The sequence below is a fragment of the Neoarius graeffei genome, chromosome 18, assembly GCF_027579695.1.
Source record: "Neoarius graeffei isolate fNeoGra1 chromosome 18, fNeoGra1.pri, whole genome shotgun sequence".
Lineage (NCBI taxonomy): Eukaryota > Metazoa > Chordata > Actinopteri > Siluriformes > Ariidae > Neoarius > Neoarius graeffei.
Window position 1 is genome coordinate 586,716 of NC_083586.1, and position 144,179 is coordinate 730,894.

Here is a 144,179-nt window from a genome sequence, read left to right on the forward strand (position 1 = left end):
TTTTAAAATCTATACTCCCCCTCTTCTTCCTCTTCCTCTTCTTCTTCTTCCTTCTTTTCTTGTTCTCGTCACTGAACAGCATCTTGACGGCTTCCTGTAAGAGAAGTGCACAAGGTCAGAAACGACTCCTGAACATTTTTGATCTCTGTGTAAATTGTGATGTGACAAAACGTTTCAATAGAAATCGAATACAAAATATAGTTGTGTGTCTCAGAACTGAATTTCAGTAGACGTCCAGTTTTTATTAAAAGATCCTCACCGGCTTGAGACCAGCTTCCCTCGCCTTCAGGATCGCGTCCATTTCATCCACCTACACACACACACACACACACACACACACACACAGAGGAGGAAAGAGGGATTGGTGGGTGGGGTTTTGTTTCCACATAGCCAAAGTTAATTCATCATTTCAATATCAGATGTTTTTAAGAATCAGAGATGAAACACTCTGTAAATTGCTTGAGTGTGTGTGTGTTGGTGCAGTGTGTGTGTATTGGTGCCGTGTGTGTGTGTGTGTATGTGTATTGTGTGCGCGCTCACTTTGGCATACAGGAGCTCAGGATCGCTGATCATATTCATGATTTCGTAATTGTTCTGGTTCCCTGCAAGCATCCAGGTGATCTTATTTGCCAAGTTCGGGTGGATTTTCTCAACAAGAGGCAACAAGTGATCATCTGTTTTGTCAAAGGCTTGGGGTCTACAAGCAAAGTTAGGCTATGTGTGTGCATGTTAAGCGCAGCGTAATATTAGCCACTGATGACTGGGATCCTGGGGACCCCGGCCATAGTGGCCTGTTTGTCTCTGTTTCCACAGGCATAACTCCAGCAGAGGTGCACCCCAAATTGGCGGGAGTTCCAAATTCCGTTTGGGCGAAGGGTAAACATGATGTAGGCCTAATAAAGAATGCTGAACCAGTGGTGATCACCCCCAAATCAGATTTCAGGCCTAAACAGACCCAGTACCCACTCAAACCAGAAGCAATCGCAGGTATAAGACGGGTCTTTGATTCGTTGCTGAAGGCAGATGTAATTGTCCCTTGCCAGGACTCTCCAGTGGGCACTCCTATTTTTTCCAGTTAAGAAGGCAAGAAAACCATCCCAGCCCGATGAGTGGAGGTTTGTCCAAGATCTGCAAGCAGTCAATGCTGCGGCTGTCCTGCACGCGCCTGACTTCCCTAAAGAGTGCTCTGCAGACCACACCCACTTTGGGACTGCCTGACCCCAATAAACCATTTGTTCAAAGTGTAGATGAAAAGAAGGGTTTTTATGACCTCTGTTCTTTTGCAGAAACACAGGGATAGATTGAGACCTGTAGCCTACTTCTCCAGCAGGGTGGATCCAGTGGCGGCTGGACTTCCTGTTTGCCTGCGTGCAGTTGCTGCAGCTGAAAAGGCGGTAACTGCTTCCAGAAATATTGTGGGGTACTCTAACCTCACCCTTTTGGTCCCACATGCTGTCTCCCTGCTTCTGTTGGAGAAAAGACGTCACATTTGTCAGCACAGAGATGGTTGAAGTATAACACTGTCATACTTGATATGCCTAACATCATTGTGAAACATTGTTCTGTTCTGAATTCTGCCTCTCTTCTCCCTACAGAGGATGTTGGAGAACCACATGACTGTGTTGCTCTCACTAATGATTTTTGTTCCCCCAGGGCAGACTAAAAGAGTGACCCTTTTGGAAAATCCAGACATGGTCCTCTATGTGGATGGTTCAGCCTCCAGAGACTCAGAGACAGGAAAGAGCAAAGTAGGTTTTGCCGTAGTCTCAGATCACGAGGTCCTCAAGGCATTGTGTCTGCCCTCAAACCTGTCGGCGCAGGCCGCAGAGCTCTGTGCCCTTATTGAGGCATGCAAATTGGCTGCAGGGCAATCTGTCAATATTTTTACGGACAGTAGGTATGCATTTGGCGTTGTGCATGATTTTGGCACCATTTGGAAACATAGAAATTTTCTCACTAGCACAGGATCTCCCATTGCACATCATAAACTGGTCTCTGAGTTGTTGGATGCTGTTCTACTCCCTAGAGCCATTGCTGTGTGTAAGTGTGCTGCCCATACTAACAATACTGATCTTGTGTCTCAAGGGAATGCCAGGGCAGACGCAGCAGCTAAGTGTGCAGCCTCGGCTTCCAGTTCACTCTCTAACCTTGCCTTTCCTCAGGTTTCTACCCCTTGTTTACAGCTAGCGGACCTTCAGAGCACTGCCACCCAGGACGAGAGATGAGTCTGGAAACAGGCAGGCTGTATCCTTGCAAACTCGGTCTGGGTTTGTCCCTCGGGCCGTCCCTGTCTCCCAAAATACATGTTCCCTTTCTATGCAAAATTGGCACATGGGCTCACCCATGTGTCAAAAGGGGGGATGGTAGCAGAAGTAACAAAGAGATGGTTCACAAAGGGGTTTTCAAATTATGCTGCAAAATTTTGCAAGCAATGCTTGATATGTGCACAACATAATGCAGGTCAAGGTATCAAACTAACTCAAGCAGCACACCCAATACCAGACAAACCATTTGATCATCTCCAAATGGACTTCATTGAACTGACACTTAAAAATAAGCTAAGCAAAGCTTGTGCAGAAACAGGGCTAGGATGGACAAAGGTCCTCCCTGTAGTACTCACACAAATGAGGATGCAAACTAGACCTAAACATGGGTTAAGCCCATTTGAAATTCTGTTTGGACGAGTACCCAACACGGGGATAGGGCCAGCTCAAGGAACACTGCCAGACACCACACTGTGTGATGATGCAATGTTGAATTACTGTGCAACGTTGTCCTCTGCTTTGAAATCTATCCACAAACAGGTAAAGAAGCACTTCCCAAACCCGCTGAGGGACTTCTGCATGATCTACAACCAGGGGATTGGATCATGGTGAAGGACTTCCAACAAACCAAGTGGAACAAGCCACGGTGGAATACCCCATTCCAGGTCCTGCTCACGACCCCAACGGCAGTGAAGGTCACAGGCAGAGTGACGTGGATCCATGCTAGCCGCTGCAGGAGGGTTCCTGAACCAGCTGAGCAGGAGGAAAAGAAGGCCTAAGTGACCCAGACGCTGACTAAAGCTTGTGAGGAAGAAAGGCATCACTGCATGGAACAGTGCAAGTATCACATCAATCACGCACGCACCCTCAATAGGGAAGAGTATTTCAGTGTCTAGCTGATAGATAAGCCTTAGGGTTTCGAGTTTCCTCCAAGTCCCGGTGAGGTGGGATGAGGGCTGATAGGGCGTGCCCGCCCTCTGAGCGCCAATACACATCAAGAAGGGCAAGGGTTAACTTGGTAACATCATTGAGGCACTGAACAAGATGCGCAAGGTTGCTGAACAATTACAAGCAGATGAACATGGAGGAGTTGAAGACAGCTGATCGTGTTAGTTCAGTGGATGGAAGACTCTGATTCTATCCACCATACCGGTCCTGGGCTTAGTGATTGTGATGCTATGTTTGCTCCCTGTTTTCTGTCAATGTTGTATGTCTGTGTTTCAGAGGCAGCTGACAAATATCGGTTACCAGATGGTGAAAATAGACTCTGATGACTTGCCTGACTGGCCTCCAAACTCACATGAAGACTATAACCCACCGTTCGATGACATCAGCACAGTTGACATGAAACTAGTCCTGACTTAAAACATTTTCATTATGATTGTTTCCTGTTCTATTGTTTCCTGATCTATCTATGTAGCTTGCTAGCGTTAACTTAAGATGTCTATGTCTTATAAAAAACAGCCTTAGCATTATCCCTGTACACTCAATGACATGTTAAGTTGAATCTCTCTGGGAACTCTTACCACTGAAATTGTGTACATTTTTTTTCTTTTACCAATTATTATCCTATAGGATAAAAAGGGGGGAGAATGTGAGGGAATTTTAATGGATGAACATTATTATTCTCTGTGTTTCTGTATGTTGAGCTCAAGTGACTTAATGGATGGATGAACATTATTATTCTCTGTGTTTCTGTATGTTGAACTAAAGTGGCTTAGTTACTGAGAAGAGATGTTTTTCCACATGCTGTAATCACTTTTCTGTGGCCTTGGTGGTAATGAGCAGGGTGCTTGAGTTCATCCTAACTACGCATCTTCTCATGATGTAATCACCTTTCCTGACCTCTGTGGTGATAAACAGGGAGCTTGAGCTCTCCCTAACTCACATCTGCCTGCACATACCAGAGCACGCCAGGTGCACTCATTAGTAAAACTTCATAGAAAATCTTGAGCCAATCACGTGACGACACAAGCAGTGAGCGAATGCTTTCAGGGTATAATAGATAACATTCCTAAAACACAACTCAGAGTGCGCGTACTCTCGGCATCATCAGAAGTGGTGTCTTCTTCTATTCTTCTCTTTCCTTTCCTATTTTATATATCTTTTATATGATCTACTGTAATAAATAACTGAAAAGACGACTCCTAAGCATTCTGAAGTGTTTATTAGAAATTTCCATTATGGGTGCAGTGTTTTTTAAAATCTATACTCCTTCTTCTTCCTTCTTTTCTTGTTCTCTTCACCGAACAGCATCTTGATGGCTTCCTGTAAGAGAAGTGCACAAGGTCAGAAACGACTCCTGGACGTTTTTGATCTCTGTGTAAACTGTGATGTGATGAAACATTTCAATAGAAATCAAATACAAAATATCGTTGTGTGTCTCAGAACTGAATTTCAGCAGACATCCAGTTTTTATTAAAAGATCCTCACCGGCTTGAGACCAGCTTCCCTCGCCTTCAGGATCGCGTCCATTTCATCCACCTACACAGAGAGAGAGAGGAGGAAAGAGAGATTGGTGGGTGGGGTTTTGTTTCCACATAGCCAAAGTTAATTCATCATTTCAATATCAGACGTTTTTAAGAATCAGAGAGAGATGAAACACTCTGTAAATTGCTTGTGTGTGTGTGTGTGTGTTGGTGCAGTGTGTGTGTGTGTGTATTGTGTGTGCGCTCACTTTGGCATACAGGAGCTCAGGATCGCTGATCATATTCATGATTTCATAATTGTTCTGGTTCCCTGCAAGCATCCAGGTGATCTTATTTGCCAAGTTCGGGTGGATTTTCTCAACAAGAGGCAAGAAGTGATCATCTGCAGACAGACAGAGTGAGTGAGGTGTGAGAGAACAGAAATCAAGTGAATGGTCCCAGCCATCCAATCATGTAACATGGGCGGGGTTCAGGCGCCAGACTCTTTCTATTCTCGATTATTGAGGAACAAAAGCAAGACGAGTTGAAAGCAGGTGCTTGGAGAAGTTTTTGATCTCCACAAGGAAACACATCGCAAACCATAATGGGGGAGAAAAAAAAGGTACCCTATAGGTCCATGTGGCTATTGTTTATAAATAAAATAGTTTTCTGATCCCATGTCCATACAGTAAATATAGCATATATACACACACATTATCATTTCTACTCGCCTCGTCTCTTGCAAGCATCACCAAGCTGCGAGCAGCATCAGGGCTTGGAGTGTTTTGGTTACCATGTTTTGTTTAGTGTATTTTGTTCTAAATGCAGTGCTGTGAACTCGATCTATTTTCAAAATAGTACGAAAGCACTTGTTCATGAATTGTCTTTGAAGCATTATTTAGAACTAATGAGCACATTTTGTTTCACAAGTGGAGTGTAAAGACTCTGAAATAAAAAAATACAATTAAAAAATTAAAGCCAATAGCAGAAGTTTGATATCGGCTTCTCAAGCTATCTGCCAAAAAGCTAAAAAAACAAACAAACAAACAAAAAAAAAACTTCAAAACCTTTCATTTGACCTTTCAGAAGGACCAAACAAAAGCCATGATAATCAAAAAGGTACATTTTCTTCAAATGAACACCACTTACTCGATATCGAATCAGTAGCCTTGGTGAACCACAAGGTAAATTTCGGTTATCTTTTTATCTGCCCATTATCTTACAACACTACGAAGTTATAACGAGGTTTCTCTTATTCCATTTCTGGTTCTGATTGGTTCTGAAGTCTATCAAGAAGTAGAACGGGTAATCGAACTTGATCAGGATAAGTGCTGATTGGTTGCGAAGTCTCACTATTGTTACACTCATTCTTACAACACGATGACATAGTGGCTACTGCCTCGCTTTGCCTCTTTGAGGCAGTGGCCACAAAAAAAACAAAAACAAACAGTGGATTATACGCTGAGCTGCAGAGCAGGAGTGTGTATGAGCCAGATGTTGGTGTGTGTTTATGCGTGTATGAGTGTGAAACTCACGTGCCATCTGGACTTGTTCATCTACAGGACATGATTCCAACATGTAGATGGTCAGCCTTTTCCCAGCAGATGGTGATGTGGGTCCATCCTGGACACAGAGGAACTCACTCTTCTTCTTCTATTATTATTATAACTCATTACTCGTGTTTTGTTCTTACTGTTGCGTCCTTGTCTGGCTGAACTTCACTCACAGGTGACACAGCTGTAGGAGGCACTGCATCAGTTGTAGCTGGAAGTTCTTTTGCAGCTGAAACTGGAACTACAACTAGACTGCTGTCCCCAACTGCAGCCGTCTCAACAGCTGGGACACTTTCCAGCGCTCGCTCAGCTGAAGGAACGAAAACACATCACAGCTCATTCATTTCAGTGAAAAAAACATTATCGGTATCAATTATACTATGTGCATGCAGTCAGATTCAGAAGTACTGGCATCCTTGGTAAAGATGGGTCAGAAAGGTTATGAAAATTTGAATATTATATATACACACACAGTATATACGGCTTTACATTAACTTTTTTGCTCACCGGCCACTGTGGCTAGTGGTTTTCCTGAGTCACTAGCCATTCAGCCTTTTCACTAGCCACAATTTTGTTGCCAGGAAATCGAAGTTTTTTTATTCACCATGATATGTTAAAGTTCGGAAGATCTAGATTTAATTATGAATGGCAGCGTATAATGTATCTCTACAACAGCACTCAAGTATTCAGTGCTGTTAAGGTAGCTCCCTATATGAAAACATGCAACCAATTCAGACAAAAATATAAACAGTATTCTGTTTACTGAACTCAAATTCAAGCCCCTTACAATATGAAATATCGTATGATATGAAAAATAACATTCAGTACAACTGAACTGATTCTAATATTAAAAGTCCAATTCAAAACATTTATCATTGAAAAACATTTGATGTTTTGATATGCAAGCATTATGTGTATTATCAAGTATTATTATGTATATTATGTATTATCTATTAATAGTGTGTGTGTGTGTGTGTGTGTGTGTGTGTGTGAACATGTGTAGAGAGAGACATTAAATGTCCTCATTACATTCATCATCAGATGAGTCTGAATGGTCCATGAAAAGGGTCTTCGTGACCTGAGGCTTCCAGCAGGCCATAAGTTGATAGCTGGGGTGAGATCAACTTCTTTCCAATCGCATGAACGTTTCTAAACAGCAGCTCCAGCCTCTCCAGCTCAGCCGACTTTATGACAGCCAGGGACTGAAAGCAATGCTGTCCTGTAGTGACCAGCCGTCTTCGCCTGTTTTGATGTTATAGTACCGGTGTGTGCATTTGACTTTTCGTGGTCCTTTATAGTTTTGAGTTTAAAATTACTGGTGCCCGTCTTTGCCAGACTTTCTACAGTCTTCACAGTACATGTTATTTTCGGTTTTGCTATGAACTAGCCAATCTCACCCGAACTTCCATTTGTCATTGAACTGTCTTATTTTCCCATTAGTGTCTTGTTCATCTCCATGGCCGCAGCCAGCTCTGAGGCCCCTGCAGTCCAGACCTCGGTCATTTTTAAGAGCTGAAAATACATTGGTACGCTAAATATTCAACTGGATAAAAAAATAAAGAATAACATTAAAACGTCTCCATAAAAAATGCATTGTTAATGATGTTAAACGCTGATTCTGTCTGTTTGGTGTGCGCAGCTCTGAGACCAAGAACAAAAAAGTGAATGAGCGCATGCGTGACTCGGGGGAGGAACACAGTGCAGGAGACACGGGGTTTCCATGGTAACCATCAGCGCACTTTCATGAAGCTATTAAATTTACATTTTCGAACTTCGTAGTCAGCTGGGATAGGCTCCAGCTTGCCTGCGACCCTGTAGAACAGGATAAAGCGTCTAGAGATAATGAGATGAGATGAAAAAATAAATATATTATTTCCCAGCTTAAGGTCCGTCCGTATTGTGAAATATTGTGACCTCGGCCCAGAGGCCTTGGTCAGTATTTTCAAGACCTCGGTCACGGTATTTCATGATACGGACCCCCCCCCAGCTGGTAAATAATACACACACACACGATAGTACTGTTCCGTCCTGGGTTATGAGAGATATGTTACATTGATTCTGACAGCATGATGACATTGTGGCTGCAGCCTACAAAAGAAACAAACAAACAAAAAAAACCCCTTACGAATGACTAGGTACGCCTTTTCGACCAACAGGGAACGGGTTCTTGAACCAATTCCATTCAGGATTCTTTGAACAAGAACAGAATCCGTTCTCTGTGGGTCGAAAAGGGGTAACATCCCAGTTTGGTTATACTAAACATAGGCACGAATGGAACGCTGCTCAGCCAATCAAATTAGTGAGTCCGTATATTACTGAACTGTTGTATAATTAGTTAATTAGCTGATTATAGCTGAACCAGGGGAAAATGGTGCATTCCACATTCAGGAACCTGTGGTGTAATGTGAATGTGGCCATGTTTTGCCTCTAGTGGCTTTCCATATAGGATGCGCCATCAAAACCCTATATTCAACATCTTGAAAGAGGCTCAAGAGGAGCTCAAATGACTCTCTGAGCAGATCGGGTTTACCTTTCAGGTTTACTCCGGACTATATGTGCAGCAGTAGCCTGCCTTGTTTGTGATTGTAAAAATACAGTAAATCATTCGATAAGCCAAAGCAATAGAGTGGAAAGTTTCAACTTATGTTTGCCTTGGATAACTTTGCCTAAAACATGGTGGTGTATACTGATTTTTTTTCCCCAGAATGTTTTTTTTTTGTGTGTGTGTGTCGGTGTAACGGATGCCAGATTGTTAATGTATCTCAGTTCCATAGGCTACATGGTTAGGGGATCTTTTGTCCTCATTGCTTGGGCCAGGTCAAACCATTAAACAAGCTTAAACTATTCTTACTCTTGCCACATACATGATTTTTTTTTTCCAAAACTGATGATATTCAGTTCAAACACCATTAAAAGTAACTTCAGGAATGGATCTCTTGTGTGATATGTAATTCACCCTCTCATTTAAATATGGAGAAAATGTTTTGGCGCGCGCTTTGCGCATCACGGGCCTCGGTGATTTTAAAATGCTGCTCCGGCCCTGATCATCTCTGCCCCTTTTTCCCTGAGCAGCAGGGTTTGAAACTCCAGCTATATGCTGCCACATAGTGCACTTGTCAGTCGTCAGCAACTTTGTTGCTTCGTTCATTAACCGAAGGTTACCGTATCACTGATTTTACCTGAGACGTTAAAGTACGTTCTAAACAATTCTAACATGTTGTCAGAATGTTTACGCAGGTGCTCATGGGAGTTGTAGGCGCGTAATGTTACATTGCAATGCATTTATTATATCAGATGCCTTCAGAGAAAACTACAATTAAAATATATTGTCATACCACAGAATAAACCACCCGCCAAAGTGGCTAGTGAGACTAAAGTCATTACTCGCCAAAGCCCAATTTTACCCGCATTTGGCGGGTGCTAATGTAAAGCCCTGATTTTATATGTATTCTAAGAGAATTTAAAAAACTTCAAAAAATTAAGCTTTTTAGAGGCACATATTTTAACTTATCCATGTATGAAAGCAGTAACATCATGCATAAATCACACATGGATCCTTGAGCAGGCTGTAAACTGGTATTAAAAATGCAGAAATAGTGTTGGGAACAGCGTTCTCCTGTCTTTTGTATGGTTTGTACTGTCTTACCATCAGCTCGATGCAGAAAGTTGACGCGTGAGGAGAAGGTCTTCTTGTCCCTGCACATGTGGACAGAGTGAATGGGTCCTGCACGGCTCACCATCTCCACCAACATCATCTCGGTGACATCAGGGTGCAGATCACCCACATACAGTGAGGTCATTGTGGAGTTTGAGTTCATTTTACCTAGAGAGAGAGAGAGAAAAATCAGACTTTCAGTGGTGGAGAAAAGCAAGGAGACCAACTGAATGATGGACAGAACATTGTCAGCATCGACACGGTAACCTCCTGTTTTAAACAGACAAAGCTGAGGATAAGTACACTAAAATGCATTTCTCGATGGAGACTGGAGGAATCGTAAAACGTAAGGACCTAAAGGCTGAACGTCGGTTTCCCAAAAGCATCGCAGCAAAAAGATTATCGGTAAATGGTAGAGCAAGCAGCACAATGCTCTCTCTCTCTCTCTCTCTCCCTCCTAGTTAAGAATGTCTTAGCGTTAAGAGGCTTTTGGGAAACCCAGCCCTGATCAGTATGAAGGTAAAGAAGAAGGAATGAGAATACACAGTTATGAGATTAGTGTGTGTCGTGTTAGTAGACTATTAAAACTTAAAAAAACATACAAATCACTCAGTTAGTACAAGGTGACTTACTACGAAGGAGAAGATTAAATCGCTGGAAACTCGCTGTTACTCGCTGTGAAGGTTTGTGTCGCTCTGAAGCTCTGTGTGGATGTGTGGCTCTTATATAGCTGCAGATTTTGAAACATAACTAATTAAACTGTTTTCATTTAAACTAATTAAACTAATTAAACTGTCTGAATCATGTGACCTGGGTTTTCCCCTAAACTTTAGGGGAAAACCCAGGTCATGTGACCAGGTGACATCAGCTCCCAGAGAGAGAGAGAGAGCATCCTGATCACTCTGTGTTGCTCAGTAGCCCATTCAGTGTTCTGTGTGGGCGGCTTTGCATCTTCTCTCCCGGACCGAGAGCTCATAGGCTCGTCAGAGTGAAGCCATCTGGCCGCCATCTTACCCCTCACATCGCGTGGACTTGGTTTGTGTGTTAAACCAGCATATCTGATCAAACTGGCCCCAAGACAAGTATCTCCTGACTTTTTTCCCACTGCTATAATTATTTTTACGGAAATTATTTCAGTTTATCTTTCTCTTACAGTCAGGTCTGAACAGTATTTATTTGTCACATAATTCACTGTCACAATATTCATGCAGCTTGTGACAAATAAATACTGTTAAAACCTGAGTGTAAGAGAGAGATAAACTGAAATAATTTCCGTAAAAATAATTATAACAGTGGAGTCCAAACACTTTAGAGATGGTTTTGTAACCTTTTCCAGCCTGATGAGCATCAACAACACTTTTTCTGAGCTCCTCAGAAATCTCCTTTGTTTGTGCCATGATACACTTCCTCAAACACATGTTGTGAAGATCAGACTTTGATAGATCCCTGTTCTTTAAATAAAGCAGGGCGCCCACTCACACCAGATTGTCATCCCATTGATTGAAAACACCTGACTCTAATTTCACCTTCAAATTAACTGTTAATCCTAGAGATTCACATACTTTTGCCACTCACAGATCTGTAATATTGGATCATTTTCCTCAATAAATAAACGACCAAGTATAATATTTTTGTCTCATTTGTTTAACTGGGTTCTCTTTATCTACTTTTAGGACTTGTGTGAAAATCTGATGATGTTTTAGGTCATATTTATGCAAAAATATAGAAAATTCTAAAGGGTTCACAAACTTTCAAGCACCACTGTATAGTACTGTGCAAAAGTCTTGGGCACCCTATTTTTTTCATACAAACTTTGTTAGATTTCTATTTTATGACTTCTACCTTATCAAGTCAGTACAAAAACATGTTAGAGTTCCAAACGTTCGTTTTCCAGCACAAAATTAAATATTACAGTTAAAAAAAAAGTTTGTGTCTGAGCAGATGTTACAAAAGAGACCACTTTTTAGATTAAAAAGTAAACATAATGAAGGCTGCTGGGTTTTGGTGCAAAATGAAGAAGCGAGCGTGACAGTGTCCAGAAGAACTGTGGCTGGTTCTGTAAGATGCTCAGTAAAACCTACAGCTCATTTCCTTATAAAACTGCACTCATTGGATCTGAGACTACTATTTTTTTTTTTAAGCAAAGAGTAGTCTCACACCAAATATTGACTTTATTTCATTTATTATGGCTTACTGCTCTTTATTGTATCTTTTTAATGTTGAAACATTTAATTTCATTATTTTTAAGCCATTTTTGGTCTACAGCATTTCTTTACATGGGTCTAAGACTTTTGCACAGGACTGTACATTCCTTCATCTTTAATACATGGATCTGGAGACTTTCCTGAAAACACTGGGTAAGAGGCAGGACTTATCTTGATTTTATTTCAACATTTTTTGAAACTTCACAAAAGAAGACTTTTTTGTAGCAACTTCAGAAACAAGCACCTCTGTCAGTTTCTCTGAAATTAATTTTTCCGAAAGCCAATTTTTCGACGAAACTAGAAACAAGGTGTAGAATGAGGTTTACACACAATGGGTTAGTAGAAATGTATATAATTTTTAAACAAGACAAAATATCCTTGGCAGTTCATCAGTAGATATCACCTATGTGTAGGAAACACTGATAAGCCTAAACAAGATTGCAGCAGATAATTATTGTGCAACAACCCAAAAGAATATTTAGCAGGTACTGTGATGTTCATTAAAATATTTTTACAAAATTATTGTTATTGAATTCAATAATTTGATTTTATTTGATCATTGGTATTGTTAAGACATCAGTAGTGTGGATTCTTATTTATCGGCCTGTGGCTTACCTCCCTAAAACTCTGGAATTGGTTGTTCAGGGCATGCCTGCCTGTCTGTGTGCCGTCACTGCATCTGCCCTGATACTGAATAAATTGTTTTGTCTCAACCAATAATTGTACATTCATCTCACCATATCATAAGTATTCTTAGCAACATTCAGACACAACACATGACAGCACAGCATCGCTCTGGGGATAAAGCAATCCTTTGTGTGACCCAAAGTCTTTCTATTAAGCCTGCAGACACTCACAATTCACCTGCTGTACTGTTACAGTACGTTGTCTATTGACTGCCTCATCATCCTCTGAACCTCCTGACTCACATAAATGTTTACATGGAATTACTAATATGTCCAGCATTAGATGGAATTGATCCTCTGGGCCTTTTGAGCATGGTGTGCATGTACACAGCAAATTCTCCAGTGTTGAATTAAAACATTCAGAGTTAATTTGTGTCCAGCTGGACATAAATAAACACAATAGGGTGTGAAATCAACACACTGGGTGTTAATTCAACACTGGGGATTTTGCTGTTTGTGTTTGGTGATGGTTTATGCTCAAAGCCTGATGAGTCCACTTTTTACTGTGGTTATTTTCTGTGTTCTTCAATACTCTCACTCCTGCTATAACTGACGTTAAAAGATGCTGAAAAATCAGCTTTCTATGGCACTGTATACGTTCGACACAGCGTGTCTATTCCAGTGTGTTGAAGGTGAACGCCTGTGCACTACCACTATTGGATTGGCATATTACTGCACATTTTTCGCATGTGTAGTCAATAAGAACAATCTGTGCAAATTTACATTACTGCCCCCTTCTGGAACTCATCTGTTACTGTCTCAAGGGGGAAAATGGGAGGAAAAGATTTCCAAAAGATTTCCTGTTGACTCCATGTAACTCAGAGGGACAGATTTGGGGTGGGGGGGAGGGAAAGAAAACACAGTTGGTTAGGTATGCCCAATGTCACCTGAATAAGTAGGAGCAGTATACATATTGCACCGAGTACAAGCAGGGACTCCGGCAACTAACTATGACAGCATAACTAAAAGGAGAGAGCCAGAAAGTAACACAGGCATGAGGGACCCCCGGGACATAAAGCAGCCAGCCACTACACCGTCAACAAACTCGAGTGAGCAAGCGAGTGGGGACTGACAGCATCCATACATCCCAGTTTACCAAAACACTCTATGTCTGAGGACCCTCCAGATCTACTCCTTTACCTCATAAACACCATTAACAAAAGGCTTGACTAAACAGATATGTTTTCAGCCTAGACTTAAATGCTGAGACTGACCACTGACCATACACGCCGCCTACTGGTCAGTGTTAGTAATTACCAGTCATACACGCTGCCTAGTGGTCAGTGTTAGTAATTACCAGTCATACACGCCGCCTACTGGTCAGTGTTAGTAATTACCAGTCATACACGCCGCCTAGTGGCCAGTGTTAGTAATTACCAGTCATACACGCCGCCTACTGGTCAGTGTTAGTAATTACCAGTCATACACGCCGCCTAGTGGTCAGTGTTAGTAATTACCAGTCATACACACCACCTACTGGTCAGTGTTAGTAATTACCAGTCATACACACCACCTACTGGTCAGTGTTAGTAATCACCAGTCATACACGCCGCCTAGTGGTCAGTGTTAGTAATTACCAGTCATACACACCGCCTAGTGGTCAGTGTTAGTAATTACCAGTCATACACACCACCTAGTTGCCAGTGTTAGTAATTACCAGTCATACACACCGCCTAGTGGTCAGTGTTAGTAATTACCAGTCATACACACCACCTACTGGTCAGTGTTAGTAATTACCAGTCATACACACCACCTAGTGGCCAGTGTTAGTAATTACCAGTCATACACACCGCCTAGTGGTCAGTGTTAGTAATTACCAGTCATACACACCACCTACTGGTCAGTGTTAGTAATTACCAGTCATACACACCACCTAGTGGTCAGTGTTAGTAATTACCAGTCATACACACCGCCTAGTGGTCAGTGTTAGTAATTACCAGTCATACACACCACCTAGTTGCCAGTGTTAGTAATTACCAGTCATACACGCCGCCTAGTGGTCAGTGTTAGTAATTACCAGTCATACACACCACCTACTGGTCAGTGTTAGTAATTACCAGTCATACACACCACCTAGTGGCCAGTGTTAGTAATCACCAGTCATACACGCCGCCTAGTGGTCAGTGTTAGTAGTTACCAGTCATACACACCACCTACTGGTCAGTGTTAGTAATTACCAGTCATACACACCACCTAGTGGTCAGTGTTAGTAATTACCAGTCATACACACCGCCTAGTGGTCAGTGTTAGTAATTACCAGTCATACACACCACCTAGTTGCCAGTGTTAGTAATTACCAGTCATACACGCCGCCTTGTGGTCAGTGTTAGTAATTACCAGTCATACACACCACCTACTGGTCAGTGTTAGTAATTACCAGTCATACACACCACCTAGTGGGCAGTGTTAGTAATCACCAGTCATACACGCCGCCTAGTGGTCAGTGTTAGTAATTACCAGTCATACACACCGCCTAGTGGTCAGTGTTAGTAATTACCAGTCATACACACCACCTAGTTGCCAGTGTTAGTAATTACCAGTCATACACACCGCCTAGTGGTCAGTGTTAGTAATTACCAGTCATACACGCTGCCTAGTGGTCAGTGTTAGTAATTACCAGTCATACACACCACCTAGTTGCCAGTGTTAGCAATTACCAATCATACACGCCGCCTAGTGGCCAGTGTTAGTAATTACCAGTCATACACACCGCTTAGTGGTCAGTGTTAGAAATTGCCAGTCATACACACCGCCTAGTGGTCAGTGTTAGTAATTGCCAGTCATACACACCGCCTTGTGGCCAGTGTTAGTAATTACCAGTCATACACACTGCCTAGTGGCCAGTGTTAGTAATTACCAGTCATACACACTGCCTAGTGGCCAGTGTTAGTAATTGCCAGTCATACACACCGCCTAGTGGCCAGCGTTAGTAATTACCAGTCATACACACCACCTAGTGGTCAGTGTTAGTAATTACAGTCATACACACCACCTAGTGGTCAGTGTTAGTAATTACCAGTCATACACACTGGCTAGTGGTCAGTGTTAGTAATTACCAGTCATACACACCGCCTAGTGGTCAGTGTTAGTAATTGCCGGTCATACACACCGCCTACTGGTCAGTGTTAGTAATTACCAGTCATACACGCCGCCTAGTGGCCATCGATTTTCTCTCAAACAAACAACCCAATCACATCCTCCGACATCCCAATGAACCGTAGTGACGGACACCTCTTCAATGGAAAGGCCCGAGAGGTTGTTTGGTGATTGCCACTGTAGCCCTGTAGCAGAAGAACAGGAAGGCGCAGTTCCTCAGCTCACTCTGTCCACCTAATGTTGTGTAGGCTGTTGGCCCATTGTGGCTGTAGTGCTCCTCCCTCCTCTGTCAGAGTCAAAGAGGCCTGATGAACAAGTCTTAGGGGTCCTTTTACTCGGGTAGCTGGAGTAACTACGGCAACGCACTGATGAGAAGTCCTCGGTTTTGTGGAAATCAGGCCCGCAGAAGTCATTTGGCCAGGAGAGACGGGACAGCGCAGTGTCAGTGGAGTGACTGAGGCAGGGGGGACGTTTGGTGCTTTTGTTGGCATCTGTTCGAATCCAGTTGCATGGGTAACACGCGTGGTTCTGCTCCTCCATCTCCTTTAAGGTCTCACCCTCTCCTCCTCTGCAAAAATTAATACCAAAGGTTGAATAAAAACACAATCATTTCCATCAAGTAGATAACTGGTGATTAGTACTCGCATGTTATGCGGACCAGAGGAGCAGTAGGATAGCATTGGGCTTGGGGAACGAGTGTCTGGCTGCCGTAGCTTTGTGGGTGGATATGGCACTGGGACGCTGCTGGAGCTCAGAGTGGTCTGCTTGGAACTCCTCGGAGGAATTGGAGGAGCGTTTAATAACCGACACTCCTCCTTCACCTGTGGAGATCATAGCAGTGTGAAGACTAAATTTCTCCCAGCTATTCGCCCAACTAATTATTTTTGTGCTAAAAAAGATGACAAGTTCAGATGGGCCAAAACTGTCTGTAACTGAAAAGTCAAAGCCATGATCATGTTTATTAAAATGTACTTGAAATCTGCACCAAATGTACTGGTCACTGCACATATTCATTTGAGTATCACACTGTAAAAAAAAAAAAATTAGTCAAACCAACTTAAAAATGTTACGCAACCTGCTGCCAAAGGATTTTGAGTAAACTCAACTCCGGGCTAAATAGTTGCGCTGACTTGCTCTTTTAAGTCGACACAGATGAGTATTTTATGTTGACCTTACTTTATTGAGCAAGTTCAGTGCATTCAAATTGTGATGTTGAAATAAATTGAAATAATCATTCCAATTAACTTGGAAAAGCAAGTTGGCACAAAAAAACATTAAGTTATCCTAAATTATTTTTAAAGATTATTTTGAGGCTTTTTCCACCTTTATTGGATAGGACAGTGTAGAGATAGGAAATGAGCAGAAGAGAGAATCGATCGGGAAATGACCTCAGGTCGGAATCAAACCCGGGTCCCCGGATGGTATGGCGCCTTATCCACCTGAGCCACAACGCCCCAAAATGTTCTTTTAAGTTCACATAGAAGAGTATTTTATGTTGAGTTGCCTTGACTTTCCTTTAGAAGTTCAGTCCAACAAATTGTTTAGTTGAAATAAATTGAAATAATAATGCCAATTAACTTAGGGTGTATTCAGACCAGGATAGTTTGATAGTTCACTTGCTTTGGTCCGAACCAAATGTTTTTTTTATTTTTTCATTTTGGTGCAGTTCGCTTTCACACTGTACATTTTAGTAAGCGGACCAAAATCTGTCAACAAACCCACGCGCCCTGAGATCGTTCAGCTATTGGTCAGAGACGACACGCGCACAAAGCGTTAAGTTCAAAAGTAGTCATGGAGGATAGCGCTGATGAGCGCACATCATGTTGTGACAGTTCTGGCTCTTCACGCAAGTCGCTAGTACCGCCACTTTTTGAAAGAATGTCCCTGATTTTAATGTAGGTCTGATGGAGTTTCTTCACTTTTAGCCGACATTGTTCTGGGGAGCGCGTGAACCCCTTCTCCTTCATTTTCTCACTGAATACAACAAACACGTCAGCATTTTTGTGTGTTCTCTCCAAAAGCTCAGATATGTGGACATCTGGCCATATATCCACAAGGGTACGCATTTCTTCCTCGGCCCACGTTTGCCCCCTACTCATTTTTTGTACTCTGTAGTCCAGCCTACCACTGGTCTGAATGACTGAACGACTGTTGTAAGGTTCCCTTGACAACCGAAACAGTGTTTGCGCTTTGCGGTGGAGTGTCAAGACTCTGTTTCCCATAATGCTCGACAAACAACGGAAGCTCCCGAGGTACAAAAAAGCAAAACTGTCGGATTAGGTCCGGTCTGCTTTCACACCTCCAAAAGATCCGCACCAGGGTTCCTTTGGTCCGGACCGAGTCCGACCTTGCAGCTCGGTCTCGGTCCGCTTGTTTGGTCCAGACCAGAGTTCGGTGGTTTGTATTCAGACCAACCCAAAAGGTCCGGACCAAGGGAAATTTGGTTTGTTTGGTCCAGACCAAACAACGTAGGTGTGAATACGCCCTTAGAAGAGCAAGTTGGCACATCATAGTTCTAAGTTGAGTTTACTCAAAATCCTTTGGCAGCAGGTTGCGTTACATTTTTAAGTTGGCTTGACTTTTTTTTTTTTTACAATGATTTAGTGTGCATTACATTTTTTAGTTAACACAAACCTCTCAACACTTAAGTTCTACTTCACTTTGCCTATTATTACACAAACAGAAACAAATACCGACATACAAGGCGGGCATTCCCTGGCCTCTGCTGAGGAAAGCTTAGTCTAGACTCCTACACAATGTCTCGTGTCAGTTTCCACGGACTTCTCACTCCACCCGACCATTGAAACTTTCGAACTTGTGAAGTGCGCATGCGCAGTGGCATCGGTTAAGGGGCGTCAATCAGCACTTGAATATATAAGTTCACTTAACTTAATTTTCCAATTCCTCTGAACTTGTGGCGAAGGAAAGGCATCTCACCTATTTTTTTTTTGTTACTTGAACAATTAGAAGGGAAATTTGTTCATTCAACTTAGAATCCTTTTTTCACTCAACAATTTTGCAAGTTACATTTTTTACAGTGCACCTGCCTGCTGACATCCTGCATTAAGCAGTGCTCAGGAGTTTCCAGCTCGACACAGTCACTGGAGGCGGACTGCTAGTTTTTGCAGCTCCAGCATTTCTGTCTCTAGTTTACGCTCACCATCCTTCACTCATCACATCGCTATGCATGATGTCAAACAGGCTGGATGAGGAAGTAGGAAAGTGTCACTAATTTACTGGTTTTTGGCTAATGCTGCTTTATCTAATATTGGTCATTTGCCAATTCTCACCCACTAGCCAGCTTTCTCCACACTTGCACACCAGCTACCAATCAGGAAGGGCGCTACTTCTGAGACATGTGAAGCCGACCACCCCATCTTTTCTAACTGTTACTCACGCTATGTTACATGGCAGCTGAACACACTCGGAGGAAACTGCCATCTGCCTTCTTCTGCATATATGGGTCTACAGGGGTCAAACCTAATAACAGGGTGAACACTTTTCAGTTGTACTACTCAGGAGCATCTATTCTTAAATGTTTAATTATTACTGAACTGCAACTTCTCATCTCATTCATCTCATTATCTCTAGCCGCTTTATCCTGTTCTACAGGGTTACAGGCAAGCTGGAGCCTATCCCAGCTGACTACGGGCAAAAGGTGGGGTACACCCTAGACAAGTCACCAGGTCATCGTAGGGCTGACAGACACACACAACCATTCACACCTACGGTCAGTTTAGAGTCATGCATGTCTTTGGACTGTGGGGGAAACTGGAGCACCCGGAGGAAACATGACATTATGTTCAGTTAGTGGACACGGGGAGAACATGCAAACTCTGCACAGAAAGGCCCTTGCCGGCCACGGGGCTTGAACCCGGACCTTCTTGCTGTGAGGCGACAGCGCTAACCACTACACCACTGTGCTGCCATGAACTGCAACTTGATAGATTTAATTATTGATGAACAGAACTGCGTTTTTAAAATCCTGTTCGTCACAGTGGATGAAACCTAACTAGAAACTAACTGAACATAATGTCACTTTCAGTTGGTTTTCCTCTTGTTCCAGCTTAATTCTGGTCATAGTTTTTAAGAAATAAGTGACTGGCCTGTTCATAATCACTGGACATGGAAGACACACACACACACGGTCACAATGTTTTTCTTCATTACTTATTTACATGCTAAGAATGGTCACTAAAAAAAAATTTCAGCATACTTCTGGACAAACTCCTGGTTCGCATGACCGATAGCAGACTCTTCAAACAGAAAGCCTTCCCTGCTCATCATGAAGGAGTAAACGAGTGCTTGTGGCTAACACTCCGCAATCTCCTTTACCACATGCTGCACTGCCTCTGGCTTGTCCAACTGACCGATCCAGCCAATCAGCTGCCAGCAAGGCATGCTCACCACCTACCCAAACACAACGTTGGAAGCACAGAATTGTATGGACCGTGTTTGTATGCTGTAGCATTATAATTGTTAACTGGCTACTCTAAACGGTCCAGAGAGGTGAACGGTTGTTTCTGTCCCACAAAACAGATGAAAGCATGGAAGAGTATGGAGGCTTACGACTTTTTTGCATGTGGCTGGGTAAAGGACCTCGGTATCAAGTCGCTGCCCAATGAATCCTGCATTGTTTTTGCCTGTGTAAGTATGGGGTTTTTAAGCTTTTCATTTGTGTCTTTACAACGAAGCGCTGCAAGTTGAAGTGTAAACAAACAGTTGGCTTGATTCTCACTCGTGTTGGCACTCATCTCTCAGGCAAATCATTCACAAAGATAATCAGAAACCCCTTTAAAGACCTGGATCTTAGTTAAACAGGACGGAGAAGTGATCACGGCGCATTGTAACTGTATGGCTGGGGAAGAATTTTGTCACGACCTTCATGCATAAGGGCTTTGTGAGGAGTAAACAAAAACAGCTGGGGACTTCAGCGCTTCGTGACTATAAAAAAAAAACTACCGTAAAATAACGACACATAGCAAGAAAAGTACTTGGAAAACACTAAGGACAGCTGAGAGGGAGATACAAACATTTCACTAAGCGATCACTGCAAACTCGAGCATGCTTCAACTCGGCTCCCTTCGATTTCAGCGAGAGGTTCAAAAGCCACCTTTCTCGACATCTTTTTGTGAAATCCTGTGTTTGTTCACCCTTTATTAGTTCACGGGGAACCCTGAAGAAACTTTGATCAATTTCACGGTTTGATAGATTCGAACAACCTAAAACGCAAGCATAAGGCATTTTTCACGCAAGCAATGCACCTTCTCCGTACAAACTCTTTGTCAACTGAGCTTTGGTAGACCACCAGCTAAAGTTCTGAATAACTCATGAGGCGGATATGACGTCACATGAAACCCAGGCCACAGGTGTGATTGTGGATGTGAACAGTTACTTGTCTCAGTGTTAACCCTGCGATAGATTGGCGAACTTCCCAGGATGCACCCCGCCTCTCGCCCAAAGTCAGCTGGGATGACTCCAGTTTCCCCGCAGCCCTGACGGATAAGTGGTATAGATAATGGATGGATGCAACTAAGGTACCCAAATCTGTTCCAGCATGACCGTGCTCCTGTGCACACATTTTTTGCACAAGAATGTACCGATCTATTAATGCAGGGAAAACCTCAAAGGCAAAAGATTCACATTTTAAATCATTTCAGCAAAACATAACACCAAAAGCTACCTGATCACTGGAAGGTGCCCTGGAAAGTTCTAGAACTCTGTGCTTTCTCTTCTCCGACGATCTCCAGAGCAGAGGGACTGCGGTGCACAGCGCTGGCCAAAAGGTCAAAGGTGGTGCCCAGTAGGATCCTCTGGTCTCTGAACACCTTGCTAGTGGAAGCTTCACTCTGCTCCTCAAACTCCTCTACGCAACACGGATACATGAATCAGAATTAAGAGCTGGCTTTGTCATTCACTATTGTAAATATATTTCTGGACTGCAGAAATGAAAAGAACAGCTTCTACCAAGCAGTGGGACAGTCTTGAGCAGGGAGTGGATCTGCTCAGCGGGCCCCTGGCTCTTCCGCTGGCTGAAACGGCTGAAGCTGTGCACCCAGCGCTGTAGCCAACCTTTCTCAGCCTTCACCTCCCTGTGAAGTTCTTTCAACAGCTTTGTTGCCACGGAGAAGTTGTTCTGGTGGGACAATCATGCGAGGGATCAAAAAAAAAAGCAAAATATCTGTAGAGATCCATTAAATTCAATATTCTATGGTCCACATGATCAGTTTTGGTGGAAATATTGTTTTCGGCTTTTCTAGTTTTACTACATATAGATGAAAACATGCACGTGTAAAGTGAGGTATTGTCAGGCCGTAATGTACACCAGGAAAATTCCTTACAGTCTCACACTGACACCAGGGGCGTCCAGTATAAAAACGCTTGCAAGAATTTGCTAACGTGCTGAATGATTTCATGATTAGGAAGTACCTGTTTCCAGGCGCTATCTGCCATGTTCAGTTTCATATTAAACTTGCAGTCCTTCACCAGTGTTCCCAACTCTTCTGCTGTACTGCCCTGCTCAGCTCCATCCACCTCCATACTGTTAGCAGGAGACGAGCACAGCTTCTCCCAGATCTTATCCAGTAAGAAACCCCTGGGACATGAGAGGATGCACATCAGATAACACACAAACGCCTACATGAAGGCAAGGTTGTTACCTGAACTGCACATTCCATTAACTTTTTGCACGGACCTGATCATTTATCAAGAGATAAATCTATAGCCATGGTACAAAACATGCATGCAAAGCTCAGATGGCTCACCGGGATGTAATGATGTCATCCCACGTGTTCGTGGGGTCAGTTTTAGCATCAGGGTAGCGACTGGTCCACCTCTTGATCAGACTTTTCAAAGAACCCACTGAGCCTGGTACAGAGGAGAACAAGGTTACAGGAGCCATCATGTGGAAGCGATAGCCATTCAAATCAACCTTAGAGAGAGACGGCCTTTTGATTTCATAAAAATCGGTGAATTTAGTTCCCTCTGAAATTTGGTCATTGTAATATATGTTTATTTCTGTAATAACTCACAAACTATCAGGCCATTCTGTGGCTGGGATGTTATTTAATTTGAGGGGATTTCCGAGCACTCTTTGCTCTTTGCTCCGTTTTCAATGAGAACTTCCCGTTGAATGCTTTCAATACAGCATCTACCGCTGTGTTAAAGGCTTGCCGCTGCTCCATGTACGTGATGTGAATGAAGCGCTTCCAGCATAGATTCTGTAAACAATCTATGGCTTCCGGTCGCAGTTCTACTACGTCACTGCCTTGAACACGCCTCTACCCAGGGCCGTTGGAGATGCTCAAAGTTGATTGGTTCCCGATTTTTCGGGAGCTTGGAAATGCTGTAGATAGCCTGCCTGGCCAGACTAAGCTCGGAACAGGCCCTCGTGTTGCGTCACGCTTAGGATGGGCGGGCCCAGGCTAGCTGTAAACCCCCCCCCCCCCCCCCAAAAAAAAAAAAGTGGTGGTAAACCTGCACATGCACACACAGACTTCCTCCATCTGCTTGACTGCACAAAGCGAGTGATTTCACGTATATTATTTGCTCGGGAATCCCCTCAAATTAAATAACTTCCCAGACGCAGAATGGCCTGTTTTATTTTTTGTGAGATATTACAGAAATAAACATGCATCACAATGACCAAATTTCAGAGGGAACTAAATTTCACCGACTTTATGAAATCGAAAGGCTGAATAGCTTTAATGTATGACTTTTGTTGGCCACACTAAAAAAAAAAAAAAATCTTTTAGCTAAACCTCTGTGTCCATCGAACACATACGTGTTTACTTGAACCCACTTTGATAAAACTGTTGCGGTCATAGTTTATGATCTTCCAAGTCTGCTCTTTTCTACAGGTGATTTAATTCTTGGAAACATGTAAATCCCAGAAATTTAAAAAAAAATTGACATTGATGGGTTTTGGTAACTCAATTCAGAGAAATTCAGAGAATTCGGAGCAAGTCCCTTCTAACCGGGATGAAAAGTGGAGGGGAGTGGAGGGTCAGGTAGACTTGAATGAGAAGTGTCCCAGGTTGGAAAGCCCAGTGCATTAACCTGCCAGGGAGCCGAGATCATACTGCTCTCTAATTCCACTTCTCCACATCTTTCCCTTTTGTTCATACTTGTTGGCATAAACCAGCTCATTTGACTGTTTCCCCAAAGCTAAAAGCTGGAGAGTTGTGTGTGATTTGCTCTACCATGACGACAGTTGTGATACACAGAGCTGCTGAGTACCTGTAAATATTTGTTTATTTAAAACAAATTTATTTAAAAACAAAGAATGCCATTTCCTGTAAGAAATCATTTATTAAATGCATTAAACATAATTCAGTGTCAGTGCTTGGAGATAAATTGCTTCTTTAAGTTTTCTGACTATGAGGAGAGTCTTATCAGCTTGAACAGAGAGAGAGGTTGGTCAGAGAACAATTGTTTATGGCCATTATAACAAAACGACAACAGAACGTCCCACAACAGTTAAAGTGACTAAAACAGATAAAACACATGATGTATGTCAGTCAGTCAGTCATTCTTTAATAAATAAAAATATAATGTTTGCAAATTCTTGTGGCTAAAGAAAAATTGATCACCCCATCGTTGATCATTTTCCAAAAACTACACGCCCCTTCATGGTTTTCCTTTTCCTTCGTTCTTGATTTAAACCAACATCCTGCAACACTAACTACATGTTGATACTAATCCTTTAACCATAATTTGCCAAGCACCTGTTATTTTCCCCTAAATGGCCTATAAAAGTCAGACGTAATGCTGACACTTTAAATCATGAATCTCAGTCGTGTATTTTGCCAAAACAAAGACCGGGCACTACAAAATCTTTACTTGTGTGTAACTATACTCCAGAGATACATGGTTGTCCTTTATCCTTTATAAATATTTCTAATAAAAACACGAAATGGTTTTCATAATAAACCATGATAAAAGGATATTACGACATGTCTATTGTCCTTGATATTTACTGTTACATGGCCTTCATTTTACTGAGGAGAAGGGGGGAGAAAACAAAACTACACAGTGACTCACAGCTTCAGATTTTGGAGGCACAGGGGGTGGAGGTAGATTGATCTCAACACTGAGGAAGGCAGCACTTGGAGAACTCGCACTGGGGTATGGCAGGCCAGACGGGCAGCTGGAGATGTTAACGTTTCCTCGGACATCCTCGTCGTGCTTGTGTACAGGACTGTGCGTCTGTGTGTGGTCCAACCACAGTTCCTCGTACGGGTTGCGCGGTGGACACGCGGGCACAGTCACGTTGACGTGCTCACCTTCCTGCATCTGCAACTCCAAGGGCGAGCACGTGCTGAAGCGGCCGCGGCACTGGAACGGCAGGCTCACACTCTCGTTAGTGCGGTGGTTCATACAGACGACATTTCAAAGTATTTTTATATCACTCGGTCGAGATACGTGACAAGTCTGCACCGCGCATTTATTACATTTGCATTCCGCTTTACAAGTTTGAAATAAATGTAATAGTTTCTTTTAAGTAATCGCCTGTGCATTTATACTAAATTATCCACCTCAGGATCAGCAAATAATTGATGAATAATAACCTCGACTTTGTCTCACTTATTTACTGATATTTACTTTGCCTTCGGCGAATAATTGCCAAATTACTGAACATTTGAAGAGTTCAGATGCAAAACCCCCTAAACGCCATCTCTGTGAAAAATGAGTTAATGATGTTGTGTGAATCCTGTCTACATCTAGTATATGTAACTGAAATATTTTTGGAAAAAAATTACATAAAAAACACTCCCCGTCTTGTCTAAAATATCGGTTTAGTATCAAAAACCTCTAAACGCCACTTCACTTTAGCAGCAAAATCCTCTACTTTCAACAACCAATCAGAACGTGACCTGGACTCGCGTGCCATAACGTTTGTAAACAAAGTTTCGTCAGGAAAACTTTATTCACAGGAAGATTTTTGCGAAATGGAAGCTAATACCGACATGCATTACGATGGCATGAATGAACCTGTCCTCCAGACAGTGAATGGGCGGAGGAAACGTCATGTTGTGGAAAATCATGGTCGCTATTTAGCGAAAATGAAGCGATATAGCGGCGAAAATGTTGAAAATGGAATAGTCTGCCATCACAACAGCTTGATGTGCGCCGTGGTAAGCTTAACTCAGATCGACCTGGCTTACTTCAAAAAACAGTTATACACGTCCAAAGATAAGGTTGAACAGGGCGCTGGTTTTGACGCAAAAGAAAGAAAATATTTGTTAAAAACAGTAATTTTGCTGAAGTAACATTTGTGAGATTAACACAGTGTTTTCCCTAACTAATAACCTTGTGATTTCAAATTAATCTAGGTTTCTATACTTAAATACAAAGGCCTGATAAAAAATGGCCTTTTTCTCAAAAAGTGGTCAAGTGGAGTTAGAGGGTTTTGGATCTGAACTCTTCATTTATAGACGGAGTTTTGGTTATCATCGCAGTTTCTTTTACACTTTCAGAAACCCAATGATAAAATGTGTGAGAAGTCACTAATAAATTAAAACGTTGCTATCGTTGACAAATCACTGTGGTGTAAGTGGAATAACACACGCTAGACCGTGGAAGGTGGTGGGGTGTGTGCATGACGATTATAGAACAATTTTGGAAACTTGTCTGTGGTGTGTTATTCCTTAACCTTATTAATCTGAATACATTAAATAAAATATTTTTAACATATCATGTATAAATTTGATCACTATAAATTTAAAGTACTAAAAACAACGTTATCCAATAAACAGTAAATATATGGGGGGAAAAAAGACTACGACAATATCAGATAAAAGAATAAATAAGAAGTTATAAAGGTGATCCACACTGCACCTCATGTTTAAAAGGGGTGAAATACTGACCACATTTAAAAAATAATAATAATAATAATCCTGGAGCCTCGGGGTTAAATACTTACCACCACACAAAAATACTTACCATGCATTTGATGATAATGATATATAAGCTGTGTTAAGGAAAAACGCCTACTCAAAAAAACCCAGAAGAATTCCCAGAGGAACTGGGATGGGCCTCTGATAAAGCCACCTCAGACTCATCAAGATGAGCAACGCTGCCTTCTACGAGGAGGAGCTTTTTTGTTGTCCTCTTCTTCATTCCTCCTCCTTTTCCCCTGGTGAGGGACAGGAATACAGTCTATGGGGAGAAACCCTACAGGGACCATAGTGGGGTTCCCTGAAGGAAACAGGGTCATCAAAGGGGCTGGGATCCAGATGGGAGTTGGGTTCCAGAAGGGGGTCAAGATACTGCAGGGGGGCAGGATACCAACAGGTGTGGGGTTCATCAAAGGGGTTGAAATACTGCAGGGGGGCGGGTTCCTCAAAGGGGCTGGGGTATCGCAGGAGGGCGGGTTGCTAACAGGGATGGGGGCAGAGCAGGGGGCTGGGTTCCACAGAGGGGTCAGGATGCTAAGAGGGATGGGGGCAGAGCAGGAGGGTGGGTTACACAAAGGGGCCGGGGTATCACAGGAGGGCAGGTTGCTAAGAGGGATGGGGGCAGAGCAGGGGGGTGGGTTCCACAAAGGGACCGGGGTACCACAGGAGGGTGGGTTGCTAAGAGGGATGGGGGCAGAGCAGGAGGGTGGGTTCCATAAAGGGGGCGGGCATCTCAAAGGAGAGGTGTTCAAGGAATGAGACAGGGCCCTCAAAGGAGAGGGGTTCCCTAAAGGGGACAGGGCCCTCAAAGGAGATGGGGTACCTAAAGGGGACAGGGCCCTCAAAGGAGATGGGGTACCTAAAGGGGGCAGGGTCTCTAAAGGGGGCAGGGTGCTCAAAGGAGATGGGGTACCTAAAGGGTGCAGGGCACTCAAAGGAGATGGGGTACCTAAAGGGGACAGGGTCTCTAAAGGGGGCAGGGCCCTCAAAAATGCCTCAAACCCATCATCATCATCATCATCCTCTTCTTCCTGATGAGGTGTGGGATCTTGATCCTCTTCATGTCTTTCCTTGCTGGCAAGAAACATCCTTCCTGTATACAAGAGAGATGAGATGTGCAGATCTGCCTCACTGTCTTCATCAAATGAATCAGAAACCTCTCCTTTTATAACAAAGCTGTTTTGTACAGCAGGAAATCCTCAGTCTAAACAAACTGGGGCGAGTTTCCCAAAAGCATCGTAGCACAAAGATCATCGTTAAATGGCAGTGCGAGCATCATAATGAACACTCTCTCTCTCCTAATTAAGATGCTCTTAGCTTTAAGAGGCTTTTGGGAAACCCAGCACAGTTCTTTACACCAAACGTATTTACACTCACACACAGTTTTCTTTCCTATTAGCTGTACAGCAGTTTGCTGAAACACACCAATGAACAACTCAATAATAAACTCGCACACATTTCATCTTATTGAAAGCATTTTATCCATTTTAACTCCATTTTCCAGAGTGTCTATTTACTGTTTTACAGCCCAACGAAGAGACAAATAAAACCCTGAACACTGGAAAACAATAATTTAGTGACATTAACTTTGCTAACTAGCCGACTTGCTAACCTTAGCTTCGCTAACATTCCTCTTCAGAGTAAATTTTTGACTTTTAGTAAACTAAGTAACTATAGGACTTTTCTAACAAACTGGTGAACACACACTAAAGTTAGGTTACAGAAATTATTATATATCTTAAACTATTAGCCGAATGGGTCATTTCTGCTCACATTGCCATTTCTGGGATAGTTTGCCCTTTAGCGACAGTAACCTTTGTGTGTGTGTTATGGTCATATGTTAACATAAAAACATCATTAAGAAACGTTTTTGTACTTATTTTGGCAATTTGAAGCCTTTTGTGTGGTTTTCTCTCGTGTTCTTCTGATATAAGAGCGATATCCTCTCGAGATCGCCTCAATAAATATGGCGGAGTTTTGTCGCTAAAGTGCAGCTGTCCCTGTTTAATGGCGACATTTCTAAGTGCGTCTGTCTGTTTCTCACAATCATAAAATCGTCTGTAACTGTTGTAGTTATAATATTCAGACAGCAAAATGTGTTCATGCTGACAGCTAGCTAGCTTAGCCAACTTGATCTAACTTTTCTGACTAGCCGCTAACTTTAAGCTAATTATCATGGATGTAAACCGATTAGCCAAACAATAAGGAACAGGTCGCTTTCATCAAAACCCTGTTAACTCTATTCCTGATGGCCTTTCCGTTTATTTAGTGCTATTTTAACCCCCTTTATTGTAATAACGCGGTGTTTAAAACACTTGCTGCCAGACCGAAAGTGAGAAAAACGGCTAATTCACCGTCGCAGGGCTCGGTCAGTCCGCTCCATTCGCGCGGTGGCAGCGCCTCCATCTGCAGCAGCAGGTCTTTGAACAAGAAGTTCATCGCTGGCGATGCAGGAGTTAATTCTCGAGGTGGTGCTGGAATCAATCCAGGTGTGTCGTGGGAATCAATCCAGTGGTGCAGCAGGAGGAATCGCAGAGTCGCTCATGGATGCCGAAACTCAGCCGTTGAACAAATGAAGGATTTTGAAATTAAACATTCCAAAGCGCCACCTGATTGGCTGCTGGAGGCTTTTTGTTTCACCGCGTTGCTTGGTGAGGAAGCGAGTTTGTTTTGCTCCGCCCCCATTAGTCCGAGTCCAATAATGAGGCCCTCATCAGGAAAAGGAGCGTAGAATTTACTGAGATTCATTTCAAATGCTTATCATTTCATTTTCACTCAGACTTCAGATGAGGATCTTCCAGGGATTCATTTTTCAAAATGTTGTCTTCACACTTTCATAATATATTTCATGAATAGAATAATGCCACAACAAATGTTTTAATGAGTCTGATTTTTTACTTTTACATAGTTACTAACACACCAAAGATAAATCCATCATGATAGATAGATAGATAGATAGATAGATAGATAGATAGATAGATAGATAGATAGATAGATAGATAGATAGATAGATCGATCACTGATCTCCTCCATGCCACATATTACAATAACCTGGATCCACATCCGGATTTGCATCAAAATCTATTCAATTGCTCCTTGGCCCATGGCTCACCTGTCCTTAAAATTTAATCAAAATCTGTTCACTACTTTTTGAGTTACGTTGGGAACAGGCAAACAAACGGAAGCCAAAACATGGCTGTCGTTTCTCTTTACTTCGCTGAGCGCTTCTTGACATAATATGGATTACTACAGTTGTGGAATAGGGCTATTTACTGGATTTTTATTATTTACTGTTTGATCTTAAACGCATTAAGTAGGCAATAAACTGCACTAATTACCTTTTGACGAGGCACCTGTTAATTGAAAAGCATTCATGAAGCTGGTTAAGATAATGCCGACAGTGTGTAAAGCACCATCAAGGGACACGCTGGCTACTTTGAAAAATCTAAAATATGAAGCATATTTTTGTTTTGTACACTTGTTTGTTTACCACATAATTCCATATATGTTCCAGATGTTATTTCATAGCTTTGATGTCTTCAGTATTGTTCTACATTGTAGAAAATAGTCCAAATACAGAAAAACATAGGAATGAGTAGGGGTGTGCGGAGGGGGCACACATTGGGACATTATTTTCACACACGCTTTTAATGCCGCGGCTTTTCTAAAAGATCATGTCGACATTGGCCTCAGTAAACTGTAAAAAAAAAAAAAAATTCAAAAGGGCACTTTTTTGGACAGAGGGGCAGGTGCTTGAGCACCACCTCGTGTCTATCTGTGCACGCCACTGAGAACACTTGTGTGTGTGTGCGCACGTGCGTGCCTGGGACAGTGAATGTAAAAGCTGAAAAGCTACAATAAAAGAGGGTTTTGAGAACTAAAAAAAAAAGAAATCAGAGAAATTTCTCAGTCCTTCAGCATCCTTTGACTGGATTTTGGGCCAGTTGGATAACTTTTCTCTGAAGGCCTTTTAGATGATAAACGGCTACCCATACCTCTGATTGAGCTTGTTCCAAGCATCACTGTACGCTTCACTGTCACTGTGATAGAAAGTCCCTTCTAAACACTTGAGAGCAGAGCCACCTACATATCATTTGAGGTAGTGCAGCTTATGAGCAGTGGAGATGTTCTTTCTATCTATGAGTGACATAAATGAAGCTTTCCACTCAACAAAGTCAATTGGATTGCCATTAAACACAGTGGGCTCTGGCATTGGAAGCCAATAGCGATGCTGTCATGAACGGCTTGTGCTAGGCAAGCGATGTCGATGGGAGGAGATGGAGCGTTGGCTGTCTGAAGATGTGTTGTGGCCGGATGAGGAATGTAGCTGTGTGGCACAGGGTCATGCAAGGACTGAAAAGACTGGTTATCAGACTCCTCTTTTACTTCTCTGTAGTAGGCTTCAAGTCTGACCTGAGCAGCCTTTAGGTCTCTTTCAACTTGCATACATTTTAATTCAGCTTTGTATTTTTCCCATTCCCTCCTTTGTTCCTCCTCTAGGGCTCTTATCTTCTCCTGTTGTTTCTTTTTCTCCAGTAACGCCTTATACTCAACTTCCTTTTCAGCTACATCTGTGGCCACTTCTGCTCACTTGGCTGCAACACTGGAGTGCTTGGAGTGACAACTAGAGTTCAATTTTGAAGCAGAACCATAAATGGACCGGGAATAGTCAGGCTCCAGCAGCTCACGCAAGCGCCTTCCTTCATGTTCTGTATCCTTTACACCAGTCAGTCTTTCATTCAGAATTTTAACAATGTCACTCGTTACAACAGTGCAAGCATCAAATTTGCACTTTAGCTCTGTGTCTGGTGTGCCTTGCGCTCAGTTCATCATAAACTTTCATAATGTCCGTTTGCTTTTTTCCAGTTCGTCAGCAAGGAATGCCAGGTGCTTTTCTGTCAGCTCAGATTTTAGTGCTTGCCATGTTTTACGAGCTTGGGCTTTCCACTGGCTAACAAGTTTCTTTTCCCTTTTGCTCTGTTCTTCTCTACGATATGCTAGCATTTTTTCAGTGGGAATTCACGTGTGCTCGGAGCGCCTAGCTAAATCTGTAGCATCTTGTTCATCATTTAACAGTTCAGCAAGAAGTTTTTGCTTGGTTTGTAAAGTCTCTTTCATATCATGTCTGACAGCACCTTGTTTTCTTTCCTTTTCAAGCAATTCCTTGCATTCTTCTCTTACCTTTTGAAGGATGGCGATCTGCTCCTCCTTATCCTTGCTGGGCAGATTAGCATCGTTTCCCTCCATTTTCGTTATCCTTTGTCCTTTTGTCCTTTAATCCGTGTTGCTCCTTTTACCACCACACCGTCTTCAACTGACCACTGTTCTTGTCCTTTTCATCCGGAGAAATAGTCCTTTCTTCCATTGAAATGTTCGATGCAGCAGGTTAGCTGGAGAGGTGAAGCTCTTACTGTACGGATCCCATAAGTATGTGATGGCAATGATCTTGACTGCTGGTGAAGTTCATGGTTTATTTTCTTCTTAACACAGTACACTTTCAATAAACTTGGCAAACAACGACCACCATAAGAGCTTGTGCCTCCTTATGGGTCTGTAAATTAGATTAGATAGAACTTTGTAAAACTGTTCAACTTTATGCATCTGTCTCTGACGAGCACCGTAACCTTACTGAGTATTCCATAGCAAGTAAAAGGAAAGTAAACAAAATGATGTTGACCCTTATCAAAATAAAAGCCTGCTTTTCACATTAATCCATAGGGTGGCTCAAGGCCTCTGTACTCTGAGAAATCTTAACTAATGAGCAATCCTTTATGCAAATATCAAAAAATAATCATCTCAGAAATATTGCACAGGTAATCAACTTGAAATAATAAATCTTTCAGGGGGTTATTTACACAGACTGTGGAAACTTCACACTGGCCTTCAAACACATTGGTGTCACAGTCCGGTCCAGTCCATCCATGCCTGAGTTTGTGGGACTTCCATGCCGGGTGCAGGCTGGATCCGGGACAGGAATTCAGTCCTGCCTTGCTGAAGGCCACTTTCCTGAAGTGGCACTCCCACACCTGCTACCACTCCTCTCCCATCAGCCAGAGCCTTTTTAAGAACTGTTTGGAGCTACTCCAGTTGTCAGACTGTGTTTAGTAGACTTTCCTCACCTCACTTCAACTTGTTGGTATTGGTCCTTGGGGTTTTTTTGGTCTAGTTTTCCGTCCAGTTGTTTGCCCCTGTTTTACTTGCCTGTTCTTCTGGATTGTGTTTTGCTTCCTCTGCCTGGATTTCCCTTATCCCTGTGTTCATCAGTTTTGGTGAAGAATTTTCTGTCCTGTTTTTGTCCCTGACTGTGCCTACCTGCTCCCTCTGTGTTTTTGATCTCCTGGCCTGTTCTTTGACTGCTGACTTTTGCCTGAGTCCTACTGTACCTCTGCCCTGGACTTCATTAAAGAAGAGTGTCTCTTCCCCCGTACATTGCCTGTCTTGAGTCTGCTCTTGGGTCCTCACTTCACTTCAGCTTGCCATTTCTGACACATTGGATTCTTTGCCTATTCTCTCTTTCTCCAGACTCTAGGGCCTTGATTTCCAAATGAAATAGAAAATTTACTTTCATATGAAAAAAGGACTTTGGACCACTGAGCAACAGTCCAGTTCTTTCTCTCCTTAGCCCAGGTTACACACTTCTGACATCCACTCTGGTTCAGGAGTGGCTTGACATTAGGAATGTGATCATTGTAGCCTCTTTCCTGAAGACATCTGTGCATGATGGCTCTTGATGCACTGACACCAGCCTCAGTCCACTCCTTGTGAAGCTCTTCCAAGTTCTTGAATCAACTTTTCTTGATAATCCTCTCAAGGCTGTGGTCATCCCTCTTGCTTGTATAGCTTTTCCAGCCAGCCTTTTCAACAGTGACCTCCTGTGGTAGAGGTGGGGGTGATTGTCTTCTGGAAAACTGTTAACTCGGCAGTCTTCTCCATGTTTGTGGTTGCATGTACTGAACGAGGCTGAGAGATACAGTATTTATACTGTTTTACTCAAATGTGTACAGTATAAGAATTGTATGGTTTTGAGCTCAAAGCCTCTGATCCTTGGAGAGAGAGAACTGTATCTAACAACTAGCTTTGGCAGCAATGAAACCTATTACTTTACTGTAACTCAAGGCTAAAGGCCCAACTCACAATGCTCTGTATCCTGTTTTTGCACTGGTTTTATTCTTAAAGTTGTGAGCAGAAATGATTTGGTGCCATTTTCACCCCCAGTGTGATAAGCGGGTGCGTGACCAGCGCCTTCATGGCTGCAGGAGCGGACGGCGGTTTGCTTGTGCTGGATTACCTCTACCTCCTCCCCCTCAAGTCTTGTTTTAAAGTGTACTTGTGTTATTGTGTGCTTATGTGCAGAGGTTTTTAAATGTTCCCACACTATATACTCCTGACAGGAGCATGGGGGGGTTCTTTTTTTTTCCCTCATCTCTCCTCATGTTATTGTTTCCTTTTCTTTTATCCCTGCCTTCCTGTCCTGTTCCCCTTCTGTAAGGACAGGTTGATGGTCAATTTCACTGGCAACAGTGATGATGAAGGGTTCATTCATTCATATTTGTATCTCCACTGCTTTGATGCTTCTTTCAGGATGTTGGTCTGCTTGCTGCTATTCTTCTTCTGCCATTCTGTCTTCTCTTTACAAAATAAATTACACCTAAGATGTGTAGATCCTCCACTGAGGGTCACCCTAATTGTGTCATAACTGATCATGTTTTATCTTAGCTCGTGTGGAAAAGGAAATATTGGAAAGCGTTGCTATTACCTCTGCCAAGGAGGTTGTGTTTTTGGTGCAGTTTTTTTTTTTTCCAATAAATTGACTTGTATGATGCTTTTAACAATAGGCCTTGTCACAAATCAGCTTGACAGAAAAATACAGATTTTTAAATCAATTAATAAATAAATTTATCCCTAATGAGCAAGCCTGAGGCAATGGTGGCAAGGAAAAACTCCATGAAACAACAAAAAGAAACCCATCCTTATTTGGGTGATGACACTGCATGACTATAAATAACTCACTTCTATAAGTGTATGCTATATGGTAAAAAATGCAATTGTATAACCAGGAAATTCATTAGCATTTTAACATGAAGTCTATCTTGTTGACATTATCAACTGTTCATTGACAGAGACTTGAGGGCAAAACTTTTCATGACAACTGCAGTCCTAAAGTGTGTATTTAGATTGTCCATATGGGGCCATCCTCCACAGGAGAGAAGTGATAAGAACCTCAGCTAGAAATAGGGCATCAGGATGGATCAGGGGCTGTACATCTAGGGCCATCCTAACATGGGCGAAGTGATGAGAACTCCAGCCAGAAGTATGGCAGCAGGATGGATCAGGCAGGTCCAAAGAGCAGAAGAGGTCAGCATCACTGGTATATCAAGGAGTGACATGTAACTTGACACAGAGAGAGAGAGAGAGAAACGGATATTGTTACATTTGCCCATTGTCATGTATAGTTAAGAAAATGTTGTGTTCCAAGTGCAAGCAATAACTCCAGCAAGATTAACAATAACAGCATAACTGAAATGGAGAGCCAGAAAGTAACACAGACATGAGGGAGCCTTGGAACATAAACTAGCAGCTATTCCAATGTCAACAAACCCAAGTGAGAGTGGGGGGGACGACAGCATTCATACATCCCAGTTTACCAAAACACTGTGTGCCTGAGGACCCTCCAGATGTACTCCTTTAACTAATAAAAACTATTAGAAAAAGCTTGATGAAAAATATGTTTTCAGCATTAAACACTAAGACTGTCTGTCTGAGTCCTGAACACTACTTGGAAGGCTGTTCCATAACTGTGGGGCTTTGTAAGAAAAGGCTCTGCCCCCTGATGTAGTCTTTATTATATGAGGTACCAACAGGTAGCCTGCACCTTTTGATCCAAGTTGGCATTGTGGGTCCAGAAGGACCAGAATTTCGTTCATGTACTGTGGTGCAAGACCATTCAGTGCTTTAAAAGTCAATAGTAGTATTTTATAATCAAATGTGAAATTTGTTTTGTAGCCAATACAATGTGGATAAGATAGGGGTGATGTGGTCATATCTTCTAGTAAGGACTCCTGCTGCTGCATTTTGAACTAACTGGAGCTTGTTTATGCACTTATTTATGCACTTATTGGGTGGCACAGTGATGTACGGGTTAGCACGGTCGCCTCACAGCAAGAAAGTTCCAGGTTCAAACCCAGTGGCTGGCGAGAGCCTTTCTGTGCGGAGTTTGCATGTTCTCCCCATGTCTGCATGGGTTTCCTCCAGGTGCTCTGGTTTCCCCCACAATCCAAAGACATGCAGTTAGGTTGACGTGGGGTGGCCTTGGGCTGATGTGGGGCGGCCTTGGGCTGAGGTGCCCTTGAATAAGGTACCCAACCCCTGACTGCTCCCTGGGCGCTCTGGTGTGGCTGCCCACTGCTCTGTGTGCGTGCGTGTGTTCACTGCTTCAGATGGGTTAAGAGGCCTGTGCTTGAAGTGTGCACGTGACGAATAAAGGTTTCTTCTTATTATTATTGGATGTGGCAGCAGGGGCGTGGTCAAGCATCGATCTATGAATGGAGGGTGGAGTCAGGGAAGGTAAGTGGCAGAATCACTGCACCTGATGTGAGTTAACCTGTGCTTGTGTGTCTTCCCCAGTGACTGCACCCTAGAAAAGGAGAGAGAGCAGAGAAAGGGAGCTCTCTCCCGACCCGAATGCATGTGTGTGCGTGAGAGTGAGTGAGCTGAAAAGCCACCTATAAAACAGAAAATAAAAAGTTTCTGAGAACTCAGTTCTGGCCTGCCGTGCTTCTGTGCTCCACCCACTTGGTCTGGTTCTACAGTGGTGCCGAAATTCGGGATGGAGCGCAGAAGGAGACAGCCCCATGGAGTCCTCCCCCTTCAAGGACCTGGTCTATGCCCTCGCCTTGGCCCAACAGAGCCAGCACCAGGCACTGGTTGCCCTCCAGAAGGAGCAAGAACAACGGTTCGAAGCCCTGGTGCGGGCACAGCAGGAAGATCGCCAGGCATTCCAGCACCTGCTCGCATCGGCGGGGTCCACCACCACTGCAGACCCTCCCCCACCTCACCCTAACGAAGATGGGTCTGCACAATGACCCTGAAGCCTTCCTCGCTCTTTTTGAGCAGGCAGCAGAGGCATTGGGTTGGCCGGTGGAACAACGCATGGTGCTCCTCCTCCCCCTGCTAACGGGCAAGGCACAGCTAGCTGCGCTACAGCTCCCAGCCGACAGCCAGCTGGTCTACGGCGACCTCCACAGGGCCGTCCTCCTACGTGTGGGGCGCACCTCAGAGCAGCAACGACAGTGCTTCCGCACACTGCGCCTGGATGAGGTCGGCCGGCCGTTCACGTTTGGCCAGCAAATCCGGGACGCCTGTCGGCCGACAACCACAACGCTGAGGAAATCATCGACCTGGTGGCACTGGAACAATTCACCGCCCGACTTCCGGAAGGAAGAGCGGAGTGGGTCCAGTGCCATTGCCCGGCGTCGCTGGATCAGGCCATCAAGCTGGCGGAGGACCATTTGGCGGCTGTTCCGACGGCAGGACAGCATGTCTCCTCTTCTCCCCTTTCTTCTCTCTCTCTCTCTCTCCCCTTCTGTTTCTCGTCCTCACCCCATTCCCCCACTGCGGAGGCGGGGGCCGGCTCCACCCCAGACGGCCCGCAGCACCCGTGGTGCCCTACCAGTTCCTACTTCCATGTCTGTGTCTCCCCCCCCCAGGTGAGTGAGCTCCGAAACACCGGTGCAGAGGAAGAGCCTGGGCCAGTATGCTTGCGCTGCGGGGAGCTGGGGGCACCTCCAGCATCAATGCTCGGCGATGGAGGTGGGCGCAGTGGTCCGGATCCCTGACATACCAGGAACCGCCCTCGATTGGGCCAGAGCGTATCACATACCGGTGAGTGTCCAAGGGGATACGTATCAGGCTTTGGTGGACTCTGGCTGTAATCAGACCTCAATCCACCAAAGCCTGGTGCAAGACGAGGCATTGGGGAGAGCACAATTGGTGAAGGTGTTGTGTGTGCATGGGGATGTTCACAACTACCCTTTAGTGTCGGTCCACATTCTATTTCAAGGGGAGAAATTTAGAGTAAAGGCGGCGGTTAATCCTCGCCTTACCCACTCGATAATTTTGGGGACTGATTGGCTGGGATTTAGGGAATTAATGGCACATTTAGTGAGGAGTGGGGCCTGCCATAATTTAGCGGCGGGAGGTCCCGGTGTGGCATTGGCAGAAGCAGCTGTCACAGAGCCGTCTACGTCATCACTGCATCAGAGTGAGGAGCAGCAGGCTCCTCCTCCCTCTCTCGGGGAATCCCTCACAGATTTCCTGTTAAAGCAGTCGCGAGACGAGACTCTGCGGCATGCGTTTGACCAAGTGAGAGTAATCGATGGTCAAATGCTCCAGCCAAACGCCACCCCATCCTTCCCCTATTTTTCCATTATTAAGGATAGGTTATACCGAGTGACGCAGGACACTTAGACGAAGGAACCGATAACACAGCTTTTGATCCCAAAGAGCCGCCGGGAATTTATATTCCAGGCAGCTCACTTTAATCCCATGGCCGGTCACTTAGGGCAGGATAAGACACTAGCCCAAATAATGGCCCGGTTCTATTGGCCAGGGATTCGCAGCGATGTCCATAGGTGGTGTACGGCGTGCCGCGAATGCCAGTTAGTAAATCCAGTGGCCATTCAAAAAGCGCCTTTGCGCCCTCTGCCATTAATTGAGACCCCGTTCGAAAGAATTGGGATAGATCTCGTCGGGCCATTAGATCGGTCAACACGAGGATATCGCTTTAATTTAGCTCTGGTGGACTATGCAACGCGATATCTGGAAGCAGTGCCTCTTCGCAATATCTCAGCAGGCAGTATTGCGGAAGCACTCTTCTACATCATCTCCCGAGTCGGAATCCCCAAAGAGATTCTGACTGATCAAGGCACTATGTTTATGTCACACACACTGCACGAACTGTATGGGTTACTGGGAATTAAGCCTATCCGCACCAGCATTTATCACCCACAAATGGATGGCTTAGTCAAACGGTTCAAGTGCACCCTCAAGAACATTATTTGAAAATTTGTAAGCAAGGACGCACGCAGCTGGGATAAATGGCTCGAGCCCGTTATTCACAGTGCGAGAGGTCCCACAAGCCTCCATGGGGTTCTCCCCGTTCGAATTATTATACGGGCGTAAGCTGTGTGACATTTTAGATGTGCTTTGTGAAAATTGGGAGGAAGGACCTTCAACAAGCAAAAATGAAATTCAATACGTTATGGACCTGCGCGCCAAACTCCACACCCTCACACACCTAACCCAGGAGAATTTGCGGCAGGCCCAAGAACGTCAAGTTCGTCTGTACAACAGGGGCACATGCCTTAGGGAATTCACACCGGGAGATAAAGTACTCGTGTTGTTGCCCACGTCGAGCTCCAAATTGATTGCCAGGTGGCAAGGACCCTTTGAGGTCACACGGCGAGTCAGGGACGTAGATTATGAGGTGTGGTGAATGGGCAGGGGTGGGGCGTTACAGATTTACCACCTATTTAAAACTTTGGAACAAGGAGGTTCCCATGGCGTTGGTGTCGGTGGTTCCGGAGAAGGCGGAGCTGGGGCCAGAGTTTCAAAAGGGAACACTGACATCACGTACCTCTCCGGTCCCCTGTGGAGATAACCTCTCCCCGACCCAACTCACGGAGGTTGCCCAGTTGCAGACCGAGTTTTCGGACGTGTTCTCGCCCCTGCCCGGCCGCACCAGCCTCATAGAACACCACATAGAGATGCCCCCAGGGGTGGTAGTGCACAGCCACCCTTACAGGCTACCTGAGCACAAGAAAAAAGTGGTTTGGGAAGAACCCAAGGCAATGCTCGAAATGGGCATCGTCGAGGAGTCCCACAGTGACTGGAGCAGCCCGGTGGTCTTGGTTCCCAAGGCCGACGGGTCGGTCCGGTTCTGTGTAGACTATAGAAAAGTCAACGCGGTGTCTAAATTCGATGTATACCCAATGCCTCATATTGTAGTACGGTATCTGGGCTTCCACTTGGGCAATGGGCAGGTGTGTCCCCAAATTAATAAGACAGCAGCGATTGTGGCCTGCCCGAGGCCCAAGACCAAAAAGGGGGTGAGACAGTTCCTGGGGCTGGCTAGCTACTATTGTAGGTTTATACCTAATTATTTGGACATCACCAGCCCACTGACTGATCTCACTAAAAAAGGGCACCAGATCCGGTCCAGTGGACAGAGCAATGCCAGCGGGCTTTCTCTGAGGTAAAGGCTGCACTGTGTGGGGGGTCCACTGTTACACTCCCCTGACTTTTCTCTCCCCTTTGTTTTGCAGACTGATGCGTCAGACAGAGGGCTGGGGGCTGTTCTGTCCCAGGAGGTGGAGGATCGTCCAGTGCTGTACATCAGCCGGAAGCTGTCGGTGCATGAGGGCCGGTACAGCACCATAGAAAAGGATGCCTCGCCAAGTGGGCGGTCCTCGCCCTCCGCTACTACCTACTGGGATTTCCTCTCCTGTCAAAAGGGGGGGGTCAGCTGCAGGCCGGACGGCTCCCGGGCCTGAGTCGGGCGGTGGGGGTATGTGGCAGTGGGGGCGTGGTCAAGCGGTGGTCTGTGAATGGAGGGTGGAGTCAGGGAAGGTAAGTGGCAGAATCACTGCACCTGATGTGAGTTAACCTGTGTTTATGTGTCTTCCCCAGTGACCACACCCTATGAAAGGAGAGAAAGAGAGTAGAGAAAGCGTGCTCTCTCCCGACCCAAATGCATGTGTGTGCAAGAGTGAATGAGCTGAAAAGCCACCTATAAAACAGAAAATAAAAAGTTTCTGAGAATTCAGTTCTGGCCTGCCGTGCTTCTGTGCTCCACCCACTTGCTCTGGTTCTACATTGGAATATCCAGACAGTCAGGTATTACAATAATCCAACTTAGCGTTAACAAAAGCATGAACTAGTTTTTCTGCATCATGTAGTGACATTATATTTCTTAACTTAGCAATATTTAAGAAGAAGAAGAAGAAGCTATTATTTCTCACATGCACAATCAAGCACAGTGAAAATTCATCCTCTACATTTAACCCATCTGAAGCAGTGAACACACACAGAGAGCAGTGGGCAGCCATACTACAGCACCTGGGGAGCAGCTAGGGATTCAGTACCTTGCTCAAGGGCACTTTAGCCCAAGGCCACCCCATGTGAACCTAACTGCATGTCTTTGAACTGTGGGGGAAACTGGAGCACCCGGAAGAAACCCACACAGACATGGGGAGAACATGCAAACTCCACATAGAACGCCCCCCCGTCAGCCACTGGGCTTGAACCCAAAACCTTTTTGCTGTGAGGTGAGAGTGCTAACCACTACACCATTGTGCCACCCTATATTTCTGAGATGAGAGAAAGCTACCCGGGCTAATGTTATCAATATGAGTTTCAAACCGAAGACTGGAGTCAATGATCACCCCAAGGTCTTTTACTGCTCCTCATGAAGAAACTGAAAGGCCATCCACAGTTATTATGTAATCCTACTTCTAGCTGCATGTGGTCCTAATACAGGTACTTCTGTCTTGTCAGAGTTAAGTGAGATGCCCTGAGACTGAGATGCTGATCTCTTCTGCTGCTCAGACCTGCCTGATCCATCCTGATGCCCTATGTCTGGGTGGAGTCTCATCACATCGCTCTTGTGGAGGACAGCCCCATAAGGACAGTTGAAAGTCACACTTGGAAGATGTTCTGGACACTTACAGTAATGCTTTTATGGCTGAGGACTACAGTTGACTTGCTAACTTTAGGACTGCAGTTGTCACGAACAGTTTTGCAGTCAAGTTTTCATCAATAAAGAGTTTATAACATCAACGAAACTGACTTCATGTTAAAACTGTTAAAATGTTATAATCACATTGTCTGTTATCACCCAAATGAAGATGGGTTCCCTTTTGAGTCTGGTTCCTCAAGATTTCTTCCTCATGTCATCTGAGGGAGTTTTTCCTTGCCACTGTCACCACAGGCATGCTCATTGGGGATAGGTTAGGGATACAATTAGCTCCTGTTTGAAGTCATTAAAATTCTGTAAAGCTGCTTTGCGACAATGTCTATTGTTAAAAGTGCTATAAAAATAAACTTGACACATTCCTCAGTTTTATTAAGCTGGTGTCTCTCATCTGGCTTTGCAGAAACATACAACTGTGTGTGTCATCAGCATAACAGTGGAAACTAATACCATGCTTACAAATAATATTACCCAGAGGTAACGTATAGAAAGAAAAAAGCAATGGGCCTAAAACGGAACCATGTGGAACACCAAACTTTACCTTAGTATGCAAAGGAAAATTGCCATTTACATCAACAAACTGACAGTGATCAATTAAATAAGAGCTGAGCCAGGAGAGGGCTGTTCCCTTAACTCCCACATTGTCTAGTCTATCCAGGAGAATGGAACGATCAATGGTGTCAAAGGCTGCACTAAGGTCAAGCAATACAAGCAGCGAGACACAGCCCTGATCAGACGCCAACAGTAGGTCGTTTACTACTTTAATCAGAGCTGTCTCTGTGCTATGATGCTGTCTAAATCCTGACTGATACATTTCATGGATGTTATTCCTATGTATATATGAGCATAACTGCTGTGCGACAGCTTTTTCTAGGATCTCAGAGATAAAGCAGAGGTTTGGTATTGGCCTATAATTGGACAGCTGACAGGGGTCGAGGTCAGGGTTTTTTTTAATCAAGGGTTTGATTACATTGCCACTGCTAAAAGAATAATTATTTTTTTTAGAAGAGTTTTGATTGCTTCTAGTGTTCTGTTTGAAGAATCATGTAGGTAAGAGATCTAGTACACAAGTTGAAGATTTTGATGAGGAAATAAGTGAAATTATTTCAGACTCTCAAAGGGGAGTAAAAGATGAATCATTGCTCTGATGTGGTTATAGTGTTCTCTGCATGGATACTTATCAAATTGGCTGGCTTTAAATTGATATTTTCAATTTTGTTCTTGGGGGGGAATAATGATCATTGCTACTACATATTGAAGGTGTGCATGTGTCTGTGGTGGTCTTATTCCTAGTTCATATTGCCAAAGTATAAGGATCTAGGATTATTTTTGTTATATTCTATTAGAGAGAAAAACATTGATCTACTGCATTAAGAGCTTGTCAAGAGGCTCTCCTTCCATGCTAATTGGAATACTATCAACTTTGTGTGACACCATTTTCTAACTTTGTTTTAAGCTGCATGTGTGATCATTATACCAGGGTGCGATTTTTTTTCTCTTGAATTATTTTCTTTTAAGCAGAGCTACATCATCTAAAGTATCGCAGAATATTGACTCAAAGCTGATGAAAGTTCTGTGGAATTTGATGGTGATCCAAACAAGTTGAACTAGGTGAAAATTCTGATAACTCTTCATGCAGTAGTTGGTGTAAATGTAATTTTGAAGTGATGGTGTGGCAAGCTGCATACAGAATATTATTGCTCAGACATATTTTGAATCAGATGAGAGTCTGACGCTACCTCAGATGATGTGGAAGTCAGACTATATTTTCTATATTTAATACAAGTATTAGATCAAGAGTGTGACCACCATTATGGGTCAGTCCTATGACGTTCTGATTAAACCCTAATGAATCTAAAATGGACACGAACACTGTTTTCAGAGGGTCTTCAGGGTTATTGAAGTGTTAGGGTTCTCCCCGTCAGAACGGTCAACTTACTTCTTGAGACCCAATGCCTTCGTGCCACCTACGGATCCGGGACGGAGACACCACAAAAGAAACAGACCAGGAAAACCAGAGATAGGTTTCACAGCCAGTTTATTCACAGTTCCTTCATTGAAATGAAAACATTTTTGAAAACATTTTATAGCATCCATTTATCTCTGTTTATGTTTAGTCTACATGTACGTAAATATGTGTATGTTATGTGTGTGTGTGTATGTGTAATGTGTGTGTGTGTGTTACGTGTAGGAATGTGGCGTAGAAATGTGTGTGTGTAGGATGTCAGACTATGACATCAGCTATGTTTGTCTCCTCAATTGCGTGCAATTGAGGGGACCTTGATCTGGGGCAGGTTACATCAGTGTGTGTGTATAAATCTTGAATCAAGCATAACATAATGACATATTTCTGATGATATGACATGATAGCAAGGTACAAACAGATTTAAAAGGTCATTGCTTACGTACACCCCTTCAGGTCAGATATAACATAGGGCAATACAGTATGTACTTAAGATGGTGATGGAATTTTTAAACACAGATAATATATTTAGTCTACGAAGTCTAGTCCAAGAATGTCAAATACATCAGAAATTAATGCCAAGTTAAACAGAAATAGTTTAAAGGATCTAAAAGCTAATGGATGAAAAGCTAAAATATTAAAATTATAAATTCTTAACACATGAATGTGTGTCTTGTGCTAAGTCAGCAAATTACATCTTGATTTCATCAATATGTAGTAAGACAATCATAAGCAAAATAAATAAGAATATGTCTAACAATTTTAAACAAAGATATGTTAGAAGAAAATAAACAAAAATAAGAATAAACTTAAACAAAGAAAGTCATACGAAACATAAGAAAAAAATAAGAATATGTCTGGCAAAAACAAAGAAATGCTACTTCACCGGAGGAAGGTCAAACAGGATTCAGGATTAAACTCAAAGTTAACATTAGAATCAAAGTCTTAACATTCGAATCATAAAGTCTTAACAATCCTAAATTATATTCTGTAATTATAAAACTAACTTAAAATTATATAACTAACATGAATCACTTAATGCAGCTTTAAATCTAACATTAAATCCAACATTCAATCATTTCAACTTCAGATTCAACATTAAAGAAACTGGTTAACTCTACCAATCTTAAATCGCAATCCTAGCTATAAAACTAACTTATATCATGGCTTTAAATTTAACTTTTAATCCCAAATACACGTTGGCTATGCAGCTGCGAGTGTGTGTGAGTGGGTCTGACATCATTGCAGACCTTGGCGCTATCCAGACACATCTCTGATCAACAATACACATCCCACATCAAAACAAGCAAAATGTTCTTAAACAATGTCTAGCTGAGACAGAAGGCCATTTCAACCGAACAGAATCTATCCTACAAAGGAATAAAACCTAACATGAAGTGAATATTAAAGTCGACAATAATTCATTTTTTGTCCAAAGAAACAACCAGTTTGAGATGAAATCCGCAAATTCAGAAAGAAATTCAGACCACAGACCTGTAAATAATTAGCTGAACTGACTGGGTAGACTTATTTTTTTGCTATGTATGTGAATATAAAGAACTTCAATCATATTGAAATTTTGTTCAGGTTTTTGTATGATGTCTACATTATCATAACAAATAACTATGACGCCTTGTCCACTACCAGTTAGACGAAGCTGATACATATAGCTGAGAATGAAGCATATACAGTAGCTTCATTTAAATGCGACATACTCATTTGGTTTGATCCACATTTCCGTTAAACATAGTACATTAAACTCCTGCTCCGTAATAATTCTATGAAGAATTAGTCTCATGCTACAGTACTACACTGATAATAGTGTTACAGTTGAATCATTATTTATATGGTGGTAATTAATGACTACTTAATAACTACATAAGATCAAAAGAAAACATTAACAGTCTTGTTTAAAAATCACTAAGATTGTTTTAAAGTATGTAGTCCTTTAATATGAACAATTAGGATCAAAGTACAGGACATTTTCAGCAAAAGCATGAATAAAAACCATTTAATTTGACAACTTTAAAGCATGCAATGTCTCGGAGTTATTGCACTTGTGGGTTTTAAATGTACCTGAATAAGTAAAACTCTTCCCACACTGTGAGCAGTGATACGGCTTCTCTCCTGTGTGAATGCGCTGGTGTTGTTGGAGAGCACTCTGCTGAGTAAAACTCTTCCCACACTGTGAGCAGTGATACGGCTTCACTCCTGTGTGAATGCGCTGGTGTGTTTGGAGAGCACTCTGCTGAGTAAAACTCTTCCCACACTGTGAGCAGTGATACAGCTTCTCTCCTGTGTGAATGCGCTGGTGTAGTTGGAGAGCACTCTGATGAGTAAAACTCTTCCCACACTGTGAGCAGTGATACGGCTTCTCTCCTGTGTGAATGCGCTGGTGTTGTTGGAGATGACTCTGCTGAGTAAAACTCTTCCCACACTGTGAGCAGTGATACGGCTTCACTCCTGTGTGAATGCGCTGGTGTGTTTGGAGAGCACTCTGATGAGTAAAACTCTTCTCACACTGTGAGCAGTGATATGGCTTCTCTCCTGTGTGAATGCTCTGGTGTTTTTGGAGATCACTCTGACAAGTAAAACTCTTTCCACACTGTGAGCAGTGATACGGCTTCTCTCCTGTGTGAATGCGCTGGTGTCGTTGGAGATGACTCTGACGAGTAAAACTCTTCCCACACTGTGAGCAGTGATACGGCTTCTCTCCTGTGTGAATGCGTTGGTGTCGTTGGAGATGACTCTGACGAGTAAAACTCTTCCCACACTGTGAGCAGTGATACGGCTTCTCTCCTGTGTGAATGCGTTGGTGTCGTTGGAGATCTCTCTGATGAGTAAAACTCCTCCCACACTGTGAGCAGTGATACGGCTTCTCTCCTGTGTGAATGCTCTGGTGTGTTTGGAGAGTACTCTGATGAGTAAAACTCTTCCCACACTGTGAGCAGCGATACGGCTTCTCTCCTGTGTGAATGCGCTGGTGTATTTGGAGAGTACTCTGCTGAGTAAAACTCTTCCCACACTGTGAGCAGTGATACGGCTTCTCTCCTGTGTGAATGCGCTGGTGTATTTGGAGATGACTCTGATGAGTAAAACTCTTTCCACACTGTGAGCAGTGATATGGCTTCTCTCCTGTGTGAATGCTCTGGTGTGTTTGGAGAGCACTCTGATGAGTAAAACTCTTCCCACACTGTGAGCAGTGATACGGCTTCTCTCCTGTGTGAATGCGTTGGTGTCGTTGGAGATGACTCTGACGAGTAAAACTCTTCCCACACTGTGAGCAGTGATACGGCTTCTCTCCTGTGTGAATGTGTTGGTGTCGTTGGAGATCTCTCTGATGAGTAAAACTCTTCCCACACTGTGAGCAGTGATACGGCTTCTCTCCTGTGTGAATGCTCTGGTGTGTTTGGAGAGTACTCTGATGAGTAAAACTCTTCCCACACTGTGAGCAGCGATACGGCTTCTCTCCTGTGTGAATGCGCTGGTGTATTTGGAGAGTACTCTGCTGAGTAAAACTCTTCCCACACTGTGAGCAGTGATACGGCTTCTCTCCTGTGTGAATGCGCTGGTGTATTTGGAGATGACTCTGCTGAGTAAAACTCTTTCCACACTGTGAGCAGTGATACGGCTTCTCTCCTGTGTGAATGCTCTGGTGTGTTTGGAGAGCACTCTGATGAGTAAAACTCTTCCCACACTGTGAGCAGTGATACGGCTTCTCTCCTGTGTGAATGCGCTGGTGTTGTTGGAGATGACTCTTACGAGTAAAACTCTTCCCACACTGTGAGCAGTGATACGGCTTCTCTCCTGTGTGAATGCTCTGGTGTGTTTGGAGAGCACTCTGATGAGTAAAACTCTTCCCACACTGTGAGCAGTGATATAGCTTCTCTCCTGTGTGAATGCGCTGGTGTTGTTGGAGATGACTCTTACGAGTAAAACTCTTCCCACACTGTGAGCAGTGATACGGCTTCTCTCCTGTGTTAATGTGCTGGTGTCGTTGGAGAGCAGTCTGCTCAGTAAAACTCTTCCCACACTGTGAGCAGTCACGTGGCTTTACTCTTTTGTGACTGCACTGGTTCCATTTGAGTGCATTCTGATGACCAAAACTTTTTCCACAGTCTGAGCTGTGGTGAATTTCCTTCTCTACATCATTATGAGAAGTGTCAGAACCGAAAGCATCAGTTGATGTTGGCTGACTACTGGAGCATTTGGAGGGGATTTGAAGTTCATATTTAATCTCTCTTGATTCCTGAAGTCTCACAGACTCTTCATCGTGGTATCTCTGGATGCGCTGGTCAAGGTAAATTTGAGATGCACAGGAACGAGGACATGTGGAGCAGGAAAAGACTTGCAGCAAAGTGTTCTTTACTTCTGGGGAAGTGAAAGGACAAAAGTATCAGAAATTTTACATGAAATGCAACAAGATTATAAAATCTAACCACAGTAACCTAATGTAAGGGAGCATTTTTACTGAACCTCAAACTTTCAAGATTCTACATGAAGACTGAGGAAAAAAAAAAAGTATCTTTGAGGACAAAGATACAGCAGCCACTAGCTAGGAATACTTGTAGATTCAATAAGGTGCTGGTACAACAGCTAGGCACAGCACTGGTCATAGCCCCGTGGGTCAGACTGACTAAGGGGGAGTAGTTGGTTTCTGTTTGATATAATGTTAAGTCTAGGTAATGGCAAGCCTAGCCTTATTTACATCTCATCCAGGATTAATAAGGAGACTCAGCCCGAGCATTCAACATACAATCTGAAACATACAACAATGGGCCTTATTTATCAATCTGGTTATGAATAGATTTATCTAGAAGCATTTACACAAGAAGGTCTTTATTTTTACATATGGATTGTCATATTTAAAATGCTTATTAATTTCAATGAAACACACAGTTAATGAAATTAAATTTTGTGGGATTTTGTGAAACCCACTTGATTCATATTAATGTAAATGGTGAAAGAAAGAAAGCCAGCATCCATAAATTAAGACATAAGAATGGCCATACAGAATTGCAGGCATATAAAAAAAAGGGACACACTGCAACAGTTCAAATGGCATTCAATTCAGTCTGCAGCAGTACAGAGGTTTTGCACCATCACATGACCCCCATAGCAATGGTAACTACACCGCCATGACAGTAAGCATGCTTGTAGTGCTTCATTCAGATGAGTTCGTTATTATTGATCAGTATGGGAAGGTTTTGCTGTGTTTTTGTATGTGCAAATTGTTCTGAATGAAAGAGACATCAAATGTTTTAATTTACAAAAAGAAATTTTTCATCGGGGGAAACAAAATAGAGAGATTTCTACGTAGAGATGAAAGTGGAGCAAAGGAAAAAACCCTGAGATTTGGGGGGGGGGGCAATGTCCCCCGAAAATATTTTAATAACATAACATGCAAAACCCTGCATTCTAGTGCATTTTAGTACTTATTTTCACTAAAACAAGTTATAACTTTTAAGCCTTTTTCTTTCATGTACATTAATGATTAACATGTCAAAAATATCAAATTTAATTCCCCGAGTTATTGAGTAATTTTCAGGAGTGCATTTAGAAAACGCGGTGATTTTCCTGCTACACAGTTCATTACTTTGAAAAAAAAAAATCAGACAGTTGAAGGTAAACTCAGCAAAATCCCAAAACGCTACTGTTAAAAAGTAAAGGTCTGTTAGTGTTTCTAAAGCTTTCAGGTTTCAATGTTGGGGACATTGAGCCTCATTTATCAATCTTTTAGTAGAGTTGTGCATTTGCATAAGCTAAAGTGAACTAAAAATTTCCAATTCATATTTATGTGAGTTGAAGCCAATTGTTTACATTAGTTCGTATTGTCTGTAAATTTAAACACACCAATGAATACCAAATTTCTTATTTCAATCAGGGGCGTAGGGTGTGTGTGTGTCACACATTGACTGGCAGCCTGAGTACATTATGTATCAAAACATAATTACCATTGCTAGTTTTAGGCAGCTTAGAAACAGGCTCTTCCATTATTGCTGTTTCTTCCACGTTTTCTTGATGATGTGTTCTAGAAACGGCACTAAAACTTAGCTTCCAAACCACAAAATGCAACTTTGATGGGGGGAAAAATATTATATTATTTATTTATTTATATATATATATATATATATATATATACACACACACACACACACACAATTGCTTACCTCTCTTCACGTCGAAAGGAGGAGGAAAGTTTTGCTTGTTTTGACACGGCAAATTATTAACACAAGAGAAAATACTCGTAATTCGCAACTAAAAAGACTGCAGCTACACTGGCAGCTTGAACATGCTTTCTAGTGCGATTGTGTTGCGCTTGCGCAGAACGGTGTCAGTCCTGAAGGCGCGCGCGCCTAACGAGCTCCAGCATGTGCGCCGTTAACAAAGAACACCTGTCTTTAATCAATGAACTATGTTTGGGCTATTTAAGGACTGCGCCCATGCAAGGACGAGACGAAGTATTACGCCGCGTCTAGGAACGTGAAAAATCCGAAAAATAAATTTCTCCATTCGGAAAACTGGAGATTTAAGAGTTTTGTCAAATATCCAGATTTCCGGGTCATTCGCAGAAAAAATCCGGCGGAAAATCTAAAAACCCGGAATTCCGGGAAATTCCGTAACACTTTCATGACCAGGGTTGTAAATGTAAAAGGGAAAAATGGTGCACAAACATTGGGCGGAACTCTGTTGAACGGAGAGGTCAAAAATACGATCATATGCTCACTTCATTTCCACAAAGGTAAGAATTCCAAAAATAAAAAAAATTAATTTCAAAACTGCAGCAAGGTGCTCATTCTTATACAGTGAAGTGAACATGAGCGTCAACACAGCAGCTTGTCATTGCCTAACCTTCACTGAGACTTTAAACGTGCATTTACATTCAGGGGTCCTTCGGAGCACGTTGTGCGCGCACTTGGGACCTTGTCATTATGGGAAATGCCCGATGCTGATTTGACTGCAATCAGCATGCGCATATAAGGATGCTGTTTTCACAGAGACTTTGCAAGTATGTGGTGGTAGACAGATCTAAGTGCAGGAATAGTGTTTATTAGCAAGCGTGATATTTGCAAAAATATAACACAAGCAAAACCAAAAGCTGAGTCATAAACATGGCTCAAATCATGACAGTGATTTTAAAAAAAAAACATTCAAAAAGACTGTGTTCTTATATGGGTGTGCCGATTGTTCTCAAATCAGCATCAGGTGTTTCCCATAATGACTGGGGCCTGTGAGCGAGCGCAGCTGCTTGAGCGTGTGTAGGCGTGACAGTCAAGAGTTCGCTTGCTGTGTGACCACAACTTTTAGTTTGCCTGTACTGGTATATCGCCAAGCATCATCACCAAAACATCTATTTTTCATTGATAACCCATCGCAAAGCATTGCGAGTTGTAGTGTGACTGTAGCTTTACGCCCATGTTCACTTCACTGTACAAGAATAAGCACCTTGCTAGACTTTGTCTCTTATGCTCAACTCTCTGTATAAGATTGAGCGCCTCACTGCACTTCATATGTTTACGAGCCATTTTCCCTTCAACGTTTTCAAATCTTTCTCGTTTTTTCCCCCCGATAATGAATTACTTTTGGTAAATTTAAAAATCTGATGTCTTTTGTTTCATTCAGAATGATTTACACATCCAAAAACACAGCAAAATCTTCCCATACTGATCAATAACAACTAACTCGTCTGAATGAAGCACTACAAGCATGCCTCCTGTCATGGTGGTGTAGTTACCATTGCTATGGGGGTCATGTGATAGTGCAAAGCCTCTACAGGAATTTCCTTACTGTATTATGCAAAGAATGCCACGGTGTGGTTTGTAGTAATAAACACTTACTTGTCCCTGAATATGTTGAAATTTTCGAGCTGAAAGAGTTTAAGGAGTTAAAAATAAACATAATTAAAGATTCTTTCTGTATGGCATGACTCGTGGAATTATTGAATTTAATACTAAAAATAATGTTATTGCTTATTAAATTGGTTGATAATATAAATACTGTATCACGTGCTCCTGAAATAAAGTAAATGTGTTCTAATTGGTTTGTATAATGCTTGATGGGTTTGACGGACAACTGTATTAGCCAATTAACAACTTTGCTTGGTTCAGGCATGCTGCATGTGCGTGTTCAACTAACTTCTATCCAGCCAGCTGGTTATATTGCACTGAAGATATTATAAAATGGGTTTTTTTTGTCCCTCCCTCCTGTGTGTTTCTGTAATATGGGGAGGTCTGAAAGCATTGTCCTATATTGTGTGTTTGTTGTGATAGGCCATGTGTTTATTTACCCTGATTTTCTCCCTAATTTAGCCATGGCCAATTCCCACCCATCAGGCTACTCTTCCGTATCGCACAACAACCCCCAACCAGGGAGGGCTAAGGCTACCATGTGCTTCTTCCGAGGCAAGTAACACCAGTTGACCGCATCTTTTACTCATACAATGTCAGTGGGTGGCGTAACACACTCAGAGGAAAGCCCAATCCACTCACTTCCATATGAATATGCATGAGCTCACAGACACCCGTGACTCACTGGTGTAATTAACAGAGGAGAGAGAGAGCATGTCACCCCTCCCTCCCAGAGAGCCTAGCCAATTTTTCTCTCTTGAGCTCCCGACCACAGATGACTGTGGCATTATCAGGATTAGAATGTGGCAATCTCCCGAAAATAGGGAAGATGATGGGGAGGATATTTTTCTGCTGCACCACTCAGGATCCACAGGGCATGCATTTTACGCTACTTCTGGTTAAATTGTGCATGATGAATAAAAATACAGCAGTATTTTGTGGTTTACTATATATTCAGTTTCAAACAAGTAACCCTAGAAATGGGTTATGATTTTCAAATAGTCATTAAAACATTAAAAAAAAAATCAATTAGTTTATGCAACAATCCTTTTTTTCTTGCTTTGAAAAAAAGAAGTTTCCCCTGTGTTCACTTGGTGCCCACTATCATCATGACCTTTTTGTTCCATTTGAGTTTTGCGAATTTTGGTTAAAGGAAGAACATGATCCTCATCAGGAAATGGCTCGAAACACAAATACAATCAACGGTATTTCAGAATAACCAGCACTGAGTTTATTCAGTATGTTGAATGGAAGATGTTTGGTTATTTTTCTTCTGTCATCAGTATTAAGTTGTACTCATGAGAAATATCGATTAATTAGCACTCTTATGGAGAAAAGCCAGACGTTACAAAGGATTCGCAATAGCAAGAGATGTAGTGGGCTGACTTCACGTGTCTCAGAGGAAGCCAACAGACTTCACCCTCTCTGGTTGGTCATTGTCATATGATAGAGAAGTCCTACCTGGTTGGTGGAACTGGCCAAAATGAGTTCTCTGGGGGAGTGCTCTGGTTATTGTAGACTTCATTGTACAACAGTATTCATCCCAGAAACAATATTAGGCTAAGAAATAGATCACTAGATGATGCAGAAAATAACCTCTATAATCTCTTAGACTATAGTAACACCTTTCTGTCTGGTTGTTCCTGTAGGTGCAGGACTGAGTTCTTTGGTGCCCTCCTCTTCATACCACACCAAGAGCTCCTGTCCTGGGTTAATGGGTCGACAGCAACGATACAGAATTCCCCCTCGATACTGAAATGCCACAAGATTCTGTTCTTTATTATTATGGGCACAATTCACATACCTAAAAGAATGAGGCAAGATTCCAGAAAAGGTAAAAATCAGATCAGCGTTACAAACTTAGAGAAAGCATGGCAGAGATACCAGTGACAGCAAGAAGATAAAGTTCTTCCAACAAATTATGAGCTGTAAAATCAAATCACTAAAAAGATCCAACAACTGGTGTATTTCTCACCTCATCCAATTCACATGCATCTCTCTTTTGGTGTCGATGTATTTTTCACACTGCATGCTCCTGTATATCTGTAGAAAAATACCACATTTACATTTTCTTCACTAAATCAATCAATCAATCTCTTTAAATGAGGGATACAGAAATGAGAACGATGGCTCGTGCCAATATTACATTAAGGCTTATGAAGGTTGAATTAAAGGTTCTTGACTATCTTTAGATTCACAAAACAGCTGACAAGCTTGGAGATGAATTTAGTAACTACAGGAAAATGCAGGCAAGGTTTTATCAGAATTTAGGCAAAGGAAAGGTTTCTCATAAAAGGCTTTACATCTGACATGGCAAAGCTGCGCTGTGAATCAGACCTCTCTGATAAATATCTGCCCATTGTGTTTTGGTCTCTAAACAGACAGCTTAAAAAAACAAACAAACAAAAAAAAACCCACACAACTATAAAGTCAGTTCTGCCACCAAATTGGTTTTATAGAAAATATTTTGGATTTGTACAAGTAATTGTTATTTGCCATAAATGTTCAGTAGGTAATGTTGGTTTAGTTCAGTATTGCAGTGTTAATTTTGAATTTAAAGAATTTTAAATGAGACTTCGTCTTGTACTGAAAATTGTAGTTTCATTTTAGTCTTTTTATTTTATTTATTAATTTTTTTTTGTTTTGTTTTCATCAAGATTTAAGAAGTGGAACTCAATTTTCATTTTAGTCTAATTCTAGTCAAAGTTTTAGTCATAATTTTCTCACACAGTTGCATGGTACTTGTAAAATGTTTTAAGAGGGGCTGTTGCAGGAGGGGTATTGTGGGATGACCCCCCCAGTATGTGTGTTTTTTTTTTTTTTTTTGCTATGCAGGTTATGTGGAGTTAGCCACGACTGTAATGGTGATGACCGCTATTTTCATATGAAGATGTTACTTTGTTCAGACCAATGCCATGTGTATCTGTGTCCTGATGCATATATCTGTTAGAATCTAGGAGCATTATGAAAGCCATATGAGTAGGTGAGTGAGCCTACCAACCAGATTCACTTCTTCCTAACTATGGTCAGGAACCTGAAAAAGAGGGAAGGCAACATACTGGAATGAATTTTGCTAAAGGATATTTCTCCTGGCTGGAAAATTCCCTCAAAAAATACGTTAGGATGTCTGTATGGACAGACCAGCTATTTTGGCTCATCTTTATTCGCCAGGGCATAATGACCAGAGATTTTGCTTTGCTGTCTTTTTACTGGCCCTCTCTGTGGGCTGGTCATTTTGGGTTCACGTGACAGCATGCTGTGTGCCTGTTCTCACTTGTCAAATCACAACCATGTTAGCTAATGCACATTAACATTCTAAACTAATGCAAAAGCAGTGCGCAGCAATGAAACAAATGCCATGTCCAAAAAAAGGTCAAAAATTAAAGGAGGGGCCAAACAAATTTAGGAAAAAAGCAGGCATTAGGAGGCATAGGCTTTCAAATGTAAACAAAAGTGCTCTGAGAGCACAATATCCCCCACTGGCAACTATGTCATAACTCTGGTAAAATGCGATGGAATTGAATGAAATTGCAATATGCATATTACCGACATATACAAAGAATCCTGTCAAGTTCCATGAAATTCCTCCAAAAATTGAGAGAGGAGCTGATTCCAGAAGGTGAGTATCCTTCCCAGATGGAAGGATGGACATTGCCATGACATAATCCCCCTTCGGGCATTTCGGACAGTGGGAGATTTATTTAAATAAATAAATAAATAAATAAATAAATCAACATACTGTTTGGGCATCAGCATTTTCCTCCAGGTGCTCTGGTTTCCCCCCACAGTTCAAAGACATGCAGATTAGATAAAATAATCCAGCCACTGGGGTTGCACAAGCTAGTACATACTTAGTGCTGGTCCCAAGCCTGGCTAGTTTGGTGAGGGTTGTGTCAAGAAGGGCAGCCAGTGTAAAACCTATGCCAAATCAAATATGCGGAACAGATCTGCTGTGGCCACCCCTAATGGGAGCGGCCGAAAGAAAAAAAGTAATTTGGGCACTAGCGTCCTTAACTGACCGCAATGCTATTTTTGAGGAGCAGAATGAAGAGCTCAATATGGACATTAAAACATAGCTATAGGCTAGGCTGCATGTTCATTTAAAACTGCTGTAATTTGCCCAACCATAACTGACTCTCATATGTACCAGAGGTTTTCAAGCTTGTTGGGGGTGAGGCACACCAAATTAAGGTTGATTATTGATTATGAAGAATGTCACACACATTATGATAGGCTTTAAGGTCATTAGCAAGATTTGACCCACAGTGTACTACAGCAGACTGTCGTAATTGTTAAACAGATAGGTAAATCAGACAGGCCATTGTATAATTTATTAAAAACATGAGGCAATGCTCATTACAGTGTTTCCCATTAGTTACAGTTGTGGTCAGAAGTTTACATACAGTGACAAATGTCATGATATGAATGATATGAGTGATATGAATGTCATAGCAATATTTGGGCTTTCAATGATTTCTCTGAACTGTTCTTATTCTGTGGCAGAATGATTATACAGCATACATCTTAAAGAAGAAAAAAAGGCAGAGAATTCAGTGCACAATTTTCTTTGGGTTTTCTGAAATCAACACAGGGTCAAAAGTATACATACAGGGTCAAAATTTAACATACAGCACACCTAATATTTGTTTCTTTGCAAGATTGACTTCGACCAAACATTTTTTGTTTACCATGAACAAGCTTCTGGCATAATTCTGGTTGGATATTTCACGACTCTTCATGGTAGAATTGGTAGAGTTCAGTTCATTTTTTTCCCCCTTGGCATGGACTTGACTTTTAAGCACGGGCCATATGTTTTCAATAGGGTTGAAGTCAGGGCTTGTTTTAAGCTTAATGTTAGCCTGCTTTATCCTCCACAACCAGCTCTGATGCACGTTTTGGTTCATTGTCCTGTTGTGACTCCCAATCATGTTCAAGTTTCCAGTGGTTTGAGGTTATGCTGAAGAATTCTAAGGTAATCCTCCTTCATTATTCCATCCACTTTGTGCAATGAACCAGTTCCACTGGCAGTAAAACAAAGTTTGTGTTGAAAGTTTGTGAACCCTTAGAATTTTCTACATTTCTGCATAAACATGACTGAAAACATCATATTTTCACACAAGTCCTAAAAGTAGATAAAGAGAACCCAGTTAAACAAATGAGACAAAAATATTATACTTGGTCATTTATTTATTGAGGAAAATGATCCAATATTACATATCTGTGAGTGGCAAAAGTATGTGAACCTCTAGGATTAGCAGTTAATTTGAAGGTGAAATTAGAGTCAGGTGTTTTCAATCAATGGGGTGACAATCAGGTTATAAAAATGGGTGTCCGGTGATGGACAGGGTAAAGGACTGTATAAGAGGGACACTGGCTCAGGTATACAGCAAGCTACCCAGGCTGTCCGGTTAGAACAGGAATTAATGGATGTCCACTCATGAGAAACCGTGTAAACCGTGGTTTTACTAGAAAACAGAATAAAATACAAATACAACAAGACATGAGCGATAATATACACACAAGCAATAATGTAAATAATAACAATGATATAAATACAAATACACATCGCATTAAATATATATTAACGCAAATGAATAATAATTATATACAATGTAATACAAATGTAAAACACACAAATGAATACTATACAAGTAAAACAATGTAAAGCCCAATGAATGCTACTTACACCCCATAATAAATAACACAACACACTAGATACTGACTATATACACGATATGTACACAATATGTACAATGTGTACAACGTACACGGAGGATGAGGATAGCTGCCTACAGCAGCTATCATTACCAAGGTGCGTGGTGCAACTGCTTACAGCGAGTCACACCCGCATGAAGACACAGAGTGTGTCGGCTGAATGAAGGGGAGCGTGGCTCCTTTAAGCGCTGCCCCGCGCTGTATTGCGCATAGAAGGTTAGAATATGTGGCGCGGTTATGAACTGTACATACCACCACTACACTCCCAACACGGCAATGGCTAATAATGAAATGTGCTCCCGTAACAGACCGCGGTCGAGAAGACAAGCGCTATCATTACATGGCTACTGAACAGAACAGAACAAACATGTAAGAAAATAGACAGACACAGGATGCTAGAAAAAGAGAAGAAATACTCGCTAGCCTTACCGCCACATGTAACAGTTACAGATAACGAGTACACACATAACACAGTAGCTACGCAACAATAAACAACTTACATTCAAGGACGCACGGAATGCTCACACGGCACAAATGATGGACGTTGGATCCTGACACGTCCGCGATAGAAAGACAGAAAGCAAGAAAGAAATGAAACAGAGAGAGAAAGAGAGAAACGGATCCGAATATTCACTGATGAGAAGCAGGTGTTGCATGGGGTCCCCGTCTGATGTGTGCTGTGTTTTCCTCGATGTTTGTGCGCATCTTATATAGTCCACGCAGCACAGTGTGATGGACAGTGGTGCCAGGGTGTCTGAAGTTGGCGTGTGATGGACAGTGGCGCCATGGTGTCTGAAGTTGGCGTGTGATGGACAGTGGCGCCAGGGTGTCTGAAGTTGGCGTGTTGTAAGATGCCCTGTCCATGCGCACAGCGTGTGCACAAACAACGGGTGATTGGTCAGTCCACGTGCACAGCGCGTGCACAACAACAGGGAGGAGGTCGGTTGCCCTGACAACTAACAAGTTGGGAGCCACTATGTCTGACAAGGGTGCCTGTTTACTACTTTTAAAGGTCAAAATAATTAAGACCTGGCACCGCAATTCTGAACAGCCGCCCCCAACTTTGTAGAACAAAGTTGTGTCCATGATGTCAGGCAGAGGTGTCCTGAGGGAGTGAAGGGAGTCTCACCAGGCGTGAGACTGGGCGTGTGTAGGTCCGGTCCTTGACCTGCACCTGTGCAGTACGTACCCTGCCATCTGCTCCAGGGGTGACAGCAGTGACCTTGCCCACAGGCCACAGGGCACGTGGGAGCTGAGGGTCAACAATCATCACGATGCTGTCAACGATGAGGTCCTCCCGGTCTCGTTGCCACTTGGAGCGGGTTTGAAGAGAGGGCAGGTAGTTCCTGATGAACTTAGCCCAGAATTGGTCCGCAAGGGCCTGGCACTGTCTCCACCTGCGCCTGCTCAGGATGTCGGAGTCGGTGTAGACCACTTGTGGTATGGAGGGGTCGTGCCGCCCCATCAGCAGCATGTTTGGAGTGATGGGATCGGGATCTGCGATGTCTGACGAGGTGTAACCCAAGGGCTTGGAGTTGATGATGCTTTCCACCTCGATCAGCACTGTCCTCAACACCTCCTCAGTGACTGTCTGTGCATCGAGTGTAGTGTGTAGGGCAGCTTTGATGGAACAGATCTCCCGTTCCCAGGAACCACCGAAGTGCGGAGCATGTGGAGGATTGAACTTGAAGTCAATCTGTTGACTGGCTAAGTGGGACTGTAGCTCTGGGCTGAGGGCTTTGAACGTCTCCTGCAGTTCAGACTGACCCCCTCTGAAATTGGTGCCTTGGTCGGAGAGCAGCTCATGTGGCTTCCCTCGGCGTGCGATGAAGCGCCGCAAGGCCATCAAGAAAGCATCAGTGTCCATGCTGGTGAGGAGGTCTAGATGCACTGCATGGATTGTCAGGCACTTGAAAACGATGCCCCACCGTTTCTCAGTGCGTCGGCCGATTTTGATGAGGTACGGCCCGAAACAATCCATTCCAGTGGAATAGAAGGCTGGCTTGTGCAAGCGCAGACTTGATGGTGGCAAGTCAGCCATTCTGGGGATCACTGGTGTGCCTCGCCACTTCTGACACTCTGGACAGCTGTGCTGATGTTTCTTGACAGCCGCTCTCCCACGCATGATTCAGTACTGCCGGCGCAGCTCAGCAAACACCCGCTCTGGTCCTGGGTGCGCCAGGTGGCTGTCGAAGTCTTGGATGATGAGCTGTGTGATGGGGTGCTGAGGGTCAAGCAGGATGGGGTGCAGAGTCTCCTCCTCAACCGTGTCACACCTGCGCAGACGACCTCCGACCCGGATCAGCTGTGTCTCAGCGTCGTACTCCGGGGACAATGTGAGGATCCTGCTGTCAGTGGAGACTGGCTTCCCCGCTGAGAGCAGGGTGAGGTCTTCGGGGAAGGAGTCACTCTGTGCCTTCCTGAGGAGTGCCAGTTCCGCTTGCCTGTAGTCCTCAGCTGTGATGGCGGATGTGGCCGCCCCGTGACGCGCTCTGACTGTGGCCTCCAGCAGCTCTGGATATTGACTGAAGGTCCCTGCATCAGGCAACGCAGGGTCAGAGGTCACGGTGATGTGGCCGCAGAACTGGGACTTCCGCAGCTCGGTGGCGTCAGCAGCGATAGTGGGTGAGGGGCCTGGACCAGTCGGCCATGCTGTCTCGTCCTGCCACAGGAAGGGAGGTCCGCGACTCCAGCGATGCTCCTGGACGAGCTGTGACAGAGTCAGCCCCCTGGCGATATCATCAGCTGGGTTGTCTGATGAGTGGACGTATCGCTGAACGCCGTCGACTGTCACTCTGACGGTCTTCTCCTCCAGCAACTTGACAGCTGCAGCATCCTGCTTGGACCGGGTGATGATCTTCTCGTTTCGGTACGGCACCACATCCATCTGCCACAGCCTGGTGACGTTCTGCAGCAGCTCCACTGATGGTGACGGTGCACTGATGAACAGGCACGCTGAGGTGGAAGACCGATGCTTGACAGCCTTGGCGGGGCCTTGAAGTGTCCACCCAAGGCGTGTCTTCAGGGCAATGGGTCCACCTGGTGGGCCTATGTGCACAGGCTCGATGGGGATGAGGAGGTCTGGGTAATCAGACCCAATGAGGAGCAGCGGACGGGCCTGAGTAAAGGAGTGAAGAGGCAGCCCTCTGAGGTGGCGGTAGGTCCTTTGGAGAGCCTCGACTGGGTGTGAATGAGGGGACAGTCCCAGTTCGGGTGATGTGAAAGCCCGCTGTATTTTGTACCGCTGCTGCGGTTGACTGAGGGATGACACAGAGAAGGACACTGACCTCCCCGGCACCGTTCTGATGTCATGACGGATGGTGCGGAGGGCCAGATTCTCACTCTGTCCTTTGAGGCCAAGCTGCTGCGCTGCTTGGGGGAAGAGCATGGTGCGCTCTGACCCATCATCGAGGATGGCGTAGGTCTCCATCTTCTTGCCCCCGTGATGAAGGAGCACCTTCACCATCTTCAGCAGCACACAACTACCTCTCCGTGCTGGGTCGAGGTAGTAGGTGGATGGCTGGGTGGGTGAAGACAGTGTCGCAGTCTCCGGCCTGCTTTGTGCATTCACCTCATGCAGTACCTCGAGGTGCAGGCGATTGCACTTCGGGCACCGTGCCTTGAGGTAGCACTGAGCTGCTTGATGGTCGCGTCCACACCTCCAGCACTTCTTCCCAGTCTTGATCCACTGGAGCCTTGGTTCCAGTGACATACTCTTGAACGCAGTGCACTGGTTGAAGTAGTGCTCCGTGCTGTTGCAGAAGGGGCAGTACTTCTTTGGAGGCTCCACCTTGGCGGGTGTGCGTGGAGCTGACTTTGATGGCTGCTGAGCTGACTTGGCTGGGGGGTCTACCAGCAGGACCGTGGTGGAGCGTGTGGCTGCCAGCTGCTTGCCTCTGGTGCTCCGCTGCCGCTCTGCCTGGCTCGCTGTTGCCTTTGGCGGGTCGTTGGTCTCGTCCAGCTGCACACCAACCTCGTGCTGTAACCATGCGGCGAAGTCCAGGAGTGTGGGGACAGGCACACGGTCTGGGTCGATGTACTGCCTGAAGGCAGTACGCAGCTCGTGAGGCAGCTTGGGCAGCAACCGAGACACATGCGAACCACACCGTAGCTCAAGCTGTTCCTGGGTCCCCATCTTATCCAGCATCCCCACCAAGGACTGCACCTTCAGGGCGAAGTTCCTGAAGCCTCTCTGGTCACCGCTCCTGACAGGGGGCTCAGCCAGGACCTGGTTGATCTGCCTGAGTGCCAGTTTGCGGGGCTGCCCAAAGAGCTTCGTGAGGGCTGCCATCGTATCACTGTAGGGATAGCTACTGTGGCAGTAAGCATCCGCTACCAGGACAGCATCCTCTAGCTTCAGGTGGTCCAGCAGGATCTGATATTTGAAGCGCTCTGTCGCGTCGGGTGGTAGGACGTTGTCGAGCGCCAGCTGCATCCTGTTGAACTGCCGTGGGTCGTCCTCGGTGAACGCTGGGATTCTCATCTTGGGCCCGCGGTAGGTCAGCTCCTGAGGGGGAAGAGATGTCAGTCGCTGTGGGACAGGTGACAGCCTGTGATGATCTGGTGCCACTGCCCTCTGACCGGCCGACACCGGTGATGACGTCCGCTGTCTCTGAGCAGACGAAGGGCGCCATGGGCTGAATGGCGCTGAGTACTGTGGGGTGGCAGGAAAGGGTGAGGATGACGTGAATGAGTGACCCCGTGGCAGATTCATGCTCCTCAGGTGCTCTGTCAGCTCTGCCATCAGTGGTGTTGGCAGATGGGGAGCTCCTCCGTGTGGCGGTGTGGACGTCGCTGCCTCAGCTCCTGCGATGTGTGGCCGAGGTAGAGGTGACGACTGCTCTGCCACCGGGGCGCGGCGATGTCCACTGGTTGAGTCAGCAGGGCTGTATGTTCTGTCATGCTGCAGTGGTGATGATAAGACTGCTGGGGGGGTTCCAGGCGTGACGGCTGGAACCTGGATGTCCCTCGCTGGAGTGCGTGGAGGTGATGCATAGTGTTGTTGCAACAGGTACTGCACATCCCGCTGCAGCTGCCGATTGTCCTCCCGTATCTGCTGAAGGGCGAGGAGGATAGCTGCTGACGTGTCCAGGGGAGTCTACCCAGCAGGGGGAGTGTGTGATGGCTCCCGGGGCCTGCTGTCTCCCACGTGGGAAGAATCATCCTGGGTGTGTGCGCCGTCCTGTGGCAGCCGTCGCTGAGCCTGGGTCACCACGTAGTCATCCAGGTGCCTGGGGTGGTGGGGCTCACGGCGAGGACGGGCACTGCCATCCTGAGTGGACATCCTGACTGTGTAGAACGCTGTATCCGGCTCGAAGAACCATATAAAAATGGGTGTCCGGTGATGGACAGGGTAAAGGACTGTATAAGAGGGACACTGGCTCAGGTATACAGCAAGCTACCCAGGCTGTCCGGTTAGAACAGGAATTAATGGATGTCCACTCATGAGAAACCGTGTAAACCGTGGTTTTACTAGAAAACAGAATAAAATACAAATACAACAAGACATGAGCGATAATATACACACAAGCAATAATGTAAATAATAACAATGATATAAATACAAATACACATCGCATTAAATATATATTAACGCAAATGAATAATTATATACAATGTAATACAAATGTAAAACACACAAATGAATACTATATAAGTAAAACAATGTAAAGCCCAATGAATGCTACTTACACCCCATAATAAATAACACAACACACTAGATACTGACTATATACACGATATGTACACAATATGTACAATGTGTACAACGTACACGGAGGATGAGGATAGCTGCCTACAGCAGCTATCATTACCAAGGTGCGTGGTGCAACTGCTTACAGCGAGTCACACCCGCATGAAGACACAGAGTGTGTCGGCTGAATGAAGGGGAGCGTGGCTCCTTTAAGCGCTGCCTCGCGCTGTATTGCGCATAGAAGGTTAGAATATGTGGCGCGGTTATGAACTGTACATACCACCACTACACTCCCAACATGGCAATGGCTAATAATGAAATGTGCTCCCGTAACAGACCGCGGTCGAGAAGACAAGCGCTATCATTACATGGCTACTGAACAGAACAGAACAAACATGTAAGAAAATAGACAGACACAGGATGCTAGAAAAAGAGAAGAAATACTCGCTAGCCTTACCGCCACATGTAACAGTTACAGATAACGAGTACACACATAACACAGTAGCTACGCAACAATAAACAACTTACATTCAAGGACGCACGGAATGCTCACGCAGCACAAATGATGGACGTTGGATCCTGACACGTCCATGATAGAAAGACAGAAAGCAAGAAAGAAATGAAACAGAGAGAGAAAGAGAGAAACAGATTCACTGATGAGAAGCAGGTGTTGCATGGAGTCCCCGTCTGATGTGTGCTGTGTTTTCCTCGATGTTTGTGCGCATCTTATATAGTCCACGCAGCACAGTGTGATGGACAGTGGCGCCAGGGTGTCTGAAGTTGGCGTGTGATGGACAGTGGCGCCAGGGTGTCTGAAGTTGGCGTGTTGTAAGATGCCCTGTCCATGCGCACAGCGTGTGCACAAACAACGGGTGATTGGTCAGTCCACGTGCACAGCGCGTGCACAACAACAGGGAGGAGGTCGGTTGCCCTGACAACTAACAAGTTGGGAGCCACCATGTCTGACAAGGGTGCCTGTTTACTACTTTTAAAGGTCAAAATAATTAAGACCTGGCACCGCAATTCTGAACACAGGTGTGAGTGGGCATGTGATAGGTTGATTTTGATCCAGCTAAAAGAATTCATTTCTTAAAAACATGAACAAAAGAGAATTCATTAATTAATTTAGTAAATAAATAAGTTATGATTCATAACTATATACACAGTTTTTATGTAAACATTCGGGTCCTGTAAAAGAGGTTAAAAGGATGAACAAAGATGAAAAGGATCAGCGATTCTGCAATCTACTAATTCAGTCCTGGTGTCTGAGATCGATTGGTCGAGTCTACAGGGGAAGAAGGGGGCTTTCGCACGCACTTTGCTCCATTCTCAATGAAGCTAACAGAGAAGAAGCACTGTGTCCAGCGTCTTTATTGAGAGTCCCCCTTTTTCAGGTATAAAACGAGTATTTCTGCCCTTACATGATTGTATGTGTTGTTAAACTGTTTTGTGTCCAGTTTGAGTAACTTTGACTGAACTTTGAGTGATTTGGAGCATTGATTGGCACATTATTCACTGGTTCATTGCACAATACAACAGGTAGCTATTATGGCATGGTGTGCGTTCTGATTGCGTTTAGCACTTTAGCAGATATACGTAGTGGATAACGTTGTTAATGTGTGTTGTTGAGTTACATGCATTTGAGGTAATTCTTTAAGTAGCTATTTATGATTGGGATCAAACACTATCAGAGAGAAAAATAAAATGGTTAATTGTGTTTACAATGCTTTAATTTATTTCAAATGCACTTTTAGTTTAAGGTTATGATGAATTATTAAGATTTGTACACACCTCTGTTTACCTGTAGCATTTTTCCTGTAAGAAAGGGAAAGAAGAAGAAATGGGAATATACTTACCTGAGTACTCACCTGATTGAAATTAACCTGTAAGACAATTTAATAAATGACAATATACTTACCTGATTAAATGTGACCTGTAGCAAAAAAGGAGAAATGTTATTATGATACTTACCAGTGTGTTTACCTGTGAAAAGAAAAAAAGGCTAATATTCAAATGAAACAAAATTGTGATTATGGAAATATTTTCATTCCATATTCTCAGTGAAGCTAACAGAGAAGAAGCACCGTGTCCAGCATCTTTATTGAGATTCCCCTTTTTTCAGGGTGTAACAGGCACCCTGTTTTATTTAAAGAACAGGGATCTATCAAAGTCTGATCTTCACAACACGTTTGTGGAAGTGTATCATGGCACAAACAAAGGAAATTTCTGAGGACCTCAGAAAAAGCGTTGTTGATGCTCATCAGGCTGGAAAAGGTTACAAAACCATCTCTAAAGAGTTTGGACTCCATCAATCCACAGTCAGACAGATTGTGTACAAATGGAAGAAATTCAAGACTATTGTTACTCTCCCCAGGAGTGGTCGGCCAACAAAGATCACTCCAAGAGCAAAGCGTGTAATAGTCGGCGAGGTCACAAAGGACCCCAGAGTAACTTCTAAGCAACTGAAGGCCTCTCTCACATTGGCTAATGTTAATGTTCATGAGTCCACCATCAGGGGAACACTGAACAACAATGGTGTGCATGGCAGGGTTGCAAGGAGAAAGCCACTGGTCTCCAAAAAGAACATTGCTGCTCATCTGCAGTTTGCTAAAGATCATGTGGACAAGCCAGAAGGCTATTGGAAAAAATGATTTGTGGATGGATGAGACCAAAATAGAACTTTCTGGTTTCAATGAGAATCGTTATGTTTGGAGAAAGGAAAACACTGCATTCCAGCATAAGAACCTTATCCCATCTGTGTAACATGGTGGTGGTAGTATCATGGTTTGGGCCTGTTTTGCTGCATCTGGACCAGGACGGCTTGCCATCATTGATGGAACAATGAATTCTGAATTATACCAGTGAATTCTAAAGGAAAATGTCAGGACATCTGTCCATGAACTGAATCTCAAGAGAAGGTGGGTCATGCAGCAAGACAACGACCCTAAGCACACAAGTCATTCTACCAAAGAATGGTTAAAGAAGAATAAAGTTAATGTTTTGGAATGGCCAAGTCAAAGTCCTGACCTTAATCCAATCGAAATGTTGTGGAAGGGCCTGAAGCGAGCAGTTCATGTGAAGAAACCCACCAATATCCCAGAGTTGAATCTGTTCTGTATGGAGGAATGGGCTAAAATTTCTCCAAGCTGGTGTGCAGGACTGATCAACAGTTACCGGAAACATTTAGTTGCAGTTATTGCTGCACAAAGGGGGTCACACCAGATACTGAAAGCAAAGGTTCACATACTTTTGCCACTCACAGATATGTAATATTGGATCATTTTCCTCAATAAATAAATGACCAAGTATAATATTTTTGTCTCATTTGTTTACCTGGGTTCTCTTTATCCACTTTTAGGACTTATGTGAAAATCTGATGTTGTTTTAGGTCATATTTATGCAGAAATATAGAAAATTCTCAAGGGTTCACAAACTTTCAAGTACTACTGTAAGAGGCCTTGGCAAGATAAGAGACAGTATGGAAGTCTCAGCAGCTCGTAATTTATAACCTAAGTGAGTATATGTAAATATTGGATCCTGTGTTGATTTCAGAAAACCTAAAAGAATTTAAAACTTCTGCACCAAATTAATGTTTTTTTCCTATTAAAGAAATCTGTTGTACAATCATTTCACCACAGAAAATGAACAGTTCAGAGAAATCACTGAAAGCCCAATATTGATCAACATATTTCAAAAAGAGATCAACATATATCAAAAAGAGATCAACATATTTCTCCTCCCTAATAGAAGATAACAAAAATAATCCTAGATTCCTATTTAATACTGTAGCAAAATTAACCAGGAATAAGTCCACTATCAACACATGCACACCTGCAGTATGTAGTAGCAACGACTTCATGAATTTTTTTAATGACAAAATTGAGAATATCCGACAAAAAATTCAAACTACTAATTTAAGGTTAGACAATGAAAGTGACCTTGTAGTTAACAATATAACTGTATCAGATCATCAGTTAGAATGTTTTACTCCCCTAAAAGAAACTGAATTACTTTCATTAATCTCTACATCAAAAGCCTCAACTTGCGTACTAGATCCCTTACCGACACATCTATTCAAACAGATAATGCCTGGAGTAATTGAACCGCTTCTAAAAATAATAAATTCTTCTCTTATGATTGGCTATGTACCCAAATCCTTTAAACTAGCAGTTATCAAACCCCTGATTAAAAAACCTGACCTTGATCCCTGTCAGCTGTCCAATTATCGGCCAATATCAAACCTCCCCTTTATCTCCAAGATCCTTGAAAAAGCTGTGGCACAGCAGTTATGCTCATATTTACATAGGAATAACATCCATGAAATGTATCAGTCAGGATTTAGACCTCATCATAGCACAGAGACAGCACTGGTTAAAGTAGTAAACGACCTACTGTTGGCGTCTGATCAGGGCTGTGTCTCGCTACTTGTGTTGCTTGACCTTAGTGCAGCATTTGATACCATTGATCATTCCATTCTTCTGGATAGACTAGAAAATGTTGTGGGAGTTAAGGGAATGGCCCTCTCCTGGCTCAGGTCTTATCTAACTGATCGTTATCAGTATGTTGATATAAATGGTGATATTTCTAGACGTACCGAGGTAAAGTTTGGTGTTCCACAAGGTTCTGTCTTGGGTCCACTGCTTTTTTCTCTATATATGTTACCTCTGGGCGATATTATTCGTAAACATTGTATTAGTTTCCACTGTTATGCTGATGACACACAGTTGTATGTCTCTGCAAAACCTGATGAGAGACACCAGCTTAATAAAATTGAGGAATGTGTTAAGGACATTAGACACTGGATGCTTATAAATTTCCTTTTGCTTAACTCTGACAAGACTGAAGTACTTGTGCTAGGACCACATACAGCTAGAAGTAAGTTTTCTGATTACACAGTAACTCTGGATGGCCTTTCTGTTTCTTCACGTGCAGCAGTAAAAGACCTCGGAGTGATTATTGACCCCAGTCTTTCATTCGAAACTCACATTGATAACATCACCCGGATAGCTTTCTTTCATCTCAGAAATATTGCAAAGATAAGAAATGTAATGTCATTGCATGATGCAGAAAAACTAGTCCATGCTTTCGTTACCTCCAGGTTGGATTATTGTAATGCCTTACTGTCTGGATGTTCCAATAAGTGCATAAACAAGCTCCAGTTAGTTCAAAATGCCGCAGCAAGAGTCCTTACTAGAACTGGAAAATATGACCACATCACGCCTGTCTTATCCACACTGCATTGGCTCCCAATCAAATTTCGTATTGATTATAAAATACTACTATTGACCTTTAAAGCACTAAATGGTCTCGCACCACAGTACCTGAGTGAACTTCTGCTCCTCTATGACCCGCCACGCCTACTTAGATCAAAAGGTGCAGGCTATCTGCTGGTACCTCGTATAGTGAAGGCTACATCAGGGGGCAGAGCCTTTTCTTACAAAGCCCCACTGTTATGGAACAGCCTTCCAAGTAATGTTCGGGAATCAGACACAGTCTCAGCATTTAAGTCTAGGCTGAAAACATATCTGTTTAGTCAAGCCTTTTGTTAATGGTGTTTATGAGGTAAAGGAGTAGATCTGGAGGGTCCTCAGACATAGAGTGTTTTGGTAAACTGGGATGTATGGATGCTGTCAGTCCCCACTCGCTTGCTCACTCGAGTTTGTTGACGGTGTAGTGGCTGGCTGCTTTATGTCCCGGGGCTCCCTCATGCCTGTGTTACCTTCTGGCTCTCTCCTTTTAGTTATGCTGTCATAGTTAGTTGCCGGAGTCCCTGCTTGTACTCGGTGCAATATGTATACTGTTCCTACTTATTCAGGTGACATTGGGCATACCTAACCACCTGTGTTTTCTTTCTCTCCCCCCCACCCCAAATCTGTCCCTCTGAGTTACATGGAGTCAACAGGAAATCTTTTGGTGGAGACGGTGGGGACCTCGACTGGCTATCGTAGCCTGCAGGGAATCGGCCGTCAGACATTCTGTCGCATGTCCCAGACCCGGTGAAATGTAACTGAATTGTCTTGGCCAGGCCTAAGGGTCCCATCTGCATCTCATCATTGCTGAGGAGTGTGCTCCCATCACCCAATCAAGCATCCAGCCAGAGCAGGTCATGATATATTTTTTACCATATTAACATGCCATTGTGTGTTATGCCTGATGTAAAGACTCTCGTCTCTGCGAGCCTACCACACAGATTTAATACTTGTCATTTTTAGGGCATACCTAACAACGTGTTTTCTTTCTCTCTCTCTCTCCCCCACCCCCATCTGTCCCTCTGAGTTACATGTTGATCCTGGGATTGAGATGCTGGCCTCTTCTGCCCCTCGGACCTGCTTGATCCATCCTGGTGCCCTGTGTCTGGTCGGAGTTTTATCGCCCCACTCCTGTGAAGGACGGCCCCATGAGGACAGTTGAGGGTTATATCTGTTAAAACTGTTAATATTATAGTCAGGCTGTCTGTTGTTGCCCAAATGAGGATGGGTTCCCTTTTGAGTCTGGTTCCTCTCGAGGTTTCTTCCTCATGTCGTCTGAGGGAGTTTTTCCTTGCCACCGTCGCCACAGGCTTGCTCATTGGGGATAGATTAGGGATAAAATTAGCTCATGTTTTAAGTCGTTCAAATTCTGTAAAGCTGCTTTGCGACAATGTTTATTGTTAAAAGCGCTGTACAAATAAACTTGATTTGATATTGCCATGACATTCATATCCAAGATGACATTCATGTCACTGTATGTAAACTTCTGACCACAACTGTACCTAGACTGTGGTGGCTGAAACATTTTCAGAACAACTCCATGTGATTTGAGACTGATATTAATTTTACAGTATCCACTACAGTCATGCATTAGTCCAAACACAATTTTCTTCTTTTGGCTGCTCCCAATTAGGGGTCGTCACAGCGGATCTTTCTTCTCCATTGCTCCATCTTCCACATCCTTCTCTACCACACCTGCCACTTTCATGTCCTCTCTACCACATCCATGTATCTCCTCTTTGGCCTTCCTCGTTTTCGGGTGCCTGGCAGCTCCATCCTCAACATTCTCCTTCCAACATGCTCTGCATCTCTTCTCAGGATGTGCCCATACCATCTCAGTCTCATCTCTCTTAGCTTAATTCCCAAGCTCTCCACATGTGCTGTCCCTCAGACGTGCTCGTTCCTTATCCTGTCCAACCTTGTGACTCCCATCGCAAACCTTAACATCCTCAACTCCGTCACCTCCAACTTTGCCTCCTGTCTCTTCATTAAGGGTACTGTCTCCAATCCATACATCACAGCTGATCTCACTACTGTCTTATCAGGGCTCAAAATTCGTGGTGGTCCGGTCGCCCGAGGTGACTTAATTTGTCATTTGGCAGGTAATTCCTGTCACTCGCCAGCCCGGCTGGCTAGTTGAAAATAAAAAATATATATGAAGATTCAGACTAGGGCTATGCGATATATCTCTGAAAATTCTGTGTGAGATACATAAAATTATTATATTGTAACTATCGAGTATTTTATGGTCATTGTAGGTACACACACAGTCCCTTTAAGAACATTTCCCATCAGCCAACTTCCGCGTGACCTGCGTCACGCCAGGGCGGGATCACTGATGTCACTTCCTCCCTGAAGGCATAAGAAATGGAACAACGCTTCCGTCTCTCTCTCTTTCTCTCTCTCTCATCGTGGATGTCAAGCCATCTGGACACAAAGAGATACCCTGCACCAGAAAACCCAAGAAAGACGTCTTTTTCTTGCAAGATCCACGTTTTAGCGCGATTTCTTTGTTTACCTTTGGCCACGGTAAAAATCCAGAATCGTGTGATTTTAAACTCAGAGTTATAACCGTTTTTTTTTTATTCGTATATCAGTAACGTTACCAAACTGCCGCCAAGCAGTTAATTTAGGAGCGACCGGATCCTCCTAATTAAAGCGCTGTGCACATTGTCTGATCAAAGACTTTCTTTTCATCACGAGCGACCACGCGTCGGACCAAGAAATTCTCTGCGCCTCACGTCCTTCACAACGGTGAAACTCCAAAAGGCTCGGAACATATCTCCATAATCTTGCTATAAGCAAGATACTGAAGTAAGAGACTGGCATTTTGGGCATTAAAACTAGTCCTAGGAATTAGTTTTATTGAAGCAGTGTGAATTAAACTCAGGAACGGTTTAATTGTGTACACTGTAGACACTCGGTGTTGAATTGATGATTGTTCTATTTTGTTTTAATCTCTCAATTGTTTAATAGATAGGCTTTGCATGCTCTCTCTCTATTCCTGGCTAACACTTTAATTTCATTATTACACGTATCTTGACCGCATCAAGATTTCAGTGGATTTAGTACTGTTATAAGCTAGTGAAATTAAGGCCAATTTATGCTGACAACCCAGTCCTCGCAGACGGCGCCACAGATAGCGTCTGCGTAGCCCCCCCACGTTTGCAGATGCTCTGCGCGCACCTCCCAAAAATTGTGACCACCGCAGAAGCCTCGTAGACAGCGTCGCAGACAAGAGGGCTCTGATTGGTCCACTCTACATCTGCTGTACACGCACTTCCACTTCCCTACTTTCCCGGTTTGGTTTGTTTTCACGACCGCCATTTTTAAAAACACGAGCGAAGATGGAGCAGCACGAAGAGCGGTTGATTGAGGAAGTGAGGAAGTACGTACATCTATACGACTCCAGTTCTAGTCATTATAAGTAACCGGAGGATAAACACTCCACTAACCACACCCACCAACTACTCCTAGAGATTTCGCGACTTCACGCCCCCTTGCGTTGTAGTGGTGAATAACATCGCGCACGCCTATTACTCCCCCGCTCAATGATAAATTACAACTGTCTGCAAAAAGCTGTCTGCGAAAGCCTTGTCGCAAGAGCATGCAGAGGCCTTTAGCCCACGGCTAATCCTTTTGTCCCATTAGCCTCCAGGGCTAAGGGTATTGTCTCAAGGGAACATGTGGCGGTCCTCCCCCACACTCACATACACACCTTTTGTCTTAACTCCACGAGGTAGGATCCTTGGGCCTTAGCTAGCCACATACGGCTAATTCTTTTGTCTAATTAGCAACCAAAGCTAACCCTCTTGTTTACTTAGAAACACGTGGTCACCAGGCCTCACACACACAAACACATCTTAGCTAGCATTCTTTTGTCTTGTTAGCAAGCTAGGCTAACCTTTTGCTTAGGCCACAGGCCTCACAAACACATCTTAGCTACCAAAGCTAACTCTTATGTTCTACTTAAACACGTGGTCACCCCCCACGTGGTGACCCCCAACACACTCACACACCAAGTATATATCATATTTGTATATAAAGATTTCAACTGCTATTATTCAATTTTTATCATTGTTATAATAAATTCAATTATTATTGAAACTGTGCGTTTATTTGTTGTTCCGATATTTTTGAAGTACCCAACCTCAAAGAATTCCAAGGTGCATATGAGTTATGTAATATGGTAAGTGATCATAATAATTTGGAATATACCATAATTTTAGCTTTTTGGTAATTTATTATTAAGCACCAAAATTAATGGTATTAATTAATGAGACTGATTTAATGAGATTGATCACTTAATTACCAATTGCACCTACATCATCTGCCGACTTGCGTTTGTTTCGTGTTTGTTTAAAACCTTTTCCGGTGGTTTTCTCCCTGTCCCTCAGGCAGTAACGTGAGAGGCTGCCTAAGGGTAAAAAAAACAATAACGTCACACACTCGCCAACCAATCCCGGGCGACATCTAGGTGCTGAAAGGAACTTGCGGAAAGATTTTCTAGTTTTGGTTTACAGCGCTGACTCAGTTCGTGCAATCGCTGCTGTTGCATAGGCTACCGTGTAAACTCTGTCAATTTCAGCGACAAATTAAAAATGGAACTAGTAAGGGGTCAGTCATCTGGCATTTTTTTGGATATCGCGAGGAGGACGTGGAACAGCAAATGGCGATTTGTAAAGTGTGCAAAAAAAACCCTGTCATCATGAAAGGCAGCAGCACTACAAAGCATGTTGGACATATTTTGGGTGCTATAGTCATGATAGTAAGTATATTTGTTTTCAATACTCATACACCAAGTTTTCCAATATATTATTATTTGTTGATATTATATTATGGTGCTCTGTGTTGTTCTCATTTATGTATTTAACAACAGTATCAAAATACTCGGGTCTTGAAATAAATGCACATTAGTCATGAACAATGGTAACTCCTCTTTTTTGCGTTATTTTTGACAGAAGTAAAATTCATACATGAACAATTTTGGCTAGTTGATTTTCTGTTTGGCTAGTTACTTTGGAAGGTAACTAGTCTGGCTGGCTGGTGAAAAAATATATGAATTTCGAGCCCTGGTTATACATCTTACCTTTCACTTCTGCTGGGACTTTCCTATCACAAATGACTCCCAAAATCCTTCTTCAACTGCTCCACCCTGCCCGCGCACTCTCTCACCTCACTATCGCAGCCCACATTTTCCTGCACAGTTGACCCCAGGAAACTGAATTCACCAACTTTCTTTACATCTTCTCCTTGAATCTTCACTCCACTCTCATCCCCATTCTCATTGATGCACATGTATTCTGTTTCATAGTCAAAACACAATTTTATGGTTTTCAATTTAAGACAGCAAACGTCAATGCAGAAGTTAGCATTGATAATTAGCATTCATCAAACTTTAGCTTAGTTAGGGAACGTTAACATCAACGTATCTGAATCTCATCTCATTTTAAAACAACACACTGTTGAATTTCTAGAGTTTTAGTTTGTTTCTAAGTCAGAAAACTGCTAACATGTCCGGTAGCATATATTTGTCATTCAAAATACAAGTGCATGTGTGGCAGCAAGGGTGTGGTTGAATGTCGGCTGTGAAGGGTGAGGAGTCAGTTTGAACCAGCAGGCAACATGTCATGAGTGACACCTGTGTCTCATTACTGGCTATTTATTAACATTTGTCTGTGTGTCTTTCAAATGGCCAGTAACGAATATGAGAGAGAGAGAGAGAGCCATGTTCCCCAATGTGTGTGTGTTCACAGCTTAGTAGTCACTGAAAAGTGACAATAATAAAAGTGCTCCTGGAATTGTAGTGCCTGTCTCCAGTTTCTCAGAAGTAAAGAGTTCTTACAGCATGCTCTAACCAAAGTTCAAAATAGGTCTATTTTTGGCTAAAGTTAAATTATTGTGTGTTTTCTAGTCAATATTTTATATTTTCTAAAAAAAATAAACACATCAACTAGTGGAACACAAGTAACCACTTCTGCTTCACTTCTTTGAGGGCTGAAATGCATGCTCCAGTTTTTTTGTTTTGTTTTTTGACTGTTTATGAACTGTTAAACTCCTTTATCATGCTTTGTGGGTGTGACCTTTTTAGTATGGCATCATTATTCTTACCTATACAATTAGGGTGTTTATGTTTAAATTACTCATGCACAAAATTATTTCAAGCAAGTTCTTCATAAATCTAAACTTTTAATTTTGCCCTCAAAGTGCACCAGTTTGATACACTTAACTTTAAAGTGCATATCACCGGTAAATTCTGGAGCAAGATCAATGTAATTCTCCTATTTTATATTAAACTATGGTCAAATATCTAACATTCTGCATTCTCCGCAAATTTTTTACCTTGCACGATACCAGAAAAATTCAGTTGAAATCAAGCCATTTGAGGCGAATTCGTCTGCCTCTGAAAAAACTTGGCACTTGCATTTCCCGGAAAACATTGATTTTTGTGACGTCATGTGCAGGACGCCTCCTACATCAGCGCTGGTTTGTTTATGAGAAAACGACCTGGTGGTTTTCTGCAAATTTCTTCAACGTTATCACGTAATTATTAAAATGGTTAACAGATGCATCATAGGAGGGTGTAGCAACACCAATCTTGATGGGATTAGTACTCATCGTTTTCCAAAAGACCAGAGAATGAGAGAGAAATGGGAGCGCTTTGTGCGAGGCACCCGGAAAAAGCCGAGGACCAAGCAGAGCCGAGAAAAAGACCAAGAAAATCGGCAATTCACATGTTGACTGTTGCCAGGGTAAGAAATAATTCTGACATCTCATTATATTCTTCATCCAAAGGTGAAGTAACGTTGCGCTCAGGTGGCGATTCCATATTTCAATGCAAAATCGCTAGTTACTAAACTTGGTCTACACAGGCTGTGCACTAAAACCATGCAAGCTCTCGCAGCATGCTGGCACTTCCGCAGGTAACGTCACGAATCTGGCTCCAGACTCCCTTGGGATTTTTCCAGACGTGTTTTGTTATTTTATTTTTTTCTGCTGTAGACAGATGGATGGCCTTGTGCAAAATTACCCTTCTGGATGGGTGTGTAAAGGGACATACTTTCATAAAAAAAAAATATATATATATATATTGGTCCAGGATATGCACTTTAAAATGTACAAAATTTTCTTACAGGGGAGCCTGCCCCCAGACCCTGCAGAGCGAGGTTCACTGACCATAGTTTCACAAAATCCTGTGGGAAACACTATTATTCTGCCTGTGCAGTTTTTTTATTTATTTATTTAATTAATTAATTTATTTTTTAACTGAACATTACTGGAACATCTCCCTGTTCTTTTGCAGGTTAGGGTGGCTATGGAAGAACTCACTCTCTCAACTCAAAACGCAAAAGTAGGTGACCGTGATTATGCAACATACCCGAGCAAGCATGGTGATGGGTAGTGATCTAATGTGGCGAGTGTGTTGCGAGACAAAGATCTCAGCTTCCCATGCAAGATTTTGTGGTCTGTACATCTCATGGACTGAGGTGAAGTAGTTTTATTTTACTACAAGATGCATGCCTATCAAAATTTTGGCCAGAAGTGATCAATTACGGCAGGATTCTCTGTCATGGTGGGTCATTGCTCTTTAGTCCCTAATGCTCTCCAGCACCTAATCCTCTCCAAGCTTAAACATTAACAGTCCTGTGGTAAGATGATTGGCGGATGAGTCAATGAAAGAGGCAGAAACCGTTTTACAATAAAAGTGCACCTTTTTTTAACTGTCTTTTTTTAAATAATTTTTCTTGAAAAGGTGCAAATATAAACAGTGCAATAACAAAAAATGCCAGGAAAAAAAGGCAAAATAAAAACAATACAAAACAAAAATAACCATAACGTTGCTAGGCTATGCTGCTAAAGAACCTTGCACAAACTTTTCACCACCTTACAGACATACCTTACTGAGGCTATGAGGCTTAATACAGTCTAAAGCTAGCTGTAACCCCTCCAAACTGGCTTACACCATTCACAATAATCAATGAACTCAATGTCAACAAAATTCTCACAAAATAATGACTCAAATAAGAAAACAAAATAAACAAGAAAATCATTTTCATTCATTCAAAACATTTCTGTACAGTTACAGAAATGGCTGTAATATGCTAAATATTGTAATGGCTGTAAATATGTAAAATATGGCTATTTTTTAGAAGGGGAAAATACCCCTTCTAAAAATGGACCATTCCCTCAGTTCCCCGTCAAACACGCCTATTTACAGTGAATGTTATGGTCCTTCGGTTCCCCCCCCCGAACCAGGAAGTGGATGCTGGAATGAACTGTGTAGAACTTTGCGCGGGTGGGTGGAGCACAGAAGTACGGCAGGCCAGAACTGAGTTTTCAAAAACTCTATTATACCACTTTTCAGCGTATTCACTGTTCCAGACACTCAGACACACGCGCACACACATGCTCTCCTTATATAGGGTGTGGTCGCTAGGAAGACACACAAACACAGGTTAATTAACATCAGGTGTAGTGATTCTGCCACTTACCTTCCCTGACTCCGCCCTCCGGTCACAGACCACGCTTGACCACGCCCCCGCTGACACATACCCCCACCGCCCGACTCAGGCTGGGCAGGCGTCCGGCCTGCAGCCAACTACCCCCCCGATGGGAGAGGAAGTCCGCCACGACTATCTGCGCCCCTGGCCTGTGGATCACCTTGAAGTTAAAGGGCTGGAGTGCCAGATACCAACGGGTGATCCGCGCATTGGCATCCTTCATGCGGTGGAGCCACTGAGGGGTGCGTGGTCCGAACAGAGGGTGAAAGGATGTCCAAGCAGGTAGTCACAGAGGGCAAGGACTGCCCACTTGATGGCTAGGCACTCCTTCTCGATTGTGCTGTAGCGCCCCTCACGCACTGACAGCTTCCTGCTGATATACAGCATGGGGCGATCCTCCTGCTCCACCTCCTGGGACAAAACCGCCCCCAGCCCTCTGTCCGATGCGTCTGCCTGCAACATAAAGGGAAGAGAAAAGTCAGGGGAGTGTAACAGTGGCCCCCCACACAGTGCAGCCTTCACCTCAGAGAAAGCCCGCTGGCATTGCTCCGTCCACTGGACCGGATCTGGTGTCCCCTTTTTAGTGAGACCAGTCAGTGGGCTGGTGACGTCCAAATAATTAGGTATAAACCTACGATAGTAGCTAGCCAGCCCCAGGAACTGTCTCACCCCCTTTTTGGTCTTGGGCCTCGGGCAGGCCGCAATCGCTGCTGTCTTATTAATTTGGGGACGCACCTACCCATTGCCCAAGTGGAAGCCCAGATACAAGTACTTCCACCCGCCCAATCGCACACTTCTTCGGGTTGGCCATGAGACCTGCTCGCCTCAGCGACCTAAGGACGGCCCTCAGATGTTGCAAATGCCGCTGCCAGTCATTACTATAGATTATAATGTCATCCAAGTATGCGGCCGCATAGGTGGCATGGGGGTGGAGGACCCTATCCATAAGCTGCTGGAATGTAGCAGGCGACCCAAACAGCCCAAAAGGAAGTGTGACAAATTGGTGTAAGCCAAATGGTGTGGAAAACGCAGTTTTTTCTCGGGATAATGGAGTCAAGGGGATCTGCCAATAACCCTTTTTCAGATCCAGTATCGAATAAAAGTGAGCCGTGCCTAGTCGATCCAGCCATGGGATTAAAGTGAGCCGCCTGGAAAACCAATTCCCGGCGGCTCTTTGGAATCAAAAGCTGTGAGACCGTCTCCTTAGTCTGAGTGTCCTGCGTCACTCAGTATAATCTCTCTCTCATAATGGAGAAATGGGGAAGGACGGGGTGGCGTTTGGCTGGAGTGTTTGACCATCAATTACTCTCACTTGGTCAAACGCATGCCGCAGAGTCTCGTCTCGCGACTGTTCTCACGGGAAATCCATGAGGGATTCCCCGAGAGAGGGAGGAGGAGCCTGCTGCTCCTCGCTCTGACGTGGAGATGACGTAGACGGCTCTGTGACAGCTGCTCCCGCCAATGCCACACCGGGACCTCCCCCTGCTGAACTACGGCAGGACCCACTCTTCACTAAATGAGTCATTAATTCCCGAAATCCCGACGAAGCAGTCAACAAATTTATCAAGTGATTAAGGCGAGGATTAACTGCCACCTTTACACTAAATTTCTCCCCTCGAATATTGCTGGAGCACAACTCTGCCTTTAGATCTGAAAACAACAATCTCTACAGCACTGCCAGGACGGTGCACTCTCAAGAGAGCCATCAGGAGGGCCAAGGCAGACTACAGGCAGAGGATAGAGGGATACTTCAGTGGTGGAGACCCACAGCAGACATGGTGAGGTTCTGAATGCCTTTCTAAGTACAAAGACAGAGATGATATAACAACAAGCAGCAGTGATTCTCTTGAAGAGGAGCTGAATCATTTCTTTGCTTGATTTGAGGTGGGTGATGCAGAGACTAGGAAGAAGCTGATACCAACAGCGGTCAGCCGGACACTGAATGTCAACACTGATGATGTCAGGAGTGCGCTCCGTGGTGTGAACACCAGGAAAGCTGCTGGTCCCGATAGTATACTAGGGAGAGCACTCAGAGACTGCACAGACCAACTGGCAGAGGTATTATGTAAAATCTTTAATCTCTCCCTGTCTCTATGCACTGTCCCAAAATGTCTGAAGTCTGCCACTATTGTGCCCATACCTAAGAAGACATATACTGTATTAGCAGCCTAAATGACTTCAGACCAGCTGCTCTTACCCCCACTGTTATGAAGTGTTTTGAGAAGCTGGTCTTGAGTTATATCAAAGCAGCTCTCCCATCCACCCTGGACAAGCACCAGTTCGCATATAGAGCAAATAGGCCAACAGAAGATGCCATTAGTACAGCACTACATACCAATCTGTTCCATCTGGAACACCCTAAGACTTTAGCTCAGCATTTAACATGACCTTTTTTCACTGTTATACAAGCGAGATGGCAGCACGCACAGACACTGCAGCTCTCAGCTCTCCGTCAATGTGTAATGCACTAGTATTGTTTGTATGTGTAGTGTGCTTTAGAACATGGTGTCATGCCACACACGTCTACAGTCGCACAGAACTCCTGAACATTGGACTACGATGCCAGATTGCAGTCACGAGCGATTTCCAGCAGACCCACAATATTCTGCTGGACCTAGCAAGAGCTCCAGCGTCTCCGTGGATTGTTGTCAGCCCCTACAAGTGGCGCAGGTGGTGGAGGGAGCGCAAGCAGAAGCGGAGTTGCCAAGCAGGCCTGCTAACCAGGCTAAGGAAGTAGCCATTCAAACCCCCATTACCCAGCATCTTCTTGACCAATGCAAGATCCTTCATTTACAAGATCGACGAGCTGGAATTATATCTTGCAGTAAACCCCTCTGTTCATGATTGTTGTGTGCTGATCATCATGGAGACCTGGCTACATCAACTGATCCCGGATACTACAGTACAGCTAGCAGGCTGTACCGCTCATCGCTACAACAGAAACGGAGACTCCGGTAAGAGCAGAGGAGGGGGACTGTGTGTATATGTTCACAATGACTGGTGTACAAACAGTAAGATCACACACACCCATTGCTCTCCTGACATAGAAGCAGTGACAGTCATTTGCAGACCTTTTTATCTGCCCAGAGAGCTGACAGTGGTACTCATTACTGCTGTTTATATTCCACCAAATGCTAACGTTAGCATAGCTCTCGCCCACCTACATGACATTGTTAATAGACAGCAGCAAGTTCATCCTGAGGGAGTACAAATCATTTGCTGGGGATTTTAATCAAGCATGCTTAAAGAAAGACTGTCCTTCCCAAATTTGTACAGTATGTACAGTGCTCCACCAGAGGGATTAACACACTGGACCATGTCTATTCTAATCTGAAGCATGCTTACAGAGCAGTCCCCCTCCCACATCTGGGTCTGTCTGACCATCTCTCACTGCTACTCATCCCTGCATACACTCCCCTCAGGAAGAAAACTAAGCCGGTCATAAAGACTGTAAAAACCTGGCCGGAGGGTGCACTCTCCAAGCTGCAGGACTGCTTCACTGTCACAGAATAGGATACCCTTGAACAACAGGACTTACAGGGCTTTACTGACACTGTTCTGTCTTACATCAAGTTCTGTATGGATAAATGTCACGGTGGACAAGCACATTCGTGTTTATCCAAACAGAAAACCCTGGATGACAAGCGAAGTTCAGTCACTCCTGAGGGCCCGTAACTCTACCTTCAGGACAGGTGACAAGGCCCTGTACAGCACGGCGAGAGCAGATTTAAGGAAGGGCATTAAAAGTGCAAAGGAGGCCTACAAAAGGAAGGTGGAGGACCATCTGTCAAACAACCACCCATGTCAAGTGTGGCAGGGACTAAAACACCTTACAAACTATAAAGACAACACCTCTGTGACCATCAGTGCCAACGCCTCACTGGCAGAGGAATTAAACCATTTCTTTGCCCGCTTTGAGGCAATGAGGCCTCACACAGTCACACACCCCTCACAGGCCGCAAGCTCACACACACTCTCCAGGAACATCAAGTGAGGCATGTGTTCAGATCTGTGAACACAAGGAAAGCCGCTGGACCAGATGGAGTACCTGGTGAAGTACTCAAATTCTGTGCTTACCAGCTCTCAGCAGTCTTCACGAAGATCTTTAATCTCTCCCTGACACACACCACTGTCCCACCTTGTCTCAAGTCGGCTACTATAATCCCCATCCCCAAAAACTCAACCACCAGCAATCTCAGTGATTATAGACCCATTGCCTTGACACCAGTAGTCGCTAAATGCTTTGACTGACTAAGGTCACATCACATTAAAGACTGCCTCCCTCCTGCCTTTGATCCATATCAATTTCACATACAGAGCAAACCAATCTACTGATGATGCCATTTCCACAGCCCTCCACACTGCTCTGAGCCACCTGGAACAGCCGGGGACCACCGTAAGAATGCCCTTCGTCGATTACAGCTCGGCTTTTAATACCATCATCCCTGACATCCTTGTAGACAAGCTGGCTGCCCTGGACTTTCCCCCAGCTACTTGTGCCTGGATCAAAGACTTTCTTACAAACCGCCCACAGACTGTCAAGATTGGTACCCACAGCTCCTCCACCCTCACGCTTAGCACTGACTCTCCACAAGGCTGTGTGCTGAGCCCTCTTCTGTATACCATCTACACCCATGACTGTTGTAGCAGTTCCTGATGTGGGTGGAGCACAGAAGCACGGCAGGCGAGAGTTGATGTTCACACACAAACACTTTATTGAGCTTTTCAGCTTTCACTCACTCACTCAACACGCACACATGCGTTGTAGTTGGGAGGGAGCCCCTTTTCTCTGCTCTCGCTCTCCTTTTATACTCTATCCCTGTAACACACACACACACACACATTAATTGACAGCAGGTGGAATGACTTGGCCACTTACCTTCCCCGACCCCGCCATCCATTCACAGACTGCTGCTTGGCCACGCCCCCGCTGCCACATACCCACACCGCCCAACTCAGGCCGGGGAACTGTCCGGCCTGAAGCTGACTCCCCCTCCGACGGGACAGGAAGTCCGCCACCACTATCTGTGCCCCCAGCCTGTGGATCACCTTGAACTTAAATGGCTGGAGGGCGAGATACCAACGGGTGATCCGCGCATTGGCTGCGTGATTTGCTAATCGGCATTCACAGCACACCGCACACACTCACTCACTCACTCAACACGCACACATGCGTTGTAGTTGGGAGGGAGCCCCTTTTCTCTGCTCTCGCTCTCCTTTTATGCTCTATCCCTGTAACACACACACACACACACATTAATTGACAGCAGGTGGAATGACTTGGCCACTTACCTTCCCCGACCCCGCCCTCCATTCACAGACTGCTGCTTGGCCACGCCCCCACTGCCACATACCCACACCGCCCAACTCAGGCCGGGGAACTGTCCGGCCTGAAGCTGACTCCCCCTCCGACGGGACAGGAAGTCCACCACCACTATCTGTGCCCCCAGCCTGTGGATCACCTTGAACTTAAATGGCTGGAGGGCGAGATACCAACGGGTGATCCGCGCATTGGCTGCGTGATTTGCTAATCGGCATTCACAGCACACCGCACACACCCGACGGACATCCCTGCGAATCCCTGGCCAATAGAACCAGGCCATTATTCGGGCTAGTGTTTTATCTTGCCCCAAGTGTCCAGTCATGGGATTAAAGTGAGCCGCATGGAATTGGAGTTCCCTACGGCTCTTTGGGGTTAACAGCTGGGTCACTCGTTCACTAGTTTGAGTGTCCTGCGTCACTCGGTACAATCTATCTTAAATAACAGTAAAATAAGGGAAGGTTGGTGCCGCACTTGGCTGAAGAGTTTGACCATCAATTACTCTCACTTGGTCAAACGCATGCCGCAGAGTCTTGTCTCACGACTGCTCTAATGGGAAATCCCCAAGGGAATTCCTGAGAGAGGGAGGAGGAACAGGCTGCTCCTCACTCTGATGCGGTGTTGACGTAGACGGCTCTGTGACAGCTTCTCCAGTCAATGCCACACCGGGATCTTCCCATGACCTACTAGTGCAGGACCCACTACATGTTAAATATTCCATCAGTTTTTAAACCCTGGCTAATCAGTACCCAAAATCAACGAGTGGGTGAGACGAGGACTAACCACCGCCTTTATGCATTTGGCCCCGGAATAGAATATGGACAGACACTAAGGGATAATTGTGAACATCCCCGTGCACACAACACCTTCACCGCTTGTACTCTCCCCAGTGCCTCATCTTGCACCAGGCATTGGTGAATTGAGGTCTGATTACAACCGGAATCCACCAAAGCGTGATATGTATCCCCTTGAACACTTACTTGTATGCGATACGTTCAGGCCCGATAGGGGGCGGTTTCTGGCGCGTTGGGGATCCGGATTACAGCTCCCACCTCCCTTGCGGAGCTCTGACTCTGGAGATGCTCTGATTTCCCGCTGCGCCAGCACACCGGCCCAGGCTTTCCCTCTGCACTGGTGTTATGGGTGTCACTCACCTGAGGTGGAGACCACACAGACATGGAAGAGGGAGATGGGAGGACACCACGGGTGCAATGGGCTGGCTGGGGAGGAGCCAGCCGCAGCCTCTGTGGCAGGGGAACGGGGTGGGGAGGGGGGACAAGAGGGAGAGAGAAGAGAAACGAGGAGAGGCACCTTGTCTGCCTGTCGTTGGAGCCGCCTCCAGATGGTCCTCCACCAGCTCAATGGCTCATTCCAGCGACGCCGGGCGATGACACTGGACCCATTCCGCTGTTCCTTCTGGAAGTCGAGAGATAAACTGTTCCAGTGCCACCAGATCGATGATCTCGTCAGCGTCGCGGTCTTCCGCCCTCAGCCACCACCGGCAGGCATCCCGGAGTTGCTGGCCAAATGCAAACAGCCGGCTGACCTCCAACGCCAGCATCCGGAAGCGCTGGCGATGATGTTCCGGGGAGCGGCCGACCCGCTGTAGGATGACTTTCCTCAGGTCAGCATACATCAGTCAGCTGTCAGCAGGGAGCTGCTTGTGCTGCGAGCTGCGCCTTGCCAGTCAGGAGCGGGAGGAGGCGTGCCACGCACTGCTCCAGCGGCCACCCCCACGCCTCGGCTGCTTGCTCGAAGAGGGCGAGGAACGCTTCTGGATCATCCTGCAGTCCCATCTTCGTGAGGGTGCCGGCAGCAGTGGTCGACGCCCCTGCTGACATGAGCAGGTGCTGGAATGCCTGGCGATCTTCCTGCTGGGCCAGCATCAAGGCTTCGAAGCATTGCTCTTGTTCCTTTTGGAAGGTGATCAGCGCTTGATGCTGGTTCTGCTGGGCAGTAGCAAGGGCAAGGATGAGCGCTTCGAATGGGGAGGACTCCATGGGGTGGTTCCCTTCTGTGCTCCTGGGTTTCGGCACCACTGTAGCAGTTCCTGATGTGGGTGCAGCACAAAAGCACGGCAGGTGAGAGTTGATGTTCACACACACTTTATTGAGCTTTTAAGCTTTCACTCACTCACTCAACATGCACACATGCGTTGTGGTCAGGAGGGAGCCCCTTTTCTCTGCTCGCTCTCTCTCCTTTTATGCTCCATCCCTGTAACAAACACACACGCGCATTAATTGACAGCAGGTGGAATGACTTAGCCACTTACCCCTGACCCCGCCCTCCATTCACAGATTGCTGCTTGGCCATGCACCCGCTGCCACAACTGTACTCCCACCCACCCTACCAACACAATGATGATGGCGGCGCACACAGTTGCAGCAGCTCAGTGTCCTACCAGTCGGTGTAGGGTTTGGATGTTTATGTTCGTCTTGTGTTTGTTTTTGTGTACTGTCAGTCGAGCAAATAACATCTACAGCCGACATGACCTCCTTAAGATCGGATTACGCTATCATAACAACGTTTCTAGCGAATTTATCCGACTGCATAAGATACCGGCAGAGATAGCGAGAGGACCGGGCTCTCCATGGATTACCATCCCGGCGGGGAGGAGGCGGAAGCGGCGTCAGGAGAGAAGGAGAAAGCGAGGCTGCAGGGCTGGCGCACTAGCCAGGCTACGTAGGCAGCCACTCAAACCACCGCTTCCTAGTCTACTCATCTCCAATGCCAGATCCCTGGCGAACAAGATGGATGAACTGAGGCTACAAGTGGCAGCCAATAAACACGTCAAAGATTCATGCATCCTGCTCATCACCGAGACCTGGCTTCATCAATGCATTCTGGACTCTGCTATCGAGCTAGCGGGCCATACCACACATCGCCACGATCGGACAGCAGAATCTGGTAAGAGGAAAGGAGGAGGACTCTGTATGTACGTGAATAATAGCTGGTGCACCAACACAGTGATAACTGACCGCCACTGCTCTCCTGACATAGAATATCTGACCGTCAAATGCAGACCTATCTATCTTCCAAGAGAATTCACCGTTGTCATAATAACTGCTGTTTACATACCACCGGATGCTAATGCTAACTCGGCTATTGCATTGTTGCATGCAAATGTTAGCAGCAAGCAGAGCAGATACCCTGACACTGTACACATCATAGCTGGGGATTTTAATCATGCGGACTTAAAAACAGCTGTCCCTAAACTCCATCAGCATGTCAAATGTGCCACTAGGGATGACAACACTTTGGACAAAGTATATTCAAACATCAAAGGGGGCTACAGGGCTAGTCCCCTACCACACCTGGGCCAGTCAGACCATGTATCACTGTTTCTAATCCTGGCATATGCACCCCTCAAGAAAACCGCTCCCACCACAGCAAAGACTGTTGCCACATGGCCAGAGGATGCTACCATGCAGCTGCAGGACTGCTTTGATAGGACCAACTGGGATATTTTTGAACATCAAGACCTGGACGTGTTCACAGTCAGTGTTCTTTGTTACATCAAGAACTGCATAGACACTGTCACAGTGCACAAACATATCCGGGTCTACCCAAACCAAAAGCCCTGGATGACCCAGGAGGTCCAGCAGCTGCTGAAGCAGAGGAACATCGCCTTCAGGACCGGCGACAGAGGCCACTACAGTGCAGCTCGAGCCGACCTGAAGAGAGGAATCAAAGTGGCCAAGGCAGACTACAGGAGGAGGATTGAGGACCACCTGGAGAGCAACAACAGTAGGCAGATGTGGCAGGGTATCCAGCACCTGACAAACTACAAGACCAACCCCAGAGCCGCCGAAGGTGATCCTGCACTGGCAGAGGAGCTGAACATTTTCTTCGCCCGCTTTGAGGTCACAGCACCAGAGGCCCAACAACATCATGCGGCCCACAGCAGCACTGTCCTCACTCTGGAGGAACACGAGGTGAGGCGCTCGCTGCAGGCTGTCAACCCAAGGAAGGCGACGGGACCCGATGGCGTCCCGGGACGGGTGCTGAGGGACTGCGCTGACCAGCTGGCTGGGATCTTCACCAGGATCTTCAACCAATCACTGGCACAGTCGACTGTCCCACACTGTCTCAAGTCCTCCATCATAGTTCCGGTGCCCAAGAAGCCCCACATCTCCGGCCTAAATGACTACAGACCAGTGGCACTCACCCCAGTGATAATGAAGTGCTTTGAAAAACTGGTCCGCAGTCACATTACATCAGCCCTGCCCCGCAGCCTTGATCCCCACCAGTTTGCATACAGAGCAAACCGATCCACGGAGGACGCCGTGGCCACAGCGCTCCATGCCGCCCTGTTACACCTGGAGGGGCAGGGGAGCTATGTGCGGATGCTCTTCGTGGATTACAGCTCTGCGTTTAATACCATCCTCCCACACAGACTGGTGACCAAGCTAAGAGACCTGGGGCTTCCTCACACAACCTGTATGTGGATTAACAGCTTCCTCTCTGACCGCAAACAGAGAGTGAGAATTGGCCACCACACATCCCCAGCCCTGAGCCTCAGCACTGGCTCTCCTCAGGGCTGTGTGCTTAGCCCACTGTTCTACTCTCTATACACACATGACTGCTCCCCTGTCCATCAGAGCAATACCATCGTAAAGTTTGCAGACGACACTACAGTGGTGGGGCTCATATCTGGGGGTGACGAGTCCGCCTACAGAGACGAGGTAGAGCAGCTGGTGTCATGGTGCGTGGCCAACAACCTTCTCCTGAATACCTCAAAGACAAAAGAACTCATAGTCGACTACAGAAGGAAAAGAACTGAGATTCCACCTCTAACCATCAACGGGCAATGTGTGGAGAGGGTAGCAGACTTTCGTTTCCTGGGAGTCAACATCGAGGACAGTCTGTCCTGGAGCGTAAACACCTCTGAGCTGCTGAAAAAGACCCAACAGAGACTGTACTTTCTCAGAATACTCAGAAAGAACAACATCACACAAAGACTGCTGGTCTGTTTCTACAGGGCCTCCATTGAAAGCATACTAATATACTGCATATGCATCTGGTATAAAAGCAGCACAGCAGCTCAGAGGAAAGCGCTTCAGGGGGTCATCAACACTGCCCAAAAGATTGTTGGATGCCCTCTCCCCACACTGGAAGAACTTCACCGCTTGCGGTGTTTGAAAAAAGCCCAGAACATTATAAAAGACACCTCACACCCTGGCTATCCCCTGTTTGAACTGATGCCCTCAGGCAAGCGGTACAGAGCAATCAGGGCAAGGACAAATAGATTTAAGAACAGTTTCTATCCCACTGCAGTCACCTGCCTTAATGCTGTTAGAAACTAAGGAACTCTGCTTACATACAGAGAATTTGTTTACATGATGTCTGATGTCTGAACTGTGTGAATGAGGCAACTGGAACTGTGTAGGTATGTGTGAGTGTGTGGTCTGTGTGTCTTGGGCTTAGGCCACTGTTTATTGCTTTTTACCCTATTATTTTACCCTATTTATTGACTCTTTGCACTGACTGGATAGCACTTTCAATTTCGTTGTACTTGTGGCAATGACAATAAAGACATATTCATATTCATATTCAATAATTAAATTTGCGAATGACACCACCTAGGTGGGGCTCATAATTGGAGGGGATGAGTCGGCCTACAGGGACGAGGTGCAACAGCTGGCAGTGTGCCAAAAACAACCTGGCTCTCAACACCAAGAAAAGAAAGGAGGTGGTCATGGACTTCAGGATAAGGTATTAGGCAGAGACCCGTCCACCCGTAAATTTGATGGGCGATTGCCGATTTCAACGGGCAAGTATACACACAGACGGATACTGAAACGGACGATAATGCCGAAAATTTTCGCACATGAATACTCCCACGTCATCCGATAAATCCAGTTATGTTCCGCCATCATTTACAAATCGTAAGAAACACAGTTTAATACGAAAAATACTGAAAACTTGAAATGAAAAATCAGAATATTTCATCGCTTCCCTCTTCGCTCGCCGCTACTGAGGGAATCCTGGTTAGTTTCTTTTCCTCCGCTTAGTAATATGCTTAAATTCAGCGGGTCGTCTCGTCTGATCTGAGGTCGCGTTCGGATGGGGTTTTCGAAAAAGGGAGAGGGGGCCCTCCCCTTCAGGCGGCCTCTCATCGTTCCGACCCCCGGCCTCAGCCTGAGCCTCTCGCGCCCGTGGCCGCGACCCCGTCTCGTCCCGGTCCGGGGCGCGCGCGGGCAGCCAGAGTGGAAGGATCCACCGGCAGCAGCGCGCGTCCATGGGGGGTGGGCCGAGGCATTCGCACGGCGTGACGCGGGAGGCGTGTGTCGGGAGGTCGGGGGAGAAAGCCTTGAGAGGCGCGAGGCGCATCTGGGTTTAGGAGGACGGAGGCGCCTAGCGGGCGCCTGCGAGCCTCCAGCCGCGGAGGCGCCCCCCCCCCCCCCCCCCCACATGGGGGGGGGGGGGTCGCCATCCGATCGATTGGGATAGCGACCCTCAGACAGGCAAGAGGAGAATTTCTTGCCTTCAAGCGACTAGTATACCAGAACAGGTTCTCAACAGATGGTGATGATGAATGGCAGGAAGAGGGTCATTTTGCAAGACCAACTCAGCTCATGATGAAGATATTTGGAGGTCCAAACATGCCAAATCAGCGGCTCTATCCAAGCATGTTTCACCTCATGTCAATATGTGTGCTTGTTGGCAATGCAGAGGCTGAGCGAGTCTTTTCTGTTCAGAACAGGATCAAAACCAAGTTGAGAACAAAATTAAGTATAGTTAGGCTGGAGCAGCTTATCAGACAAAGCTACGAAAAGTTAGATCGTCAGGAATTTGACTTTGATGCAGCAGCAGACCGATTCTTGCAGGCCCCTAGACGTCTGTAATCTTTGTGTAAACCAAAGAAACTCAGTTCCCGTTCTTTCAAAGTTAATTTTTGAGTAGTTTGGTCAAAATATTATGGATGACAGTCAGTGACAGACATTCTGCGATTTAATTTGTGCCACGTAAAATAGAATACTGTTGGGTTTTTTTTATTCAATACTGTAACTAGATCAAAAGATTATATACAATTCATTGTTGTTTATTTTCTTTTCACTTTTGTTACCAAATCAAACACCATACATACATCTGATACATTCAGGAGTGAAACTGAAAAAAATACAAAGTAAAAATATGCAATATTTCTGATCAAATATTACACGCCATTTCACCCTGAAAATGTCCTAGAATGCAGGAAATGAAGTCTAAATTTCAATTTTCTGGGGGGGGCATGCCCCCAGACCCCCCCAGAGGGACTTTGCGCCTGCGGCGCTCATCAGGATTATATAAAATATTATTTTTGACTGGTAATTTTCTTTTTCTGCCTAATATCCTACTTCAGGAGGCACAAAGCTGACCCCACTCCCCTCTACATCAATGGAGACTGCATGGAGATGGTCCACACCTTTAAATTGAGGACCTCTCCCGGTTGAGGACCTCGCCTGGTCAGCTAACACAACAGCTATGGTGGGGAAGGCCCAACAGCGAATCCACTTCCTGAGAGTCCTCAGAAGGAACAGACTGGAGGAGAGGCCATTGGTGACCACCTACCACTCCACCATTGAGAGTGTGCTGGCTTTCTCCATCATGGTGTGGTATGCTGGCTGCACAGAGGCTGACAAGAAAAAGCTGCAGAGGGTGATAAGGTCAACTGAAAAGACAATTGGCTGTCCTCTGCCCTCCCTAGATGACATCGCTAACTCTTTATGTCTCTCCAGAACCAGGAAGATCATTCGCGACCACCTCCATCCCGGACACCACCTGCTCAGCCTGCTGCCCTCTGGAACGAGGTACAGGAGCATAAAGAGTAGAACAAACAGCCTGAAAAACAGCTTCTTTCCATGGGCTGTGAGGACACTTAATACACACATGGGTTGCTAAAATGTTCTTTGCTATTTCTATGAAGTGCAATAACTTGACTACCGTGATCTTATTTATTTGTTCCATTTTCATGACATGACCAATATTTTGTTTTTGTGTGTTAAGTATTTTTATATGTTCTCGCTTTTATGTATGTTTTTATGTGTTTTTAATACAACTTCAGTTGTGGCAAGTCAATTTCATTGTATGGGTGATTGTACAATGACAATAAAGGCTATCTTATCTTATCATACCCAGCAGAATGGAGAACAAACTGCTGGACCTGGGCGTGGATCAGCACATGTGCAGCTGGATCAGAGACTTTTTAACCAACCGTTCTCAGGTTGTCAGGATGGGGACTTATCACTCCTCCTCTCTGACAATCAATACTGGGGCCCTGCAAGGGTGCATACTGAGTCCTCTCCTGTTTTCCTTTTATACACATGACTGCATACCAACCTATAGCACAAATACCATTATTAAATTTGCAGATGACACTACTGTAGTTGGTCTGATACACAATGGTGTTGAATCTGCATACAGGGATGAGGTCCGCAGACTAACAGAGTGGTGCTCCATGAACAACCTAGAATAGAATAGAATAGAATAGAATGCCCTTTATTGTCATTTTACAATCAATTGTATAACGAAATTAGAAGCTTCTCCCTTTCCAGTGCAAAAAAAACCCCTTAAATCCTCACACAAACATTACAAAAATTGAAATATGTATAAAAAAAAAAAGTGTCTTATATCCAAGTATGAATATGGATGGCTATGTCCAGAATAAATAATAAATTATTTGTATTGCACAGAATGTAAAAGCAACAGTGACAGTGACATGTATTGCATAATGTTGAAATTATATTTGTTTTCTCTTAGAGTTCAATATGGTGATGGCTCTTGGGAAGAAGCTGTTTTTCATTCTAGTAGTCCTTGTTTTAATACATCTGTAGCGCCTCCCAGAAGGAAACAGCTCAAAGCTGGGAGGCAGGATGTGAATTGTTCTTAATGATGCTCCGAGCTCTGCTGATGCACCGGGTGGTGTACATGTCTGTCAGGGAGGGGAGAGGGCAGCCAACAATCCTCTGCACTGCTGCGACTGTCCTCTGAAGCCTCCCTCTGTCTGCAGCAGTGCAGCTCCCGTACCAGGTGGACAAGCAGTACGTCAGCAGGCTTTCAATGGAGGAACAGTAGAAGGCCAGCAGCAGCTTCTGGTCTAGATTGTTCTTCCTGAGGACTCTCAGTTAGTGTAGATGCTGCTGAGCCTTCTTCATAACAGCTGAGATATTGATTGTCCAGGAGAGGTCGTCAGAGATCTGGGCTCCCAGGAATCTGAAATCATGAACCCTCTCCACACACTCGCCGTTGATGTAGAGGGGGAGGTGGTCACTATTCTTCCTCCTGAAGTCCACAATGATATCCTTTGTCTTTGTAGTGTTTAGAGCCAGGTTGTTTACTGAGCACCAGGTCATGGGCCTCTGAACCTCCTCCCTGTAGGCTGTCTTGTCTCCATCTGAGATCAGCCCAACCACTGTGGTGTCATCAGCAAATTTGACAATCATGTTGTCACCGTGAACTGGACTACAGTCATAGGTGTAGAGACAGGACAGGAGGGGACTCAGCACGCAGCCCTGTGGTGAATCGGTGCTCAGTGTATGTGTGGAAGAAAGGTGGGGGCCCAAGTCTCACAGTCTGGGGCCTGTTGGTCAAGAAGTCCTTAATCCAGGTGCACATGAGAGGGGGGAGGCCTAAAATGTCCAGTTTTGTGATCAGAATGTCCAGGATAATCGTATTAAATGCCGAGCTGTAGTCTACAAAGAGCATTCTTGCATAGTTCTGCTGCTGTTCCAGATGGCTCAACACAGTGTGCAGAGCTATGGCGATGGCGTCCTCCGTAGATCTGTTCACCCGGTATGCAAACTGGTGGGGGTCGAGTGTGCGGGGGGAGACAGTCTTTGATGTGCTGAAGGACCAGTCTCTCAAAGCACTTCATAATTACCAGGGTGAGGGCAACAGGGTGGTCGTCATTGAGGCTGGTTATGGGTGACTCTTTTGGGACGGGAATTATTATGGCTGACTTCAGGCAGGTAGGGATGACTGCTTGAGCCAACGAGAGGTTGAAGATCCTGCAGAGGATGTAGGACAGCTGGTGGGCACATGCTATGAGCACCTTGCCAGGTACTCCGTCCGGACCGGCAGCCTTCCTGGGGTTCACTGCCTGGAGCACACGCCTCACCTCCTGCTCTTCTAGTGGAGGGGTGCAGGCAGGGCTAGAGCAAGTGAGTGTCACTGCGGAGATTCGAAGTGAGCAAAGAAGCAATTGAGCTCCTCTGCCAGCAACTTACTTGGGACTCCTGATGTCACATCACCGCCCCTGAAGTTGGTGATGTTCTGTATGCCCTGCCACACCTCTCGTGGTCTGTTGCTGGCGAGGTGGGACTATCTTCCTTTTATAGCCAGGTCCGGATATTCAGAATTCTGTAACCCTGTAGGCATTTTTGGGGAAAAGTTGTTATACAGCATTTTTAGAAAATTCAATGTCTTCTAAATACAAATCCACCATATAACATTGAAATCAGGTCCCCAGTTTTTTGTAATTCTTGGTTAAAAATAGATGTCGTCTTCCCAGGCTGGAAATTAATGGCAGATAGGCTAAAATTTTAAACTTTTATATATCACCATAAAACTTTACCAGTTTCTTGCTTACATTAGTACAAACACTTTTTGTATTACAAGTTGTCTGAAATGTTATGTTTACATATGCAAATGAGGCCTGACATACTGGAATATTAGGCGCATAATCCAAAACTGATGAAGATCAAGTGAAACAAAAACTAGTGTATAATTTTGTTGATACAAACCATAAACATGTCCTATGTTGTTTTGTTAAATTTGAACATTGTTTTTTTCATGATTAAATTAGGAAATATTAAATTGGGGTGAGCCTGATCAATTTAAAAGTGGGACGAATTAAACAAAAATTTCCTTGCGATCAATGGATTTCTGTTAAATGGCATTTTTTGAGTATACAGTGGTGCTTGAAAGTTTGTGAACCCTTTAGAATTTTCTATATTTCTGCATAAATGTGATCTAAAACATCATCAGATTTTCACACAAGTCCTAAAAGTAGATAAAGAGAACCCAGTTAAACAAATGAGACAAAAATATTATACCTGGTCATTTATTGATTGAGGAAAATGATCCAATATTACATATCTATGAGTGGCAAAAGTATGTGAACCTTTGCTTTGAGTATCTGGTGTGACCCCCTTGTGCAGCAATAACTGCAACTAAATGTTTCCAGTAACTGTTGATCAGTCCTGCACACCGGCTTGGAGGAATTTTAGCCCGTTCCTCCGTACAGAACAGCTTCAACTCTGGGATGTTAGTAGGTTTCCTTACATGAACTGCTCACTTCAGGTCCTTCCATAACATTTCCATTAGATTAAGGTCAGGACTTTGACTTGGCCATTCCAAAACATTAACTTTATTCTTCTTTAACCATTCTTTGGTAGAACGACTTGTGTGCTTAGGGTCGTTGTCTTGCTGCTTGACCCACCTTTTCTTGAGATTCAGTTCATGGACAGATGTCCTGACATTTTCCTTTAGAATTCACTGGTATAATTCAGAATTCATTGTTCCATCAATGATGGCAAGCTGTCCTGGCCCAGATGTAGCAAAACAGGCCCAAACCATGATACTACCACCACCATGTTTCACAGATGGGATAAGGTTCTTATGCTGAAATGCAGTGTTTTCCTTTCTCCAAACATAACACTTCTCATTTAAACCAAAAAGTTCTATTTTGGTCCCATCTGTCCACAAAACATTTTTCCAATGGCCTTCTGGCTTGTCCATGTGATCTTTAGCAAACTGCAGACGAGCAGCAATGTTCTTTTTGGAGAGCAGTGGCTTTCTCCTTGCAACCCTGCCATGCACACCATTGTTGTTCAGTGTTCTCCTGATGGTGGACTCATGAACATTAACATTAGCCAATGTGAGAGAGACCTTCAGTTGCTTAGAAGTTACCCTGGGGTCCTTTGTGACCTCGCCAACTATTACACACCTTGCTCTTGGAGTGATCTTTGTTGGTCGACCACTCCTGGGGAGGGTAACAATGGTCTTCAATTTCCTCCATTTGTACACAATCTGTCTGACTGTGGATTGGTGGAGTCCAAACTCTTTAGAGATGGTTTTGTAACCTTTTCCAGCCCGATGAGCGTCAACAACACCTTTTCTGAGGTCCTCAGAAATCTCCTTTGTTCGTGCCATGATACACTTCCACAAACATGTGTTGTGAAGATCAGACTTTGATAGATCCCTGTTCTTTAAATAAAACAGGGTGCCCACTCACACCTGATTGTCATCCCATTGACTGAAAACACCTGACTAATTTCACCTTCAAATTAACCGCTAATCCTAGAGGTTCACATACTTTTGCCACTCATAGATATGTAATATTGGATCATTTTCCTCAATAAATAAATGACCAAGTATAATATTTTTGTCTCTTTTGTTTAACTGGGTTCTCTTTGTCTACTTTTAGGACTTGTGTGAAAATCTGATGTTTTAGGTCATATTTATGCAGAAATATAGAAAATTCTAAAGGGTTCACAAACTTTCAAGCACCACTGTATGCTTGCAAAACTGACCATCCCCAGGACATCTTGTGTCTTAATGTCATTCCAATCAAACATTATTCATGAAAATTGTTTTTTGAGCCCTTGAAGTAAATTTTATCAGGTTCAAAGGCCGTATTCGCTAAGATCTTAACTGCTGGTACTGTATGTCCTGATCACCTTGATGACAAAGACCTAGAAGAGGAGCCCATGCTCATAATTGATGGTCAAGCTCTGGTCATTGCCATTGCTAAGCCACAAGGAGCAAAGACATTTGGGGACCTTGCTGATGTCTTTGTAGAGGCTGTACTCAAAAGCGAAGCAAAATTCCAACGGATTGATGTATTGTTTGATCACTACCAAACACACTCAATCAAAACTGGAACACGGAAGCGCCGCGGAAGAGGCTTGGTGGCAATCCGAAGACCTGTTGAAAGCACAGATTTGCCTCTTCCTGTAAAGTGGGAAAACTTCATTGCTCATCAGGACAACAAGGCTGACCTTGCTCGATTCCTGTCGCAACAGCTGATTCTGAGAGCACCAGTCAACAAAACCATAGTGACAGCAGGTGGCTTTAGTGATGAAGAGGGTGTCGAAGCGTCCAATGCAACACTGAACACCAACTGCATGGAAGTTAAGCATGAGGAAGCAGACACCAGAATTGTTCTCCATTGCATAACAAGCAAGGCATCAACCATTGTTGTTTCAGCAAGAGACACTGACATCTTGATCCTACTGATTGCCCACTTCCACATGATGCCATGCAAAAAGCTCTGGATGAAAGCAGGTACATCAAAGGAAAGAAAATACTTCCCAATTCAAGCTATTGTGAAACAATTGAAGATGGAACCACAGGTTCTGAAGCTGCTTCCAGCTTTCCATGCACTGACTAGAAGTGATTCAACTTCATATATTGCAGGGCACACAGTCATGTTGGGATGTGTTTGTGCAGCACCATCATCTCTTAAAGGGACTTGGTGAAGGTCCAGAGCTTAGTGAACATGCCATTCAGAATGTAGAACAGTTTGTCTGCAAACTGTATGGTGCAATGGATGCTGACCACATCAATGATGTCAGAGCAAGCATGCTTGTAAGGGGCATGACAATAGAAAGGCTGCCACCAACTAGAGATGCACTGTACTTCCATATTCAGCGCTCTCACTTTCAAGCTTTAGTCTGGAACCAAGCTAACTTGCAGAAGCCAGTTCTCCCACCCCCTGAGACCATGGGGTGGAAAATGGAGGAAAACTTGCTTGTTCCTCAGCTCATGTCACTGCCACCAGTTCCAGAGGTTTGTGAGGAGTTCATCTCCTGTGCCTGCTCCACGGGATGCAAGACAGGCCGATGTGGATGCAAGCCTAACCCATGTACTGCATCTTGCAAATGCAGAATGTCAAATAGTACTTGCATGAATCAATAGCTTTTGTTATGTCAGTAGGTGACACTACAACAGGGGTGGCCAACCAGTTGGAGACCAAGAGCCACATTTTTTACTGTGTTACCGCAAAGAGCCACATCATATACATGGGCACATGAACATCACCCATCCCTTCCTCTCTCTCTCACACACACACACACACACACCTCTGCTCAGCCAGATTAATAGTAAATGTCACACACCAACATATTTACTCCTACAGTACTAAGACCACAGGCTGAGGCCAGTCATTTTTAACAATGAACATTGTGTGCACTTACTATGCATGCTGCTTAGTGGGACTCATGGCATTACCAAAAAAAAGCCACACCATACACATGACCATCGCCCCCCCCTCGCTCTCTCTCTCTCCCTCACAGACACACGCACTCACGCATGCACCTCTGCTCAGCCAGATTAATAGTAAATGTCACACACCAACATGAGAGAAATTTACTCCTTCAGTCAGTACTAATACCACAGGCCAGTCATTTACAGCAATCAATATTGTGTGCACTTACTATGCATGTTGCTTAGTGGGACTTCTGACATTCCTTGCCTTGAACAATCCTCTTCAAATCTGGCTTGTATTCCGTCGTTGCCACTCGAAGCAGTTCTTTCACATGGGTGTCAGTCAGAACAGAACGATGCTTTGACTTCACGTGTTTCATGGTAGAGAACACAGACTCGCAGGCGTATGTTGACCCAAACATTGACAGTATCTTAAGCGCAGCCCGTTTCACATTTGGGTATTTTTCCAATGGCACACTTTTCCAAAACTCAATGGTGCCTTCCCTCAAAACAGGTTTCAGTTGGTCTTCCTCACGAAGACTGATCATCTCCAACTCAGCCGCAGCCTCATCTGTGACTAGCGGGGCTTTCAAACAGTCCATCTCCGCATTGAATGGGTCGACGAGGAACATAATCTGTGGCCTTTTCAGTTGTATATCACGGAACCGGGTTACAAAGCTTTCATGCAGGTTTTCAATTAGTGTTGCATATCTGGCTCCTTGCTTATTCAGGGAGGCGGTGGTGACTTGCCCGCTGGCTTTTAGCAGAGTGGGAAAATGCGTTAAATCTCCCTTTTGAATGTGCGCCTTGAACAGCTTCAGTTTGTTGACAAACGCAAACACACTTTGCACCAGGTCAGGCAGCACTTTTAATTTACCCTGCAGGGTAAGGTTCAGTCTGTCCAAGTGGCACAGCATGTCGACCAAAAAGGCCAGATCCATAATCCACTTGAGGTCTGAGAGCTCCGGATAGTCCTTGTCCTTCTCTTCCATGAACAGTTTCACAGCATCCAAAAGTTCAAAGAAGCAAGAGAGTACCTTGCCTTTTGACAGCCACCTCACAGTGCAGTGCAGTGGCAGATCACCTGGAAGCCCTTGGTCAAGCTCAGCGATGAGATTCTTGAATTGCCTGTGGTTAAGAGCATATGTGCGGATGTAGTTGACGATTTCCATCACAGGTTTCATGACGTTGTCTAAATTCAATGATTTAGACACGAGTTGCTCCCTGTGGATGATGCAGTGGAAATTCCAAAACTCGGGAAATGTTTCGTCAGCTTTGCACAGCCCAACAAGCCCGTTCACGGATCCGATCATGGCTGGCGCTCCATCCGTGGCTATCGCAGTTAGTTTACGTATAGGCAAATTTGCTTTTTCAAATGCAGCCATCTTTCACATCTATACCACGGGTTCTGTCTTTCAATGGCACAATATCAAGGAGTTCTTCTTTGATCACACTATCGTTTGACACAGAGCGTGCGAATATTGCTAACTGAGGCTTGTCTATGTCACAACTCTCATCCAAAGCGACACTAAAATACGCACAGGCTTGAAGGTCGGAGTGCAACTGTGATTCAATAGCGGTGTTAATGTCTGATATCCTGTGTTCAACAGTGTGCCGGGACAGTTGGATGTCTGATACCATGCGTTTTAGTTTGTCATTTTCAGGAGACAAGATTTCAACAGCGTCACTGAGGCATTTCTTAACAAACTCCCCTTCGTTGTATGGCTTTTTAGCCCATGCAATGTTCCAAGCCAGTTGATACGATGCAAGCGTTACTGTCTCTGAGTGCTTCGTAAATTTTTGGAAAATCTGTACCTGTTTTTCTGCCTGACTCTTTAAAGGCAAGGCAAGTTTATTTATATAGCACATTTCATACACAGTGGCAGTTCAATGTGCTTTACAGAAGTAAAAGCAAAACAGTAAGCAATAGAAAATAAAATTACATAAAATAAATGGGGAAGAAAAATAATAAGAATTAAACAATAGTAGAAATAAAATAATAAAATGAAGTAAAAGTTCAATTAAAAAAAAACAGCAGAATAAAATAGAATAAAAGTTAAGTAAAATTTAAAACATGCAGAGACTGTAAAAGTAAAGAGTTTAAAACATGTAGAGATGACAATATTAATAATTTAGCAGAAAGCATCTGAAAACAGCTTGGTCTTTAACCTAGATTTGAAGCTGCCAACAGCAGGAGCATTTTTGATGTCCTCTGGGAGTTGGTTCCATAGCTGTACTGCATAGTAGCTAAAAGCTGCTTCACCACTGTAGGTGTAATTAATGATTTTGTGTATTTAAGATTGCATAAGTGATCACTCTTTAATAATTACATGAAATCAGTCTCATTAAATTTGAAGGTTAATAGGTAAAATGAATCAATCCCATTGAATTGTTTAATTTAACTCATTTGAATTGAATCATACCATAGAATCAGTCTCATTTGAATCGTGTGACGTGAATCATTCAATGAATCGAGTCAGTGAATCAAATCAGGGAATCATTTAGTGAATCGTTCAATGAATCATTTAGTGAATCAAGTGAATCATTTAAAGAATCAATTGAAGAATCGTTTAAAATTTGATAATTCAAATTTATCACTTACCAAACTGCATCTAATTATTCATACACCTTAGGAGTTCTTTGACGATGTGGGCAACTTCAAAGTATTGGAAACAACAGACAACACCACAACTTCAATAATACTGGAGTTTATTAAAAAAAGATAAGAATTTTAATAAAAAGAAAAGGAAAAATTGAACAATCTAATAGCAGCAGAATTGAAATCTTCTGTAAACAGAGTGTGTGTGTGTGTGTGTGTGAGAAGAGAGAGAGAGAGAGAGAGAGAGAGACCTTGGCTCTCTCTCAAAGTTGGAATGTGTCCGTACCAGGACGTGCTATCTGCAGTCTTGGTATATGTGTGTGTGTCCGTGCCAGGATGGACCAGGGTGTCTTATCTGCAATCTTGGAGGAGGGGAATCCTCAAAGTTTAGTGAGCACGTGTGTGTATAAGCAGTTTTAGCTTGTGAGCTAACTGAACAAAAGAATTTCTAACTAGCCATGTGCTTCCAGGCCTAGTGTGTAAAAGCTGAAGGCTTTAATTAAAATTAAACATTCAAACAGTCATCTGTAGTTTATATGGCTTTAAATGTAAACAGAAGAATTGCTATCAAGGTTGAATTAAACTTAGGACTTCATTCTCTCTAGCGGCCTTATCCTTCTACAGGGTCGCAGGCAAGCTGGAGCCTATCCCAGCTGACTATGGGCGAAAGGCGGGGTATACCCTGGACAAGTCGCCAGGTCATCACAGGGCTGACACAGACACAGACAACCATTCACACTCACATTCACACCTACGGTCAATTTAGAGTCACCAGTTAACCTAACCTGCATGTCTTTGGACTGTGGGGGAAACCGGAGCACCCGGAGGAAACCCACGCAGACACGGGGAGAACATGCAAACTCCACACAGAAAGGCCCTCGCCGGCCCCGGACCCAGGACCTTCTTGTTGTGAGGCGACAGCGCTAACCACTACACCACCGTGCCGCCAACTTAGGACTTATGATATTTAATTCAAAGATGAGATACAGGACCTCTTGGAACAAAGGGGAAGGAGGAGGGGTTTGCCACGTGTTTCCTTTCTAGAACAAAGAGTTTAGCTCTGCCCTGCTAGCTTAAACATGCGGTTTGGGCCTGTGAACACGTGTTGAAAGCCCTCCTTGGAGACAGAGACTTTTCAAACAGCTAAACCCTCTTAGCTTTCTAGTATTACCCGAGTTACTGAAATCTTAATGAGATCAGGATATTTGTGAGTAATGAAATTAGAATGTTAGGAGAGAGAGAGAAAAAGACATGCACAAACTTATGGATTAACCAATTTTAAATCAACAAGCAAATGATAGAGAACCAAGATTCAGTGTATACACTTCATTTAACTTCATACAATCTTCACATTAAGTGAATAACTAATTCCTAAGACTTAAACTTCTGTTTGCCCAATGCCTTCTTACTGCAGAGGAAGTTTGTCTTCTGTCTGAAGTTGGAAGCTCGAGGAAGTTGCGCGTGCTTCCTGAGGTCAGAAGTCGTCTTCGGTGAGGGACAGAGAAGTTCTGAAGCTCTCTTTGGTGATCTTCGTAGTTGATAAGACGAAAAGTCTTTGTTCAACACCGTGCACGGATTTAAAAGAAAGAAAAGAGAAGAGCTCTTTAGAAAACTGCCTTTGCTCGCAGCCGCGTACGCTTAAAAAGAAAAGTAATACTTGCAAAAACCGGTTAATAACTCGCTTGAGTTGATGATCGCGTGTTTCCGATATCTACTTTGATCAGGAGCAGATTAAAGAAGGAAACGCGCTGTTTAGACGTCTGATGATGAGTTCTCTTTTTAGGTCAGTCTCAGTTAGAGTCTGACGCGAAAGAGCCAAGATGGCTGTGTTCCAAGTCCTTTTGTTGAATTCCTGAGGAATGTGATGTCCATGATCCCGCCCAGGCGTGACGTAGTCAACGCGGAAGTTGCCTGGGAGTTGTAGTTCTGACACAAGATGGCGGCATGATACCTACACCACACTTTGCTTTAACAACAGGTTTTAACAGTAAATTTTGCTGCTGCGATCTGGTAGATCTGATTGGGTTAGGCCGCTGCAACATATCAGAGAGGTAATTGGGCCCTGTACCATTTAGAGATTTGTACACCAGCAGCAATGCTTTAAAGTCAATTCTGTAGCTTACTGGAAGCCAGTGAAGGGACCTTAGAATTGGAGTAATGTGCTCTGTTCTTTTTGTTCGTGTGAGAACCCTAGCTGCTGCATTTTGAACCAGCTGAAGTCGTTTGATGGTCTTTTTTGGCAGGCCTGTGAAAAGGCCATTGCAGTAATCAACCCTACTAGAGATGAAGGTATGTATAAGTTTTTCCAGATCATTTTTTGACATAAGTCCTCTTAGTTTGGAAATGTTTTTTAGGTGATAAAATGCTGTTTTAGTGATTGCTTTCATGTGACTGTCAAAGTTTAGCTCGCTGTCAATGAAAACACCAAGATTTTTAACCATTTCTTTTGTTTTAATCCCCTTTGTGTCAAGAATAGTGGTAATCCTGAGTCTTTCATCTTTTTTTCCAAATAGAATTACTTCTGTTTTATCTGTGTTCAGCTGAAGAAAATTTTGTGACAGCCAGTTGTTGATTTGATCGATACACTGGTAGAGACATTCAAGGGGGGCATAATCATTAGGTGATAGAGCAAAATAAATTTGGGTGTCATCTGCATAGCAGTGATACAAAATTGAATTGTTCTTGATAATTTGCCCAAGTGGGAGCATATAAAAGGTTGAATAGTAATGGTCCAAGAATCGACCCCTGGGGGACACCACAGGTCAAGGACATTGATGTTGAGGAACAATTTCCCATGGTAACAAAGAAGCTTCTATCTTTTAAGTATGATTTTAACCAATTGATAACTTTACCAGTCAACCCAACCCAGTGTTCAAGTCGATATAGCAGTATGTTGTGATCAACAGTATCAAAAGCTGCACTGAGGTCCAGTAATACCAGGACCGATGTTTTGCCTGCATCAGTATTAAGACGTATGTCATTTATAACTTTAATCAATGCTGTTTCAGTGCTATGATTGGCACGAAATCCTGACTGAAAGTTATCAAAACAGCTGTTTGATATCATAATTAATTGAAGACAATTTTTTCAAGGATTTTCTCGATGAATGGTAGATTTGATATTGGCCTGTAGTTATTTAATACTGAAGCATCCAGATTATTCTTTTTAAGTAGGGGCTTTACAACGGCTATTTTCAGGGACACAGGAACAATGCCAGTCTCTAGGGATGTATTTATGATTTGAAGCACATCTGTAATTATAAGATGAAGAACAGACTTAAAGTTGGTGGGCAGAATATCCAATTCAGATGTTGAGGAACTGAGATTTTGTACAGTTTTTTCAAGAGTCTCAATCAATTAAACAAAATTCTGACACTGTGTTGAAGTTATCTGTCTGTTTCACTGGTGATTGCAGTTTTTCAATTATTTGCAACTGAGATATATTATGAGCAATATTCTGCCGTATTTTATCAATTTTACCTTTGAAGAAGGATGCAAACTCATTGCTTTTATTAACAGAGAAGTTCAGGTGCTAATTGTGGTGGGGGATTAGTTAGCTTCTCTACTGTTGAAAATAGCACACGGGCATTGTTCATATTCCTGTTGATGATGTTGGAGAAGAAAGACTGTCTTGCTTTACGAATTTCATAATTATATTTACAAAGCATCTCTTTATGGATTTGATAATGGATGTGAAGTTTAGATTTGCGCCATTTTCTTTCAGTCTTTCTACATTCTCTCTTTAGCAGTTTAACAGCTGGATATTGCTTCCATGGTGCTTTCTGCTTATCATTGACTCTCTTAATTTTGAATGGAGCAAGATCATCCATAATTTGGGTCATCTCATCTCATTATCTCTAGCCGCTTTATCCTTCTACAGGGTCGCAGGCAAGCTGGAGCCTATCCCAGCTGACTACGGGCAAAAGGTGGGGTACACCCTGGACAAGTCGCCAGGTCATCACAGGGCTGACACATAGACACAGACAACCATTCACACTCACATTCACACCTACGGTCAATTTAGAGTCACCAGTTAACCTAACCTGCATGTCTTTGGACTGTGGGGGAAACCGGAGCACGCGGAGGAAACCCACGCGGACACGGGGAGAACATGCAAACTCCACACAGAAAGGCCCTTGCCGGCCCCTGGGCTCAAACCCAGGACCTTCTTGCTGTGAGGCGACAGCGCTAACCACTACACCACCGTGCCGCCCTAATTTGGGTCATATTTAAATTAAAAATTTCCAGTAAATCATCTACAGAGTCTGACATTTTGGTTGAGATCCAAGAGAGAGCTTGCTCAAAGAGAACACGTGTTGTCGTTTATGACTCTCCTACCCATAGTCGTTGAGCTGTTCTGAACATGAGGAGACATAGAAACATCAGAGAAAACACAAAAATGATCAGATAAGGCCAGGTCAACAACAGTAGTAGAAACAGTAAGACCCTTTGTGATGACGAGGTCAAGGGTATGACCACGAGAGTGGGTCGGCCCCTGTACATGTTGTACTAGGTTGAAGTTGTCAATAAGTGCAAGTAGTTCTTTGGCATAAGTGTTTTCAGGATTATCTACATGCAAGTTAAAATCCCCAGATATAATAAGACAGTCAAACTCTAAGCAAATGACTGACAACAGTTCACCAATCTCTTCCAGAAAAACTTTGGCTGAATGTCTCGGAGGCCTGTAAATAGTTAATAATAATATGTTAGGAGAGCATGTAACAAGTGCACATAAGTGTTCAAAGGATGTAAAATCACCAAGTGAGGATTGTTTACATTGAAAAGAGACTTTGAATATATTTGCGATCCCTCCACCTTTCCCCTGTCGGGTAACATTCATAAAATTAAAATTTGGGGGAGTTGCTTCAATAAGGGTGGTAGCACTATTTGCTTGATCCAGCCAAGTTTCAGTTAGAAGCAAAAAATCAAGATTGTGTTTGCAGATAAGATCATTGATTAAAAATGACTTGTTTGAAAGTGATCTAACGTTCAGAAGAGCTAGCTTTACAGAAAGTCTAGAAGTAATATCCACTTGGGCATTCTGATATTGTTTTGAAACAGGAAGGAGACTAGACTGGTTTACCCCCTGGGTTAAATATGCTCTATGTTTTCTATTTCTTATCAACACAGGAATAGAGAATGGCATAGGCATACTGGGTCCCAGCTTGTTTTCAAAACTACACCCAATGCAGGGACCCACAGCACATCATACAAGACTTTCTGTATGTTCCATTTGGTTTGACGGTGAAAGAATTGGAGATGTCATGTATCTCTTAGATGGTGAAAAAGATTGGTAGCCAGCTGAAAGTCCTGGGCGAACACAGTTCAGTCTGTTGGTTAATTTTTGATGAACTGGGTACACTGCTTGTCGCGACAGATTTGGGCTGGAAAAAGAGAGTGTAGCCATTGGCAGCAGTCTCTGCATACTATTAGGGAAATCCATGCAGGGGGGAGACGGAGATGGTACAATAAAATCAGAAGAGCGAGACTTTGGTGAGGTCTTTGTAAGTGTCTCCATGACTGTCTCTGTGGTGACTGTCTCCCTGATAGTCTCTGTGATACTTGCATGGGGTCGAGATGTGGATGATGCAGCCTTGACATGATTATCTTTAGTCAGGTCCTCAATCTGGATGGAATCGCATGATAAAATCACATGCTCACATTCTCCGTGTGATTGTTGATGTCCTTGGCAGTCTGCCCCAGATGGTTCTTGGCAGTCTGCCCCAGATGGCTGTGTGTCCTTGGTGAAGACTTGCATAGATGATTGTTTTGGCTTTGCAGAGGTATTGTTGATATTAACTAGGTCAGTCTGCGACATCTTATCAACTGTTTTCCTCAATGTTGGCCGAGAGAAAATTGCAAGTCTATAATGATCTGCTAAGACTTTGGTCCCAATCCAGCTGAGTTCAGTGCTATTTGGCTTGAAGAATTCTCTGCGATTCCAGAAAAGGTTAAAATTGTCTATGAAGTTCATACCAGATGAAAAACAAGTTTTTCCAAGCCAGGTGTTAAGACTGAAGAGTCGAGTAAATGCAAAGCTTCCCCTTTGTATTGTATTCCAGTCTTATAGAGATCAGAAAAAAGTTTTCTGAAATCATCTTGGACAAACAGCTGTTCTCTGAAAACATCATTTGCTCCCACATGCACAACAATACCTCCGATAGTTTTATGCTCGGACATGAGCTTCAAAATGCTGTCTTTGGTGTCACAGATGGATGCATTTGGAAGGCAGCAAATAATCATCCCATGTCCTTTCAAATGTCTTACAGTGGAATCACCAAGAACAAGGGTTGTGGGATCAGGTGGTGTTACGAGCTGCTTTTTGCCTCTTCCCACAGCTCTTCAGTTGTGGTGCGATCTCTTTCTATGATGTGCTTGTCCACCTGAAAATTCCGCTTCCATATCCCTGAGGCATTCAAATTTGTTCTGAAGCCTTATGGGCTGTGGATTTTCCATAGGACTGTAAATCCTATTGTAATTTGTAGACCTAGCTCTATTTCTAATAGCATGGCTGTGGAGCATGGGTCGCACAGTATCAGAACAAGCTGGTGTTGAGGTAATAACTCTTCTGTTTTTATTTTCATCTGTACTCACATTTTGACCTGTTAAATCGATGAATTCATCCACTCGATCTGCAATGCCATCGGCCTGTCGGGGTGCATTTTCTGCATTCTCAGCCACTGTTTCTGTACTCCTTTCCTGAGATATTGCTCTTAATTTGTCCGTCTTTGGCAGAGCATCAATCTTTGATTCCAGGATAGAAATCCTCTGTTCTAGTTCTGTGCATTTTATGCAGGATCTCCTGGATTTTTTGCCCCCTGGCATTTTGTTTTAAAAGCTAACTTATAAAGATGAAAAATAAAATGAAAAAATAGTGGAAATTAAATGAGAAAGTAAAGTAAAATAAAGATCAAGCAGGAGCAAAGCAAAGAAGCGTCCTACTCGCTTGAGCTACCAACTTGTTCTTGCGAAGTTCAATCCCTTTTGGAAATTCCTTGTCGATGTTAGCATGAAGTGAGCTGAAGTGGCGCTGAAGATTGGAAGCTTTGAAATGAGCTAATGACGACTGACATATAAGGCAGAATGGCTTGCCATTACGTTCAACAAAAAAGTATAAACTCTCCCACTCTGTTAAAAATGTCCTATGTTCGTCTTCATATTTTCGTTTTGCTGTGCATTTTTTCATTGCCATTTTGAGAGGCTACTTGACACAAGATACACCTTGCCCAAAAACTTAGCGATTATCTCATGCCGTTGCAGTCCGTGGGGCGTGGGAAGTGTGGGGGGAGGGCGGTGGATCAGAGGGCTGCGCACGTTTTCGCGGAAGCTGCACGGATGTGCGCGGCTTTCTGATTTGCTGTTTTCTTCTCGTGCTTCCTGTGTTTCGTGGACTGTGGCGGCATTTGCTTGTTTAGTAATTTTAATACAGAATTAAAACTTAAAAAAAAATTTAAAAACACTCTTAAAAATAAAAAAAATGCTCTTAAAAAACAAATTTCACACTCTGTGTCTCTGCTCGCAGCGCGCGGATGGGGAAGGGGCTGCTCTCTCTCTCACACACACACACACACACACACACACACACACACACACACACACACACACACATATGAGGGAGGGGCTGCTCCCTCTCACACACACATGAGGGAGGGGCTGCTCCCTCTCAGAGAGACACATTCACACAGTTCACTGCATCACTCTCACAATTTCCCACAGGGGAATTGTCTCTAGTTTAACCGACAACCAAAAAAAAAATTAACCGGTTGATTCGGCAAACACAAACTTCGATATGAACATAAGAGCCGCATGACACCGGGCAAAGAGCCGCAGGTTGGCCACCCAAGCACTACAGTGTCTTCTTTTTGTTTATTGTTGAAAACTATCCAAGGGCTGGATTAGATTGAATAGGCCAATAGGCTATGTTTATGTTCAAATGTTCACGTTTATAATATTACTGTTCTTGTCATGCACATAGTTTTCATGGATATAGGTTTTCATTATCAATATGCTTGAAAACCTGTGGATGTATAGTTTAGTTTTATTGAGCAATGGTTAAACTACAGTAAATGCATTATAAAGTTTTGCCAGCCATGTTTATTTTATTTATTTTTTTATTTTTGCTTTTTTTTTTTGCCCCCCTGCAAAAAAAAAAAAAAACCCTCAGGGTAGTACATAAAGCTACTGCCATCTTGACCATTTGAGTCTCAGTTCATGTACTTATCAATTTGGTGCAAATCCGTCCACCCGTTTAAAAGTTATCGCGCAAGCAAAAAATCGGCCATATTGACAGTCGGCCATCTTGATAGCGTTGGCCTCCAAAATTTAATCAGTTAATGTACCTATTATAGAGTGTTAACACACAAGATTTCGTGCAAATCCGTCAACCCGTTCCAAAGTTATTGCGCAAACAAAAAGTCAGCCATCTTGAAAGTCGGCCATCTTGAAAGAGTTGGTCTCCAAAATTTTGTCAGTTCATGTATCTATTACAGAGTATTAGCACACAAGATTTGGTGCAAATCCATCCATCCATTCCAAAGTTATTGCGCAAACACGAAATACACCGGCGGCCATGTTTGTTTTGTCGTTTACGGCTAAACCGTAACTTTTAGAGAATGTTATATGGCAGAAATGGATTCAGCACCCAAAAATCATATAGAAACAACACTTGAATTACTTTTCCTCAAAAATGCCTACACCTTATTTAAAGCCCTTTTTCAATTTGGGGACCTGGCTATTATAGTCCGCTTTGGCTTTTTTAATCCCTTTCTTCAGATCAACTCGAGTCGTGCTGTAAAGGACTCTGTCGCCTGACCTGAAGGGAGTGTTGCGGGCCTTGAGGAGTGAGCGAACCTGGCTGGTCATCCAGGGTTTCTGATTTGGAAAAATCCAGATGGTTTTGTCCACAGATACAGTTCCCATACAGAACTTGATGTAGTCCAAAACTGTCTCTGTGAATGTTTCCAGGTCCTGATGTTCAAATAGGTCCCAGTCACTGTGTTGAAAGCAGTCCTGGAGTTCGCTGAGTGCATTCTCAGGCCAAGTTGTTACAGTCTTTGTGGTGGGCCTGAATCTGCATCGGGGGGGGGGGGGGGTTATGCAGGGATGAGCATATGCAGGGATGAGCAGCAAGGAAAGATGATCTGACTGTCCAAGGTGGAGGAGGGGCATGGCTCTGTAACTGTGTTTGATGTTGGAGTACACGTGATCGAGAGTCCTTTCCCCTCTTGTTGGACACTTCATGTGCTGGTGAAACTTCGGGAGTACAGTCTTAAGATTGGTCTTATTAAAGTCTCCAGCTATAATATGGCACTCAACATCTCCAAAACCAAGGAGATGATCATTGATTTCAGGAGACAATGTGAAGGCCCTGTTCCCCTATACATTAGGGGTGATGCAGTTCAGTGTATGTCCTCATATAAATTTCTGGGCACATACATCACAAGACCTCACATGGTCTACAAATATGACTGCCCTGGTGAAGAAAGCACAGCAGCGTCTGTATTTCCTTCGGACATTGAAAACACTGGACATATCACATCAGCTGCTTCTTTCATTCTATCACTGTTCTATTGAAAACATTCTCACCTATGGGATGCTGGTGTGGTTTGTGAGCTGCACAGCAGCTGACAAGAAGGCCCTGCAGAGAGTAATCACAGCAGCACAGAAAATCATTGGAACTCCGTTACAAACACTACAGGACATGGTGCTTCCGCCGCGCAACCAACATCATTAGAGACTTATCACACCCTGGTTACCATCTTTCCATTCTGTTGCCCTCCTCTGGGAGGTGCTTCACATCCTTAAAAACTCACACCTCCAAACTTAAGAACAGTTTTTATCCAAGTGCTCTTATGCCCCTTTTCCACCAAAGCAGTTCCAGGGCTGGTTCGGGGCCAGTGCTTAGTTTGGAACCGGGTTTTCTGTTTCCACTGACCAAGAACTGGCTCTGGGGCCAGAAAAACCGGTTCCAGGCTAGCACCAAGTCTCTGCTGGGCCAGAGGAAACAACCGCTTACGTCAGTGGAGGGGCGGAGTTGTTAAGACCAACAACAATAAGACTGCGAAAGATCGCCATTTTTAAGCGACGAGAAGCCGCAGCTGTACAAACGCGAAGGTCATCCATTATTATTATTTGTTGTTGCTGCTGCTGCTTCTTCCGTGTTGTTTTTGCTTCGATATTCGCGCCAAGGTTTATGCAAACGTAGCGACGTAACTGACGTATACAGCGAAGTAATGACGTGGCTTCCCTTAGCACCACGAGCTATGGAAAAGCAAACTGGTTCTCAGCTGGCTCGCAAGTTGAACGAGTTGTGAACCAGCACCGGCCCTGAACCAGCCCTGGAACTGATTTGGTGGAAAAGGGGTATTAGAGAACTAAACTCTAAGAACTGATCTTTTGGGGTGTGCAATATGTCTTTGGATGTGCAATATGATCAGTCCTGTGAAATATGCACTTTATTTACTGTTCTTGTGATTGTCCCCCATTTATGGCTTTTACCTCACCTTTTATTGTCTTATGGTGTTTTATTACTATTACTACTACTAATAATAATCATCTTTATGTTTTTATGTCTGTTTTTTATGACCCATTTATGTCTTTTTATATGATCCACTAGAGAAATAGAATTTCATTGTACATTGTGCAATGGCAATAAAAAGGATATTAAATAAACTTGCTTTAGGGTCTTGCTCATAAAGTTGGGGCCTTGGTCTGTTAGCACCTCAACTCTAGAGAAAAGCTGGAGCATGGCAGTGGCTAAATGTCTGGTTGTGATTTCTCTAAAAGGAAAGGCTTCAGGGTATCTTGTAGCATAGTTGCAAATGACCAAGACAAACCCATTTCTTGATCTACTCCTCTCCAAAGGTCCAACTATGTCCACCCTAATTCTCTCAAATGGAGTGTATATGGGGTGTATAGGGGAATCAAACAGGCATGATTAAAACATTTACCACTTGACAGCTGACACTGAGGACAGGACTTACAGAAACTCTTCACATCTTCATACAGCCCTGGCCAATAAAACCGCTTACTGATTCTTTGCAAAGACTTCATGTAAGTCAAGTGACCTGCCCATGGTACAGTGTGACCAAGCTCAAGCACTTCCTTCCTGCACTTCTGTGGGACCATAAGCTGCAAACATCTTCACTCTGTCTGTACAGAAGGCTATTCTGCAGCAAGTACACCTCCTTTCCCAGTGCAGGAGCAAAGACTGTACCCTCACATGTCTTCTTAAAACATGGGTCTAATGTGATGTCTGAACACTGTTCCTCAGCAAGGTCACTCAAAACATCAAATCAGCTTCAGTTAAAGGTCCAACATCAGACTCTGGCTGAATGTCTGTCTGTTTTACAATCTCCCCAGTAGTCCTTCTGTGCCTCTCACACCTCTCATCCCTTGTCTGAGAGGGCTCGGCTGGAACATCTTCCCCACAATAAGGCACATAGCACACCAGGTATATACTGTACAAATCTAACCAATCCTCACTGAACTGATGTTCAAATTATATTTTGTTTGCATGTGTGAATTAATGTAAATGAAATTGATTGTGTAAAATGTCATACCAACTGCATACCCCAGCATCAAATCAACTCGCATTGTGGTAAATTTTGTCGTATCAAAAACCATTGGCCTGTTGGTGTGGTAACAAGTTTTATATTAACTTCAGCATTAATTATAGTTAACAGTATCTGTTCAAATCCTCTAGTGTCATGCTTCTCTGTTTATCCTCAATGTTTAGAAAAGAAAGTTGTTGTAAGGTGTGAATGGATAAGTTCTTTTGTGTGTGTGTGTGGGGGGGGTGAAGCTACCATGTTGCCGTGGATGCAGCAGAGTCAAGGAAAACTTGGTACAGTTTTTCTCAGCTGCATTTGGGAAAACAGACTATGTAATGTTGATGGAAACTATGATGAATAATATCTTGTGTAACAGAGGACCATGCTTAGAAGTAGTTATGGGAGGACCTATGTTAATGACTACCTGGGCTTGTGATTTTATGTGATTCTTCATGAATAATTACTTTAAAATTATACAATAAATAAATATTTGCTTGAGCATTATTTCAGATGTTACTAGTATTTCTATTACTAACAGGTGAATTTCCACCACACTGGCTAAAAGAATCGATGTAGGAACTTGTGATTTAAACACCTACTCCACATATCTTTGGCAAGAAGAAATTGATATTAACTGGAGCTACCTTCACCTAGTTGTTACTTACAAATATACAGTCTTTATAATAATTTTGTGAGAAACTCACAACCCAGGAGTCTCCACTTTTCCTGGCTTCCTCTCGGTTTACCAGCTCTCCCTGGTAGGGTCCAAAGTGTGCACCTACTGGAATCGTCTCCCCCTTATTAAACACTCCCAGGCCTGCGTCAGGAATACTGGACTTCTTGATTTCTAGCCCAGGAGGAAGAGTTTGTCTGGCTCGGTCAGAGACTCCCATGGGAACAGGAGTATCTGAGATGAAGAGGGGCAGTCCATGAACCTCACATTTGTTGAAGAAGAAGGATTTGCAAACTTCACAGTCTGGGCGTAGAGAAAACACAATAGGAAGAAATGAGGCCCAAATGTATGCACAGTGTGTGTGTGTGTGTGTGTGTATCTAAGACCATATACAGTACATTAGTATGGTACAAAGATTATCTGAAGAAAGCTTGCCAGTAAGGTTCATTGAGCATCTGGTTGAGACTAGAGGTGTCCATCAGGATTGAGATCTCACAGGACATGAGGTACAGGAGTATAAATTTTTTACTTCCTTGTGGGAGTAAACAAGTGGTCAGATATCAGTCTTGCAGGGCAAAATAAAACAATGTTCATTAACATGTGTGGCACTGTGTGATATATTTACGGCATCCTTAGGATCTGCCTGGTCAGGGTCATGGTTGTTTTAAATTTGGCTACTTGTTTCCTTATCTTCTGGGAAACAGAATTTCCCAAATTTGTCAGGAAATTACATGCAGGTACAAACAAAAATAACTATGCACAGAATTAAAAAATAAGTAAAATGTCTCATGCACATCTTTATTTGAGCTTGCTGACAATTCTGCCATTTCTAGATCTAGGCATTTTTTCCAATGCCATACATTTGGATTCATATTTAATTACAAAAAAAAAAATATCTAGTGGCAATTTAAGCATAACCAATTTGTTTAAGAAGAAACCAGTGGACCCAGAGGAAACTCATGCAGACAGGGAGAAAACTTGCAAAACTTCACACAGACAGCAACCCGAGCTCAGAATTGAATCCAGAACCTGTGATGCCCCTAAATCCGTATACAGATATTTGGACACCTGTCCATCACATCCCTATGTGCTTATTGAACATCCCATTCCAGAGGAATACTAAAGGGGCGTTCTCTCTTTCCTGTATTAATCACAGCCAATTGGGGTCTTCTGCGAGCTCATGCATGTGGAGAAGAGAGCACGTAGCACTTTCCTCTGGGTGTGTTTTGCTATCCCTTGATGGAACATGAGCTGCATTTGTAAAAGAGGAAGTTGATGGCTTCACATGTCTGGGAGGAAGCATGTGTTAGCCTTCACTCACATGGTTAGAGAGACCTGGCTGGTGGGTGGGTACTAGCAGGTGACAACATTGGGGAGAACATGGGTGGGAAAAAAACCTATAATCTTCTAATGTGGTGAAGACATTAGGACAGGTTTATTTAACATTTACTGAAGGAGACCCAGATATCAGTCAGTAAGTTTCCCATGATAGGGGAGTCTTCAGGACAGAGGAGTTTGTGCTTTCTGGTTTCCTCAGTCACACAAGAACTTGCATTTTTTTTTTTTTTGTCTCAGAACAAAAACACAGGAGTGGCTGGAGAGAATGACAGACATTCTGTAATATTAAATGTAAACAGAAACAAATAAAACATGCAACGTGTCATTCATTAATAAATTAAAAATTGTAATTGTTGGCAAATCACTGTGGTATGAGGGGAATAATATACTTTGGGCTGTTCTGTTATATGAAAATAAAAATCACCCGCCATAGATTTTTATATAACAGCATGACCCATGGTGTGATATTCCACACTTTTTTGGTTCAGGTTAACATCATCTCTTCATAATGACAAATGTATTTTAAGGAAATTAAAATAAATATTTTATATATATATATATATATATATATATATATATATATATATATATATATATTAGGGCTGTTGAAGCTAACGTGTTATTAGTGCGTTAATGCAATTTCATTTAATCGCGATTAAAAAAAAAATGACGGCGTTATCGCAGAGTATTTAAACAACAGTGAATTGGGCTCATCTTGGTAAGGAACAATGCAGATTTTCGCGGGTGACTAGCATGCAAAATAAAGCTAGTTATAACATTAACTTTGTGGTAAAACGTAGCTCTACAACTTGTCAAATAAACCAGCAACATGGTCAGTTAAATTGTAGTCTGCATAGCGATGCGGTGCGAGTTCCGTTTACTTTCATTTTACCGGGTGAAATGTGTTGATATCTGGTGGGCTACGATCGGGAATGCGCACATTCCCTTATCTCCACCTGTAGATTGTAGGTAGCCTAGCGATTTCCAAATAGCCTACTGCTTCACTTGAATGAACTTGCAGGAGTCAAACTACTTCCTCTTTGCTCTTCGAAATGTACCTTGCAGCTATTACAGTTGAGAAAAAAAAAATATATATAGTCTGTTATTTCTCCAAATCGTATTTTGCACATAGCCTATGCCCAACAGATGTCTGATAGGCTACATTGGAAAGAATATGCTGCATGCCTAGATCTAATATCAAAACCCGAATGCCAAATATTTGTGAATTAGGCCTATATATTGTCTGTCATAGAGAAGATGAGCCTTATAATTGACATGGAGCATCAGAGCATATATTCAAATGTTTGCTCTGATGTAGAAATGTATTTGAGTACAATTTAAACAGATGTTTAAAGATTTTTTTTGCGATTAATTACATAATTTTATGAGCTTAATCGCGATTAAAAATTTTAATCGTTTGACAGCCCTAATATAAAATTACTTGGTTTCTCTCACTCCTTCCTACCATATTACACTCTCTATAGACAAAGTTCACACCATCAATAAAAATATCAAATTCAATTTAATTTTGTCACAGTTTGTTGATTAAATAATCAGAGACTGAGGCCCTGTCCACACGGCAACAGATTCAGGTGACTCCAATACAATTGCTTATCGTTTAGGCCTGGCATCCACACGGCACCGGCGTTTTGGGTGCCCAAAACGCAATCTTTTTGAGAACGGGTTCCAGAGTGGAAAGATCTGGCAACGTTGCCGTTGTGAAGTCGTCTGGATGAGTAGAACGGATTTGTTTACGATGACGTCACAACCACGACTGTCAGTGCTTCACGCCGGGTAGAAGTGTAACGAACTCGATGCGAGTTGTCAACAAATCCTATAACTTGGTTCATGAAACGCGCTTACAAAATATTTTCACTGTGAATATTTATTGTGTAATGGTGCAAAGTGAGAGAGAGAGAGAGAGAGAGAGACTCTGCGCAGAGTCAATCCCGCCAGCAAAAATAGGGGAAAAAAAGGAGCGATCTCACCTCTTCAGATATTGGTTTAAGTCCTACAATACATTCCTCAAAAAGGGCGTAGAAGAGCAAATTAATCCATCAACGTGTAGCATTCAATTTATTCCGGACCATTAAAGACGCCGCCTTCCGCGTAGAATCATACGTCATCCTCGCCGCCATATTGGATAGGTCAAAGCGGAGAATGAAGATTCATGTGCTGCGTTTAACTGTACCAACAGGTTTACCATCCAAACGAGATCATATGGGATTACCTTTCACAGGTGAGAAACAACAAATTAATCCATCAACATGTAGCATTCAATTTATTCCGGACCATTAAAGACGCCGCCTTCCGCGTAGAATCATACGTCATCCTCACCGCCATATTGGAGAGGTCAAAGTGGAGAATAAAGATTAGCTGCGTTTAACTGTACCAACAGGTTTGCCGTCCAAACGAGATCACATGGGATTACCTTTCACAGGTGAGACTGGAAAAATACTTTTCATTGTATTTGGTCATTATAATGTAATTTTACGAACAGATTTTCCTGACTTTGTGGCTAATATGAAGTCTCACGCATAATAGTTTATGCGCATGTGTCCTTACTTCTTCTATTGTTCTGGTGTCTCAGAAGGGACCGTCTTACAGCGCCCCTAGAGGTGTGGCATGTGTATTGCATCATTTTCAGCAAGCGTTGTGTTGCCATATGGACCTGATATTTTACTGATCGTTGCCCATTTGGACGCGATATATTTTTAAATAACATCTCGTTGCCGTTGTCGTGTGGATGTAGCCTGAGGCTACATCCCAAATGTACTGTATTGGACTTTAAGTGCACTAGTTAGTGTGTAGGGTAGAATAAACAGTGAGTGTTACTGAGCACCAGAGAGGGCTGATGTCTTACAGAGGTGGTCTTTATTGTCATGATCTTCCATGTTAATGGAAAGACATTCAGGTGGGTTGTCAAGGTCGTCTCCATGGTTGGAGATATTCAGCTCCAGCGTCTCCTCTTTCTTCACACGGACTTCTGACGTCCCTCCATCTTTGGATATCTCGGTGTTCATGTCTTCACACACCTAAAGCTCAAACAACAAATTTGTTAGGGCAGGACGGTATCCATCCCACTCGGGAAGGTGCTGCTCTCATTTCTCACAGCATAGCTCATAGTCTCAGAACAGGCCTAGTTAATCTGTGACAATCCAGAGCCAAGGACAGGGAGCAGACAAACAGACTAAACGGACTGTCTGCTAGCTGCACAGAGCCATCACTCAGGTTCCACTATGTTGAGAATGTGTCTGTTCCCCGAGCGATACAAAAAAGGAGAAATACTCAGTTTGTTCTAGTAATCTAATTCAGGTTTATTTCTAGAAAAATTTAGTACGAGGGCACTCACCATGGCAAGGGAGCGAAGCGGGGGGGGGGTGCCGGTTGTCCCCCCCCCGCCGCGCAAAGCCTTTGAAAAATGCTCCAATGGGACATTCTGAGGCTATCTGAGAGGGAAATTGTAACAAATTGTCTGTCAACATTGAAAAAGAAAGAAGTAATCTTCTTCTGCCCCGGACAGTCTTTGGCTTTCTTCCGCTTCGTGCCGCGGGATGACATCTTTAAATGCCCAAGTGTCAACAAAAACAACTCACGAACTACTTCTGTCAAAAGCTCCCGCGCCGGTGGGTGAAAGGTCATTCAGTCTCGAGAAATCTCGCTCTACAAGTCAGCTGACCTTGTATGTAACCTATATCAAATCTCGCGAGAGCAGCCGCGACAAGTAAACAACTAAACAACATGGCGCCTCAGTCTGGAAAACGCCAATTCGGATTGTTTTTGCACCATCTGGCGGTGTATCTACTATGATTGGAATATTTTTGGAGCAATTATAACGTATTTGATGATCAGACACATTGTCACGTAGTGTTGCTGGGATGTTTTCACGGAGTCGGTAAGGGGGCGCACGCCGAGAGTAAGAGGGCGCAGCGCCCCTGTTCCCCCGTTTAGACGAAAGCCTGCTAATTAATATAAAATTAGATCATACTGACTGTACAGCCACTGCCAGCACCTTTGATCTAAACGTAGAACGATTAAATATTAGATCTCTTATATCTGAAGCGCTAATTGTTAATGAACGTATCACTGATCAGGAGTTTAATGTACTGTTTAACAGAAACATGGATGAAAACAAATGAGTATACAGCATTAAATGTATACTGTACATATCTTTATTGTCAATGTGAGACTCATAACAGTGACATTTCAGTTGAGACTGATGCGCCTGTCTCCTGATGGGCTTCCATCACAAGTACTGACTGCCTTCTGTTTAGGTGGATTTGATGCAGCCTCTTCATTAACCCTTTTCTCCCTCTTTTTCACCAGCCATTGGCACAAATCCATTTTCAGATCTCACTTGATTGAAATCCACCATTTTTTTAAGTTTAGACAACAATACTCCAGCCAGCTAGAGGTTGACAGATTTTTTTTTTTTTTTGATGTGCACTGTCTAACCTCTAGCATCTTAACGCTAAAAATAAGGAGCAAATTTTCACGCATCACAATATCGCTGAAAAGCTGCAAATATGCTGTCAGTTTCAAATATAAACATACATTCTTGATTATTTCTGGAGCAGTTGATAATTATTTATTGATCCTATGCCAAATCATGTTCTAAAATTGCATTATTTTAATGTAATAAACATTTTATTTTTGCAATGAACAGTGAACCTCCTACACATGCTGCAATCCAAAAGCTGCGGTAATTACAAAATGCAGAATCCGTAATGTATTGAGCGAAACGAGTATGACATAGCATATGTTTACATGTAAATTTTATTTTCTAAAATTATTTTTTCTGTTTGAAAAATAAATGAACTTCCATGCAAATACATATGACAGCGATAATCTCCATAAAAATACTTCATGGACATGCCTTCGCTCAAAACTGTGTTTTGCTTTTTCAATTAACCGGAAGTAATGAAATTTGCATACACAATTTCATGAGAAATTTGACTGGATATTTTTGTCACTGAAATTTAATGATAACGTTATTGTTTTTCATAAACTGTTCCTGTCTATGAAATTCAACAATATTTGGTCACGTTAGTCTGAAATTATTGATTCAATAAAGAGCAAATTTACCTCTTCCAGCTACTGCAAGTTGTCTGCTTCTAAATACTTGTGCGAATTTCGATCGTTTTAACTGTAGAATGCCCTCGTATATCTGTATGCAGTCGGCTGGATGTTTTTCTATTGCAATCGCGTGGCCACTTCAGGTAGCCCCGCATGCATTTGTTTAATGGTCTTCTGTGTGTTAAATAGTTACAAAATTATAATAAAGTGAATACGATTTATTTGGTGTATAATGATGAAGTTACTTTTTTTTTTTGACCACGGGAAGGGTGGCGGGCCAGAATTATAACGTAGCGGTGCACCACTTTAAAAGGGCCCATGGAGAACAATGTATTTAATTGTCCTTAATTACCACCATACAAGTAATAATTTAACTATAACACTATCACTGTAGTACTGCTGCATGAGTTCAATGTACTATGTTAAACGGAAATGTGGATCAAACCAAACGAGTATGTTGCATTTAAATGAAGCTATATGCTTCATCCTCAGCTATACTGTATGCATTAGCCTTCTCTAACTGGTAGAGAAGGCATCACAGTTATTTATAATGACAATCCAGACATCATACAAAAACTTAACCAACTTTTGAATATGTTTGAAGTTCTTTATACTAACGTGTAGCCAAAAAAAATAAATCTACCCAGTCAATTCAGCTAATTAGAACCCCAGTTCCAAAAAAAATTTGTGATGCTGTGTAAAACATAAATAAAAACAGAATGCAAAGATTTGCAAATCATGGAAACCCTGTATTTCATTGAAAATAGTACTAAGACAACATATCAAATGTTGAAACTGAGAAACTGTTTTTTGAAAAATATATGTTGGTTTTGAATTTGATGTTCGCAACCAGGCCTGGAATTTCGTCATTTTAGGGGCAAGGCCACTTGGCCTTTTGTGCTGTCAATTTTTTGAGGGCACGAAGGCCAAAAGCCAGGGCACCAAGGCCATGAAATAAAACAATGATTTTAAGTTCACGTCTATAATGAATTTAATTTAAGGACTAATGACTCTTCTGAGGAAGATTGGAGTTTCAGTCGAAACTATCAAGCAGGTAAAGAAACATCTCCTACACTTATGCCTGAAGATAAGAAAATATTGAACATATCTAAACTCAATCCATCACTCACTTCAAAAATTGTAAAACTTATTAAAACTATATCCTTTCATAATTTTTGTTCAATTGACACCGAATGTGCAAGAGCATCTTCAGACTACTGTACTACTACGCAGATTTTTGATTAATCAAAATTGAGCCTGGAGTACATCAAAATGTTTGACTGTAAATGGAACATATACTAACATGCAGGCTACTGATTAACCCATAAGAGCCCAGACTGATTTCTCAATCAAGGAAAATTATTGAGGAAATAAAATGAACTAAATAGATGACAAAGAAAACATTTCTGACCTTTTATTTTTTAAAATAGCACTTTCATATCTCAAGATCTGAAATATTAAATTGCAAATTTGCAGAACACTGCAACACTATTACACTGTTAACCCGAAAGTTCAAAAGAAACATACAATACTAGTAACAAAACAATGCTAACTGCATAGATTAAAAAAGTGGCTATGAACAGACAACAGCACATATCACGCATCATATTACGGCAGGAACAAGCAGTAGTAACATCCATGACCTTACGCTTAAAGCTCGACAAAGGAAAAACTTGACAGCAAGCTAATTAGCATTTGTTACTGGCTATAGTCGGTACTCGGCACGTTAAAAGTGGGTCAACGTTATAACGACATAACGTTACTGTACAAGCAATGCTTATTTAACGGTAACAAACTTAAGCCCTATGTGTTGAAATTCCTATCTTATTCGTTCATTAATTTATCACACAGTCTTACCTCAGTCAACTTCTACCCTCCTTCTGTGAAAATTCAACGTCTCAGACGCAGACACGAGTGGGTGGGGGATGCGTTTGATTAAAGTCTCCTGGTTGGTTGGTGATAGATTGGTGTCATTATAGCACGTCGGAGCGGTTCATGCCAAGCTCGATTCTGATCCACCACTGATGAGTTGCCCAATAAGAACCCAGACTGTCATCAAAAGACATATTTTTTTCTCAATAGACGCAGGTGATGTTAAAGCCTACTGGCAGTCACGAGACAGACTACAAAACCGCAAAACCGCAGGGCATCAAGGCCACTGTGGCCTTATGGCAGATATTTTTTTCCAAGGGCACAAGGCCAAATTGAGAGGGCACGAGGGCCATGGCCCTCGTGAAATTCCTGCCCTGTCAGCAACACATTTCAGAAACGTTGGGACAGGGCAACAAAAGAATGAAAAAGTTGTGTAATGCTAAAAAAAAATAATAATAATTTTATAAAATAATTTGGTTAATTGGCAACAGGTTAGTAACATGATTGGGTATTAAAAGAGCATCCCAGAGAGGTGGAGTCTCTCAGAAGTAAAGATGGGGAGGGGTTCACCACTCTGTGAAAGACTGCGTGGGCAAACAGTGCAACAATTTAAGAATAATGTTCCTCAATGTAAAACTGCAAAGAATTTGGGGATCACATCATCTATGGTACATAATATCATTAAAAGATTCAGAGAATCTGGAGACCTCTGTATGCAAGAGACAAGGCTGAAAACTGACACTGGATGCCTGTAATCTTCAGGCGACACTGTATTAAAAGCAGAAACGTGTCTGTTGTGTAAATCACTGTATGGGCTCAGGAACACTTCAGAAAAAACATTGTCTGTGAAAACACTTCATTACTGCATCCACAAATGCAAGTTAAAATAAAATAAACCCAGAGCATCAACGAAGCAGTTGCTCCAACAGCTGTACCATGAGAAACCAGACTCATTTATAACTAGCTAAGTTGCTCTTCATGAGAACAATGAGACCTTCCCAAACGTTTACATAGAGTGTTGTTAAAAGTAGACATGATGCAACACAGTGGCAGTGTTCTCCCCAGAGCACTTTTGTGTTTCAGGGCTGATGCGCTTTAATTTCATGCCCACACACTCTAAATTTGCCAACACGCTATTTTTTTTTACTCAGACACTTGCTGAAAAATCACGTCAGATTTCTACCTTGTGATGTTTGGGCCATATGTTGAAGGAAAATCAGTGTTTTGGACTGGTTTGCTGCCATGATGCACTCAGGCAGACCAGAAATACCCCTGGGAAATCCCCAACCACAACAAAACGCCCTCAAGCAGTTTGCTGTTGCACTGATACCATGACACTTCAGTGCGTGGACAAGCACCCTTGCACTGACATCACATTTACCTTAGCAACTGTAGCTAGGCTATGCCTGGGGGGACAAGCAAACTTTGCTTACATACTGTTCATATACTGAAGCCAAGCGAACATGTCCGGTGTCTATTGCCTGAAGAAAACTACAGCCAAAAAGAAAAGCTGTACTACCGTATTACTTGGATAATCTTTGTCAGAAAGAAGCAAAGGATAGATATATGGAGAAATTAGAGTTTATTAGTGGTTATGATCCATACAAAATTCCTCGAAATGATTGGAGTGATGGTGCAGATTTGTGGCCTAGCATTAGCTACATGTTAGAATATACCTTTGTGGCAGCGGGGGCGTGGTCTACCATCGGTCTGTGACAGGAGGGCGGAGTCAGGGAAGTTAAGTGGCAGAATCACTACACCTGTTGTTAATTGATGTGTTTGTGTATCTTCCCAGTGACCGCGCCCTTCTTAAGGAGAGAGAGTGAGAGCAGAGGGACTCTCTCCACAACCAGACGGCTGATGTGTGTGCGCGTGTGTCCAAGTGTGTGTTTGCATCTGAAAAGTGCAAATAAAAGAGTTTTGTTAAACAGTTCTGTCCTGCCGTCCTTCTGTGCTCCACCCACCTACATGGACTGTTACAGTGGTGCCGAAACCCGGGACCCGAGCACAGAAGACAACAGCCCCATGGAGTCCTCCACCTTTGCCGACCTGATCCATGCCCTCACCACGGCCCAACAGAGCCAGCACCGGGCGCTGCTCGCCCTCCGAAAGGAGCAAGAACAACAGTTCAAGGCCCTGGTGCTGGCGCAACAGGAAGATCGTTGGGCGTTCTGGCACCTCCTCGCGTCGGCGGGGTCCACCAACTCCACCGCCGCGGGCCCTTCCACCCTCACGAAGATGGGCCCGCAGAACGACCCCGAGGCATTCTTCACGCTCTTTAAGCAGGTAGCAGAGACCTCGGGGTGGCCGGTGGAACAGTGCGCGGCGCGCCTCCTGCCCCTGCTAACGGGAGAGGCGCAGCTGGCCACGCTACAGCTCCCCACCGACCGCCCTACGCGGACCTTCGCCGGGCCGTCCTCCAGCGGGTGGGACGCACCCCGGAGCAACATCAGCGTTTCCGCGCTTCGCACTTGGAGGAAGTCGGCCAGCCGTTCGCGTTTGGCCAGCAACTCCGGGACGCCTGCTGGCAGTGGTTGAGGGCCGACAGCTGCGACGCCGAGGGCCGACAGCTGCGACGCCGAGGGCCTCATCGACCAGGTGGTACTGGAACAGTTCGTCGCGCGTCTACCAGCGGGAACCGCAGAGTGGGTCCAGTGCCAGCGCCCGGCGTCGCTGGATCAGGCAATCGAGCTGGCGGAGGATCATCTGGCGGCTGTCCCGACGGCAGGACAGCAGACGACCTCTCTCTCTCTCTCCCCTCCTCCTGTGTCTTCTCCTCGCCCCATTCCCCCACCGCGGAGACGGAGGCCGGCGCCACCTCAGCCGGCCTGCCGCACCCGCGGTGCCCTTCCGTGTCTGTCTCTCCCCCCCCTTAGGTGAGTGAGCCCCAGAGCACTAATGCAGAGAGGAAGCCCGGGCTGGTTTGCTGGTGCTGCGGGGAACCGGGTCACCTCCAACAGCAGTGCTCGATAATGGAGGTGGGCACGGTGGTTCGGATCCCCAACGCGCCAGGAGCCGCCCTCGATCGGGCCGGAGCGTATCGCATACCGGTGAGTATCCAAGGGGATACATATCAGGCGTTGGTGGATTCTGGCTGTAATCAGACCTCAATCCACCAAAACCTGGTGCAAGATGAGGCATTGGGGGGAGCACAATTGGTGAAGGTGTTGTGTGTGCACGGGGATGTTCACCGCTACCCTTTAGTGTCAGTCTACATTATTTTCAGAGGAGAAAAATTTATCGTGAAGGCGGCGGTTAATCCCACTCTTTAATTTTGGGGACTGATTGGCCGGGATTTCGGGGTTTAATGACACAGTCAAGAGTGGGTCCTGCCATTTGACAGGGGGAGGTCCCGGTGTCGCTTTGGTGGGAGCAGCTGTCACAGAGCCGTCTACATCATCTCCGCGCCAGAGTGAGGAGCCGCCGGCTCCTCCTCTCTCTATTGGGGAATCCCTCACGGATTTCCCATTAGAGCAATCGCGAGACGAGACTCTGCAACATGCTTTTGACCAAGTGAGAGTAATCGATGGTCAAACGCTCCAGCCGAACGCCACCCCGTCCTTCCCCTACTTCGCGATTATGAAGGATAGATTATACCGAGTGACGCAGGACACTCAAATGAAAGAGCAAGTCACGCAGCTTTTAATTCCGAAGAGCCGCCGGGAATTGGTATTCCAGGCGGCTCACTTTAATCCCAGGGCTGGACACTTAGGGCAGGATAAAAACACTAGCCCGAATAATGGCCCGATTCTATTGGCCGGGGATTCGCGGCGATGTCCGTAGGTGGTGTACGGCATGCCGCGAATGCCAGTTAGTAAATCCAGCGGCCATTCCAAAAGCGCCTTTGCGCCCTCTACCGTTAATTGAGACCCCGTTCGAAAGAATTGGGATGGATCTCGTCAGGCCATTAGATCGGTCAACACGAGGGTACCGCTTTATATTAGTTCTGGTGGACTATGCAACGCGATACCCGGAAGCAGTGCCTCTTCGCAATATCTCAGCACGCAGTATTGCGGAGGCGCTCTTCCATGTCATCTCCCGAGTTGGAATCCCGAAAGAGATTCTGACTGATCAAGGCACCTCGTTTATGTCACGAACACTGAATGAACTGTATGGGTTATTAGGTATTAAGCCGATCCGCACCAGCGTTTATCACCCACAAACGGACGGCTTAGTGGAACGGTTTAATCGCACCCTTAAAAACATAATTAAGAAATTTGTAAGTGAGGACGCGCGTAACTGGGATAAATGGCTCGAACCCTTGCTCTTTGCAGTGCGAGAGGTCCCCCAAGCCTCCACGGGGTTCTCCCCATTTGAATTATTATATGGGTGTAAGCCGCGCGGCATTTTAGACATGCTGCGAGAAAATTGGGAGGAGGGACCTTCACCAAGCAAAAATGAAATTCAATACATTATTGACCTGCGTGCAAAACTCCACACACTCACACAACTAACCCAGAAGAATTTGCGGCAGGCCCAAGAACAGCAAACCCGCCTGTACGACAAGGGTATGTGCCTTAGAGAGTTTGCACCGGGAGAGAAAGTACTCGTACTGTTGCCCACATCGAGCTCTAAATTAGTCGCCAAGTGGCAAGGACCCTTTGAGGTCACACGGCGAGTCGGGGACGTTGACTATGAGGTGAAGCGAACGGACAGGGGTGGGGCGCTACAGATTTACCACCTCAACCTACTCAAACTCTGGAACGAGGAGGTCCCCGTGGCGTTGGTGTCGGTGGTTCCAGAGAAGGCGGAGCTGGGGCCGGAGGTTCAAAAAGAACATTAGCATCACGTCCCTCTCCGGTCCCCTGTGGAGACCACCTCTCCCCGACCCAACTCGCAGAGGTTGCCCAGTTGCAGACCGAGTTTTCGGACGTGTTCTCACCCCTGCCCGGCCACACTAACCTCATAGAGCACCACATTGAGATGCCCCCGGGGGTGGTAGTGCATAGCCGCCCTTACAGGTTACCCGAACACAAGAAAAAGGTGGTTCGGGAAGAACTTGAGGCCATGCTCGAAATGGGCATTGTCGAGGAGTCCCACAGTGACTGGAGCAGCCCGGTGGTCTTGGTACCCAAGGCCGACGGGTCGGTCCGGTTCTGTGTGGACTATAGAAAAGTCAACGCGGTGTCTAAATTCGATGCGTACCCAATGCCTCGTATTGATGAGTTGCTCGATCGGCTAGGCACGGCTCGTTTTTACTCGACACTGGATTTAACAAAGGGTTATTGGCAGATCCCCTTGACTCCATTATCCCGTGAAAAAACGGCCTTTTCCACACCGTTCGGCTTACACCAAATCGTCACACTTCCTTTTGGGCTGTTTGGGGCACCTGCTACGTTTCAGCGGCAGATGGACAGGGTCCTCCGCCCCCAAGCCACCTGTACCCTGTAGCCCCCAAGTACGGCTGCGTACTTAGACGATATCATTATTTATAGTAATGACTGGCCGCGGCACCTACAACACCTGAGGGCCGTCCTTAGGTCGCTGGGGCGGGCGGGTCTCACGGCCAACCCGAAGAAGTGTGCGATTGGGCGGGTGGAAGTACGGTATCTGGGCTTCCACTTGGGCAATGGGCAGGTGCGTCCCCAAATTAACAAGACTACAGCGATTGCGGCCTGCCCGAGGCCCAAGACCAAAAAGGGGGTGAGACAGTTCCTGGGGCTGGCTGGCTATTATCGTAGGTTTATACCTAATTATTCGGACGTCACCAGCCCGCTGACTGATCTGACTAAAAAGGGGGCACCAGATCCGGTCCAGTGGACGGAGCAATGCCAGCGGGCTTTTTCTAAGGTTAAGGCTGCACTGTGTGGGGGCCACTTTTACACTCCCCTGACTTTTCTCTCCCCTTTATGTTGCAGACGGATGCGTCAGACAGAGGGCTGGGGGCCGTTTTGTCCCAGCAGGTGGAGGGGGAGGATCGCCCCATCTTGTACATTAGCCGCAAGCTGTCGGTGCGTGAGGGGCGCTACAGTACCATCGAGAAGGAGTGCCTGGCGATCAAGTGGGCGGTCCTCGCCCTCCGGTACTACCTGCTGGGATGCCCTTTCACCCTCTGTTCGGACCACGCACCCCTCCAGTGGCTCCACTGCATGAAGGATGCCAATGCGCGGATCACCCGTTGGTATCTGGCACTCCAACCCTTTAACTTCAAGGTGATCCACAGGCCGGGGGCGCAGATGGTCATGGCGGACTTCCTCTCCCGTCGGGGGGGGGGGAGTCGGCTGCAGGCCGGACGGCTGCCCGGCCTGAGTCAGGCGGTGGGGGTATGTGGCAGCGGGGGCGTGGTCTAGCATCGGTCTGTGACAGGAGGGCGGAGTCAGGGAAGTTAAGTGGCAGAATCACTACACCTGTTAATTGATGTGTTTGTGTGTCTTCCCAGTGACCGCGCCCTTCTTAAGGAGAGAGAGTGAGAGCAGAGGGACTCTCTCCACAACCAGACGGCTGATGTGTGTGCGTGTGTCTGAGTGTGTGTTTGCATCTGAAAAGTGCAAATAAAAGAGAGTTTTGTTAAACAGTTCTGTCCTGCCGTCCTTCTGTGCTCCACCCACCTACATGGACTGTTACAACCTTCTTCCCCCCCCAAGAGTCCTGACACGGAAGAACAGTTTAGAGAAAAAAACAAAACAAAACACAACAGAATGTTGCAAGAGCTAAAGCATTTACTCTCAAAGGACTCCTACCTGAACTGTTGGCAAGATGGTATTCCCAGCCCTCCATGTCTCAACAACCCCAAGGACACCGCTATTTGCACGCCATCATTTATACAGCTTTTTATTGTTAAAACAATATATGAGATGTTACTTTTTGTAAAATAAAATCTCTTATTCTAGACTTCCAAACAATATTGTAAGATGTAAATTTTTTTTTTTACATACATGATGCTGACATCAAACTCAAAATGAGCAGATATTTTTATAAACAAATAAAATCTCAATATCAACATTTGATATGTTGTCTTTGTACCATTTTCAATTAAATATATGCTTTCCATAATTGCTGGGATGCTGCAATTATCGATCGTGATCGAGCGTCGGCTGTGAAAGGTGAGGAGGCAGGTTGAACCAGCAGGTAACGTGATGAGGTGCACCTGTGTCAAATTACTGGTTGTCTATTAACCTGTGTCTCGGTATGTCTTTCAGACAGTCAGGAATGAGAGAGTTGTGACACGCCGTTGCATGTGTGTTTGTCACTGAAAAGTGTATGAAAATAAAAGAACTAACCTGTTCTGAACCCTGCTTCCCATTCCTCTGTTTTTACCAAAGTTAAAAAGTTGTTACACTGGTGCCGAAACCCAGGACTGAGGAATGTAAACTGTGGGTGCACAGAAGCAGTTGAATCTGTTAGAAAACGACTCCTTCGAGACAGTACCTTATTGGATAGAACGAACCTCACCACGGACCAGATTTGCACCCTGCTTGACCTCTACCTGACTACCACTTATTTCCAGTTTAATGAAAGTTTCTACAGACAGAAGCATGGATGCGCCATGGGCTCACCGGTATCCCCTATTGTGGCCAACCTTTACATGGAGGAAGTGGAACATAAAAGCTTTGACCACTTGACCACCGCAGGCTTGCTCATTGGGGATAGATTAGGGATAAATTAGCTCATGTTTTAAGTCATTCAAATTCTGTAAAGCTGCTTTGCGACAATGTTTATTGTTAAAAGCGCTATACAAATAAACTTGACTTGACACTTTTTCAGGAGTTGCTCCCAGCCACTGGTTCAGATATGTGGATGACACCTGGGTTAAGATCAAAACCCATGAGGTGGAAGCCTTCTCTAAGCACATCAATGCAGTGGATATTAACATCAACTTCACTCGGGAGGACGTCAGTGGGAATAATCTAGCCTTCTTGGATTGTGATGTACACATTAGACAAGACAGAAGCCTGAGCATCGAGGTCTACCGGAAACCCCCACACACAGACCAGTACCTACTCTTCGACTCTCACTGCCCACTGGAACACAAATTGGGGGTCATTAGGACCTTGCAACACAGGGCTCAGAATATCCATACAACGGTAGAGGGAAAAGAGAAGGAGCAGAATCACATCAAGAAAGCACTTCAGAACTGCGGGTATCCCAACTGGTCTTTCCTCAAGAGCAGAAAAAGGAACATAACAGACAAGGAGGATAACAGGAACAAACGCAAGAACATTGTCATTCCCTACATTTCTGGTCTATCTGAGAAACTCAGGAGGATCTTCTACAAACACAGCATTCCGGTACATTTCAGACCCAGTAACACTCTGAAGCAGAAACTGGTCCACCCTAAGGACAGAATACCCAGACACAAACAGTACAAAGTAGTGTATGCCATTCAGTGCAGTGAGGAATGCACGGACTTGTATATTGGGGAGACAAAAACAACTGCTTCACAGGCGCATGGCTCAACACAGGAGAGCCAGTTCCTCAGGCCAGGACTCTGCTGTCTACCTTCATCTTAACAACAAAGGACACTCATTTCAGGATTGCAACGTATGCATTTTAGCCAGAGAGGATCGTTGGTATGAGCGAGGAGTTAAAGAAGCCATTTTTGTCAACCTGGAACGGCCATCACTGAACAGAGGTGGGGGTCTAAGACATCATTTATCAGCCACCTACAATGCAGTCCTTGGCACACTTCCCAGACAACTGAATGCACACCAAAACCCAGCTGTTTTCAGTCAGTGCGTTTACATGCACATAGAGAAAATCAAATTTCTGCCGTTGCGCGACTGAAATCAAAGCTCTAAATGGCATGTAAACACCTTAGCTCGGCTGAAATTGAACCGAACTTGATTTCTTGCAATCGAGCTACACGACCTAGATTATGCGATTGTAGCCGAGCTACTTAGTGCATGTATACCCTATCGAGCTACGGAGTCGAGCCGCTTACTTCAGCGCTGCCCCTTCCGGAAGTGACGAGTGACGAGACCAAAAGCGGGAAAAACAACAGCCTTGGTCGGCATGACAATGAATCATGACAACGGCATGAATCTTTTCTTTTTGTGGCATTGTTTGCACTGTTAAAATTTAGCTCACTTACTGTATCACCAAATACATCTGTACAGCTGTTGCATAGACGGAACTACCAGTGTTGCCAGATTGGGGGGTTTTAAGTGCATTTTGGCGGATTTGAACATGTTTTCGGCTGGAATACGTCAGCAGCATCTGGCAACACTATAGCTCTTCTTCATGACGACAACCGGAAGTGTACCAACACGATGGGGCGTGTAGCACCACGTGTGGCTCGGGTACACAATGCACCTTGCACAATAGCCCGATTTCACTTGTGCATGTAGGATTGGATTTCTCTGGCACCCCTGCTGGGACCCTTTGCTCGATTACCGACAGTAGCTCGACTTGGATGTGCATGTAAACGTACTGAGTGACTCACAGGAGGACAGAGAGAATCAGCATTCCATTGATCACCCTAACGGGCAATCCATTGATCATCCTAACGACTCTCTCGAGGCCGTTCACAACCAGCCCCCAGTGACCCACACCAACAGGATGACTCAGTGACACCTTAGGTGGGGTTTATATTAGACCGTATCAGCAGATCATCAGATTAACGTTTTTAAAACGATTAGTGTGCACACAGCAACGCCAATACACGATTTGCGTGCACATAGCAACGCCAATACACGGATACGCTCGGCTCCGCAGGCATCCTGCGCTCCAAATCACTCCGCCCTGAACAGCGAGTGCCCTCTGGAGGGTGCGCACTCCGGCCCTGCGCAGCTCACAGAGCGCGCGAGTATAGCGCACGAGCAGTGATTTGGGACTGAGCCGCTGTGTGTGAGATCTCAGTGCATATCGGGCATGCGCATCACTTACCACTTGCAAGTGGAAGGATGGCAAGCCTAAAGACAATCATAACTACACAATGGGCAGTATTTGCATCAGTATTTGCAGTATTTTCATACTTTTTAATGAAAGGTGATACAAGGCGGAAGTCCGCGCCGTTTTTCAGCAGTCGCATCACATGACCAACGCCAGCGAATCAGGAAGGTGGATGTCACAGTGACGTTGTCCAATGACGATGCCAGCTAGAGCTCAGCACAGCGTATCCGCGTATTCTCAATGTTTACACAGCACCGGACCAGACACGATCTGGATTGAATACATGGACCCTGGCGGATTCCCATTTCCTGGCGTTTCCAGGCATTTTAATGTAAACGGACAGTGCATCCACGAAGAAAACAAGACAGATACGGTCTAATGTAAACTTGGCCTTAGATGAGCTTTTCATCCATGAGAGGATAAATACCTGATGCTCCCTACCAGTCAGACAGAACTGAAGAAGCCTTTCGGATGAAAGGTGAAACGTCTTCAAGAATCTTCAAGCAAGTCCAGTTGCTCTCTTACCACCCACAGTTTACCATGACCTGGATGACTGAGAATCTTCACAGACATGACTGAGGAATGTACATCACCATGGGATCCGAACCAGACATGCAATTAGGTTAACATGGGGCAGCCTTGGGCTGAAGTGCCCTTGTGCAAGCTACCTAACCCCTAACTTTTATCAAGAAAGCCAAATCAGATTATTACCTGTCGGTCACCACTGAAAATCTAAACAACCCCAGGAAATTCTGGAAGACTATTAAATCCTTGTCAGTGTGCAATGACGGGCAAACTCTACCTACTTTCATTAAGAAAGATTCAGTAGCTATCTATGATAAAATGGAGATGTTAAACTGTTTTAATCGTCATTTTATTTCCTCTGGTTCTCTGTTTGATGCTGTGGGTTCTGTGCCTGCGAAACCCTGCTCTGATATTCCAGTGCACATTGATCAGCCTTTTCATTTTAAACCATTTTCAGTTTCAGAGGTGCATAAAGCTCTAAAAATCCTAGACCCCAAAAAACCACCAGGACCAGATTTTTTGGATCCCTATTTCTTGAAGTTGGCAGCTGATTTTGTAGCAGGGCCACTTGCATATCTTTTCAATCTCACACTGGAAAACAATGAGATACCAAAAATATGGAAATCTGCCTTTGTGCTTCCAGTTCTAAAAGGGGGTGACTCATCTACATTAAACAATTATAGACCCATTTCTAATTTATCTGTACTAGCTAAAGTTCTTGAAAATCTTGTGAGCAACTCACTTAAGGAGTTTTTATACAATAATGCCATCTTATCAACCTACCAATCTGGCTTTAGAAAAAGACACAGTACCATCACAGCTGCAATCAAGGTGGTTAATGACATCACTGTTGCCCTAGATAAGAGGCAACATTGTGCATCACTGTTTATTGATTTATCCAAAGCGTTCGACACAGTTGATCATGATGTTCTAAAACTTAGGTTGCTAAACTCTGGGCTTTCAGAGAATGCCGTTGCTTGGTTTTCAAATTATCTTTGTGATAGGTCACAGTGTGTTAAATATGATGGTCTATGCTCAGAAGTTGTTCCCATCCTCAAGGGTGTCCCTCAGGGGTCTGTATTGGGGCCTCTTCTATTTACTATTTACATAAATAACTTGGGACAAAATGTATCTGATGCAAATTTTCACTTTTATGCTGATGACACAGTCATTTATTGCTGTGCTGTTAACCTAGAAAAGGCCATTGAAAATTTGATAAATGCTTTTACTGTGGTACAAAATAATTTACTTCAGCTGAAACTCATTTTAAATGCTGATAAGACTAAACTAATGCTTTTTACCAGCTCTAAGGTTAGGCCCTTAACTATCCCAAAGGTTGTCACACTTGAGGGTGGTGAAATTGAGATTGTTGATTCTTATAAATATTTGGGAATACTGATTGATGATTCCTTAACTTTTAAGCCTCATGTACAAAACCTAGTGAAAAAGCTGAGACTAAAACTGGGTTTTTTTTTCCGTAATAAGTTATGCTTTTCTTTTAATGTAAAAAAGCAACTTGTTGCGACTACTTTTCTATCCGTACTGGACTATGGTGACCTATTGTATATGCACTCATCTACTCAATGTCTTCTTAAGTTAGATTCTGTTTATCATGCTTCCTTGAGATTCATAACCAACTGCAGAGCTCTTACTCACCACTGTGAGCTCTACTCAAGGGTAGGCTGGCCCTCTTTGACCACTCGTAGGCTCTGTCACTGGTACATATTTATATACAAAGTGATTATTGGGCTGCTCCCATTGTATCTGTGTGAACTCATTAAGCATAAAAACACTGGACAATATGCCCTACGTTCACAGAATCTGATTTTGTTGGATGTCCCAAATGTTCGTACGGAATTAGGAAAGAAGGCTTTTGTATACGCTGCACCTACAGCATGGAACCTGCTTCAAAATGAACTTAAGATGCGCCTATTTATCACTCTGGAAGCTTTTAAATCAAAAATGAATGAAAAGAAAACTGACTCTCTAAGATGCAGATGTTTCTTAAATTATTAGCTAAGCTTATGTCCTCAAACGTTTAATCTGTGTTGTATGTCTGTAAATGATACTAACTTTGTGTTTCAAGCTTGCCGCTGCCTGTCTTGGCCAGGTCTCCCTTGTAAAAGAGGTTTTTAATCTCAATGGGATTTTTTTGTTACCTGGTTAAATAAAGGTTAAATAAAAACTGTGTTACAGTCTGGCCCAGTCCACCCATGCCTTAGATTGTGCGATTTCCATGCCGGCTCCAGGACAGAAATTCAGTCTTGCCTTGCTGAAGGCCATTTCCTGAAGCAGCACTCCCACACCTGCTACCACTCCTCTCCCATCAGCCAGGGCTTTTTAAGAACTGTTTAGAGCTACTCCATTTGCCAGACTGTCCCTAGTAGACTTTCCTCACCTCACTACAACTCACTGGTATTGGGTCTCTTGAGTCCCCCTCCCTGAATTTCTCCTTGTTTTTTGTCCCTGTTTTTTGCCTGCCTGCTATTTTGAATTGTGCCTTTTGCAACCTCTGCCTGGATTTCCCTTGTCCCTGTGTTCATCAGTTTTTGTGAAGATTTTTCTGTCCTGTTTTTTGTCCTTGATCATGTCTACCTGCTCCTCTGTGTTTTTGACCTCCTGGCCTGTTTTTTGACTACCAATTTTTGCCTGAGCCCTACTGTACCTTTTGCCTTTCTGCCATATACTTCATTAAAAGAAGTTCTCTCTTTACACTGCCTGTTCTCTGAGTCTCCTCTTGGGTTCTCACTTCACCTCAGCTCACCACTCCTGACAAACTGTTCCCCTAGGTGCTGTAGTATGGCTGCCCACTGCTCTAGGTGTGTGCGCGTGGGCATGTTCACTCCTTCAGATGGGTTAAATACAGAGGATGAATTTCACTGTGCTTGAGTGTGCATGCGACAAATAAAGGCTTCTTCTTTTTCTTTAAAGAGCTCTTCCAAACGCTTGCCAAAAACCTCCAGCACCAGCAGCACGCCCTTGTTGCGCTGACAGTCGATCAGGGCTGGTGCTTCCAGGCTCTGCTCGAAGCCTAAGCAAGGACCCGCAGGTGATACGGAGCTGGATACAGTCTGTGGGTGCTCCAGCGATCGTCCCTGCAGGCAGCGTGCCCGTCCAGCTGGTGAAGATGGGCCCCCAGGACAATCCCAACGCCTTCCTTGAACTGTCCGAGTGTGTCATGAAGGCGAGCTTGTGGTCAACCTCTCAGTGGGCGGCTCGCCTTCTGCCACTCCTGTTGGGGGAAGTCCAGCTCGCAGCTCGACAGATCCCGGCCACCAGCAGGCTGGAGTACCCCCACCTGAAGCAAGCCATCTTTCCCACAGTTGTGGGAGGGCATTGAGTAGTGCTTGTCCAAGGTGTTGATCATTTTCCTAAATCCCTCGTTTTGTACAGTGTTAATGGAGGCCATATCTTTGGCTAAGTGATGTGATCGCCTCTGTTATCTCCTTATGCCTATGGAAGCTTGATGGGTATGATGATGCATTGTGCAAGGTTTCGGTCATCAGTGTCTGTGCTGTCGGGCAACAGACATTGTTTCACTTGCTGTTTTTTTTGTCCTTAACAGCTTCGTCATATTGCACTCTGTGGTGACGTTTAAGGTGATTGTATAAATTGGTGTTGTTACCATGTGGTGCTGATGTACCATGGTGGTGTAGTGGTCCTCACTGTCGCCTCATGGCAAGAAGGTTCCGGGTTCGAACCCCGCGACCAAGAGGGCAGGGCTCGAAATTAACTTTTTTTCTTTGTGTCCCCCAGTGGTCCCGAATTCTGTGTTGTATTGTCCCGAATGGAAGCAATAGTGTCCCCATTTTTTTCCTCTCTGAAATAACCAGTGGTTAATATTATCATATGAAGTTACTATTATATTTGTAACTATGCGATTTTGAACCCTTTATATCATTTTTACAATAAGTCACAAGACACAAGCGACACATGTCCTATACATCATCTACTTCAAAATTACAGTTATTGCATTTTCAGTTTATTAAACTTTGGCGATCTCACTGTATGAATAGATACCCGTTTATTTAAAGGGGCCAACTAGCTCATTCAGAAAATGTTTCAACTCCCTACATCTGCAATGCACTTTAGTTGAAAATAAGACCCCTTTTATGTTCATTTCATCTACTTATACCTTGAATATATGTTGGCACTTATAAGGCCAACTTATAATTTTCACCATTACCGTTATCCATTTTTATGAACTTTCCGTTATCCATTACCGTTATCCATTTTTATGAACTTTCCGTTATCCCTTTTATGAACTTTCGCTGCCGGGTGCAAATGTTAGCACCATCAGCATAGTGCCAGGTCCGAGCCTAGTTGTGCTGCTGACTGACTAAACTTTCTGAACTAGAAAGACACCAAGAAAACTCACTTATTCTGTTGAACGGTATCTTCCGTCAATATCATCCACATCATTCCTGTTGTATTTTATAACGTGTCTAACAGTGTTCATTAAGTTCATTCAGTTGCTAGCGTTGCCTGCAGACCAGGCGATGACACTTTGGATCCTGAAGGTCCCGGAGACGTTATGTCTGGGCTTTCAGTTTCTTCCCCGCGGTCGGTCCGCTTCAACCACTTAAGCATTTTTGTTCTGGCAAGAGTCGGCGCAGCGTGTGCGCTAGCAATTCCATTCCAAGTCCATATAATGAGGACTCCGGCCGAAGATTCTAGAACAGAATGCGCTGCTCTGAAGCCTACGGATGCAGGTGCATCGAAAGTGTAGCTACTATGTATTTTTTGCTGTTAACGTTTTAAAATTAAAATTGACAAATTAGGTGAATGTCTACGTATGTGTTACGGCTTTGTAAATAATATTAATGTAGAACTTTTTTTCTAGATCTATTTTTTTCCATTGTCCCGGGATTGTCCCAGATATGATAATTTTGTGTCCCGATGACATTTTTTATGGTCCCCGGGACATCGGGACACCGTTAGTTTCGAGCGCTGCAAGAGGGGCCTTTCTGTGTGGAGTTTGCATGTTCTCCCTGTGTCTGCGTGAGTTTCCTCCGGGTGCTCCGGTTTCCCCCACAGTTCAAAGACATGCAGATTGTACAATGGGGCCACTGTAATTGGCACAAGCTGTAGTGGTTTCCAAGCCATAATGTATGTACATACAGTGCTCAGCGTAAATGAGTAACATTTTAAACAATATCTCAATGAACACAATTTCCAAAAAGTTGACAAGAAAAAGTTTAATATAACATCTGTTTAACTTATAAGGTGAAAGTAAGAAAGCACAACTTGATTCATCACACATTTGTGAAATTTCCTCTCTGCATTTAACCCACCTGAAGCAGAGAACGCACACATGCACGTGAGCCATGAGCACACACCCATACCCAGAACAGTGGGCAGCCATGCTAACAGCACCCAAGGAGCAGTTGGGAATTAGGTGCCTTGCTCAAGGGCACCTCAGCCCAAGGCTGTCCCATAAATCTAACCACGTCTTTGGATTGTGGGGGAAACCAGAGCACCCAGAGGAAACCCATGCAGACACAGGGAGAACATGCAAACTCCACACAGAAAGGCCCTTGCCGGCTGCTGGGTTCAAACCCCGAACCTTCTTGCTGTGAGGCAACCATGTTAACCACTACACCACCATGCTGCCCACGGTTAATGTTAGATTTAAAGCCATGATTTAAGTTAGTTTTATAGCTACACGTGATTTAGGATTGTTAAAACTTTATGATTTAATATTTTAGAGCTTTTTAAGATCCTTTATTATAACAGTGATTTTAAACTATCCCTGTGTAACCTGACCTTCCTCCAGTGGAGAAGACACACTTCTTTGCTAAGACTAAACATAGTAGAATTGTCGTAAAAATCTCTCGCACGCTTTGACGTGCATACATGCTGAAATTGCTGAACTGCTGATATGAATATTATTTTGCTTATGATTGAAGGTTTCATTCACACGCACATATTGTAAGGTTTTATTCCTTTGTAAGGATAAATAATTGTAAATATTCTTGACCAAGAAGGTAGTAATTCTTAATACTTATTCTTAATATTGTAGTTAGAATGCCAGCTAGAAGGCATTGAATTCTGTGTAACTTGAAAGTTACTGTGTGACCTTCCTCCAGTCACAGAGAAGTGCTGACCTACTTTGCTAGACTAGACATAAACATGTCTTTGTTTAAAATGGTAAATGCTGAGTTGTTAAGAACATATTCTTGATATGGGATGTTTTGCCTATGATTGTTTTACTACATATTAATGAAATTAAGATGTAATTTGCTGACTTAGCACATTTACATGCGCACACAACACACACATTTTCACTCTCTACACGCCAAGGACACACACACACACACACACACACACACACACACACACCTTCACCCACCCCTCTCTGAGGTCACACACAAATACACACATTCGACAGACACAATAGCCGTTTACAGAGATTATAATTTGTTATAAAAAGGTGTTTGTAATATTTCATCTTTGGCGAGAAAACTGTGAATAAACAGCAGTGAAACCGATCTCTGGTTCTCTGTTTTTTTGCGGTGTTCCGTCCCAGAATTCGGCAGGTGGCACGAGGGCATTGGTCTCAAGAAGTTGACCGTTCCAGCTGGGGGAACCCTAACAATTTGGGAGCTCGTCCAGGATACTTCCGATCAGGTAGGGGGTCTCTTTTAATTGATTAGTTGAGGGGGACTTCCGCCTGGTTGGTAGTATCAGAAAAAAACCCAGTTGTTTATTTTTTTGGTTATCCTCGTGTAAAGGCATGGGAAGATGTTTTTATTTGGTGATCCTCGTAATTCGTTTACGGGATGATTTTATTTGGTGATCCTCATAGTTTGTTTATGGGATGATTTTATTTGGTGATCCTCGTAATTTGTTTACGGGATGATTTTATTTGGTGATCCTCATAATTGGTTTATGGGAAGATTTTTGTTTGGTTATCCTCATAATTGGTTTACGGGAAGATTTTTGTCTGGTTATCCTCGTAATTGGTTTACGGGAAGATTTTCAGGTTATCCTCGTGAAGTGAATGAGCTGTCACGGGAAGAGCGCGCTTTTTAATGTTAAACCCATAATAATTACCCTAATTAATCTCGGGACTGATTCCTTCGTGCCACCATGGGGGGAAAATTGTATTAAGGTGCCCAGACCCCGAGAAAACCCCACGGGATTGGATGAATTGCTGTGGTTTAGCATTCTGGACAATTAAAATCCTTATAAGATGCAAATTAAAATTTACCTAAAATTTGAATGATAATTAACAATGATATATCCCAGTTACTTTTTCAGAATGAATACAAAGCTCCAATGTTTGACAAAACACAGTGTAAATGTTATGCGCTCTTGGGAATTGATTATAGCTCTAAATAACTATTGAAGGTTTTTTTTAGAATCCGTATAACTTTTTTATAACGCCCGTATACGTTTATTAAATCAAATCCGTATAAAATACGGACATTCTGTATATTCATTATAATCTCAATGAAAGCTTCACTGAATCGATTCTTTAGAACAAACTCGCATGCGTGTGAATCAATTTACTTGATTCACTCTTCACTCTTGACTCAGAATCTACGGAAACCTTATTTGTATTCCTGTTTTCAAATTGTAAACAATAATCACACTTTCATGCTGCATGAAATTAAAGTATGAACTTTCCTCAAACCATTACGTGTGCATGAACTCAAACAAATGCAGTCCATGCGTCTGTATCGATTCGCTCGATCGAGTCATTTTTATGTTTCGTCTCGAAAAAGATCCGAATCGTTTGTGAATCTCATCACTGTTACGGAAGGAGAGAAGAGATCCTCTTCCCTCAACATAGAATGGTTGCTTCTTAATCAATTAGTTTCAGCGTTTTATTTTATTTTATATTCATTGTGTGTCGATAGCCTGAAACTTGTAACTGGAAAGTTACCAGTAAAGTCACGAGTGGTCCGCGAGGTGATCTCTGAACAGGACCCCTGAGTAGTCTACAAGACTATTAAATGTGTTTTAACAATTAATAGTGCAGCTATTAATGCAGTTTCATGTCTAGATCCTATAAATGAAGAATACGAAGTAGTTAAAACTAAGACAGAAGTATGTGAAGGCAAAATAACATTAGAACTCCAGTTCCCATAATGCCTTGTGATACAGACATGGTAAAAACAGAAGAAATATATTTAAGGCTTAGAGTTTGATTAATTCAGCCAAATCAAATAATCACTTTCAGATTTGAAGATAATTATCAGGAATCATTTTTAAAATATTGAGTAGTATACCACTTCCTGTTTAAAGGCATAATAAAAGGCATCAAATATCAAAACCCTACTTGTGAATGGAAATGCCGAAAAGTTTCTGATGCGTTTTAGCGAGACGTGGACTTGTCTGGGAAATTAGATCCACAGCGAGCTAACCCGCTCTTTACTTCATTTTTGACATTTTTTGAATACTTGTCGTCCTATTATAAATATAATATTTTGAATAATTGTTCCGTAGCAATATGCTCTGTCTCTTTTCTCAGTCAACATTGAGACAAGACTGACCCAGATAGATAGCAATAATATAAACAAACAACCATCCATGCAGACAAGGACACACAGATATCTGCACTTGGCACTTTCTCACAATAATAAATTTAATATAATTAATCTCTTTATATTACTAGGTAAATTCCATAAAGTCAAAATGTCCAAGACAACCAATTCTCATTCCCATTAATACTGTTAATTGAATTAAAAATGTATTTTAAGTCTGTCACATATCAAATCAAACAAAAGGTGCTTATCAGCTATTCAGTTTTATTCAAATTACATTCAGTGAAATTGTTTGTCATTTCAATTTGCCCTGTTTTATATCTCCTTTTCTTTTTTAAACTTATTGCTCCTTATGAGGCTAAGCTTAAACATGTTCCTCCTATCCACAGAGGATATGGAATAGATAGGCCTTTAATGTATTTAGTTAACCATAATTTTTTTCAGCAAGAAACAGAGTTAACAAACGTTTACTTGAAGAATGTTTTTGTTTGCAGTCTCTGGTTTAGTTCGAGTCTCTGTCTCTCTCTCTCTCTCTCTGGCGGTGGCTACAGACAGTAAGCAGACATGTTTAATTTCAGTACATTCCTCATAAATCAATGTTTTATCAGCCTGACATTTTGCTGTATGGATTATACATGATTTGGTAAAATACTAATTTAATTTTTTTTTTTTTTAAACCAAAAAAAAAAAAAAAAAAAAAAAAAATCACAATTTGTGATTTTACACTGTCACAATCAATATATGTAGTATTTTTATTTTACTCGTGTAAAATTGAAACTGAGCCATGTTTTTTTTTTTAAAGAAAGCTAACTCCTGACAGGAAAAGGATAAAATTTCAATGTAGCATCTTGCATGGAGCTTTACTTGTACAATGGCGTGTAAATGCTTGTATAAATGGAGGAGTTCACCGCAATCGCCAGCAAGGAACTTGTATGTTGTATGAGGGTTTAAGATATGTTGTCTATAAGAATTCTGAATTGTGTTGAGTAAGAGGAGTCTGTCTTTGATTCTGCGCTTAATCAGTTTTTGGTTGCGTTTCATTGTAATGTCTTGAACAAAGAATGAATGTCGGATGCTTTGGTGAAAAGCCAGTGAGTGTTTTACTAGGAAAGATGAAAACCATGTGGAAAGAAAGGCAAAAGTGAATGTTGGATGGGAAAAAAAAGGCACAAAAACAAGTTTGTATAAAAGACAAAGATGTGTTGATGTTTGAAGTCTGAAGTGAGCTTGTAAATCTGTTTACTGTATAAAGAGAACATAATTAAAGGGGCAATAAAGATCTGTGTAAGATATGCATCTGGAAAAAAAAAAAAAAAAAAAAAAAAAACTTTGTCCTTCCAGTGGTGTTTATAAATCGGAGACTTGGGTTTATCTTTATTTAACCATTAAGAAAAAAAAACGTCATTTAAACGCCTGTTTATGTTAAGCAGTACCTCTCTCACTGGATTGATGTCATCCAAGGCGTGGTGAGACCGTGTACTAGCTCGTACAATACACCTGTCAATCCAGTACCTAAATCTGATGGTACCTGGCGTTTTACGCAGGATTTACAGATTAATGAATTGATTGTCCCTGTTGTACCTGACATTTCTTATTGATCTCTGTTCTGCCTTTTTCACATGGGGAGATAGTATACTTTGACACATCAAGGTTTCATTTGACTCTTCTGCTGTTTTTTCAGCTGTAATTCAAATTCATAACACTGTATGTGATGTGTGCTGTTTTATATTACTTATTTTATATTAGCCTTTTTAAAATTTAAAATGTGTTTTAATCTATTTTTTTATATTACACTTATTTAATATTAGACTTTTATTTTTATACTGGATATACCACTTGAGGAGTTGCACTGAAATTTCGTTGTATATCTGTGCAATGACAATAAAGGCATTCAATTCAATTTTGCATTCTCTCTTGAGTCGGGATTCCAAAAGACATTCTGACTGATCAAGGCACTAAATTTGTCACATACACTGCACAAATTACACAAATTATCGGGGATTAAATTGATTTGTTCATCATCCGCAAATGGACAGGCTGGTCGAATGATTTAACCAAACACTTAAGAACATGATTCGTAAGTTCAGTCATAGGGATGCTGAAAGTTCGGACAGGTGGCTTGACCCTCTGTTGTTTGCAGTGCACGAGGTCCCAAAGCCTCCACCAGGTTTTCCCTATTTGAATTGCTGTATGGGCACAAGCCTCATGGTGTCTTAGACATTATTAAAGAAAATTGGGAGGAGGAGCCTTCTCAAAGTAAAAATGAAATTCAATAAATGTTCTTGACCTGAGAGCAAAACTCCATGCACTGAGTCACATAACCTAGGAGAATTTGCTACAGGCCCAAGAACGTCAAGCTCACCTGTACAACAGAGGGGCATGGCTAAGGGAATTTGCACCGGGAGATAAAGTCTCCCGTTTTACTGCCCATGGTCACATGGCAAATTAGGGAGTTTGACTACGAGGTCAAATGGCCAGACAGGAGCGGCGTGTCAAATTTACCACCTCAATCTCCTGAAACCTTAGAGAGAGGTGGTTCCTGTCACTCTGGCGACAGGAGTTATGGAGAGGGTGGAGCTGGGACTGGAGGGAAGTCCAAAAAGCGCAGCCCAATTCATCCCGGTCTCCTGTGGAGACCACCTCTCACCGTCCCAGAGAGCACAGGTAATTAGGTTGCAGGAGGAATTCTCTGATGTGTTCTCGCCCCTCCTTGGTTGCACCAACCTCATAGAACACCACATTGAGACTCCCCAAAGGGTGGTCGTGTGCAGCCACCCATATCAGCTCCCTGAACACAAGAAAAATGTGGTGCGGGATGAACTTCAGGCTATGCTTAAGATGGGAGTAATTGAGGAATCTCACAGCAACTGGAGCAGCCCGGTGGTCTTGGTACCCAAGACCAATGGGCTGGTCCAGTTTTGTTTAGACGATAGAAAAATCAACTTGGTGTGTAAACTTGGCGCATATCTGATGCCCCGCATTGATGAACTGCTCGATCAGTTAGGCGCAGCTTGCTTTTACGCAACACTGGATTTGACAAAGGAATACTGGCAGATCCCCTTGACTCCATTATCTTGTGAGAAAACAGCCTTTTCCACACTATTTGGCTTACACCAATTTGTCACCCTTCCTTTTGGGTCGTTTGGGGCTCCGGGGATGTTTCAGCGTCTCATGGACCAAATTCTCCTTCCCCACAATGTGTATGCGGCGGCCTACTTAGATGATATAATCATTACTATAAATGATTGGGAGTGGCACCTACATCATCTGAGGGTAGTTCTGAGGTTGCTGAGCTCACAGCAAACCCCCCCCCCCCAAAAAAAAAAGTGTGCAGTTGGATGGGTGGAAGTACAGTATCTGGGCTTCCACTTGGGTCATGGGCAGGTCCATACCCAAATTGATAAGATTGCAGTGATTGTGGCCTGCCTGCAACCCAAGACCAAAAAGGGGGTCAGGCAGTTCCTGGGGCTGGCTGGCTATTATAGGTGGGTCGTGTCTAACTTTTCGTACATCACCAGCCCGCTGACTGACCTCACTAAAAAGGGGGCGCCAGATCCGGTCCAGTGGATGGAGCCATGCAAACGGGCTTTTGCTCAGGTAAAAGCGGTTATGTGTGGGGGCCCGCTGATGCATTCTCCTGACTTTTTGCTTCCTTTTGTTTTACAGACTGATGCATTGGACAGAGAGCTGGGGGCCGTTTTGTCCCAGGTGGTGGAGGGGGAGGAGCATCCAGTGCTGTCCATCAGCCGCAAGCTCTCCATGTTAGTCGAAGTACAGCATCATAGAAAAGGAGTGTTTGGCCATCAAGTGGGCAGTACTCACTCTCCGGTACTACCTGCTAGGACGCCCATTCACCCTCTGTTCTGACCATGCCCAGCTCCAGTGACTCCACCGCATGAAGGATGCCAATGCGCAGATCACTCGGTCTCTAGCCCTTCAGCCATTTAAGTTCGAGATGGTCCACAGGACAGGGGCACAGATGGTTGTGGCGGATTACCTAACCCGCCTGGGGGGGTGGGGGTGTCAGCTGAAGGCCGGACGGCTCCCTGGCCTGAGTCAGGCAGTGGGGGCAGGCCTAGATATTAGCACTTGCCCGATGGCCCGGCGGTGTTTATGTCTTTCAGGCCAGTTCGGGCCACTAAATTTGGCCAAACAGTGGTCCGGGCGGGCCAGTACGTTTTCGATACAAATTAACAATTTTATTACTCATATTTTACCCAGAATTGTGAAGAAATTGTTCGTAAAATGCACCTTTTCGATACGAGGTCCGCCATCTTTGTTTTCGTCACCCTCCGCTCCGCGGCAGGAGTGTGTCGGCTTCGTGCATCTTCAGAGATGTTCGGCGCTGTTCGGAAGCGTCATTTTGGCAGGAAAATAGCATCTTGTAGACGAAGACGGTTGCGGCAAGGAGACCATCAGAATGGTGAAATTCAAATAGAAATATGTTCAAACTCCACGCTCCCCAACCAGACCAAAGGCCAGGTAAACAGGTTGAGCTAAAAACAAAAACTTCTCATTGTCGGATCGTTGCCATCTTTATACCACTTTCTGCCTCTTCCGCTAGAGAGTTCAGTGGTGTCATTCATTCATAAATACGATCGTGCATAATTTAACTATCGGGTGTTAACAAACGGTTTCATTTTGAACTCGGCAGCCAATCAATCAGAGTGCGCGACGTCACGCTCGGTTTACAACTCGCCGAATATGGCGCCAAATCGTAAAACAGCATTTCAACACGCGCTTTAGCTTCAGATGGTGTAAAATTGTTCAGACTTTGTATATTAATATCAAAATTTCAGGATACACTGCCAGGAAATATGGCTACACGTGTATATCAACTTTTAGTGATTAAAGAATGAAGTATAAATGTTGGTTGCTATGACTGAAATAGAAGAACAGATAAAATAATGTGGTAAACAAGCAGCAATGTGGGGGCCAAGCAGAATATGAGCCTAGTCGTCAGGCCAGCAGAATGCATTTGGGCCAGGTAATGCCCTTGTGCAGCTTAGTCCAAAGTTGCTATGTACCAGGTTTGGGAGAAATTGGTCAAAAATTGAGGGAGGAGAAGCATTTTAATTGATTTTCACAAAATTCAAAATGGCAGGAAAACTATCCTGGAGGAAAATGACGTCATAGGGTGCATTGGATTCGTCTTGGCCCAAGGATTCCAGGGATACCAAGCTTTTGAGCCTAGTATTATGAAAATCAAAAATCCCTTGGATAACTTTTGTGTGGCTTACTCCAAAGATGTTATGCAGTGAGTTTGGGAAAAAAAATGGTCCAAAATTGAGGGAGGAGTAGCAATTTAATTGATTTTAACAAAATTAAAAATGGCGGAAAATCTACAGGGTGGAATATGACGCCATAGGGCACGTTGGATTTGTTTTGACCGAAGGATTCCAGCGATACTAAGATTTCGACGATCAGACGTACGGTTCAAAAGTAACAAGCAGAAATGTACTTTCAACTTTGACCTGTTGGTGGCACTAGAGAGTTTGAGGTGGTGAGCTGAAATTTACTGACAAGAACCTTGAGGCAGCCTAGAATCAGTGTACCAAATTTCACAACCTCTCCTCAGATGGTTCTATGGGTTGCCATAGAATTTCATTGATTTTAACAAAATTCAAAACGGCGGAAAATCCTCAAGGCAAAATATGAGGTCATAGGGTGCGATGGATTTGTCTTGACCCAAGGATTCCAGAGATAGTGAAATTTTGTTTCTACCCAAAACGCACCATGAGATATGAGCCAAAAGTCATTTTTCCTAGTTATAGCGCCCCCTAGCGGCCAATTTGTTCCAAATATTTTGTGGGCCTTTATGGAGGGGTGGGGCATAATGCCACCAAGTTTCGTTAAGATAAGCCAAAGGGCGGCCGAGATATGAGCACACTTCCTGTTTCGCATCTGCGCAGCCAACTTTGATTGGCTGCCACGGCCAAACGCTTATGAAATTCAAAACACTGAGCATAACTTTTGTGCAGCTTGGTCCAATTATGCCATGTACCAAGTCTGGGAAAAATTGTTCAAAAATTGGGGGAGGAGAAGCATTTTAATTGATTTTCACAAAATTCAAAATGGCGGGAAAACTATCCAGGCGGAAAACGACGTCATAGGATATGTAAGAATATAATCCTGAATACTCCTAAACCTACTCTTGTAAATGCGCGGCCCAAGGGTGACTGTCGTGTAGTGTAGCAGTTTAGGGTTAACTTTAGGCCAGAGATAATACGTGC

General features: G+C 43.8%; 1 protein-coding gene across 1 annotated transcript; it reads right to left on the reverse strand.

Annotated features, from left to right (window-relative positions):
* Positions 1–45,424: 45,424 nt before the first annotated feature.
* Positions 45,425–115,173, reverse strand: LOC132866553 (zinc finger protein 665-like). Its single transcript, XM_060899379.1, has 5 exons — positions 115,014–115,173; positions 110,844–111,115; positions 53,299–53,366; positions 52,949–53,127; positions 45,425–47,847 (listed from the first exon to the last, which is right to left on the reverse strand). The coding sequence occupies exons 1-5, from the start codon at positions 115,171–115,173 to the stop codon at positions 45,488–45,490; spliced, it is 3,039 nt and encodes a 1,012-aa protein (XP_060755362.1). The 3' UTR covers positions 45,425–45,487.
* Positions 115,174–144,179: the final 29,006 nt, after the last annotated feature.

Coding starts and splice junctions, on each gene's coding strand:
- LOC132866553 (XM_060899379.1), bottom strand. CDS start 115,173: ATGAACACCGAGATATCCAAAGATGGAGGGACGTCAGAAGTCCGTGTG. Junction 53,367..110,843: donor AAAGTGGAGACTCCTGGGTT/GTGAGTTTCTCA, acceptor ATTTTTCTACAG/ATATACAGGAGCATGCAGTG. Junction 53,128..53,298: donor ATGCATGTGAATTGGATGAG/GTGAGAAATACA, acceptor TCATTCTTTTAG/GTATGTGAATTGTGCCCATA.